The sequence below is a fragment of the Anolis sagrei genome, chromosome 3, assembly GCF_037176765.1.
Source record: "Anolis sagrei isolate rAnoSag1 chromosome 3, rAnoSag1.mat, whole genome shotgun sequence".
Classification (NCBI taxonomy): Eukaryota; Metazoa; Chordata; class Lepidosauria; order Squamata; family Dactyloidae; genus Anolis; species Anolis sagrei.
In genome coordinates, this window is record NC_090023.1 from 204,609,728 (window position 1) to 204,728,967 (window position 119,240).

The 119,240-nt window shown below is 40.0% G+C and overlaps 4 protein-coding genes across 5 annotated transcripts; 1 reads left to right on the forward strand and 3 right to left on the reverse strand.

Moving 5' to 3' along the window:
- The first annotated feature begins 4,349 nt into the window (after nucleotides 1–4,349).
- SPMIP5 (sperm microtubule inner protein 5) lies at nucleotides 4,350–17,222 on the forward strand. Its single transcript, XM_060767025.2, has 5 exons — nucleotides 4,350–4,407; nucleotides 5,770–5,991; nucleotides 9,201–9,387; nucleotides 14,714–14,811; nucleotides 17,035–17,222. The coding sequence occupies exons 1-5, from the start codon at nucleotides 4,350–4,352 to the stop codon at nucleotides 17,220–17,222; spliced, it is 753 nt and encodes a 250-aa protein (XP_060623008.1).
- Nucleotides 17,223–25,429: 8,207 nt separating this feature from the next.
- LOC132770982 (inactive pancreatic lipase-related protein 1-like) lies at nucleotides 25,430–45,622 on the reverse strand. Of its 2 annotated transcripts, none has more exons than XM_060768498.2 (13): nucleotides 45,565–45,622; nucleotides 45,341–45,389; nucleotides 42,256–42,410; nucleotides 41,939–42,064; nucleotides 40,060–40,194; nucleotides 38,216–38,324; nucleotides 33,079–33,198; nucleotides 32,462–32,581; nucleotides 31,046–31,164; nucleotides 29,384–29,516; nucleotides 28,106–28,217; nucleotides 27,376–27,543; nucleotides 25,430–25,551 (listed from the first exon to the last, which is right to left on the reverse strand). In XM_060768498.2, the coding sequence occupies exons 1-13, from the start codon at nucleotides 45,592–45,594 to the stop codon at nucleotides 25,488–25,490; spliced, it is 1,440 nt and encodes a 479-aa protein (XP_060624481.2). In that variant the 5' UTR covers nucleotides 45,595–45,622; the 3' UTR covers nucleotides 25,430–25,487. The 2 variants fall into 2 exon arrangements, with proteins under 2 accessions (XP_060624481.2, XP_060624480.2); XM_060768497.2 differs by lacking the exon at nucleotides 27,376–27,543 and adding an exon at nucleotides 27,141–27,308 and having other exon boundaries at nucleotides 45,565–45,620.
- Nucleotides 45,623–50,024: 4,402 nt separating this feature from the next.
- Nucleotides 50,025–74,984, reverse strand: LOC132770981 (pancreatic lipase-related protein 2-like). Its single transcript, XM_060768495.2, has 11 exons — nucleotides 74,934–74,984; nucleotides 72,608–72,733; nucleotides 71,188–71,322; nucleotides 68,984–69,113; nucleotides 66,975–67,091; nucleotides 66,769–66,891; nucleotides 60,708–60,826; nucleotides 60,155–60,281; nucleotides 57,992–58,097; nucleotides 52,174–52,341; nucleotides 50,025–50,112 (listed from the first exon to the last, which is right to left on the reverse strand). Exons 1-11 carry the CDS (start codon nucleotides 74,982–74,984, stop codon nucleotides 50,049–50,051), a joined length of 1,266 nt encoding a protein of 421 aa, XP_060624478.2. The 3' UTR covers nucleotides 50,025–50,048.
- Nucleotides 74,985–90,220: 15,236 nt separating this feature from the next.
- On the reverse strand, nucleotides 90,221–119,014 carry LOC132770980 (pancreatic lipase-related protein 2-like). The gene is made up of 13 exons (XM_060768493.2): nucleotides 118,900–119,014; nucleotides 113,121–113,169; nucleotides 112,015–112,169; nucleotides 107,931–108,056; nucleotides 105,965–106,099; nucleotides 102,689–102,797; nucleotides 100,932–101,051; nucleotides 100,733–100,855; nucleotides 99,048–99,172; nucleotides 98,715–98,844; nucleotides 95,169–95,280; nucleotides 91,840–92,004; nucleotides 90,221–90,328 (listed from the first exon to the last, which is right to left on the reverse strand). The coding sequence occupies exons 2-13, from the start codon at nucleotides 113,167–113,169 to the stop codon at nucleotides 90,247–90,249; spliced, it is 1,431 nt and encodes a 476-aa protein (XP_060624476.2). The 5' UTR covers nucleotides 118,900–119,014; the 3' UTR covers nucleotides 90,221–90,246.
- Between the last annotated feature and the right edge of the window lie 226 nt (nucleotides 119,015–119,240).

Consider the following 119,240-nt stretch of genomic DNA (forward strand, 5'->3'; position numbering starts at 1 on the left):
TCAGTGTCTATGCCAGAGTTTCTAAGGTTCACTTTGAGCCCATCTTTAAATCTCTTTTCCTGTCCTCCAACATTCCGTTTTCCGTTCTTGAGCTCGGAGTAGAGCAACTGCTTTGGGAGACGGTGGTCGGGTATCCGGACAATGTGGCCGGTCCAGCGGAGTTGATGGCAGAGGACCATCACTTCAATGCTGGTGGTCTTTACTTCTTCCAGCACACTGACATTTGTCTACTTGTCTTCTCAAGAGATTTGCAGGATTTTCCAGAGGAAGCGCTGATGGAATCGTTCCAGGAGTTGCATATGACATCTGTAGACAGTCCATGTCTTGTAGGCGTATAGCAGGGTTGGCCGGACAATAGCTTTATAAACAGGCACCTTGATATCCCTATAGATGTCCCGGTCCTCAAACCTTCATTAGGAAAAATGCTGCACTCGCAGAGCTCAGGCAGTGTTGTATTTCATTGACTTTGGTGGAGAGGTGGCTGCCAAGGGTGAGAGGGGGGGATGTACAAATATCTGAAATAAATAAATAAATAAATTGACAACACCTTAACTGACATAGATGAATGCTATGGAATTATGGAATTTGTAGTTTAGTTAGAGCTCATCACTCTTTGGGAGAGAAGACTAAAAAACTCATAAAACCACAATTGCCATAATTTCATAGCATAGCAGTTTTAGTGTAGTCAAATTGTATTAATTTCACCATATAGATGACCCTATGTCTCTTTATTCTGATACCCACTGTGATGTAAACAATGCTAATACTCCTAGGGATGTTCCTCCATCTTTTTCTCTTCCCATAAGTGCTCTCTGGACCCTCCAAGATGTAGATAGGTCCAGAATCCATAGATAGGATACAGAATCCATAGATATGGAGGGCCAACTATACTCCCTTTGTATTTTTCTCCTTACCAAACTGGCACGATGTCCTTTCCATTATTTAATCTTGAAGCCTTTTGGTTTAGCTCTCCATCTTCCACCATCGGAAAGTTTCATGAGAGACTTGAGAAATGCCCCCAAGATGGTCTATCCGAACATTTTATACCAGACCTCAGAAAGAGGAATGGATAGAGAAAATCCTAGATATTATGAATATGGATAAATGGCCATTTCTGATACAAAGATGAAAAATAAAAGCATGAAGATGATGAACTGGTCTCTGCTGGAAGCCTAGATTAAAGATAATGATGTGAAATTATTTATTTAAAGAGACCAAGAAGGAGAAATAAATTTGAACCACCACCTGGGAAAGGAAATGAATAAAAGAAGAAATAAGGACAATATTGTATAATCAAAACCCACTATGAAGTGGAATGGCAGCGAACACCCCATATCTTACCCCCCTTTCCTATTTCCACCACCCCTCCCTGTGATCCACCCCCTTACCTCCTTTACCCCCCCCCCCCACAACCCTTCCCCCCTTTTTTCTTTCCTTATTCAATACCCCCCCTTCCTTTCTACTGTGGACTTACCTCCTTTTCCTACTCCCACCCTCTCCCCATACTCTTAATTTTTTTTACCCATCCATGTAAAAAAAAACCCTTTAATAATTGTTTATATATATATAAGAACATTTTATACTAGGGTGGGCAACATGTAGCCTTCCTGGTGACAACTCTTATCAAAGCAAGTTACAGGGGAAAGGATGATTGAGCAAATCAGATATTACACTATGTAACACAATATTTGTTCCTGGGTAATAAATGTTATTTCCTTATTGGTTATATGATAAAAACATGAAAAGGTGTATTAAACTGCAAAAACTTTGTTTTCTCGAGACACCCTGCAGCACATTTTGCTATAGTTTTTCAATTAATGCCTCATTAAGTCTTGACCAATTCAATATAGTTGGTAGCAGCCACAAAAATGAACTTTCTGGAGTATAACAACTACTTTCAAGGTAAGGATTGCACAATTAAACAGGAAATAACACTTTCAAACCAGGAACAGGTTTTTTAAAAGTTACATGTTTGGCTGGAGAAGGCCAAATTCCTATAAAACCAGCATGTTTTTATGACTTTCTATTTTGCAGGTGACCTCTTCACCCTTGCAAACATCACACCCAGCCCACAGTTACAAGAGGTAGGTTCCATCTACACTGTAGAATTTGTGTAGTTTGATGCTACTGTAGCTGCGGTGGCTCAATGGCACAGAGTTCTACCATTTGTAGTTTGGTGTGGTACCTGCACTCTTTTGGTGTGGTACCGGCACTCTTTGTAAAACTTCAGCTCCCATGATTTTGTGGCATTGAGCTATGGCAATTCAAGTGGTGTAAAACTGCATTAATTCTACAGCGTGGATGTACTCCCCCCCCCCCCCCCACACACACATATACAAACAAAGAGTAAGAGAGAGAATTGGACTCCTGGAATTCTCTTTCTGTCTCCATGTAGCCAACATCACCAAGGCTGAGGTCACAATGCAATGGGACTGGGTGAGTGCAGGATGACTTCAGGTCCCTTGGAAGGGAAGGAGCTGGCCAGGAGGAGATCCTATTGATCGTAGAGCCATCCCTGGTAAAAGCATCCACCAGGATTACTTGGGCAAAATATTTCCTTGTGATCCTCCCAGCCAAATCTCTGTGGGGTGGCTGCGTTTTCCATATTTCGTTTTCTGAAGTGGGAGGGGAAGCAGAAAGGGCTATCAATTGCAGTCCTTTAAAAAATGTTTCTTTTTCTCTCAGGGAAGTCACATGAGTCTAGTCTACATTGGCATATAATCCAGTTCAAAACAGAGAATCTGGATTTTATATGGCAGTGTAGAAGCGGTCTGAGAGCTGATTTCCGACTTTTTGCTCTCTCCTGTCTCCAACATGTTCTGATATTCTGTCTGCCAAGAGCCTAAACCAGGATGAAACTCATGGAATCAAACTGTAGGCTGGTTTTACACTGCCATATAATCCCATTTCTGAATCCAGATTATCTGCTCTGAACTGGAGTATATGAGTCTACACTGCCATGCTATCCTGTTCAAATCAGATAATATGAATTCAGAAAATGGATTATATTGTAGTGTGTAGAAAAGGCTATAACCTTCATACAACTACATCCTGCTGGGTCTCTGATTACTTGATAGTAGAGAGAAACTTAAGCTCCATCATACTGTCCTATAAAATCCAGATTATCTGCTTTGAACAGGAATATATGGCAGTGTAGATTAATATAACCCAGTTCAAAGCCAATAATCTGGATTTCATATGACAATGAAGCCGGGACCTTAGAAAGCACAGTTATTGTTTTTAATTCCTACGCTTTTCAGCTACTCAGACCTACAACTCCCAAATGACAAAATCAACCCCTTCCCACCCCACCAGTATTAATTGTTTGAGTTCATGGTGCTCTCTGGATGTAGGTGAACTACAACTCCCAAATTCAAGGTCAATGCCCACCAAACCCTTCCAGTTTGGTCATAGGAGCTCTGTGTGCCAAGTTTGGTTTGATTACATCGTTGGTAGAGTTCAGAATGCTCTTTGTAGGTGAACTATAAGTCCCAGAAACTACAACTCCCAAATGACAAAATCAACCCCCCCCCCCCCCAACCCCACCAGTATTCAAATTAGGGCATATTGGGTATTTGTGCCAAATTTGGTCCATTGAATGAAAATATGTCCTGCATATCAGATATTTACATTATGATTCATAACAGTAGCAAAATTACAGTTATGAAGTAGCAACAAAAATAATTTATGATTGAGGGTCACCACAACAGGAGGAACTCTATTAAGGGGTCGTGGCATTAGGAAGGTTAAGAAACCCTGGCTTAGACCAACTGGCTACCAAGGCAATGCACAAATGATGAAATCGTTTTTGAAAAAGAGTAATGCAATTGTAATACATTTTTAAAATCAAACAGTGCAAACAATCCAAAATGTGAAATTTGAGGCTGCTTGGGAGAACCAAAACCCATGAAGAAGAATACAGTGTTAAATCTCTGCCGAAAGGCCAGAAGTGCTGGATTTGCTTGGGAATGAATCTTCCATACTCGGACTCTTTTATTCATCATAGGCTGGATCTACGCTGTCCTTACATCCCAGGATCTGATCCCAGGTTATCTGCTTTGAACTGATTTATATGAGTCTACACTGCCAGATAATCTGGGATAAACAGAAAATCTGGGATCAAATCCTGGGATATTGGGCAGTGTAGATCCAGTCTTAGATGATTCTGTGAAGACAGGAATATTTCTCCTATAATGTACCAACTTATGAAAAACAATGAATAATTAAAAGCACTGACAAGCTGAAACATCACTATTGTTTGCACAGGATATTTTTCGAATAGTCTTATTAATGTTACTGCATAGATTCCATTATGATGTCTACTTTCTTTCAGCATAGTTTGTAATAGCATGAATGCCTTCCGGCGACAAGTAGATGAAAGCCACCCTTTGCTACCTGGATATACAGGTAATTATAGATAGTTTTGGCCATAGTGTTGAACCAATTTCTCAGCATATCATTGTTGTTATGTACCAGTACTTTCAAGTTAGCTTTGACAGATACCCTATCATAAGGTTCTCTTGGAAGAATTTATATAGAGGCTGAAAAAGTGTGATTTGCCAAAGGCCACCAGGAAGGTTTTCATGACTGAGCAGAGATTGAAACCCTGGTCTTCAGGAATTTTAGTGCAATATTCAAACAAAGATCCACATAGTAAAAGCAATGGTATTCCCGGTAGTCACCTATGGATGTGAGAGCTGGACCATAGGGAAGGCCGAGTGAAGGAAGATAGATGCTTTTGAACTGTGGTGCTGGAGGAAAGTTCTGAGAGTGCCTTGGACTGCGAGAAGATCCAACCAGTTCCATACTTCAAGAAATAAAGCCCGATTCCTCACTGGAGGAAAGGATATTAGAGTCAAAGATGAAGTATTTTGGCCACATCATGAGGAGACAGGGAAGCTTGGAGAAGAGAATGATGGTGGGGAAAATGGAAGGTAAAAGGAAGAGGGGCCGACCAAGGGCAAGATGGATGGATGGCATCCTTGAAGTGACTGGCTTGACCTTGAAGGAGCTGCGGGTGGTGACGGCCGATAGGAAGCTCTGGTGTGGGCTGGTTCATGAGGTCACAAAGAATCTGAAGCGACTGAACGAATGAACAACAATTCAAACCATTATATCATGCTTCCAAATGAAGTTTAGCAGCTACTGCATTGGCTGCTTTGCCATCCCTGATACCCACAAAACTAAAAAGGGTTTTGCTGACTCCCAAGATGAATTCTTCTAGCATTGCAAAATCCCATTCTCTGTGACAGCTGTCCAACAGAGATTATGTGTGGGTTAGCTTTCCTATTTGGGTGAAATTTACCTGGGCATGGATTTCGTCACGGATGCTAGGAAGGAGATTGAAGTTATTACCACTCAATAAACTCACATATTCTAGAACTGAGACCTCTCTTTACACTAACATATAATCCAGATTATCAAATCAGACAATCCACATTATCTGCCTTGAACTGGATTATATGAGTCAACACTGCCATATGATCCAGTTCAAAGCAGATAATCTGGATTTTATATGGCAGTGTAGAAGGGACCTGAGTCGTGACACTCATATCTCAATAAAGGGAAGATTCTTTCACATTGTATACTCAAGCCAACCCATTTCTTGCTATTTTATATCAAAACAGAGATAGAGAGTGTAGGTCCTTCCAGCTACTACACTCCAGCCATCTCTCACCATTGGTTGAGATGGTGGATCCTAGACTATCTTGATAGTTGCATCTTTATTTTGCTGAGCAACAATGTCCTTTTATTGTTATTTTTTTCTAGGCTACATTCCTCTTAGATTTTACCGAATTGGAACCAGCTATGGAAATGATTCTGTTTGGTGTGTCAACACATTTCGTGATGCAACTCAGCGGAGAAATGACCAAATGAATGAATTGAGATGTATTGCAGCTACAGACCCACAACTACCACCCATCTGCTCCAATGAAGATACATTAAATGTACTTGATGACTATAATTACAAACATCATCCCAATATGCTGGGTATGGTATGCATCACTTCTAATGAATGTGGGGCTTAGCTAAACAGACTTCACTTTTATGGGGCAGACAGCATTGTTCTAAGTTTTCCTATGGATGCTGCTTTGTTGCAGTATTCATGATGTCAATGCCATGTTCTTGTGAAGGTAAGTAACATCAAAGGTTTCTGGGAGTCTGATAATTGCTTATTCATTTCCAAAAAGCTTATTAGGTCAGACATTCTTAGCCACATTGCCTATTTGGAAATATATATAGTCATAAACAATATTCACAGTTGCATGCAACAATAGTTCCCGGTTTAATACATCTGATGGCCCTTCCACACAGCCCTATATCCCAGAATATCAAGACAGGAAATCCCACATTATCTGAGTGTGGACTCAGATAACCCAATTCAAAGCATATATTGTAGGATTTTCTGCCTTGATATTCTGGGATATAGGGCTTTGTGGGAGGGTCCTCAGTTGGCCATGTTGCAACATAACTATAAGCCCGAGAACTTTGCAATTTCCCACTTACCTGTGGAAGCAGATTATCTCCCTGGTTAATTTATTATGTTTTCCAGATCTGCAAGGAGCTTGTATTCACACTTGCCGCTCTTCCAACAAGGCAATTTCGATGTTTTATTTTGTGGTTTGGGAATAGAGGACAGATCAGAGTGCAACTAATATTTGGTTTGGATGACACAACAAGAGTTGTTGTTTTAATTAGGGAAGTGTTGCTTAATATCCATTTCCTTAACATTAATTTTAGTGTTCCTTATGAGAGCCTTCTGGGTTAGAATGGCATGTGGGAAGATGAAATCAAACTGAAAGGATGAAGGCGTTGCACCAATGTCTGCCATATCCTCCCTTCACAATAGGAAGTGCCACTCTATTGTGAAGAACGCTTTTCATCCAAGCCACTATTGTACTTAGGAAGGTAACAGCAAACCTATCCTGAATAAAAACCCTGTGATAATTAGGTTCAACCTATGGCCACTATTCGTTGGAAATTACGTGAAGGCCAGGCCCGTAGCCAGGATTTCGATTTGGGGTGGGGGGCTGAGTTTGGTTCGGGGGGGGGGGGGCTGAGTCTGAGTGAAAAAGGGTCTACCCTAGCCAACCTTTTGTATCATTTCCCCAATCCTGAATGCTTACAGGTGAGGCAATTCCCTGTGCCTTTTGCTTTGGTCAAGAAAAGGATAGTTGGGGAATCTGGAAAGTGCGGGTCCATAAAAAAGTGCCTTTTGGGTCTGTATCAGGACCACACCAGTGCAATTAAATATTAACTGTCTACCAGTGCAATTAAATATTAAATTTATTATAATTAACTTTATATGTGAGTGATTTTAGTGTGTTGCAAAGGAGAATTAATTCTTATTTGCCTGAGATTTTCTAATACAAAAAACATCCTAGCTGCGCTTTATTTTCAGAAGAAAATGTGGAGACTTCAAGGCTGCTTTGATTTTCTTTTTAAGTAAAATATTGACCTTTGTTCCTGTGCTGTGGTATGCAAATATCACATGCTAGTAACAAAACTCTGTTTTTTTATTTAATATAGGGAAAACTCATGGTAGCAGCCTGTGTGTGGCCTGAATGCCACATGTGAAAGTGGAGGAGATAGCACATCTGTTTTGATTGATTGTAGTTGTTAAGGAGTAATGGCAGTTCCTTCTTTGGAAAACGCCAGGAGCTCCCCTCCCCGCCCGCCAAACAAATCCAATCTTTTGTTTAAAAATATATATGTTGCAGAACACCTCTGAGGCCTCTTCTACACTGCCATATAAAATCCAGATTACCTCATTTGATAAACTGGATTATATGGCAGTGTAGAAGGGGCCTGTGCCAAGCAGCATAGAAAGGGCTCTTACAGCTTTGCTGTTGCAAACAGGGAACAATAGAAATTGATTTCTGTTACCAGACCATCAAATGCTAATCAAGGTGGTCAGTTGAAACATTCACACCTAGCTCCAGCAGACAAGAATCCTTTGTCCCACCCTGGTCATTCCACAGTTATATAAATTATTGTTCCTCATTCCAACAGACCTCACTACCTATGAGGATGCTTGCCATAGATGCAGGCAAAACGTCAGGAGAGAATGCCTCTAGAACATGGCCATATAGCCCGAAAAAACCTACAACAACCCAGTGATTCCGGCCATGAAAGCCTTCAACAATACAATGTATGCATCCTCCAATTCCACATGGCTGAATGTATAATTACATAGTGTGCTGTCGCACGCTGGGCCTGTACATAAGACTGCAGACAGGACATAAATTCTGTGTGCCCAATGGGATGCCGGGGATGCCTCAGATTAAAGGCCTTTGGATTTCCTTAGACAGAGTCTTTAGATTGCTTAAAGGTTCAACAAAGTTCTTTAATATTGAAATCAAACAAGTACTTCAAGGCTTTCTTTATAGTCTATTGGCTCTCTCAATCTTGTCCACAGGGGACAGGCACTATCTTCATAACTGTATTTTGATTAATGGGGAAATCCTTAACCTCTTATCTGGGCAGTCTGTCTTTGCCTCTGTTGGCGTGGAGCCCCTACGCCCAGTACCAACTGCTTCTGGCTGCCGCGAGTGGCCCTTACCAAACAGAGTCCTTTGTAGACTTCCAGGGGAAAAGAAGGTGTTCAGGTTTCAGTGATGGCTAGCTGAAGTGCTGTGGGACTGGATTCCCTCAGCAAAGGAGCTGTAAGGCTGTAAAAGCCTCAGCAAAAGAGCTGTGCTGAGACTGTATCTCTCTGGCCAAGCTATGGGCTGTATCTCCCCAGCCAAGCTGTGGGGCTGTATATCTCCCCGGCCAAGCTGTAAAAGACAAAGCTTTCTACAGGAACTCCTGGTTTTATGTCCTGTATGAAAGACTTCTCTGTGTGGACTGACCCAAAATGGCTCCTATTCCCTCCAAAACCCAAAAAGGGGGCGGGACCAGGGAACCTAATGATAATTGACAGGTCATAGATCCAATAAATGCAAATTAAGGAAAGCCATCTAACTGCAACAGCATAGAACTTTAAAATACATGCAGTAATCAACAAATAGCAAGATAAACTGGAGCTCCTGGTGCAGCTGTACCAGAACACATAGTATCACATATGCATTGTTATTCTCATGCTTCAAGCCTTCATGGCAAATGAAAGAAATAATGTATTTTATTTTCAGACACTTTGTGCCTCTGGGATAAGGTCTGACTTTTTGTAATGAACATGCCTCTCTTTTATCTTTCAGGACCTGTAGAGACAAGAAGGGATCTGCTGGAGCCACCCATACCAGGATGGACTGGCTTTGTGCCCAGGTCAAAGGTCACAGAATTTGGTCATGGAGTACGCTATCATACCATGGCAGAAAATTGTTACCAAGATTTTAAGAATTCTTTGGATAGAGTTCAGCGTGATTATACGATCCAGCAACCCATGTATGTTGAACCTAAGCTCTTATAATTCCTCTTCCTTCTCCTTCTTCTTTATTGATTGGATATATATCCTCCTTTTCTCCCAAATGGGATGCAAAGTGGTCTATAGGAGAGTATGCTGACTTGAAGATAATATGCTTAGATTGAGGGCCCTTCCATACAACCATATAAGCCAGAATATCAAGGCAGATAATCCACAGTATCTGCTTTGAACTGGACTATCAGAGTCCACACTGTTTTATAATCCAGTTCAACGTGGATTGTATACCCCTGTGGGAACGAGCCTAAGATACTGAAACATCCTGATCATTAACAGTCAAGCTGAGAATAATATCAACTGGATAAATAAATGGCATTCATAAATATTTTTGCACACCCAAATTATATGGCCCAAAGTGATTTTTTAAAAAATGCTTAATTTTTAAAAAATACTGAGAATTAAAAACATGAAGATTTATTTGTTTTTTGTAATATAAGAAATTTAATGTTTTAGCTCCCACAATTCCTAACTGCTAGTAAAATGGCTGGGATTACTGGGAGCTGAAGGTACAAAATACCTGGAGGGGCAGAGTTTGAGAAACACTGTTCTAGAACATAAAATCCCTCGTATATAACAAATATTAAGTGCACAAATAATCTATGTCAGTGTTGCTCAACCTGGGAGTCAGGTCCCCTGGTGGGGTCGTGATAGGGTGTCAGATGGGTCATCAAAGACTATCAGAAAACACAGTATTTTCTGAGGTCATGGAGGCTCTATGTGGAAAGTTTGACCCCAATTCTATCATTAGTGTGCTTCAAAATGCTCTTTGATTGTAGGTGAACTATAAACCCCAGCAATTACAACTCCCAAATGTCAAGGTCTATTTTCCCCCAAACTCCACCAGTGTTCACATTTGGGCATATTGAGTATTCATGCCAAGTTTGGTCTAGATCCATTATTGAATTGACAATGCTCTCTGGAGGTAGGTGAACTACAACTCCAAAATTCAAGGTCATTGCCCACCAAAGCCTTCCAATATTTTGTGTTGAACAATGGTTCAATTCCATTCAAGGTCATTGCCCACCAAAGCCTTCCAATATTTTGTGTTGAACAATGGTTCAATTCCATTGTTTGTAGAGTTCAGAATGCTCTTTGATTGTAGATGAACTATAAAATTCAGCAACTACAACTCCCAAATAACAAAATCTACCCCCCCCCCCACCACCACCAGTTTTTAAAATACATCCTGCAGATCAGATATTTACATTACAATTGATAACAGTAGCAAAATTACAGTTATGAAGTAGCAATAAAAATAATTTTATGGTTAGGGATCACCACTACATGAGGAACTGTATTAAGGGGCCGTGGCATTAGGGAGGTTGAGAAACACTGATCTATATGGATGTCTGAGAAAGTGAGTTTTGCTTTCTGATATTTCGATGTACACGAACTTTGTTTCATGCACAAAATTATTTAAAGTATTTGCATAAAATGAACTTGTGGTTATGTCTATAAAGTGTATATGAAACATGTGAATTCCATGTTTAGACTTGTGTCTCTTTTCCAAGATATCTCATTATGTAGTATTCCAAAATCTGGAAAAAAAATTCCAAAATATGGAACACTTGTGGTTCCAAGCATTTCAAATAAGGGATACTCAATCTGTACCATAGTTTTTCACATAGGGGATACCCTTCCTTTTACTGTGTCTTTGATATCTTCATAGTGTCCCATGGATACATGGAACCGGGGTCATAGGAATGTAGTCTTTGGTTGAAATCCTGTTGCAGAGTTGCAGTAGTTTTGGTGCTACACATTCAAACTCATCCTGAGCCTCTTCCCAATCCACACTTGTTGAAGCCATCTCTGATAGTAAGTGTGTGGAGAAGGAGATGTTAGAGGGGGCAGCATCTGAGTTGGAGTCCAGCAGTGCACAGCATCTTCCTTAGCTGAGCTTGGAAGATGAGCCTTAGGAGGAAGCTACCACTTCTCAGCCTGTACAGCAAGAATAAGCAAATACATATGGGCAAGTGTTCTGGCTCTTTAAAAACTTGCGTAGAGAAAAAGCTCAAGTTCACAGGTCCACCCGATTAGCTGAAAAACTAACTATCAATAGGCAGCCACTGGAAACCTAGCAGAAAAGGTTATCGGGAGTTTCAACTTATTGCCTGTAGCAATGTTGGTGTTTGGAGCTGTGGCCTTGGATTGTATGTGATCTTGGAATTAATGAACTTCTGACTATCTCTTGGAACTTGGCATTTGGATTTTGGATTGATCTTGGACTTTGTTATCTGCGGAAACTGGCTTTTGGATCTCAGAACGAACTATGGACTCATCTTCAATTTGTGCCTCTTTAGGTGGAATCTTTGGTTTGAACTTGGATTGCTTGCTGTTTTGATGAACCTTCTGTTTGGAAGCTGGGTCTTAGCTTCATGACAACACTGCTCAAGAAGTGATTGATGGAGTGGGGCTATTTCTCTTTCACTAGGGAAGCACCTGATTGACATTCCCACACTTTCCCATAAATGCTTTCTAGTGCAATGAACAAAAGCAGGAATCCTGTCACAGCCTCACCAAACTACAAACACATTTCCCCAGCACCAGATAAATTCAAAGGCAACCCGTTTGCACAAATTAATGTCAAATAAACCCTGTGAGAGGTTTCCCATAAGTCATAAATGATATGAAGACAAACAACAACAAGGAAGCTCAACTAAAGATGCTCAATATTTATTAAGTACTATTACATTCATGCTTCAAGCTGCTTCTAATTTTGTGCCTGCAAAATGTGTGGTCTATGAATTTGTGACCTTTTTTGTTTTACTTTGTTGTTATTAGATATCCCAATTTGATTGTTAATCCTTTCCATTTCCCCTTTTTCCTTATAGAATGTTATCTTTTCATATATGTTAAAAAAAATGTTAGGTTGTTTGTGTAGCCTGTTCTCCTGTGGTGTTCTTAAGATCCTTTGATCATGTTGTGTGAGAGGCCTTTGACTTGGTAGGAAGGGAGATGAAACATAGAAAGCCCACATTCAAATTCCAAATGTTGATTTAGATCAGAAGTCAGGAATGTGTGGACCCCAGATGTTGCTGGAGTGGAGCACTAGCCAGTGTAACCAGTGGAGTGGGAGAGTACAAATTTTCATCCAACAATATCTTACGGGGTGACATCCATCCATATTTTAAGTGGAAGCTAGAGACAGTTAATGCTCTGTAGTATATTTCCCAAAGTCCCCAAGTGTTTCAAACTCCAGTTTTCTGCCTTGGTTGTAGTTGTCAGATAGATGTTTTAACCATTTCTTGGTCCAGACCATGTTATGTTGATTGCAAAGCGAGGATGTCATAAGGTCTGCCAACCTTTTTTTTACTATTAATAACTAGAGCCCTTCGGGACACCATGGGTAACCATACATTTAATTCTGATTTTGAGGACTTGGAACATAATTCACCATCAGATTAATTTTTTGGTAAAAAAAAATTAAAACACACACAAATACATACACAAGCAATACAAGATGGCAGAATGGTTCCACCTTAAATTTTAAGTCAACAATCTAAGGAGAGGATTCAACATCATCATCATCATCGTCTTCATCATCATCATCATCATCATCATTATTTGAAATACAAGATTAGTACACAACAAACAAGATCACTCTGCTGTCTGTTGTACTGGATCACACGTTGGACACTTCCCAAGTGTCTAGGACTGTGTGATGTATCGCCAAATAATGCGTGCAGATCCCAGTAGGGTGGCCTTTTGCAGCTGACAGATAGTAATTTTGTCAGTACCAACTGTGTTTAAGTGCAGGCCAAGGTCTTTAGGCCCTGCACCCAGTGTGCAGATCACCACTGGAACCACCTTTTCTGGCTTGTGCCAGAGTCTTTGCATTATTATTATTATTGGGTTGTTGTAGGCTTTTCGGGCTGTATGGCCATGTTCTAGAAGCATTCTCTCCTGATGTTTCGTCTGCATCTGTGGCAGGCATCCTCAGAGGTTGCTGTTGTTGTTGTTATGCTTATTTATACCCCACTTTTTTCCACAAGGAGAGACACATAGTGGTTATATGTTCACACTGCATACTGTTTTTCCTCTACTAAAATATTTCTGCCATTCACTGACTGTAAAAGCAAGATGTCTACTTCATCAAAGAGCAGGAACCGACAAGGCAAAACGTCACTTGCTACCTCATCTTACCTGAACATTTATGGACTTTTGTTAGCTGTAGACAAGACAAATATTCAAAGGGTCTAGTCTTTTTATTATGTGGGCAATTCCTTTCTCTCACATAGCTGTCAAAGGCCCAGAGTTTTTGTTAGAAGGGAAACATCCTTGGTAAAATTGGCTGAATTAATTGAAGCCCATCAGCAGAAGCAGAGAACCTAGTTTTAAAAAAAATAGGGCAAGATCTTCCCATGTAATGGAGGGTATATCTTAACCAAATACTGTGTAAAGCAGGAGACTTCATGTGAGAAGCTGTCCTATGTACATAAAAAGCAAGGATCCTAAGAATTGAGAACCACTTCCAGGGATGAGGCCGGGTGTTGAAAGGTGGCAGGTCCGACAGCTTAGAGGTCGAGTGCTTGTTTGGGCAGGAAGCCTGGTGACCTATGTCGGAACTCCCTATTATGCTGCACTTGAGGAGTGAAGTCCTGACAGATCGGGCTGGACGAAGGGATATGGCCTTCACCTAGGCACAACAAACACATAGTGTGGCCATTGGAATCTGGGAGTTTACTTCCGCAGGCTGTATACTTCTTGAAAAAGGATGTGGATGACATCTCAACAATACGAACTAGCCTGAAGGTGTTTCAGAGGTCCGAGTCAGGGCTGGTGGGAGACTGGGGCAGCGTAGTCTTAAAACAGTCCAAGTAAAGTCAAGAGAATAGCAAAAGAAGCAAAACGATAACCAGAAGCAGTCCGAGTCAAGCCGTTAGAGAAAACTATTAGAAATAGCTACAAGAGAGACGAGAGGTTCCAAACTGCTGCTATTAGCAGCGGAAAAGAGGAACTGAGGCTCTGCCTCCTCCCAGGGGCATTTATACAATATGGAGAGATTGAGTAAGGCTGGTTACTGCCAAAATGTTTCAAGTTAGAGATTTGGAAGGTTCCAAACTACACCGCACATGCACAGATAACCCTTATGTATAAATTTCACAGATCACTACTCAAAGAAACACAGTTATAGGTGAGCAACTCATTCTTTTGAAAAATAGGGCAATACTTTCCCATGTTATAGAGGATATATCTTAACCAAATACTGTATAAAGCATCATATAGTAAACTACGTTGGAAAATATGAAATATTAAGACATGAATGATGTCCTTTTCTTTCCATTTTAGTAAAGAAATAATAATAACCAAACCCAAAGAACCTCATCCACACCAGCGATTCTATAGACCAGAAGGAATGTTACCCAAGTATACAGGACACATTCCACGTAAGTGTACAGAATTTTATTCTTTGAATGAGACTGTTTACCAAGATCGCTTGCTACAATATACATGGTTCTCTTTTGAGGGTAAACAATGAATCAAAATAGATAGGCAGCTGCTTCTCAATTTTTCCTGCATTCTTTTCCTTCAAGGCATCCCTGTCATTGCCTTGAACTTTAGCAGCATCAATCAAGTTGCTCTAAGACTGCTCCAACTTTTAGGAGATGTACTCCCCAGCTATCTACATTGCCATACTAGTGGCAGCGGTCAATCTCCTTTGCAGATTAGCAGTTTAGGAAGGAGGCGTTAAAATTCTTCCCCAGAGCAATGACAAACTCCAGATTTCCAAAGGATGGACTTGCATGAGTTAAAGTGGAATAATACACTATAACTGCTGTGTAAGTGAACCTCATGTGTACAAGATTGGTACATGAAGATTATTAGCCTTCTGAGGTAGGCCATTGTGTGAAAACAAATTATGTGGGTGATCACATAGTAAATTATATCTTTCAAGAATCAGCTTGAGTTAAACTCTGGGATACATATTTGATAAAATATCTAAGTGCGTGAGTATTCCTATGAGTATAAGCCTGATAATAGAAATGGCATTAATTGAGCATGCATGTCAAAGATAATCTCTCAGTGTCACACTTCTCTTTTCTTTCTGCTGATTTTAAGTGCTGTGCTACCCTACATTGTTGCATTTTAATGATTTTATCCACCAAGGGCATTGTTAAACTGTAGGGCAGCCTGCAAATAGTTTAAGTGTATAAATATAAATACATGACATTGAGATGAAACAGTTAATGCCAAAATGCTAGGAAGACAGGCAGGATGATTGTGCCTGACCGTGCTTTGAATGTATTCAAGTCCTTGAGTGTTTGCGCAGCCCCAGTATATAAACTAATCTCTTTATTGCAATTATTGAGGACATTTGGCATCATTTCAAAAACTCATTGCAAGTGATTCAAACTTCTGGCACCAGCAATCTTTCTTTTTCACAGTAAATTACTCAGTGGGGAAGAAGAATGGGCAATGGATGAGCCAGAAAGGGGATAGTGCAGTGGTTCTCAGCCTGTGGGTCCCCAGATGTTTTGGCCTTCAACTCCCAGAAATCCTAACAGCTGGTCAGCTAGCTGGGAGTTCTGGGAGTTGTAGGCCAAAACACCCGGGGACCCATAGGTTGAGAACAACTGAGATAGATAGTGTGTCCATATATAGTTCTTCCTTTTAGTGGTTTCAGCCCCATCCACCTCTCTTACATGTGGCTTCAGCATGTGGCCTTCTGCACCAAAAGATTTTCCTAGATCACATACGTGTTCAGTTCTTGTACAGCTTGTGGTCATGAAAGGATCTCAGCATACATATTAATAAGGGTAAACCATGGATAGGAATCGTGAAGCCTTCCAAAAGTTGTTGGTCTGCAATTCATAGCAGCCATATCCAGTAGTGAGAGATTATGGGAGTTGCAAGTCAGCCTTAAAGGGAGTAATGGGAATTTCAAATTTCAAGAAATGAGTGGTGGTGATTTTTCCAACATGGAGGTTTGTGTTTCCTGAACTGTTCAGCAGTTCAGTTTTCAAACAATTATAATATATATGGGGAACTTTGAACCAAATGAAAGTTTCAGGGGAAAGGTAATCCAACACACCTGAACGGCCAAAGGTTTCCCATCCCTGACCTACAGATTTGAGGCATAATACTAATTATACACACCAAGTTGTTACATCAGCACTACACTGTTATTGCTATTTGATCCCACTTCAGATCGCAACCTTTTGGAAAGGGCTTTACATGTAGATGGTTTGGAAACAGGAATCTTGTGAACAAAACATAAACATGTGTGTATCCATAGTTCTCTGTCAAAAAAAATATAGCAGACTCTATTTTCTGTTAATTCAGCACTCTCCCTTAGATTTAGATGTTAATGATGAAATTATAGCCCTCCCTAAAATCAGACATTCTGAACTTTTCCAAGCAGTGGCTATTACAACCTCTAACCATGATGTTTCAGAGCTAGAGACCTTTACTTCTACCAAGGAATGATGGCTCAGAATTGCTACCCTATAGCATATGATTCTTACTCCATACAGTAACTTTTCAGTCTGAGTCTCTTTCCCTCCCCACCTCACTCACTTTGATCCCAGAGGACAAGAGTTTCCGCTTTCTTGGGTGACTGCACTTGACATTTGCCTTCCAACATTAAAACAAATGCTTGTGTCTTGTAGATGAACGTTCTGGCATTGGAAAAACCTTTGGGAATGTGTGCAGAAGCTGTTCTGTTTGTAATCACTCTGATGTGAGTTATGGAGCTTATCTTAAGAAGAAGCACAAGGCTGAAGCAGTTCAAGAGTCTATCAAGGAAGATGAGAAAGCCTTACCTGCTTCATGTTTTGAAAATGAAAGTAGACAATAAAAAACATGTAGTAATATTGAATATGAGCACATTTTTAAGCCTTCTATATTTGCTCATCTTCATATGTTCAGTTGTAAGTATTTCAACTTTCTTGATATTCTTGCTTGCAAAGTTAGGTGCCATAAACTGCAGTATGGGATACTTTATAAGTTGTGAAGTCATCTAGACCAGGGCTTCTGAAATTTTTATGGGACTCCAGATATATAGGTACCATATATACTCAAGTATAAGCCCACCCAAATATAAGCTAAGGCACCTAGTTTTACCACAAAAAACTGGGAAAACATATTGAGTCGAGTATAAGCCGAGGGTGGGAAATGCAGCAGCTACTGGTAAATTTCAAAACAAAAATAGATACCAATAAAATTACATTAATCGAGGCATCAGCAGGTTAAATGTTTTGAATGTTTACATAAAACTGTAATTTAAGATAAGACTGTCCAACTCTGATTAAATCATTATTCTAATCTTCTTCAATGTAAATGTGCTTACATCCTTCCAATAATCACCATAGTTTATTTTGACTATACATTTTGAATATGAATAAGGAAAAGTTGGAAGGGGAAAACTAGAGAAGAAAAGACTGGGGAAGGTACGCGGTCTCTCCTCCTCTCTCTTGGCACAGTAACCCAGCTGTTCTTTTTTTCCTCCATCTTTTTCCCCGTTCTTTCTTTCTCTTCCATATTTTCTTTCCCATCTTTTCTCCTAATTTTCCTCCCCCCTCCTTTCCCCCTCGTCCCTTTTCTCTCTCCTTCCCTCCCCCCTCCCTCCCTTTTTCTTCCTTCCTTGTATAAAATGACATAATCAACCTTTGCTTTTTGGAATTTTTAAAAAATATTTTCAAGTTGTAAATGGTCAAGTCTGCAGATACAGAATCTGTGGATATTGGGGACTAACACTAATGTGTTAATTTAGTCCACACATTACTAATTAATGAGCAGGTTTTTTTTCCTGTCATTAATTTTGTCTACATCTGAAATAAACATTTCCAATCAACTCCATTGTATGTAGGTACAGCACAGGTGTTTTGGGTGGACAAAAGGGGTGGTTTGGGTGAGTTTTTTTTTAAAAAAAGAAAACAAATGCACAATTTAATGAGAATCTTTTGCATCTGTCTGTATGATACCTTGAACATTTGAAATTGAAATTTTCCCTACAAAATCAATTAACCTTTAGACTTTTCCCCCTCAGCCTATAATTTGTGAAGTCTGCCATCAGGAGAGGGAGGAAGATTAGGTGGCATCTGCTATGTTGCAAACTATAATTATTAACATTATTTGCATGATTAATTCACTCTTCCAACTTCTCCTTAGTGAGGGAGTACTATTTCTGTAACGCCTCGATAATAAAAATGTATAAATCATTTGCTTTGAAACTTTTATGCACAGAAAGTGGAGGAGCGGGTAGTGAGATGAATCAAAATGTGCAAAAGTAGCAGCAGGATCATAGAATCAAAGAGTTGGAAGAGACCTCATGGGCCATCCAGTCCAACCCCCTGCCAAGAAGCAGGAATATTGCATTCAAATCACCCCTGACAAATGGCCATCCAGCCTCTGCTTAAAAGCTTCCAAAGAAGGAGCCTCCACCACACTCCGGGGCAGAGAGTTCCACTGCTGAACGGCTCTCACAGTCAGGTTGGGAAGGATAATCCTTCCCAACCTGCAGCTCGTCACGTAAGAAGCTTGGAACTGCAAATCTCACATTAAAAACCTAAAGTGGTTTGAAAATGAGGAAATTGTCAAGATGGAAGGCCAATGTGAACAAAAATGCCTTCCTCCCTTATATGCCGGCTTTCCCTGTAAATCAGAGATAGGAACCTGTCTGAACGTATCTCCTCCCTGTCTGAACACATCTCCCCCTATGAACCAGCTCAGAGACTAAGATCATCTGGGAAGGCCCTGCTCTCGGTCCCACCTTTTTTGCAAGCGGGACGAGAAACAGGGCCTTCTCAATGGTGGCCCCTTGGTTGTGGAACTCCATCCCTAGTGACATCATATCAGCCCCCTCCCTCCTACCTTTCAGAAGAAGGGTAAAATCCTGGCTCTGGGAGCAGGATTTTGAAAAATAGGGCAGTGCAGTAATTTTAATGTGGAATATCTGAAACTGATCACGAAATGACCTTAGAATCTGATCCCTGGATGGTGTGTTTTTATTTTGAATGTATTTTAATCATATTGTGATGTTAGTAATTTTAATCTAAATCATTCGTTTTAAGTGATTTATTGTATGTTTTGAGGCACTGCGTAGGTGCCATTTGTAAGCTGCCTTGGGTCCCCCTCAGGGTACAGAAAAGGAGGGATATAAATAAGGTAAATAAATAATAAATAAATATGAACCACAGATTCTGAGACTATGGACCTCATCACATGGAGTGCTTTCCCCATCATAGGACATTTCATCTCCATTTCAAGCACAAAAAGCCCATGATGTTTGTCTACTTCCGACCGCCATTCATTGCCTTTTCCCCTTGAAATAGAGATGAAGTGTGCCGAAAGGAGGGAGCTCAGAACATGGACAAGTAATGGTGTTTTGAGCTCTTGGCACATGCCAGAACCCTTGCTAACACCAAAAAACACACCAACACATGTGATGGGATCTGATGGATTCACCCATATTGAATCATTTCAGTGATGTGGAGGAGTCCTTTGGTTGTGGAACTCCCTCCCGAGTGATCTGATGTCACTAGGGAGAGAGTTCCACAACCAAGGTTCCTCACCACTTTGCTTCCACTGCATCTTCTCCTTAATAACAATCTAGACTCGAAATTGTGCTCTTGCTAGCTTTTTAAACATAATACTGATCTAATGGAGAGAAGGAAAGCCTAGCAGGAGGGGATCATGCCAAAGTTGTTTATAATTACACTGATCTAATGAAGGGAAGCACAGCCTTACAAGACGGTTTAAAAATATGCTGGTCTAATGAAGGGAAGGAAGGCATGGGAAAGACTTATCAAGACAATGGGCCTTAAAATTACACTGGTCTAATGAAGGGAAGCAGAACCTTCCAAGATGAGATGGTTGCAGATGGTTTAAAATTACTCTGGTCTAATGAAGAGAAGGATGGCATGGGAAAGACTTATCATAGCAAAGGGGTTAAAAAATTCCTCTGTTTTACCCCCAAAATCGGATGAGGTCCATAGTAATCTTGGCTTTCAATATTAATATTTTCCCTAAAGATTCTCTGTGTGATGGTTCGAATGCAGGGAAAAACTGAGGGAAAACTAAAGAGTGATGGGAATACAGAACTTGAAATGGGACAATTGGGGATCGAAAGGTACTATTTCCTTCCCTAGATAGAGGGTTCCCCACACTTCCAAGGTCCATGCAATGAAGTCATAAGTTATTTCTCTCCCTGTACCTCCACCTCCTTTTCATTGATGCCTTCATTTAATTCTGCATCTTCTCTACACCTCTTCCCCACTCTCACTTTGTTTGAAATGTTTTTCCTAATATCTCTTTGTTAATATCACCATACTCAAATGTATAATTTTTACTCCAAAACTTGTCAAACCCATCACCACCATACTTCCAAATGTGATAGTCTATTCAATTGTGATAGTCAATTCAAGCATCATTGGACTCTTTGAGTCTTCATTAGGGATGCAACCCCATGTCAGCTCCACCTCCAAGTGGAGTAGAAATATCCTTAGACACTTCTCCTCAAGCACAGGAGCCTTCCCATGTTGTCCCGGAGCCAAGGTGCTTCTGCCCTGTTTGAGAGACACTCTACTTGTGTGAATCACCCCACATCACTGCCATTTCAACACACTTGCTGGCAAAACAACACTGGGGGTGGGGGCTCATTTTTTCAGTTCCAGTGTGCTCAAAGTACTCCAGTGGTGCCTGTTAAACAAGCTCTGGGTGGTGGCAGCAATAGGATTAGAGCTACCCCTTCCCCAGCTGACCAGCCCTGATCTGTGTGGTATAACTGATCTCTCCAGGAAATGTAGGAAGTATATACATTTCCTGTTTGTTGTCCCACTGTAAATTTCCTGAAATTCTATTCCTTTTTACATCTTAACCCAATCCCTTCTGCACTTTGGTTAAACATTGTTTAGCCGCCCCCACTTTTAACCTGGTTACTTCCGGGTTTTACAGCATGTTTAGAAGGGCCCTTAGTTCTGCCTAAACTGATGTAACAGGTGTCATATTAGCAGCATTTTAGGGCTTTCCAGCTCAAACATGAGACGTAAGGAAATGTCACAGGAGACAGGTTCTGGGGTTGTAATCAAGCATGAGTCATTAAGCATCAATTGCAGTTGCTCAGAACATGTCATTTCCAAATCTGACAAATGGTTGGAAAGTGTTTTCCAATTATATATTGAACCAAACAAACAAAGCATATATTTTCCCCAGCTCTGTGTTTACACTCTTTTGGAAAGCAACATTTTATAGAATACATACAAGTTGCAGTTTTGTGAACTTTGCTTTGAACAGAAAACAATTTATTGTACTATGGTGATTTTATGTATACTCACAGACACATAACCATATGTGCGTGTGTGTATGTGTGTATATATACACAAACACATAGGCCTTAATCCTATTGGTTATCTAAAGTAGACTCATTTAACTTATTGTTGAATGATAAAAAAAACTAAATAGGGCCGAGCCTTGGATAGTACTTGGACAGGAGGCCACCAATGAATACCAGGTGCTATATGCTATATTCCAGAGGAAGGAACTGGCAAAACCTCTGAATATTCCTTCCCAAAGAAAATCTTATGAAATTCATGATGTCCCCATTAATCAACAGGTGACCTCAAGGTGTAAACACACCAGCTTTCCATGAAGCAGAGTCATGAAGCAGGCTCGATAAGGACTTCCAGAGTCACCTCAGAGGTGGCACGGAGTCCTCACTGCCCATCTGCACCAAATGTGTTAAGTGCAGCTGGGCAAACACCCAAAATGCCCTCCAGTCCGTGCTGTGACTAAGGACACCCACAACACCCCCATCTACTAGTCTTGGGACACACTGGCAAACATCAGCAAGTGGGCTGCTTGCCAAGGCAACTGGAAGGGGGAAGTGTCCCCTTCTCCTTCCCCCTGTATCTCCTTAGCAAAGTTGTAGTTTAACTGAGAGTTTATCATCGCTGGGGATAGCAACAGCTCAAGGGAAGGATACTGCCACCTCACATCCCCAGGCCATCTGAGGCCAGGGAACATGGGAAACCTGTAAAGACAACTGCAGTCGGTTCCAATTAGGAACAAGACTATCTGTCTTGACAGGTCCTAACTCAGGGGACAACCCAATCTTAGCTTAAGCCACATGTAGTGTTTAGCGAGGCTGAACCTAGGTCACACCAACATAACGGTTAGCGTAGATGTGTCCCATGTAGTACTGCCTACTTCCTGTGTTCCATTTACACATAGAAACTGAACAAAAAGCAGCATTCGCAAGATTGGTATTGGTATGGTAATAGCTTTATTGGGCACCTGAAATATCGTTAAACAAGCAGGCATTGAGTCTTCCTGAAGGCATCAGCGACAGCTAGTGTATCACTTGCTAAGAGAAACAGGGAAGCTTCCAAACCCTCCTGTCTAGATGCTGTAGCCATAGGATTTGCCTTCTAAAGTGCATTCTAAAGTGAAACCTGATACCAGTACACCTCTAGCTTTGCAGACTCGAATTTATCCAAACTTGAACATTTCCTCATCTAACGTTCAAATAAAAAAAATTGCAGTGAATAACATAATTTTCCCCCCAAAAGAGACCAATCAATTCTGCACATGTTTTATTGCAAATAGCATTCTAATAGATATGGTTGATTACACAGTAAGGAGCATAATTTATATATCACCACCAGTGGGGGCTTTTGTCATAGGCATAACTGAAGAATTTGACACCTTTACAAGAGAACAATATATGTCAACTGAAATATATGCCAATTAGGGCTCAGTGAGACACTTAGATGAATGATGCTTGCACATGCTGTATTTACAAATAATATGTGGTTTATAGCCACTTGCATTTCCAAACAACATGTCTTTTTATGTTGCTATATTTTTTTAAAAAATGAAAGCATTTTGAAAGGTAACAAAAATATCTCCATTAGCACTGAAAGCCCTGAAAATGGACAGTAATTTGGTTCATTTTACTTTACATTTGATGTGATGGCTTTGCAAAGTGTTATTTGTTTAAAAACTCCTCGACAAAGTAATTGCTGCTCTACTTCATTATTAAAAGAGGATGTGTGGTAACCCGTATTTAACAACAAATGCATTGATGTTGAGAGCAATAGCACCACAAGGACTTAGAATGTGAAGTGGGGAGAGGTTGTTTGCTAGGGCGGACCTAAGAGGGGAGGGCAGGAAAGAACATGACTTTTTCCACCACACTCTGCTTCTAAGACCTATGGGCCAAACCTATTTGCAACATCATAGAGGGTGGGAGGGTTCTATCAGGTCCACATTTCTCCACAACAATCTCTTGTGCTCTGGTGGTAGATTGAGATGGATCCATTATTGAACTCAATGAGCATAAAAGTGGACATGGACCAAGATCCTGTGTGATGCAGAATGTTGACAGACAGCAAAAGAGATTGAAAGCTAACCATTAAACATGTGTAAATAAACACAGAGAACTGACACACTTGTGGATTTCAAAGAGGCACAAATAGAGGGTGAAAGGGAGAGCATTTCCAAGAAGAAGGCATGTCAAGCAAACTCTTGTCAGAACCATCTTCCATCTCATAGAATCACAGAGTTGGAAGAGACCTTGTGGGCCATCCAGTCCAACCTCCTGCCAAGAAGCAGGAAAATTGCATTCAAAGTACCACTGACAGATGTCCATCCAGCCTCTGCTTAAAAGTCTCCAAAGAAGGAGCCTCCACCACACTCCGGGGTAGAGAGTTCAATTGCTGAACAGTTCTTCCTAATGTTGAGGTGGAATCTCCTTTCCTATAGTTTGAAGCCATTGTTCTGTGTCGTAGACTCCAGGGCAGCAGAAAACAAGCTTGCTCCCTCCTCTCTACGACGTCCCCTCACATATTTTTATACATGGCCATCATGTCTCCTCTCAGGGTTCTCTTCTTCAGGATAAACATCCCCAGCTCTTTAAGCCGCTTCTCATAGGACTTGTTCTCCACACCATTTATCATTTTAGTCACCCTCCTCTGGACACATTACAGCTTGTCAACATCTCCCTATCTATGTCCTCAATGCAAAAGACCACGAGGATCCAGAATAGGTCTCCACAGCATTTACGGGCCCACCTCCAAGACACTTGGAAGGCAACCATATTCAGCCATGAGTGATTGCCTATGATGAAAGTTTTGCCAACTTACTTTCCCCCCAGAGGTGCTATAGCATCTGAACAAAAATAAGATGCACCCCTGTGGTCTTGGGGTCATAGGAAAGAAATATGCTGCATACAGTCCAGTTGCTGTTGCACAGCCACAAAACCGTGTTTTACAAGAAAGGACTGAATGCCTCCTTTCACAATGCCTAAAAAACTATTTCTGCTGTAGTTGTCTCTGGCAACACCAGCCCAAGGTTGTGTCAGTATGGCCAAAATAATGTAGACTCACTGCTCAGCCATAAATGCAAGTTAAGTTGACATGGGATCCCACAGTTTTTGAGGTGAGGTCAGCTGGACCAGGCTGGATATGAGCCAATTCACTCTCCACACTTCCATCACATCTTGTCCACATTTCTAACAGATCCATTGCATCATTAACAACAAGAAGTGGCTTGCTGGTTGCATCACTTCTGGTGATGTCACATCAGGGCATCCAGCCATGTGATCCGAAACACGATACCACCATGTACTTAAGAGGTAACATGAGCAACATACCAGCCATTGCATTTTGTGCACATGAATTTGTGTTGTTCCAATGAATTTGTTACAAACAGGTTTCCATGAGAATGGAATTGATCTTGACTTACTGGTATCCTCCTATATTTTTCCCTTATTGAGCAATGTTGCAAACAGGTAAACATCTCAGTCCTTCGTACTCTATTGCTGCTTCTTTCTTTCTTTCTTTTTCTTAACCCTACCTGCCTGCCCACCTCCTTTTCTTTTCTTTTCTTTTCTTTCTTTCTTTCTTTCTTTCTTTCTTTCTTTCTTTCTTTCTTTCTTTCCTCCCTCCCTCCCTCCCTCCCTCCCTCCCTCCCTCCCTCCCTCTGCTCTTTTACAAATTGTTTATTTCTTTACTCCTTAGAAGAATGACCACAAAAAGTAATAACAAATCAGACACTGATCACAGGTGCCAGGAACTGTCTTTTTAATTAAGATCAGGACAAAGATTTGTGTATCTTATACACATCAGCATGGCGTCAATGTTTGCAGAACATCTTCTCTCACAGTGTCACTGCCACAAAAATTGTACCTGAGGAATTAAAAATATCATATATATTAGTCTATATGTAAGTATTAAGATTCTTTTTTGCTGCAGTTTCTTTTGAAGTGACAATTAATTTGCGTGTTATATATGCCCCAAAAATTACACCTTGTACGTTTACTAACTGCCTTACACTAACAGTTACATTTTCTTCCAGACTTGAGCAAAGGAAGTCAGACAGAATCTTGTGACTCCAGACAACCTATTTCTCCAGTGCCTTAGTATCTTCCTGACCACACTGCTGATACACACTGCTGATAGTCTTTTTGCCCTCCTGCTGCTATTGCCTATGGTGGTACAGTTAGTGAACCAACAGGGTTCTGGCATTTCTTCATATTTCACCTATTTTAACCACTATATTATTTCTATACTTTCTTGATTAATTGTATTAATTGGCTGCCTCCTACACTATGAAAAAAACATTGAAATGACCCCCCAAAAGAAATCTTTTGGGCTGCCAACTTCCGTAACACTCACTTATTTGTGATGTGCCCTACTGAGCTCAGCAGGACTTACTGATGAGCAAACATGCCTAGGATTGCACTCGACTGGATCCAGAATTGCAATCAAAGGTTTCATTGCTAAATGTACTTAAGGGGGAACAAACATCATAGAATCTAATGGAGCCACTTCTGAATAGACACCCTTATGATCACATCATTGAGTCAGAAATTCTAGATATGCTTAGTGAATAAGTCAAGAGTGGGCCAACTTCCATCAGTCCTAGCCAACATTGCCAATAGTGAGGAATTCTGGGAGATGCAGTCTACTGTGTTCTATACAAAGCCTGTTGGGTATAGAGCGTCTTCCAACTTCAAAGATAACATGAGTGATAATATAGAGCAAACCTATCAGTTTCAAATATTGTTAACAATGTAAGCAAAGAATAGGAAAAAACAAGCAAATAGGTATCTCATACTGGTCACAATCCTATATCACTGTAATCTCCTGTGCCCCTAGGATGAGCTCCAATGGATGCATCCATGGACCATGTCGCCACAACTGGACAGGGTTGGAGGAAGGAATAGCTCCATGCTGCAGTTCTACTGTTAGTAGTATATGTTACGTTACAGGACACCCTCTACCATGCCCCTTCTCAGCCACTCATAGAGTCATAGAATCGTAGAGTTGGAAGAGACCTCTTGAGACATCCAGTCCAACCCCCTGTCTAGAAGCAGGAAAATCACATTCAAAGCATCCCCAACAGATGGCCATCCAGCCTCTGTATAAAAGCCCCAAAGAAGAAGCCTCCACTACACTTTGGGGCAGAGAGTTCCACTGATGAACAGTTCTCACAGTCAGAAAGTTCTTTTTCATGTTCAGGTGGAATCTCCTTTCTTGTAGTTTGAAGCCATTGTTCCACATCCTAGTCTCCAGGGCAGCAAAAAACAAGCTAAAACACCAAAAGGCCATTGCAATGCTGTCTCATTGTTTGCTGAGGAAGTTCTCAACAGGAAGAGCATGCAATAGATCTCCCCTTAATTCATCACTACATATGAGACAAAAAAGTCTTGGATATGTTTTAAACATAATAGATGGGTATTCCTTCTTTTAAAAAAAAACAAAAGCATACATACACAGTCCCATCTTCTCCATCTTGTATTGTAACCTTTGCCGCTCCCAGTCTAGGCAAAGTTGGATTTATTATATTGTTGTTCCAAAGGAACTTAACTTTAGTAACTGTTCCAACATCAAGTTCTGCATCAATTAGTTTGGTATAATTCTCATCAGGTTGGAGCTTCCCCCTTGGGAAGAAAGAATATGATATACATGAGGTGTTGTCTTGTTTTAAAAAAAAGAAGCTATACATACACTTGTCCATTTTCTCCATCTTCCACCAGAATTTTTTCAGCTCCCATTTTGGGGAAGTTTGGGTTTATGACATTATTGTTCCACAGAAATTTAACTGTAGTTACTGTTCCAACTTTGATTTCTGAATCAATGAAAACGGTATGTGTAGAACCTGGCTGAAGATGGCCCCTTGGGTAAAAATAGAGAAGCGATAGTCATCAGAACTGCATATCCTCCAACGTTTTGCAGAGGAAATTTGGGACATATGCCCCCAAAGCAACATCAGAGTGTGGTGAAAAGGATAAGGCCAGAATGAAGATACAAGGTAGATTTTAGTAGATTGTGGTTTTGCCGCAATCTACAAAAAAGGCAAGATTCTCCCCTGCTGAGTTAATTGAGTGCAGGTTCGTTTACACTTTGAATTCAATTTGCAGCAATTGAAGTAAGTTGCAAACTGGAAGAGGAGAGAAACAAGGACAGAAGTCAGAAGATTAATTGGAACCAGCACATGAGCCACCATTGAATAAAAACTCCCTGAAACAGTGCAGTGGCATTTCAAAAAAGGCAAAGTAAATAGATGCAGTATGATACCGTATACTATTCAACCATTCTTAAAATATGTGAGAGTATTTCTGTTCATTCAATATTGAAAAAAAGACCCAGGAATAGAAAATTAGAGAAGTAGAAATCTCAAGCAGAAATACAGCATATATTTTAACATTTATAATTTTGCAAAGGACACTGAACGTACTGGAAAATTTGGTGTTGCTTTGTATTCCCACCCGTTCCATACAGAGCAATATTTACGTATCCACGGACACTGCTCTTTCCAGACAGCGTGACTGACACTTTATATCTCCATCCTGTACAGCACAAATAGGAAGAGATTGCTTTTAATGAAAAACATATACATGCTTGATCCCCTGAGGCTCCAAAAATGGCATGCATCCAGTATCATTCAACCTTCTCATGTCTGATATTAAGAAAAGAAGTCTTATAATCTTATTGAATATAACATTATTTACATTGGCAATAGAAAAACCCTACAATAATATCAATTTTAAGGGTTTTGTTCTTGGATAATAAGGTCCAGAATCCCAGTCTTCCAAAATCATCCACATTGCACGAATCCTACACTACATCTGTTCAAAATTATGCTCTTACTAATAGTGCCATCCCAATTATGTTTTCACAAAAATCCATTAAATTGCATTCAGTGATGCACAGAATCATAGAATCATAGAATCAAAGAGTTGGAAGAGACCTCATGGGCCATCCAGTCCAACCCCCTGCCAAGAAGCAGGAATATTGCATTTAAATCACCCCTGACAGATGGCCATCCAGCCTCTGTTTAAAAGCTTCCAAGGAAGGAGCCTCCACCACACTCTGGGGCAGAGAGTTCCACTGCTGAACGGCTCTCACAGTCAGGAAGTTCTTCCTCATGTTCAGATGGAATCTCCTCTCTTGTAGTTTGAAGCCATTTTCCACATCCTAGTCTCCAGGGAAGCAAAAAACAAGTTTGCTCCCTCCTCCCTGTGGCTTCCTCTCACATATTTATACTTCCAACCAAGTGAGTGGAAGATTACAGCCCATTTTTAGTAGTTACATGGAGTGACTGAGGTCCGGGCTGAATGTTTTCTACCTAGTCTGGATGGTTGAATTAATTTCAATTAATGCCTTGAGGCAGCATAATAAAATAGCCAGCATCTGATATTGATAGATTATCCTATCATGATTCAATCATATCTAATGATTCATTAATCTCATCACAGTTGCATCGTAGATATATAAATTCTAATTTTTCAGCAAATGGCATTTCAGTAAACACAATATATTCTCCCCGGTTGGTTATATTAGCAATAATATTTTAGAATGCTTTTCTTTTATATGGATAAAAGGTAATAATGTTACCTTACGGAAAACTAGTTCCGTAATTTCATCACTAATATTTATCTTAAGCAACGTATTTCATAGAGTCAGGTTAAATGCAAGACATTACTACAGAAGTTAAAACATACAGGGGACTTACGGGCAAAAATCTTTGCATCCCCAGTATTCAAATAAAGCTTTGTAAATCCAGAAGTGGAGCTGATTTGGTCTTTATATTGGTCAGCATAGTGACCCATTTTAGGGCATCCATGTGCAGGACACGGAAAGCAGCTCTGATAAAAACAAACAGAAAAAAAGCTATTCTGGTTATTGCAGGAAAATCTATCACACGACCTCATCACACAAAAGTGAAATTGGCAACATGCGCCAGTTCGCCTTCTCCTTTACAACGAAGCCTGCTGGCTCCCACCCCTGCAACTTCTGGGGGGTTCCATCATGAAGGAGAAGGCGAACTGGTGCATGCCACTATGGTGGCCACACAGAAGACTTCCCATGTTGCCTGGAATCAACCAAGGAAAGCCAGGCAGCAGACTCCTCTCTGTAGGATGGTAATGTGGGTGAGTTGGGTGATGCAGGACATGGGGTGACGAGCTCCTCGTGTCCCTGGATGGGCACTGCCAGAATTGTCACGATCCATGGCGATTCCTGAGGCATGTGTAAAGATGTCCTTATTGCAGTAAGAAAAAGCTAGAGCACATAATGACATGAAATAGCTCCTTTTTTTCCCTGCCCTAACCTAGACCTTTGTTCAGGACCAATCTGGATCACATGTTCAAGACCACATGTCAACACGCTTTGAAAACGACCATCAGTTGAGATTCCCTCCCCTTTGAAGACATAGAGTCATCAACAATTGTTAAGGTAAAGTAAAGGTTTCTGCTTGACATTAAGTCTAGTTGGGTCAGACTCTGGGGGTGGTGCTCATCTCCATTTCTAAGCAGAAGAGCCGGCATTGTCCATAGACACCTTCTAGGTCATGTGGCCAGCATGACTGCATGGAGAGCCGTTACCTTCCCACCAGAGCGGTATCTATTGATCTACTCACAATTGCATGTTTTCGAACTGCTAGGTTGGCAGAAGCTGGGGGTAACAGCAGGAGCTCATCCCGGTCTCTGGATTCAAACCACAAACCTTTTGGTCAGCAAGTTCAGCAGCCCAGCAGTTTAACCCGCTGGACCAGTAAAAATACACCATCCTTATAGAGCCTTTTTTAAAATCTAAACCAGGATCATATACAATGCTCCTCATTTTCATGGAGTGATTTTATATCCCTTGGATTCAATGTAACTTCATCTAATAATCTATATAATATTAATATTTTGCATGTTCAAACAGTGGCCCAGAGCTATGAAAAGTGACATTTTTGGAATGGAATTGTCTTACTTCCTCAGCGGCATTTGGAAAATAATGTTCCTAATTACTTCAGAAGATATTACGGAGTTTATCTCATGAAGCAGGGGAATCACAATTACAGCAGGACAACAGCATCTTTGGCCAGGACTTATCACACAATGTTCTTGCTCCCTTGCTAGAAACAGCTTGAAAAGCGTTTCATTTACAAATACAAATAATCTATTAATGGCCTCTTCTTGTAAAAGAAACACCTTCCAATAGTCTCCCCACTGGGAGGACAGAAAACAAAGAACCCGTGTCATAAATTATGCTGCTATCCTGCTGTAATTGTGATTTGTCCATCTGTGTGATGAGCTTATAGGATGATCCTGGAAGATTACATTCAACTATTTGTTTATTAAGAAGGAATCGTATGAGAATTTATTTCCAGCACAAACAAATAACGTACTGTTTCAAACAGGTTGTATGCAGCGCAGGGGTAACCTAAGAACCCATCTGGATAGAGAATGCTGTCTGAATAGTACTTGTAACCCCTCAGATGGTTGCAGGCCACAAAGTCACGGGTTCCTGTGGAGAAGAAATAGCTGTTCAATAAATTCAAATCGTTAGCGATACCATTAAAAAATCTCTTCTGCAAAGCAAGGGCACACATTTATGCTTACTCTTTGTTTCTGAATTAATCACATACATGAGAACATGAGAACCTGCCCTATATAGATTATTAATATGGTCCATTGGGCTTAATATTGTTGGCTCTGATACGGTATTTCTTCAGAGTTTCAGCCAATTGTCTTTCTCATATTAAAATATCCCAGAATGCCTCCTAGAAAGCCAGGGAAGCCCACAAACATGATGTTTGGGGGCAAAATAAATGTGTGTGAGAGAGAACTGGTGCACAGGGTCTCTAGAATGGCTAATGTGTCTCCTAGACTTCCAGAGCTGTTCACTCCTGCTTTACAAAATGCTATATGAATCACATTAGATGTTGTGTTTATGGTTGAAATACTCCACACAATTATTTTGGCTGTTTCTAAGATTAAGCACATATCAGCACTTGAAGAGAGAGCATGGAAGTAAGTTCAAGCAGTCTCCAAGTTACAAACAAGATCGGTTCTGTAGGTTTGTTCTTAAGTTGAATTTCTATGTAACCTTAAGAAATAGGGACATGTAAGTGTGGAGAAGAGCAAACCATAGACCACCTACTGCAATGCAACCTGAGCCCTGGCACATGCACATGGAGGACCTTCTTATACCAACACCAGAGGCACTCCAGGTGGCCAGTTATTGGTCAAAGGACATTTAATAGAATGCCAAGTTTGCAAACTTTGTGGGGGTTTTTAATGCAATACAACTGTTTGGTTCACTCCTGACATGATAAATAAATATGTATGTCAGAACAGAGATATTTCTTAAGTGTAACCCCAGTCATATCTGTATCTGTATCTGTATTTGTATCTGTATCAATAGCAATAGCAATATCAATCTCTATCTCTATTTAAGCTTTGGATCACATATGCAAGATTAACACCTCTGTGGCATTTGCTTTTCTCTCTGTGCAAGGATTGATGAGAAAGCTTCTGTGGAAACACCCCTTTCCCCCATGATAACTCTTTCAGGAGTGAATTTCTCTCCCTAGAGGTAGATTTCTCTCACTTCCTATTGTCTCACCCACATTATTAACTATGAGTACTTTGTAAGTTGAATGTTTATAAGTTACGGACTGCCTGTACTGTTCTTTTCAGGATAACTTTTCCAAATAAAGGGGTTTTGTAGTGACTGGCCTGAATCACGTTCAGCTTTAGTACAACTCTGTGTACTTATCAATACTCTTTTAATTCTTAGCAGAAATCTTTGTGATACATACCTTCCCAAATCCCATCAAGGTCCACTATTTGTGACAGTGCATTCTTCTTGCATCCTGGCATATGTTCTCCTCCATTTGGATAAAAATCAAGGTGTCCCACAGCTGCTCTCATTCCAAAGCCTGGAATATTTGTACTGGATAAGCATGGATTGAATTTGAAAGATCTCATGTTTATTTAAGGCCTTGCATGGTCTGGGGCCGATGCATCTGAGGGACCACTTCACACCCTACCAACCCCAGAGATCCCTCCATTCTGAAGACCAAGATCTATTGGAAGTCCCCAGTGTCAAGACCTTGCGTCTAACAGCAACCAGACGCAGAGCCTTCACAGCAGTGGCACCATCACTCTGGAATACTCTGTCACCTGAAGTCCATGCCTTGCGGGACTAACCAGCTTTCCACAGGGCATGTAAGACATACATGTTTCGACAGGCTTTTAATGTTTGATATTGCTGTTTTTAAATTGTTTTAAATTGCTTTTAAATTTTGTTAGATTTTAGCCATTCTTGTAAGCTGCTCCGAGCCCCAGGGGAGTGGCGGCATACAAGTTTAAATAATAAATAAATAAATAAATAAATAAATAAATAATTCCATGTTATGTACTATAATCAACTTACCCAAATATGGGATGGTAGGAGCAGAATCTGTATGAATGACATCAACAAATTCAGCATCGCTTTTATCCAGTCTGATCTCAACTGGTGTGCCTTCGAAATAAGGTTGAGCTGGGTCTATTCCTGTAAAGGCACACTTTTTAAAAATGTGAAAGGAGAAGCTGATAGAAAAATACAGACTAACAATATTGAACCACAGGTAATAGAAATACTAATATAGTCTTGACAAAACATGCAATTTCTGGTCAAGCTATTACTGATGTGCTGACGGAGTGTATTGAACTCACACAGAAGTGCAAAGTTTATGCCAGTATTTCTATTTATACTGGCATAAATTTTGGACATTGGATACTCCTTGCACAATGCTCTTTTACTGGTTGAACAATGCAATGGTGTAGCACAACAACCAATCTGGACTGAAGGCCATAGCGCAGGAACCATATCTGGGCAGACAGTAAGAAAGGATCACTTTATGTTGCACAGCTGAGGCAAAGAGCAGCTTTCAGCCTTCTGGGCACTCAACATACCATATATACTTGAGTATAAGCCAATCCGAATATAAGGCTTATACTAAAAAAAAAAAAAACCCCTTGGAAAATGTGTTGACTATGTAGAAGCCTAGGGTGGGAAATGCAGCATCTACTGGTAAATTTCAAAATAAAAATGGATACCGATAAAATTACATTAATTGAGGCATCAGTAGGTTAAAGGTTTTTGAATATTTACCGTATTTCAAAGAAAAATAGTAAACTAGCTCTGTAAGTGGAAAAGTAGGATCAACAAAAACAATATGGTATCAACAATAACTAATAATAATAATAATAATAATAATAATTCGTTTGTATCTCACCCTATCTCCCCATGGGGACTCAGGCCAGCTTCCAACATAGTAACAGATAAACATTCAATGCCTATATAAACAATGCAGAGCTTTGTTTATAATTATATAATCTATAATTATATATTATATGCATTTCCCCGGAAATGTTTGTAAATCCTCTCCCTATATATGTGCATTTCCTTCCTGCAATATTTGCAAGCCCTATGTATCTATGTTTATATCTATCTAAAAATCTCTCTATATATGTGTGTGTATGTCTGTGTGTGTATTTCCCCTGCAATATTTGCAAGCCCTATATATCTATATTAACATTCAGCTAGACATGTCTAGATATATTTGTGTGCGCATTTCCCCCCTGTAATATTTGCAAACCCTGTATATCCTTTCCCTTTTCAAAACATTCCCTCCTCCTCCTCCTTCCCTCTCTCTCTCTCTTAAAATAAGAGTTTCCAAAATGGGCAACTCCAGCCTGGGAGAAACCGAGTAAGGGAGATTTGGAAAAGAAAACATACTGTTAAGGGAGGGGAAGAGGAGATATAAATATATCATATATTGCAAGCAACGGCTGGAAACAACTGTTGGAGCCTTGACCCCATTATAAGACAAGGGAGGCTTTTTCAGCCCCCCAAAAGGGCTGAAAATGCAGTTTATAATTAAGCATATATGGTATTTGGAGGTCTGAGAGCATGAAAGCTGAGCCATGGCCACTGGATGCGTAGCAATTGTCAAAGGGTACACAGCCCCCCCCCCCCCCCAACCCACTCTAAATTTCACTGTATGACCATAGCAAAAGGATTTTGTACAGTACATAATAAATGCCTTATTGTACACCCCGCACCTCCCGCACCCCCCGCACAATAACTTGGTACTATGCGAAAGTGACTACCCAAGAACATTTTTATCAAGGTATATGGGAAGTAATCTTACGAGAAATATTGAGACCACCAGTGCAGGATTACATGATCATCTGTAACTCAAGTTATTCCGAGAGACCTGTTGTCTGCTACTTATGCAAGTCTTTTCCTTCTCTCAAACACCTGTCTATATTATTTACTGAACTTTGTTACTTCCCTCAATCTTTCCCTGGCTCCATGAGCAAAAGCTGAAAATTAAGGAACATTTTTCAAGCAGACTAGTATTTATTGCTATGCTATTTATTTCTGTCTCACTAAATCTCCTTCCATACAGTTGTATAAAATCCACAATGAACTGGATTATATGGCAGTGTGGACTCGGATAATTCAGTTCAACCAGATATTGTGGATTATTTGCCTTAATATTCTGGATTATATGACTGTGTGGAAGGGCCCTGGGAAGCAATTCCAGGATGAAATGCCTGTAACCTCTGGTACTGCAACCACACTTCTACCCTCACTCATTTATTTTTGTTTTTAAGGCCATGACAGATCAGGTCTTGCGGGAAAATATCAAGAAAAAAATGGAATGTATTGATTTTTCAGTGACCTTTGGTTTTTCTGACAATAACAAATAAAAGATAGCAAATCCAGAGGAAAAAAGAAGCAATCAAGATATCTTGCTCTCAGCCTCTAGCAGATAGTATATGGAATCCCATAACAGGCCATCCATATGAGAGTTTCCAGTACAAGGACATTAAAAGAGTACACAGAGATAAGCAATTTTCCACCACTCCAATGGCGTGTTTTCCTTTATGTGAACTGTGCCATCTGTGCAAGGGGAAAAGATTTGCTATTAATGTCATGTGGAGAAGAAAAGATATGGAGGAGGCTACACATGGGTGCAAGGCAGCTAATGGAAATCAGATACATGGGTGCCAATGAAATGCTGTTAATAGAGCTACGGCCTAAAATCACAAGAAACCCAGTTCAAACATTCTTTAAAGTAAATTTCACAACCAAAATATAGTGTAGGCTCACTATAGATTCAATGGATCTACTGTAATCAAGACTAACTAGTAGGATTCGTGCTATAGTGCAGGCACGGGCAAACTCTGGCCCTCCAGGTGTTTTGGACTCCAACTCCCACAACTCCTAGCAGCCTACCGGCTGCTAGGAATTGTGGGAGTTGGAGTCCAAAACACCCGGAGGGCCAGAGTTTACCCATGCCTGCTATATTGTTTCCATTTGAGCTTTTCAAGCAATTTGACTTGCCTAAAGAATTCCTTTTCCTTTTTGATGATTATGTGTTAAATAAATAATTAAGCCGAAATAATTAAGCTGATGGCCGAAAGCGAGGAGGAGCTGAGGAGCCTTCTAATCAAGGTGAAAGAAGAAAGCGCAAAAGCCGGGTTGCAGCTAAACGTCAAAAAAACCAAGATTATGGCAACAAGAATGATTGACAACTGGAAAATAGAGGGAGAAACCGTGGAGGCCGTGACAGACTTTATATTTCTAGGTGCAAAGATGACTGCAGATGCCGACTGTGGCCAGGAAATCAGAAGACGCTTACTTCTTGGGAGGAGAGCAATGTCCAGTCTCGATAAAATAGTGAAGAGTAGAGACATCAGACTGGCAACAAAGATCCGCCTAGTCAAAGCCATGGTATTCCCTGTAGTAACCTACGGATGTGAGAGCTGGACCTTAGGGAAGGCTGAGCGAAGGAAGATCGATGCTTTTGAGCTGTGGTGCTGGAGGAAAGTGCTGAGAGTGCCTTGGACTGCGAGAAGATCCAACCAGGCCATCCTCCAGGAAATAAAGCCCGACTACTCACTGGAGGGAAAGATACTAGAGACAAAGTTGAAGTACTTTGGCCACATCATGAGGAGACAGGAAAGCCTAGAGAAGACAATCATGCTGGGGAAAGTGGAAGGCAAAAGGAAGAGGGGACGACCAAGGGCAAGATGGATGGATGGCATCCTTGAAGTGACTGGACTGACCTTGAAGGAGCTGGGGGTGGTAACGGCCGACAGGGAGCTCTGGCGTGGGCTGGTCCATGAGGTCACGAAGAGTCGGAGACGACTGAACGAATGAACAACAACAACAAATAATTCCATCTATTCAACAGGGCCATAAACTACCATTATCACCTATGGTGCCAGAGTATAAGGTGGACTGTTCATAACTGATACATTTATCCCTGGCAAAAATGGCCAAATCTGCCTCATTCTTAAAAATACAAGAATAGGGTCGATCTCTATCAATTAATGTGGTTTGAAGCCACTTTAAGTGTCATGGCGCAATGATATGGGACCCCAGAGTTAGTAGCTTGGTGCTCTTTTGCAGAGAAGGCTATAGACCTTGTAAAACTGCACCTCCCATGATTCTATAGAATTGAGCCATGGTCCTTACACTGATCTCAAACTGCATTAATTCTGCAGTGTAGCTGCACTCTTGAGTTACACTGCTGGGTTCTCAGAGGCCATACTGCAAATGACTAGGGGTGTATATCCACTGTAGACGTAATGTAGTTTGATGCCACTTCAACTGCTTTGGATCAATGCTATGAAATCCTGGGAGTTGAAAGTTTACAAAGCCTTCTCTGCCAAAAAGGTGCTGGTGCCTCACCAAACTACAACTATTATTCTACAGTATGGAGCCATTGCCATTAAAAATGGTGTCAAACTTTTTTTTTTGTCGTGTCAGGAGCAAGTCGCTTCTGGTGTGAGAGAATTGGCCGTCTGCAAGGACGTTGCACAGGGGATGCCTGGATGATTTGATGTTTTTATCATCCTCATGGGAGGCTTCTCTCATGTCCCCACATGAAGAGCTGGAGTTGATAGAGGGAGCTCATCCTCCTCTCCCCGGATTCAAACCTGCAACCTGTCAGTCTTCAGTCCTGCCGGCACAGGGGTTTAACCCACTGCGCCACCGGGGGCTCCTGGTGTCAAACTGCATTAATTCTACAGTGTAGAGCCTAGAATATACAGAGTGCGTTACATCTAACTATTAGCCCCAGTTGTAGCAGATCCATTGAATTAAATGGAAAATTTAATTCATGATTCATTGATTTAGTGGGCTTATTCTATTTGATATTAACAAATGGATTTCAATGTATTGTCAAAGGCTTTCACAGGTGGAATCACTAGAGTGTTGTGTGGTGTCTGGGCAGTAAGGCCATATTCAAGCAGCATTTTCTCCTGACATTTTGCCTGGATCTGTGACTGGCATCTTCAGAAACATCAGGAGAAAAGGCTGCTAGAACACAGCCATACATCCCGGAAACCACACAACATCCCACACCAAAATGTAGTCCCAATTTTAATCCTCATTCCACTCTTATTTTGATCAAAGCAAACATTGATCAATAGAGCATACTAGATAACATTCAATTGCAGCAGTGCTTGATATAATGTCAAGTTTGTGTTCCATTATATTCACCTACCAGTTATTCTTTTAATTCCTGGTATTCTTTGTCCCATTTCGGCAGCTGCATGTGCCCCAAGGCTGTGACCAATGAAATGAACCTTGGACGGAGAGTATCCATAATCTGCCTGATAGTAAGAACAATTGTAAAGAAGGCAACATATACATTCACAGCTACGTGTCTAATTTACTGTTTATTTAAGTTACAACTCATTCCATCATGGCCAAATTGTATATGACAGGGCAGGGGTAGAATGTATTTATTGTTTCATAAGACCAGCAGAATGATTACTTATGTCCAGATTAATTCCTTTGGACAGTTTTATTTTCCTTCAATACTATTTGTAAACCCTCTTTCGGTGTTAACTATATTATGTTGTGTTCTGGAAGAGTACACAACCAGAACCTATTGTGATGCTTCCTGCACCCTACAAGTGAGTGTGAATGTAAACTTTGTGAGTGTGAGTGTGAGTGTAAACTTTAAAAAAGAACACAAGCCTAGACAAGCACTAACTGTCTATCCAGTTTTTTGTTTTTGTTTTGTTTTGTTTTTGTTTTTGTTTTTTGGTGTCAGGAGCAACTTGAGAAACTGCAAGTCGCTTCTGTTGTGAGAGAATTGGCTATCTGCAAGGACATTGCCCAGGGGACACCTGGATGTTTTGATGTTTTACCACCCTTTTGGGAGGCTTCTCTCATGTCCCCCCATGGGGAGCTGGAGCTGATAGAGGGAGCTTATCTGCGCTCTCCCTGGATTCAAACCTCTGACCTGTCGGTCTTCAGTCCTGCTGACACAAAGGCTTAATCCATTGCACCACCAGGGGGCTCCACTATCCAGTATAACCCCTTATTCAATATTCATGGTTTCACTTATCCATGCTCCAAAGGAAATCACACCATGGAAGTACTTTTGGACCTCTCTAAGTCTTTCATTGTGGTTCTATGATACGTTTCTGGACTGAGTATATTAAAAAATAGGGCTCTGTATTATCTAAGGTTTCAGGTATCCACTGGGATTCTTGGAACATATCCACATGAAATAGAGGTTCTACTGTATGAAATTTTCATCTGGTTACTTCTCAAATTATTAACTGGCACTAAACTATGATTGCGATTTAAGTTGTAGCTGGCCTTCTGTATCAACTGATTATGCACTCATAAATTAAACCATGCCCGACTTGAAAACAATTATTTTTAAAAAGCAAATCTTGATCTTGCCATTTTATATCAAGGAACGAACATCCATAGGTTTTGGTATCCACAAGTGGTTATGGAATCAAACCCCAACAGACATCAAGGTCCTAATTTACATTATCAGTCAAAAAGTGTTATTTTTCTTTTCCCCGATCACAACGTGGTATAAAATTAAGTATGTAAAGTAATATTATTTTGAAATGATATTTCTATGAAGAATTTTTTTCTAATTTACCCCAACACCAAAGCAATCTTGTCTTTTCTAAACAACGTTAAAGATCTGTACATTTATATAACTTCCTTAACCCTCAGCTTATTTGCCTTATTCTTGCTGTATTGCAAATTTATATTTGAAATCTAGAATCTAAAATATAGATTTCAATATTGTATTTGTTAAAGCTGAACACTAACTTTTGGCTAAACTTAATGTTCAGTAATGATTTTGCTACAGATATATGGCTTTCCTTTCGTTCCTACAAATGTCATCCCTACTAACTTTCTGACACCAAAGATGCTCTATCAGCATTTCCCATATCAAATGGTAGTTAGGTAAATATTTTTAGGGGTTTTTCCACATACATTATCAGATTAGTAACCTTTTATTATCCTGGAAGCTTTCCTGTAACTGACAGACTTATAGTAACTGTGGTGTAATGACTGGAACCTCCTTACCACAAGGACATTTATAAAATAAGCCACTTCAGCTCCGACCACACGGATATTGTTTGAAGCTTGGGTGTACGCGCACCGGGAACCTTTGCTCCAGTCAATGCAGATGCAGTTCACATCTTCCACCTGAAACATTCTCTGATGCAAACAGAATGAAAACAGATGTGAGTTAAAAGTTCCTGTCACCACAATTCCTGGACTTTCTCTATGTGTTGAAGTTTCCATCTCTCTTTGAGGATGGATCATAAAATCATAGAATCATGGAGTTGGAAGACGCCCCATGGGCCATCCAGTCCAACCCCTGCCAAGAAGCAGGAAAATCTCATTCAAAGCACCACAGCCTCTGTTTAAAAGCCTCCAAAGAAGGAGCCTCTACCACACTCTGGGGCAGAGAGTTCCACTGCTGAACAGCTCTCACAGTGGTCAGATGGAATTTCCTTTCTTATAGTTTGAAGCCATTGTTCCACATCGTTGTCTCCAGGGCTGCAGAAAACAAGTTCGCCCTCTCCTCCTTATGACTTCCTCTTACATATTTATACATGGCTATCATGTATCCTCTCAGCCTTCTCTTCTTCAACCTAAACATGCCAGCTCTTTAAGCTGCTCCTCATAGGGCTTGTTCTCCAGACCTTTGGATCATTTTAGTCGCCCTCCTCTGGACACATTTCAGCTTGTCAACATCTCCCTTTAATTGTGGTGCCCATAATTCAACATAGTAACCTGGTGTGGTCTGACCAAGACACAATAGAGTGGTGGCATGACTTCCCTGGATCTAGACACTATACTCCTATTGATGCAGGCCAAAATCCCATTGGCTTTTTTGCTACCACATCACATTGTTGGCTCATGTGTAACTTGTCCATGAGGACTCTAAGATCTTTTTCACATGTACTGCTCTTGAGCCATGTGTCCCCCATTCTATATCTTTGCATTTCATTTTTTCTGCCTAAGTGGAGTATCTTGCATTTGTCACTGTTGAACTTCATTTTATTAGTTTTGGCCCATCTCTCTAATCTGTTAAGATTGTTTTGAATTCTGCTCCTGTCTTCTGGAGTATTGGCTATCCCTCCCAATTTGATGTTTTCTGCAAACTTGATGATCATGCCTTCTAACCCTTTGTCTAGGATGTTGTACAGAACCGGTCCCAGGACAGAACCCTATGGCACTCCACTTGTCACTTCTTTCCAGGATGAGGAGGAAGCATTGGTGAGCACCCTCTGGGTTCATGAACTTAACCAATAACAGATCCACCTAACCGCACCTTTGCCTAGCCCACATTTGACTAATTTGTTTGCCAGAAGGTCATGGGGAACCAAACCTTCTATAGGAATAATGTCACCACCCACTTTCACTTGAGAGGCACGAACATTTCCAGAGGGATTACAAAAATTTCAGGAAAACATGTGGGTGAGGTGGAGAAAGTGTGACCCAAAGGCCATATGTGATCTTCAACTGTTTTCCTATGATCACTTGTGACCTCAAAGCCCCAAGGCCCCACATTTAATTTTTTCATCTGGTGGAAAACAATTTCTACATTGAACACTTAAGGGACTCCCCTCCTAAAACATCCCAGTGAGAACAGCATACCCATTGGCCATAGAATGATAGATGTCTTTGTGGGGAAGGAATTAGCAAACCAGTAAGAGATAGTGAAATATTTTGCAAACACTTGTTTTGCAAATGGTCCAAGTAAAGATTAGCAAATCCTTTCACAATTGCCTGCTGCCTCCCTCAAGACAACAATCACTTAACATTTTAAGAATGTTATGACCAGATGTTATATACGTATGACAACTTGATTACAGATTTTTTTTAAAAAAACCATGATAATGGATATGAACTGATTTCAAAACTGTATCTTGAATATGACATTATATCCTACCCTGCACATGTCCGAAAGCCAGTTTTCTTCACCTTGATCTACAAATCCATGGGTAATAAAGCGGGTTGTCTTATTAGCATCAAAATTTGAGTAACCAATAGTTTCTGGATTAATTGCAGTGATTTCCTGTGAAAAGTTTTAAAAAGCAGCAATGTTATTTCTCTCTACCCGCCTAAGAATTCAAAAATACTCTATTTTATTAATCAGTGCCTCATGAATGTGAATGTTCGCATAAACATAAACAGATATGAGCACATTTCCCCCTGTTGCACCGAATGTGGGGAAATTTGCAATATTCAGCTGGAAGGAAATCTTACCTGGAAGTTATCAGGGTTCTTTTTAGTATAGAGAAGGAAGCGAGTGTTTATTTTCTCTGGTGACCAGGGCAATTTTGCAATGGGCCTTTCTGTAGTACCAGCCCATGGTATGTCATCTGTAAAGCAGCCCAGTCGATCATAACAGACTTCTTTTCCTGAAATATGTAAATCAAATAATCAAGGTGCAAATGATCAAACTCATGAAAGAGTTGACAGTCCGGCCCAGCCTTTTATAGAATCTCCTCTCAACTTTGGTCAGCAGAGCTTCAACATAATAAAACAACTTCACATTCTGCATATCTGCCACAGTTAAACAATTTCAACTTTTTCCTTTCTTCAGTGGTATTTTTTCCAACACATGTACTTCATGAGATACATATCTAAGCTTGTTTTTACTTTCAAGTGAATAAGCACAAAGGCTGCATACTTAAGGAGAAAAATCACATTTTGTGACAAACTTTCAACCCTTTGGAAAACACCTCTGCAAAAAATGTGATGTCACTGAAAAGAAGGTACATGTGATGAGGTCCCTAAATTAAAATAAAATTGGATTAACTTATACAGTGTGTGACTGTGATGGTATTCAGGGCTGGCAGAAGTCATTTTGATGCCTGAGTCGAAGAACAAAGTGGTACCCTATGCTATTCTGTGTGCAAAAAGCTAACTGAACTGGCAAGGGGAGAGCGTCCATCATCTCATTGAGAAAAAGATAGCTCCTGAGACAACTATTTCATTCTAACTGATAGTAGGATCAGTATTAAAATCAGTTTACATTCAACACATAGCTGTGCTGCAGTTTTGGAGTATATTTCATTGGCATTTACTCACATGACTGATGAGAAAAAAATAAACTTGGAGTTTCAAGATCAATTTCAATTTTGCATTGCCAAAATTGAGTTGAGGTCAGCCTTATTTATGCAAGGTCTTTTAATTGTTTGGGGGTACGACATTAAAGACACCTTTGTACTTTCCCACACATTGCTTCATTATTGCTTTCCATGGACAAATAAAACAGATCCAACTTACAACTGTTGCGGGGAGTCCACACAATGTATGGCTGGTTTTTGCAGCACAAGCACTGCTTCCGGCTATTAATTCAGCACAAAGGGAATGAAAGTTTACTTCAGAGCTTCCAGGAATCTCTGAAGTCTCCCTGGCATTGTTGAAGTGTGCACAATGTTCTCATGCCAAAATGACCCACTGCTGTGTTACTGGGTAAAAGCAGCTCCCTGGCAGAACCTTGCTGGTAACATATCTTCTGCTGATCGCATGGTAGGCATAAACAATGTTGCCAGCAAGGCCTTGGCAAGGAGTTGTTTTTGTATTGTCGAAGACTTTCATGACTGGAATCACTGGGGTGTTGTGTGGTCTCTGGGCTGTATGGCTGTGTTCTAGCACCATTTTCTCCTGACATTTTGCCTGCATCTGTGACTGGCATCTTCAGAGGATCTGGAAGAACTGTTTTTGACTAGCAAAACAGCAGCAGTGTACTCCCCCATGAGCTATCAACCCAACCAGCCATCTAGACATGGAAAAGGGTTCCAGGGTGCTCCTGTGCCGTATTTGAAGCAGCTCAAGAGCACAGTACTCTAGATTTGGTAGGTGTAGATGCAGCCTATGTTTCCTCAGTTTCAACTTTCACCATTTTACAAATGGCCAGTATTCCTCACATTCATGTAACTAGGACGTAAATCACAGGCTAGGGCCCCATATTCACTGTGGAATAGACTCATATAATGCAGTTCAATGCAGTTAGTTGAGACATAGGTTGGTACCTGACAGAGACTTCTAAATTCTTTCTCCTTACAAAGGGATTATCCAACTATAAACAGGAGAGTGCCATCTAATGTTTATTTAATTAATGTATATCCTGCCTTTCTCCAAATCCATGGAGACTTATCAACTTGACCAATTTTTAAAATACTATTCATAAAAATGTTTTCATTAATAATAAAATTAACAATGATCAGATTAAAAAGTCAAGTTAAAACCATTCACATGCTCTCGGCCCCAGCAAGATTTAGAGCGCCCGGTGCGCAGTGGGTTAAACTCTTGTGCCGGCAGGACTGAAGACCAGCAGGTCACAGGTTCTAATCTGGGGAGAGCGTGGATAAGCTCCCTCAGTCAGCTCCGGCTCCCCATGAGAGAAGCCTCCCACAAGGATGGTAAAACATTAGAAGATCCTGGCATCCCCAGGGCAACATCCTTCCAGACAGCTAATTCTCTCACACCAGAAGTGACTTGGAGTTTCCCAAGTCACTCCTGAAACACAAAAATGTAAGTGGGAAATGACTTGAAGGTACACAGTAACAAATGAAAGCATTTTAGAAATGCAACAGCGAGAATAAAAGTATAGCATACAAATATCCACTAAAAGGCCCATCTGTGCTCAGGAAGAGGTATCAACAGGGTTGCAAAAAATTCAAGGAGTAGTAGCTATGGACCTCATCAGACAGCTGGGGACAGCGCCCCACATTGCCCCCTTACAATCACACGTTGTTTCCCGTCTGCCCCCGACTTTGTCCTGTGCTGTCCCCAGCTTCTTGAATGAGAACACAGGTAGGCAACCATGTTTTAAGGGCAGCCTCTGAACACGCTGCTAGGACTTGACTGAAGTCAGGACAGAGACCTTCGTCATGTGATGTGCTCCGGCGGGATCTGTCCTGGCTGTGTCTTGGCAGTGTCCTGGAATGGGGAAAAAGCCCCATGTGTTGAAGTCTTATGTCTAGAACTCTGTGTGGGTGGTTGGATGCATGAATGAGAGAAAAATAGAGCCCACTTATAATTGTCCACAGCATGCTGAGTTTAAGTTGACTGACAAACATGCAAAAGCAAGAGTAATAAAATATATCTTGGAATGGCTGGGCTGGTTAGAATACTAAACAGATTTTTTTTTACACTGCAATTTCTTTTGTTGCAGACCCCACTAGTTTCACTTTCTTCAGTACCATAATGCAATCATCCCTCAGTTCATTTGCTATTTCCACTTCTCATCTCTTAATGCTCTTTTCTCCAACATTTTATGTGTTCAGTCTTAATTTTGAGTCCAGACGACACTGTGGTAAAAGGAACAGTCATATCTCACCTCTTGCCACACTGATCAGTAAAAGTGCAAGGCTCCAAAAGGCAAGCATCTGAAATTAATTTTGTAAGAAAAAAGGGAGGAAGGGAGAGAAAATAATTAAAATTGTCTGAATTGTGTCAAATTGTATCAATGTAATGCTCATTTCAATCTATTAGAACAGCCAGAGGATAAAATACAAATATTTTGGTTGCAGAATTTCCTTAATGTAATAAGACGTAACTTACTGTGAAGCTGTTGCATGTAGCTCCAGACATGCTATCCAAGCATGCCCTTTTTATAAACTGGCATAGCCTTGAATGTTACCCTTAGAAGGGAAATGCCACATAAAGTTGGAAATTTATCTGCATATGTCCAATCAAGGTTATCATAAATACACAAGCCATGACTTGCATATCATTTATAAAATGGAAACTGAACTAGATGGTCACATTATTAAATCATATGTTACTAAATGAGCAAGGAAACTTTTTTCTCTATGGGAAATAATACTTTCCTTTAAATCTCAGCCACCATGTGTAATAGTTCTGTCTGTCAGTTAAATGTCTGACATTGCATATTTTGGTGAACATGTCAAGCAGGTTGCTAGCAATCAGGAAAAACATAAAAACAGCATTACAACATTTACAGCCTATGTTTACTGACCATAATACTCATGACTGACCACAGTATAATGAGAAATGCACTTACTTGGTCTCTATAAGAGATCCTGCAACAATCATTTCACTTAATAGATAGTAAAGGTAAAGGTTAATATTCCCCCTGAATTTGGGTCTCATCTCCATTTCTAAGCCGAAGAGCTGGTGTTGTCCATAGACACCTCCAAAGTCATGTAGCCAGTATGACTGCATGAAGTGCCATTGCCTTCCCGCAGAAGCGGTACCTATTGATCTACTCACACATACATGTTTTCAAACTGCTCGGTTGGATGAAGCTTGGCCTAACAGCGAGAGTTCACCCCACTCCCCGGATTCGAACTGCCAACCTTTTGGTCAGCAACTTCAGCAGCTCAGCGGTTTAACCCACTGCACCGCCATAGGGCCTCCCTTATTAGATACACAGCTCTTATTCATATGCAAAATTTTAGAAATAGAGGGACAAATACTTCAAAAACCATTGCAGGATGCAATCTGATGTTCTTTGCTAAGGAAGAAGCCCCACCAAACTGACTGAACCTTTAAAAATAAGATTGGGTAAAAGCTAGGCTGTATGGAAGAAAAATCTGGAAACAATTTTTTGGTTTAGCATTTACTCTGTATTCAATGGATATTAAGCTTCTAAAGTGATGGACTATGACTGGAGTCCAGAACTTAGAACTGTTGCTTTATTGAAATACAATTCCCAGAATATTCCAGTGAACAATACTAGTGTCTATGTTATCTAGAGATTTTATTCCAAAGAGTAACTTCTCCATTCTCCGTTAGAATCAGAAGGTGTATATTATGTATGCCATGTTGCTTTTCTTCAGGGAATCTATTTCATCTGTGAAACTGAGCCAATCCTTCTACATCCATAAGCATGGCCTACATTTCATATCAGGCTTTCATATCTCCCACTGACAACACGTGGGAAGAAATAAAAGGACATCACTTATGCATACAAGTATGAGAATGCCAACTGATATGAGAAGTTGCATTGAAGCCAAATAGGCGCTTTAAGTCAGAATCTCACCCCATCTGTTGTTAGCAAGTACAGAAGAAACACAGTGGTTTGAGGTACATTGATGCATCCTAGACATTATTAATGAAGTTCCCCAACTAAAGATGTGTCTCATTCCCTGACTAAAGGACATTTCATGTTTTACATTGTGAGCTACAAATTCTAGCATGTCATCATTATTCAACAGTGAGTTATAACTAACCAGTCCTATTTTTCCTCAGGATACAAGCATCTATTCATATTTAATTGCAGAGCATGGTAAAGGTCATTCAATGTTGTCCAAAAGTACTCTTCCAAAATCTGTGTTGGCCATATAAATCCAATGGGATTTTCCAGAGGTCTCTGTGGTACTGTAATCATTGTGTGCCTAGCTATGGGGACATTTTTCTGACCTCTCCCCAAGATGCAGATAATGGCTGTGTATAAGAGGGCTTTTGAAGTGGGGGAGTGGGCTTTGAGCATGGTGGAAGACAGAGTGGAATACCAACCTTCACCCAAAAGAGGACATATAGACATATAAGGAAGAAATATGGGTGTAATGAGTTCTAACCCATGTGTGAAGCTTTGTCATATTTACAAAGGTCTTTGCTCCTCACTTACCACTAAAACCATGACAAATCCATGAAGGCTGTAATGACTATATATGGTTTTCATAACATGAACATGTGTTAATGTAGTCAGAAAAAGTACACAGTTGAGATCAGGCATTGGTTGATATTGTAGAATTCCACCAATGCTTTTCCTCCCATAGGACTCACCTTCCTTTGTGTAGGCCTCATGGTTTTAGTGGTAAGTGAGGAGCAAGGACCATTGGCAATATAGCCAGACATATAATAATGTCATGATTCTTCACAACCCTCAGAGGATTCCCTGAAGGCCCAACAGAATGTCGTTGTTCTGTGTGTGGGTATATGCACATAGCAGAAACATCTTTCATGCCCGCTGTTCTCCACTGGCTACTAAATGGCCCCAGAGAGCCCCCACACAGAGGAAAGAGGATTCTTGTAGGGGTTTTGTGTATGGAAGGTAACAACCCTTTCCCTCCAAAATGACAAAAAGATAGATATCATATCCAGTTACAGTTGACTATGTCACTAATAAGAAGACAGCCATTGAGTCTGCTCAGGTATGGGTTATTTTTTATTTGCATTCTGGATTTAAAAGGATTATTGAATGTGGATACAAATTAGCAATGAACTAAGGTGCAGTTCTAGACATGTGTTCAAACAGTTTAGACACATATGCAGTGTAATATGTGAACATTTCTGAGAAAAGCGTGGAACAGGTAAGAAATCAGGGAGAACTAAGCCCCCCCCCCCCCCAGATTTGTATTCCTGAGGCAGCATTTGTATTTGTTGCTGGAAATAAGTCCTTTCTGGGGGAAATCCTATTGCTGTTTTACTTTTGCCTCTTTGTTCACTGGAAGGACTGTGAAAATCAGTCTTTAAATACGTACTTGTCCAATTTTGGAGCAGGGTCCCTAAAGTGAAATGAAAGAAAGGACTTAGGAGGAAGGAGAGGGGGGATAACCACAGCCCAGGGCTAAATTCTGGATGGGGAATATGAAAGGTGTATGTTGTGGAAAACCCTATAGCAGTGGTTCTCAACCTGTGGGTCCCCAAGTGTTTTGGCCTACAACTCCAAGAAATTCCAGCCAGTTCACCAGTTTTTAGGATTTCTGGGAATTGAAAGCCAAAACATCTGAGAACCCACAGATTGAGAACCACTGCTCAATCAGGGTTGAAGACAATAAAGTCAATGTTAAAAAATTTAAAACAGTAAGAATTAAGTTAAAGATACTGAAATTATATTAAACAACATGACACATGAAAGCAAGACAGTGTGAGATTTGTAATTTGAAGTTCTGGTACTGCAGGTACTAAAATAATGAAATGTGCATTTTTTGCTCAGATAATTCAATTCTTTTATTATGGGTTTTGCAGACATTGCAATATGGATCACACAGTGGTCACTATTACATATCATTTGAGGTAGACCTTGATAGAAGAGTGCACTAACAGCATATATATTTTCACTTAAACATATATAAATATATGTGAGAATGGGGAAAAAACCCTTTTTGTTCCCAAATGGCAAGACTATAAGCATTTTTGTGCATTTTTCAAACATTCTTCACATTTTAGGATATTGTGCACAACTTGCAATTTGTGCAAAACTGTAGGTTTTGCATAAGACAGCAACATTTTGAGGGAATTATTTTTGTACAAAATCCCATCTGCATACAAAAGAATGGGGAGAGAAGGAACTGATCTTATCACTTATGCTCTGGGACCATTTTTAGATTATTATTATTATTATTATTATTATTATTATTATTTTGCAAATCTTGGTAATCTAGTGACACTTTGTCATCAAGAATTGTTGGTATTATTTATACCTCGCTTGCACACACATTTCTTTCTGTTTGAACATCATTCCAGTAATCAATCTTGGTCCTCCATCAGGATTGGTAAATGAAATCTCCAGAATGGACAACAGGTCAACTGTTGGAAATGGGATAAACTCAGAGTACTGAAACCATCCCTGAAATCAAACATGGCTCAGACAGCCATCCAACCTCCTTATAAATTAGCATTATTTCCCTCCTCCACCATGTGCGGATTCAACTGTATCAATCCCTGAAAATTGTATTTACCCCTCAAGTTGGAGGGCACCTCTCTCTTTTAGACACATCTTTCTTCTTGATCTGTGGAGGATTCCAGTGGCCCCCAAACTTCATATCTATTTCCATTAGTTAACATGTCTATTTCCATTAGAAAACATACTGAAAACTTAATACTGATTTCTCACTTTCAAAAATCATTACTGATTTTCTACAGAGCTGAAATGACAAAGAAAACTTCACAGAAGCCTTGCTTTGAAGAGCCACATTCCCAAATGTCCAGTGCTTTCATTGGTCAGGTGAAGAAAGCCAGTCTTTTTTATCCATATATATATATATATATATATATATATATATATATATATACATACATACATACATACATACATATGCATATGAACTTGCACACACATCACTTGATTCAAGGGTTCAACAGACTGCTAGTGTTTGAAGGACTTCATATTTCACTGTCCCATTGCCACAAAGGAAAGACCTGGGAGAAAAAGGAGAAAAAAAATCTTTTTTAAGCAAGTCTTCTTTTTCCTGGTTTAGTTCCTTTTTTCTTCTCCCTTAGACACTTTCTGAATGTTCAAAAGGAACAGGAGTGTAACAGTGAGATTGTTCATTTCTTTATTAGTTACATTAATATTCTGCCTTCCTTTGAGATGAAAATGGCAGATGTGACTTTCTTCTAACACACTTTACCCTCAAGGTGTGCATGTGGGGAGTGGGGGGTGGTATCTACATTGCCATATAATGAAGTTTGAACTGCATAATATGTTCAAGTGTAGACTCATATAATGAAGACAACTGCATTGAACTGGATTATATCAATCCACACTGCCATATAATCCAGTTCAATGCAATTAACTGAACTATATGACACTGTAGATGTGACCTAGATCAATCCCAGAGAAAATTATTGGTCCAAACTAACATAATGCATCTCATGGCTCAGTGGCAACTTGGAGGGAAGATAATGTCCAAAACAGTCCTCTACATCGCACCAGCTCTTCTCTAGTGGAAGCCAGACAAAGTTATTTGAATGCAAAATGGGTGGAAGCTTGGTCTTCCGATGTGATTTGAGCTCTCATAATTGCTGGGTGAAACTGATGACAGTTGGAATCTTTAAGCTTTGAAAGGGTCATCCGTTCCCCATCTCTACTTCTACATATGGCAAGGAGACACTGGAGATCCCTGAAATAGTACAAGGAGGCCTTTAGACATGTACAAGTTCTTCTGCAGCTGGGAGCTTCCAAGTGTCCTCCCAAGACAGCAGCTGTTTCTAATACTTCAGAAGAATCTTCTGATGTTCCCCTAAGAGTCAGAATTGTTTTGGAAGATACCAGAATGACAACCTTCTTAAATTATGAGAGCCAGAGTCATATGATTTCCTACCTTTAAAAACAAAGTTTATGACTAAAAAGGACTTTTCAGTTGAGGCACCCCTCATGTGTTACTCTGCCTGGAGAATCTCACCTGGCATCAAGACTGATAACTGTTCAGCACTCTGCAAGGTATTTATTTTTTAGTTTATGTAAGCATCATTTAGTTACTTATTATATAGTGATATGGATGCCCTATAATATAAGATGTCTGACCAATATACAAAAGACATAATAGACTCCTACAGCTGGAAGGGACCACAAAGACTATCTACGAGGAGTCCTATCCCATGCCAGCAGGAATGCACAATTATAGCACCCCTGAAAGATGTCCATCCAGCTGCAGCTTAAAAACCTCCAGAAAATGAGAGTCCACTACACTGCAAGGCCATCTATCCACTCTTTGACAGCTCTTACAGTAATGAGATTCTTCCTAATGTTTGAATCTATTGTTTCATGTTACAGTTCTTGGAGTGGAAGGAAATAAACTTGCAATCTTGAATGCACAGCAACATTAATAACTAAAATACAAATAAAACACAAATTACAATCTGACAGGCCTATACCATGGGTTATTTAAAAGTATTACATGAATATAAAGTTGTTAACATAAAGAATAAAAGGCCAAGTAATATGCTCTAAAATGCTTTTTCTTATCTGGGATACTACATCCCGAAGAGTCACTTTATTTGAAGCAGGTCTCTAAAGTAGATCTTAAGTTTTAAGTAGATCCATATAAAAAACGGGATCTAATAGCTAAGTGGGTCCCAAGACCAGGTTCCAAGACACATTCCACATTTGACAGATGGAAACATAACAGTATGAAAAAGGTAGCAAAATTTGCTTTCCCTTCATTTATAAGGAAAGACAAGATTTTTTTTCTTCTCTTCCTCTCCTTTCCTCTCACTGAACTGATTGCAATCTGCTTTTGAACTTTAAACTCTGTTTTCAGCAACTGAAATAAACTGAGGACAAAGAGGGAAGTAGGAGGAGAGAAAAACTGGGACTTTTCAAAGCAATTGGGAAAGTGGGATGATAGAGGGTTAATTGGGAAATTTCCTGTGAAATTGGGAGTGTGTAAAGTATGTGATGTAGCCTCTACTTTCTACAGCAGTAGATAGGACATTGCATAAACAATGAAATTGTAATATGAAAATGGGAACACTTACTTGCGTCCATCCTGCCCTCGGATTAGAGTCACCCTTTTGGCTCCCAGTCTGTCCCAAACCGAAGTTAAAAACTGCTTATGCCAAATAAATTCAATTTTTGTGGCGTTGTCAGGGTGAATGTCTAAATCGGTGACTTTTGAGTAGCTTTGTCCTTGCTTAAGGCTTCCACTGTAAATGCATCAAAAGAGAAGTTGTTAGAAGGCATCCATACAACAACTGCTGTACTTTAGAAATTCCACCTTTGCAGATGACTAACCTGAGATGTTAATGTTACTCTTTAGCATTTCAGGACATACACATGTCAAATTGGATGAGCAACTGAATCTGAGATCATGGCTTCTTAACAATTATAAGGTAACTTTATAATGGTATTGTACAACAACAGCAACAACAGGAGCAATAAAAACAACAATAATAACCAGCTTCTAAAAGTTGGCATACAGTTATTATATTGCATCTACAGGGAACTTTATCGCAGCTACTTGTAATTTGCTGCCATCATTCAATTATTTTAATTGTATGTTATTGGTGAATGCCTACAGATAAATAACTTAGATTCTACCTCACATGAACAGTTATGAATATTCAACTATGTATTATATCCTGACCTAACCCCATGAAGCTCTTCCAGACAGGTCCAAATTATGAAAGGAACTGGGATTTAAAATCACGATTATTTTTGTGATGCAATCTCCCCCTCCTCTCTCCTAAGCTCCCGATGCATCATTTTGACACATCAGGAGCTTTTTCTGAGGGGCCTGAGGATGCAGTAAGTTTCCAGGGAAAACGGGGGGCTAGGAGAGTAGGGTTGGGCTGCCATCCTGTTCCTTCGGGCCCTTAGAGTCCAAAGAACTAGGATGGCAATGAGGATTCACACTCAGGATTGTGGAAGGTGGTCCTGAGAGTCAATCTCCACAGGCTCAACACCTCAAAGTAAGGTCCTGATCTCTTTCAGTGTTTTTTTTTTAATCCACAGTAAAGAGGGAAATCCCAGTGTATTCCAGACTAATCTGGATTAACCTGGGGGTCATTTGGATGCCTTAGTTTACTCCACAACCCATCATGGGTTTGAGGTCTATGTGGAAGGGCTCTAAGCCCTCAGCTTCATTGAACAATCGAGGTCTATTCTATTGGTGATTGAGATGCAGCAGGATATTTCCACCTTTTTTGGCTAAATTAGCTTCCAAAAATTAGGGTGCACATTAGAGTCGCATAATATGGTAATCTTAGGACTTCTTCACAAGCACCGCTAGAATGATTGTGTATCTCCACAGTTCACTACGATCCTGGTGGCATCCACATTGGTGTCCTGGGGACATGTTGCCCCATGTCCCACACCATCACAGATTCCTCTCTGCCTCATCACTCAGAGGAAACCTCCTTGAGCCGGCTCAACCCATCTTTCCCAATGGAAAGACAGGGAGCCACCTGTTGTCCACTGCTGGCAATTTTGCAATAGCAACAGCGTGTTTGTGGCAGTTCAGCCATAGAACCACCCAGGAAGTAATTTTCCAGGATGTGATGGGAGCCATCATAGTCTGTGGCTGAAGTAAAAAAAAAAAAAAACCCGTCGTCACCACCAAATTTTGGACCATGCTTCAGGAGCACCTGGAGCTCAAATTGAACTGTGCTTAAATCTAACATGATTTTCTATGGACAGAGTTTCTTTCAGTTCACAATATAAACCTGTTTGTTTTTCACTTTATTAAAAAAAACTCCACCAAACATTCCAGATCACACCATGAATCTCATGAAGTAGCTTGGAGAAGCCTATGAAAGTCCATGACACAATAAATGAGTTTGTTGTTGAAGCAGTACTGAACATTTTGTCATTTTTGTCCTATAATAGGTCCTCCTTAATGCTTCCATTTATCTAGGACAAGGAAGCCCAGAAGCAGGTTCCGGCACAGCAATACAAATGGCCCATATATTCTATATTTCTTTTCTATACACACCCACACACATTCTTTCTCTCACTCCTTCTTTATATGGCATCCAACCTAATAAAAAGGATTTGGAGAACTCGAAAGCTTCCTTATTATTTTGTGTCATTTCACCTGGCCCTAAACAATAAAGGCATTGGCCTGTAAACAGAGGACAGAGTGGCCATATGAGCTACTTTGAATCCTAGTCTGGAAAAAAGATGAGATAGGAACAAATGTAATACCAAGAACAATAATATGCATAGCAGCATCAAAAAAAGAGGACAAAGAGGTCATGTACTGCCACTTTGAACATATCCAGACTGACTGAAAATTCCTAAATTTAATTCCTGTTCTTTCTGATTTTATAATAGATTAAAGTAAACCAATCTGGGTAGTTGGTATAAAAAGCTTTTGATCATATCAGGACCTGACAGAAAATATTGTGGGATAAACTACATATGTACAGATCTCCAATATAAATTAAGAAAGCACAAGAACAAAATTTGGGACTTTGTAGGGGTTTTGGTGAGAGTTGTTTGGTTGATGTGAGAAGGAGGACCTCTATCCACTGTTATTCTCATAGTGCAGCATAAATTGAGGTTCGGGGACCCATTTGTTTATACAGGCATTTTAAAATTAGTTGTTTTAAATGGGTTTTCTGTTTTTATTATTTTATTTGTTTCAACTGTGGGCTTTGTTGGATTTGTTTTTATCGTAAAGTGCTCTGGAATTTTTAAAAACACAATGAACAGCATAGAAAAGCTTGATAATAAACACATTGCAAATGTTGTGCAAATCTATGGGCGGTTCCAGACAGCACTTTAATGCGAGTGCAATTGGGTTTTAGAAACATGATTAGACTTCCATTGAAGTTCTCACAGAAAGCTCATGCTTTTCTTGGGCAGGTGTCCAGATGCCCTGCCAGACTTTCTAGCATGGCACTGGGACATAAAACAACACCCCCCCCCTCAAAAAAAAGACTTTAAAAGAGACAATTACTTATCCAGCCACCATTCCTCCTTCTCCGGCACTCTCCTGGCATGTAGAAATACTGCACCAGGAGAAAGGAGGGGCAAGAGAAAGGGGGAGCCAGGAGCGATTTCCATCCTCCACTCTTCTTTTGGTGCACCATTTCTACGTGCCAGGAGAGTGCAGGAGAAGGGGGAATGGTGGCCGGGTAAGTTATTTTCCTTTTTAAAGGCTTTTCTGGGGGTTTGAGGAGGGTGTTAGAGCCCCCTTGGATATTCCAGGTTCATGGAGCCCAGAAAACGTGAGAGGGCTGTGTGAACGATCCCCTTATAAGTCCCAGGACTTCTGAGGGGGCAGTCCAGACATCACCCATAGCTGGAAAGACCGGGTCCTGTGAAAACGCATTTTGGGTGCTGCCTGGATGTGCCCTATGTGCTTATTATGAGGTATGTATATGCTATTCATTGTGTTTTATTTATTTATTATTTTATTTTATTTAGTACACTTGTATACCGCTAATATCTCAGCCTGTGCGGCGACTCATTGCGGTTTACAACATATTTAAAAATACAATATTCACTTTAAAAATATAAAATAAAATATAAAAATACATACATATACATACATAGTATTGGGCCACCAATACAGACCGGAACATCTCATAGTTAAAGTCGTAATCCAATTTGTTATCCTTGATTGCTAGTCCATGATCAAAACATCATCACATCGGAATTAGTTGAAAACTTGCTCGAACATCCAAGTTTTCAGTTTTTTCCGAAATGCCATTAGCGAGGTTGCTGATCTTATTTCAGTAGGGAGGGCATTCCAAAGCCGGGGGGCCACCACAGAAAAGGCCCTATCTCTCGTTCCCGCAAGCCGCACTTGTGAAGCAGGCGGGATGGAGAGAAGGGCTTCTTCTGAAGATCTTAGGGTCCTGGTGGGCTGATAGGCCGAGATACGTTCGGATAGGTATGTAGGGCCAGAACCGTTTAGGGCTTTAAAGGTCAAAGCCAGCACTTTGAATTGGGCTCGGTAGCTAATCGGTAGCCAGTGGAGCTGGTACAGCAGAGGAGTTGTATGCTCCCTGCGCCCTGCTCCTGTTAATACCATGGCTGCCGCCCGTTGGACTAATTGGAGCTTCCGGGCCGTCTTCAAAGGCAACCCCACGTAGAGAGCGTTGCAGTAGTCAAGGCGGGATGTAACCAGAGCGTGGACTACCGTGGCCAAGTCAGACTTCCCAAGGTACGGTCGCAGTTGGCGCACGAGTCTTAACTGTGCGAATGCTCCCCTGGTCACCGCCGAAACCTGGGGATCCAGGCTCAGCGATGAGTCCAGGATCACACCCAAACTGCGAACCTGTGTCTTCAGGGGGAGTGCGACCCCGTCTAACACAGGCTGTAACCCTATACCCTGGTCTTTTTTAAAAGACCATGATTGGTTTTCTTCCCCACATTTTCTCTCTCTGTAACCAAAACCTGTTTTTTTTTTTTTATGGAAAGCTTATTTTTTATTTCAAAAAATTGTGGTCCACCATTGCTCCTTTGTCCCAGAAGTCTAGGTACAGTATAGCATGTACAGCATTTAGTTCTAAGTAATTCATCTTATTATCTCCAGCTTGAAACTGCAGGTGCAGGACAAATGATGTCTAGTATTACTGACTCACCTTGGTTACTTATAAATGAAATAAACAAATAAATGTATATACTGCCTTTTCCTCAGTGAACTTAAAGTGCCAGGCATGACTCTTATTAACCGGAACTCAAGCAATTGAAACTCTCATGCAAATAAAAATTAAAATGAAGGCAGTTTTAGAAAAAAAAAAGATACATTAAGTTACGTATGACTTAATTTTCTTTTTATTGCTGTATTCAACATTAATATCAGGTCAATATAACATTTATGGTATAGTATAGTATACCATAAATTCTGCAACCAAAGAATACATTTATCCAGCATCTACCTATCTCTGTGAGTGCTGGTTAACTGAGAGTCTACAGTATTTTATTTTCACATCAACTCTATGAGGTAAGATATATGATCATATATTGTATGTAGCCAAAAGGCATTACCCTATATGGAATTAAACATGAAAAATATTTAAAATATTAGACATAACTTTAAAACATATTTTAAAACCCCTATAAAATCATCAAATAAAAAGTGTTAAATTAATATGTACAATAAAATATATTCCTTAATGAAACAAGCATGTAGTTTCTTAATGCCCAATGCAAATTGGGCTACTGCATATATGATAAAGACCCATGTATCAGTTATCTACAGCCACTTTCTAAAGTGTGTGTACTGTATACAACTGAATAACGAGTGACACAAATCTTTGTTTGGGGGCAGAATATAGGGAGCAGAGCAACTAAATTCATATTTTCTTTCTGCGAACTTCAAAAACCTCCCTTCAAGATATGCAGAAGGCATTTGATGGTAACTGAGTGCTACCCATCTAGGAAACAGCCATAATTAAAATGATTTGACTGTAATTATTTCATTTTAATTAAACACTCCTTGCAGCACCAGAATGAAATGCTTGATTTGGGAAACATTTGTGGAGGGTTTCCAAAAGGGACAAAATCCATCTGAGGAAATTTTACAAGGATATGGAGAAAAAAAACATGCTGAGGATATGCATTCTTTTGTTATGCAAGGCAATTTTTCAATGTTTATACCAAAGTGATCCGATATGTTTTGACATTGTCTATCTATATATAATATTCTACTCCTAGCCAACAATGTGTTGCCATCTATAAATCTTTTTTAAAAAAATGGATTTGGTACCTTTTGGAAACAAACATCACATTTGAACACTATATATAAAGGGGGGAAAAACAGAAGCCAACAATATATTAGACTGTGTATATCTAAAATTATCAGATCTCAAAAAACTGGTTTCAGTGCCATATAAAATGTACCTCTGAATTTGATATTCCTTTGTGTATTCATCTTTGCCGTGAAAAATTATATTTATTAATCCCCTTGCATTTCCATATAATTTCACAGATATTTTATATCTCCAGCCTATGTAACAAAGATAGATTGAAGCCATATGTCAGCCAGTGTATAAAAAGAATGAATTACAAACTAAGATAGATAAACACACATACACACTTTTTTCTGTTCCTACCTCATTTTTTTTTAAAAAAACATACACTCTTCAATTATAGGTCCGAAAGTTTAAATTATTATTACAAATATTACAAAAAATCAGATTTGCGCTATCCCAATATGTAAGCAATTACCATATATTTTATAGATGTATAGAATCATAGTGTTGGAAAGGACATCTAACCCAAACTATCTCTTTATTTTTTATTTTCAAAATTGGCAGGCTATAATTTGATTCAAAATATGGTTTTCAGAACAACAATACAAGCAGTCCCCAATTTACGAAAAAAATAGGGTCTGTAGGTTTGTTCTTAAGTTGAATTGTATGTAAGTTGGAACAGGTGCATTTTAAAAGTGTAACCAGATTTTTTGTGGTGTAGGTTTTGCTGTCCAGAAGATTTCATCCCACCTTCTGTCCCTGAGATAACTGGATTTTGAAAAAAAAATGCTTGTTGTAGAAACAAGGATTAGTGATAAAGCTTCAGTGAACTGAGACAACTTTTCCCCATGATAACTCTTTCAGGAGTGAATTTCCCTTTCAAGAGATAGTTTTCTCTCCCTTTCTGTTGTCTCACCCCCATTTTTAACTATGAGTCATATGTAAGTGGGATGTTTGTAGCTCGGGGACTGCCTGTAAACTATTTTCAGAACCTCAATAAACTAATTTTCTAGCAAAGCAGTGTCAGTTAAGATTATACATTTTATTGAATAATCAAGTCAATGTGGTATATTTTCTAGTATGTGGGATCGTGACTGCATCATAAAGGAAGGCATCTATATGAATGGTATGAGATACAATTCTGTGTGATTCCTGTTCTGCAATTTTAAGCATTTTACAGACTTGTAATTTCACAAACTGAACATGAACTTTGAAATGTGTTTCTTGAAATGTCAAACACATCACTTGGGCTCTTAGGGATAAAAAAAGGTCTACTGTTTTGCCCCTTTACTGTGAACACTGTGAAGGCCATATAGTTAAACTGTAGGAGAAATCCAAAATTTATTAGTGGTTGCCTTAAATGTGTATTGCAGAAATTAAAGGAGAATGGGTTTGTCAATGGATCTTAAGCATCCCAACCAGTGGAGGTATGCAGTATAAATCATCATCATCATCTTTATTTATATCCTGCCACCATCTCCCTGAAGGGACTCGGGGTGGCTTCCAAGGCACTCTAGGGTGCACGTATAACATACAACAGGTAAAAATGGTACAAAAGTATAAAACAAGTCACATAAAATTATAACAACAACCCCCCTCAACACACATAGCACAAAATCAAAATAACACAATTTTAAAACAACAGTAGATAAAACTAACTGCTATCAACTCACAAGATGCCAGGTGTCAGCTTCCTAGGCCCATTCAGCCTACTCAAGGTCAAAGGCCTGTCTGAACATCCATGTTTGCAGGTTGGAATGGAAGGACTGAAGGGTGGGGGCTAATCTAAGATTGTATTTCATTTGCTATAGAACATGAATAACTACAGTCATATTCATGCCCTGCTTTTGACCCTTCCATAAGATAACCCCTGTAATGACAGTTATGCTGTAATGACAGTGGTGAACTGGATAGATTTTCTTGTCCAATAGAACATTGCCCTTCCTCTTCCTTCACTTCCAACTCCTCTTCCTTTACTGTGAGCCTGTAACAATATGTATGAGCATCCCCATTTTCTGGTTTCACATAAAAAAGTGAGAAAACCAAAGCTCCATATACACTGTATAATGTCTACATGGAATTCTGAAAATTGTCTGCTGTCATCTGATTTCTCTACAAAATTGGGCAGCCAGTGGTTCCTATATGAAAGTACAATGGCAGCTCTGCGTTTTAGTCAAACTGCCAAACCTATTTAGGGAATATGGTTCAGCATCATGGATGGTTCCTTCAAAGTAATCAAGGGACGCCATCTGCGATCAGTGATTCCACCCCTGTGCAACTCTATCAGCTTTATTCTAATTTTTGCACTCACTGGTAAATGGCTCAGTAGCTCCTGTATTTAGATAATATTTTGTATTTTTCTTTACTTTATGACGGAATCGATCTGCATAGTGGCCCATCATTGGACAACCACCTTTGGGGCATGGAAAACAATTTCCCTAGGGGAAAAATGAAAGCATTAATGAAAAAGGCATTTGTTAGGGCATACATTCCAAAATCCTATATCCACGGCACATAATTATTCTGTTCTGTTTGTTACTTTTCTGAAAGTTTTAACTGAATAATTAAATATTTTGAAGCCCATGGGCTTTAATTGCAAATAATTACTTTTAAAAAAGTAACTTTCCAAGGTAAGCATGATCAGATGCCTGACAGTATCCATGCCTTGGCAGAAGGCAGAAGCTATATATCTGAATCCCTTGGCCCTGCTCATTTTACCCACTCCACCCATGTCTCCCAGCAAACAATGAGAACAACAAAAGAGAACACTGTTCATTCATTGCGTCTTCATCTCTTGTCAATAAATATAATTGGATCCTGAGGCACAAGTAGAATAAGAAAATAATCAAGTGACATGTGCTTACTTCTTGAAAGGATTCATATGATTTGCAAGGATAGCCCAGAAAACCATTTGGATAGAGAATGCTGTACAGGTAATACTCATGACTTCTGGAATGATGGCAGTTTCCAGCCCTAGGAGTCTCTGTCAAAAGAAAACTGTGAACCTCAGTGACAAGTCTTACAATTTTTTTAGGTGTCATCCATAACTATTTAGAGACTTCCTCTTTCACTTCAGAGTGAAGATGGCTGTAACAACGAAGTATGATGGAAACTCTTTCTGATTTTTTTATTGTAAATTCATGTTATCCAGGAACTAATTGTTGAGAGGAAACTTCAAGGTGCTTGCCCTACCATCTTATTTGTCTTTAATTTTTTCAACTAGTCTTGAACTTGTCCGTCCTTCAAATAGATCTCTTTTAATTAGTCACTCTACCTCTGAACAAACATGCACAGGATTATGTGCAAGCAGAGTGAAGACTGAATATATTTTCATACTTGTTGACTGTAACTCAGAAAGACAGATCTACAGTAAATCAGCCATGCATCTAGCTAGAGATCCCAATCAGACTTCTGAATGGTGTCTGTAATGGTCTTATTTGGGGGACATCTCCTTTCCAGTTAGAAATGAAAAATTCCTTTCATGTTTGGACTAAAACTCACAGTGGAACTTTGGAGCTCCCTGTTTCATTTTTGTTTTACTGGGTGTAGGGAAAAGGGGAGGTTAAAGGAAGAGGAGGATCATGACTTCCGGTAAAGATGGCGGACAGCCAGCAGCTGACTTGCAGAGCGGGGCTGGTGAGATTATCTATCTGAACCCAATCCCCTCCATCCAGACCCTCCCCAGTTACTAACCGCCACCATTGGCACCCAGAGGTTTGAAGGAACCCTCTGGGAGGCTTTTGGGCGAGTTTCCAGCGAAAGGAGGGGGTTAAGAGGAAGAGGGAAGAGTGAAGGAGAGGTAGAACGCCGAGGCCTTTCCATTCAGGGCCTAGGAAGAGTGTTCCCCCTGAGCCTGACTGCGGATATCAGAGCGCCTGCCCGTCCCCTCACGCCATCGGGGGAAGCAGGACCTTACCCGGCCTCCGTTGCTGCCGGAGGGCCGGAGAGCCCATCGGGCGCTGCTCCGGCTGCCTCACCCGGCGTTCTGCAGAGCACGCCGCTGCTGCTGCCGCTCTGTGGCTGCACCGTCCGGCGTGCTGCTGGGCGCCCGCTGCCGGCACCCGCTGCCTCGACCATCTGGTGACTCAGCGTTCCAGCTCTGAAGGGCTGTGAGGCCTCCTCTCTCGCCGCCCGGGGTTGGGGAGCGGGAAGGAAGACTATCAGGCTCCCCTTTGCTGCGCCCTCTCCTTCTCCTCCCGCTGTTCCAGGGGAGGAGAGGAGGATCCATCCAGCGGCCCGGCGGTTCAGCGGCCTAGCCTTGGGAGAGCTCGATCCTTTGGTGCCGGCGTCTTCCTCCCGCCCGGCCGGGCAGTTTCCCCGCCGTTCTGGCGGCGACCACGGACACTGTTTGGCTGCCCTAGCTGCACCGGCTGGATCTTGGCGGCTGAGAGGGGCAGAGGGAGCTCAGTGCGCCGGCTTCTCAACGCGCCGGCTTTCCACCGCGCCGGCTCTTCAGCACGCCAGCGTTCCACCGCGCCGGCTCCCCGCCACCCGACCGGCCGGCTCGTCGCCACCTCGGGGTCTGGAGTTGGGAGACCGGGGTCCGGGCCATCGGACGACGGCGTCGGACATTCCATTCTGGCAGGAGTTTCGGGGCTGAGTAGGCTGTGCAGTGACCCCTCCGCACCACTAGGAGGTGCTCCCTTGTGTTCCATCCGCCGAGGACCATCCTCCGCAGTTCTTCTTCGGCGGAGGTCCTAGAGTCAGCTGGGCTGGCGCGCTCGGATGAGGTCATTCTGGCGCCCAAAGTGACGCTACCCGCGCCTTAACCCAGCGGAGCGCAGAGACCCTCCCGGATCTCCTGCTTCAGCATCGAGCCACCAATTGGTTGGCTGAATCCTCTTGCTGTGTCATTGCTGCTATTACAGAATTACCATTACCATTAGACCTTTGTGTAGACCTTTGTGCCGGCCCTCTCTGCGTTAGTACAGAGTGTGTAATTACTGTAACCGACCAACTGTGCTGTCCCATTGCCGAGTTGCCATCTCCGGAAGCCCCCATCCGCTTCATTCCAACCGTCTAGTGATCCCATATGGGTCATAACAGCAGTGAGCTAATTTGCCATCATCTCAGCCCCATAGGAGGGTGATTATATACCATCAGTTTGCACATTCCTGGGCTTTATCGGCTGATAATGTGACAAATACGAAATATAGCACTTTACATAAGAGAGCACCTTAAGGTGCCGGCCTCTGCCGCCAACTGCACTAGCACTTTCGCCACTTTCCTGTCCCTCTGTGCCGCACTTTAGCTACTTTACCTACCGTCCAATCAATGTAGGGCACTCTTTGCACTTTAGATCTAGCACTTTACAAATGCGCCCAACGGCACGTAGTTGCTGACTGAATTATTATTACTGACGGTGTTGCACCTAAGACTTGTGCACTTTATGAACTATTCTATTGGTGTGGCCGGAACATCTAACACCACCTTGTATTGCTGTTATCCATGTGGTCCCCCATCCCCCTTTGTGTACTATCCTTGTTACTATTGTATAGTGTAAGGGATAGGGGAGGAGGTGGGCTGGACCCTGTAAATAAAAATGAGGTGGGGAGGGGGGTAGAGGGGAAGAAAGGATATTGGCAAGGACCGAAAAACCAAACAACGAACAAAGCAGAAAGTAAGATCTTGTCTTTAGACTGCGGCATGGAGGGGGGGAGGTGTTCCATTAGCCGAGGGGCCCCCATAGAGGTCGTGGTGGGAAGGAGGAGATGCGGGAAAAGGAGACCTCGAATTCGGCCTAATTCGGACCGCCTATCCATATTAACAATCCCCAACCGGTCTCCTAAGGTAAATTGGTGTAACCAGGTGAGCGGGCCCTCTGGTTTGAAGGTGGTGTTGTTGAACGCCAGATCTGTCAACGGAAAAACGACCTGGATCTAGGATTTAATCCTGGAGGAGCGGGCAGATCTGGCGTGCATCACGGAGACCTGGCTGGATGAAGCGGGGGGCGTAAACCTCTCCCAGCTTTGTCCTCCAGGCTTCTCCGTGCAACACCAACCAAGAGCCGGAGGACGGGGAGGCGGGGTCGCAGTGGTCTATAGAGATTCCATCCATCTGACCAGGAGTCCCATCCCGCAGACCACAAATTTCGAATGCGTCCACCTGAGGGTGGGTGACCGGGACAGAATAGGGATTCTTGTAGTGTACCGTCCACCTCGCTGCACTACAGTCTCCCTGCCTGAGCTAGCGGGGGTGGTCTCGAGCCTGGTGGTGGAGTCCCAACGGCTTCTTGTGCTGGGGGACTTCAACATCCATGCCGAGGCGACCCTCACAGGAGCGGCTCAGGACTTCATGTCTGCCATGGCAACCATGGGGCTGTCCCAACAAATAACTGGCCCCACCCACTGTGCTGGACACACATTGGACTTGGTTTTCTGCCAGGGATGGGAGCAGGGTGGCGGTGTGGAGGAGTTGTCTATCTCTCCGTTGCCATGGACCGACCACTTCCTGATCAGATTTAGGCTCACTGCGCCCCCTAACCTCCGCAAAGGTGGAGGACCCATTAAGATGGTCCGCCCCAGGAGGCTTATGGATCCGAATGGATTCCTGACGGCTCTTGGGGAGTTTCCCGCTACCTCGGTAGGTGACCATGTCGAGGCCTTGGTCGCTCTCTGGAATGGGGAGATGACCAGGGCAATTGACAGGATCGCTCCGGAACGTCCCCTCTCAAGTAACCGAGCTAAACCAGCTCCTTGGTTCACTGAGGAGCTGGCAGCGATGAAGCGAAGGAAGAGGGAACTAGAGAGCGTGTGGCGCTCGGACCCAAGCGAGCCAAATCGAGCACGGTTTGTGTCCTTTCTAAGGGCATATGCCGCGGCAATAAAAGCCGCAAAGAAAACTTTCTTTGCGGCCACTATTGCGTCTGCAAAAAACCGTCCGGCGGAGTTGTTTCGGATTTTCAGAGGTCTTTTAACTCCCCCTACTTCAGGCGGGAGCCCTGACAACTCGGCCACGCGCTGTGAAGCATTTGCTCGGTTCTTTGCAGACAAAGTCGCTTTGATCCGTTCTGGGCTGGACGCCACATTAAATGCAGTCTCTGTGGATGTGACACAAGCACCTGCTTGTCCTATTTTGATGGATTCTTTTCAGTTTGTGAAACCCGAGGATGTGGACAAGATACTTGGAGGAATGAGGCCCACCACGTCCATCCTAGACCCCTGCCCATCCTGGCTTCTGAAAGAGGCCAGAGGGGGATTGGCTGAGTGGGTAACGGTGGTGGTTAATGCCTCCCTTCGGGAAGGCACGATTCCAGCGAGCCTAAAACAGGCTATTATAAAGCCGCTGTTGAAGAAACCATCACTGGACCCCACCAAATTCGACAACTTTCGGCCTGTTTCCAATCTTCCCTTCTTGGGCAAAGTCATGGAAAGCGTGGTGGCCTCACAACTCCAGGTATTCTTGAGAGACACGGATTATCTGGACCCGGCACAGTCTGGTTTCAGACCGGGACATGGTACCGAGACGGTCTTGGTCGCCTGTACGCAGATGACGTCCAACTCTGTCACTCCTTCCCACCTGCTACTAAGGAGGCTGTCGAAGTCCTGAACCGGTGCCTGGCCGCTGTGATGGTCTGGATGTGGGCGAACAAACTGAAATTAAATCCAGACAAGACAGAGGTACTCCTGGTCAGTCGCAAGGCCGAGCAGGGTATAGGGTTACAGCCTGTGCTGGACGGGGTCGCACTCCCCTTGAAGGCGCAGGTTCGCAGCTTGGGTGTGACCCTGGACTCATCGCTGAGCCTGGATCCCCAGGTTTCAGCGGTGACCAGGGGAGCATTTGCACAGCTTCGGCTCGTGCGCCAGCTGCGCCCGTATCTTGGGAAGTCTGACTTGGCCACGGTGGTACACGCTTTGGTCACATCCCGCCTCGACTACTGCAACGCTCTCTACGTGGGGCTGCCCTTGAAGACGGCCCGGAAGCTCCAGCTAGTCCAGCGCGCGGCAGCCATGTTGTTAACCGGAGCGGGACGCAGGGAGCATACAACGCCCTTGCTGTCCCAGCTCCACTGGCTGCCGATTTGCTACCGGGCCCAATTTAAGGTGCTGGTGTTATCCTACAAAGCCCTAAACGGTTCCGGCCCAAAATACCTTGAGAACCGCATCTCGGCCTACGAGCCTACGAGGACCTTGAGATCATCTGGGGAGGCCCTTCTCTCGGTCCCGCCTGCCTCACAGGCACGCCTGGCGGGGACGAGAGAGCGGGCCTTCTCGGTGGTGGCCCCCCGGCTATGGAACTCCCTCCCTGCTGAAATCAGACAGGCGCCTTCCCTCATGGCCTTCCGTAAGGGCCTGAAAACCTGGCTCTTCGAAAAGGCCTTCAATTAAGTGCTATGTTTTTGGAATGACCACCGGAATGGACTATGACTATGAGATTGTTATGACCCCAAACAAGACGAAGCGGATTTTTAGCTTAATTAGTTGTGTATTCGTAAGATGTTGTGTTGGTCTTGATCTATTGTAAACTGTTGTCTTTTCTATGTTCTATGTTTTGTACACCGCCACGAGTCGCCCTCGGGCTGAGAGTGGCGGTTAACAAGTGCAAATAATAAATAAATAAATAAAATAATAAATGAGTCAAGAAATTATGAGGAATGTTGCAGGATTACTAGCTCTAATTGCATTCAGTTCAAGTTGAGTTTGTTCTAAATTTGTTTTTGCTGTCCTTCAAACTTCTCTTGACACTTTTGTGGCCCTAGCCCATTAACACATAATCAACCCAGAGCCATTGACACTGAAACTCGCAAAGATGGACTTCAGGCATCTACATCTGATGCCTGAATGTATGCAATCATATTTCTTAGAACTTGGAAAAAGTACATTTGCAACCTAAAACTCTACATTTAGCCTAGTAAAAAATAAGTAATATTTTGAAATAGACATGACAATTGGACATAAATATTAAAGATGATATTGTTTGGTTTACCTCTAATGAAGTCTTCATGATCATATTCTGACAGCTCAGTGATTTCATTATTGCATCCAGGCATAATCATCCCTCCATTGGGATAAAAGTCAAGATCACCAACAGCATTAAGCACCCCAAATCCTGAAAAAGGTTCAGTGTGCATGGCATGAGTTGGTCAGTTCTTTACATTTGCCTTAAAGAGTTAAAATATACTTGACTATTACCTATATTGGGAAATTGCCCAGCATTGCTATGGATGACATCCACAAACTGAGCATCAGAAGAATCCAATCTGACCATGTCTGGGAAGCCTTCAAAACCAATCCCAGCTGGGTCCAAGCCTAATTAAATATAAAATAATCCAGTTAAAATGAGAAATTTCTCCCACCTACCCATTCACTTCCCAAGTCTGAAAATCTAAGGGCTCCACCATTTTGATGATTAATAGTATTTTAATCTCCCAGAATATTATATATACCTAAAAGACAATACCCATCTTTCCTATAGCTAAACAGATTATATATATATATATATATATATATATATATATATATATCTCCAATGTTTAGATATAATACACTCCAATGGTCACCCAACTATACTGATACAGGCATACCTCAGATAACAAATCCTCTGACAAAGAAACTATTCATAGGAATCCAGTCCTTCCCCCACCCCCTTGTCCTCTGTCTAGCTGGAAGGTGGGTAGCATATTTTAGTTTCTTGTTTTGTTTTGAGGAGCATTGGCATTGGGAGGCTTGTGAAGGAGAGCTGAAGAAATTCTGTCTTTCAGCATTGGGTTGCATCAATGTGTCAGAGAAAGAATGGGATTTTACTCTAGCTGATTCTACTGAAGCCATATGAGCTTACATACAATAGGTAAGATAAACAACTGCTTCCAGAATCACTCACTAAGCATGCTTGAAGAGCAAATCAAGAAGAAAACTAGAAAGCAGGTTGGCTTGATCATCAGCTACCCTAGTGTGTTAAAAACGCATTGCCACTAAAATGGAAGTCGTAATAAAGACTTTAAAAGAAAAATATCATCATGGGATGCATTTTGAAAGAAACTTTCAAGTGGTCATTATAAGATAGTAAATGTTTTTGATTTGTTACACAAGGCTTATTTGTCCCAGTGGTTTCATTTCACATGCCCATAATGTTGCTTTGGAATCAAAAGTTTGCAGAAACATGTTGAATTGCTCTTCTTTTTTGTGTGACGTTCAAATTCTTTCCAAGTTATTTCTAACTCTGGTGTCAAAGTTTCCATTAAAGAACTAAAGTCCAGGAGCACACTGACTTTGTTAACTAAGGTATACCTTACTAACAAATAAATACATGGTAATGACTCTCCCTGGTTGCAAATTGAATGGACAGTTGTGAAGAGGCTGTGGGCTTAGTGCTTAATGGTGATACAGATGAAACCCTGTACAAATCCTGCACAACTTGTGGCCCTTCAGATTTTTGGGATGCTGATTTCCAGAAACCCTTGACATTTTAAGCAACAGTCAGGAATTCTGGGTGCTGAAGTCCAAAATCCAGAGGGCCACAAGTTGTGTGGACCTGCATTACACTATAATTAGGCAAATGAAGAAGAAGGATTTGTGTTTAAAAGGGGAGGATGTAGGCATGTGTGTGCTTCAGGCTCATATCCTACATGTCTTTCATCCTTTTTTGCAAACAAAGCCTCCCTTCCTTTCTATGACTTACTTAATTATAGCATAGTGGCCCATCAAAACCAGCATTAAGCATGATTCGTATGAACAAAGACTGGCTTGTAATCACAGTTGGTTTGAATACCATGATTATGAGACATTCATGGTTCATTACAATACCAATGTAATACTGCAATAAGGTACATCACTGTAAAAACAATATATGGAAGTGGGTAAAGTTGCTTTAAAAATGGAGGAGAATGGAATATGCAAGCTGCATCATTCACTTGGGCTAAAGCATGGTTAAGAATGTGAAATCTGCACCAGGATTTTGCATAAGCACAGAAAACCTGAGGTTAGAAAGAAATGTGCTGCTTTTGCATCTGAAGCAGCCCCATGTCCTTTCAGTAGTTCCTGGAAGACTAATTGAACCAATGTTGGTTCATCCAAAAGAGTGTGGTTTACCTCTAATCCAGGCTGGTACGTCCACACTTTTCCCCAGACAGATAGACTCACCCCAATCAAGATTTCCTATCTCTCTATCAAATACTGCAATCTGGTTTCCTTGGACAGCATACCAGTTATTCTGCCAATGCTTGGGAATGTTTTGATAATGCCTCGAAGTCGTCTTCCTGCTTCTCCAGCAGTATGGGCACCAAGGCTATGACCAATGAGGTGGACGTTGGAAGGGCAGTAAAGATACATTTTCTAGTCATTCAAGAACAAGGGAAGAAACTATATAGGCTTAAATGATTTCCACAAAGGACGCTATCCTTAAAGCTTGCAACATAAGCTGCCAATTTTATACAGAAAAGGTAGTGCAATTGATAAGAACTTAGGAGTGGACTTGTGTTGACAGTGATGGCATTGGCAGTTATCTGCAATTTCTCAGAATGGATACGTACAACAAAATCTGTTTGCCTGATCAATCTTAGGTGAAAGGTTTATGTAAACTGACTCAGTTTCAGTAGTATGCCAGTAGTATATATAGGATATTATATACTTCCCACCCCCTCTCTCTCCTCTCTCTCTCTCTCTACATATATATATAACTTTTCCCAGGCTATATCCCCCAAATCTGCAAATTTGCAAATAGTAGAATAATATGGAACATAACAATCCATGTTAAATGAATACCACCTTAGAAGTTTGAGAATAGTCAGACCAAATGTAGGCAGGTAGAGGAAAACATACTAATATGTCAAAAAGACACTGGCATTCATTGATAAGGCTTTATATTCTATCAATATTGGTGAAAAATAAAATGTCTGTACGATGTTTGAAATAGTAAGTGTAATTCGTTGGAAAGCGCAATAAAATGGGATATAAATGAATAACAATGCATATTTGCACACTACCACTGAAACGAAAACTGGTATCTTTCTTGCAAATGTTGTTGCCATGTGCCTTCAAGTGAGCCCCAAAATATGGTGAGTCTAAAATATAATATTCTTGGTAAGATTTATTCCAAGGTTGTTGTAGATTTTTCGGGCTAGATGGCCATGTTCTAGAAGCACTCTCTCCTGACATTTTGCCTGCATCTATGGCAAATATCTATGGAATGAAAACTGGTATCTTTCTTGCAAATGTTGTTGCCATGTGCCTTCAAGTGAGTTCCAAAATATGGTGAGTCTAAAATATAATATTCTTGGTAAAATTTATTCCAAGGTTGTTGTGGATTTTTCGGGCTATATGGCCATGTTCTAGAAGCACTCTCTCCTGACATTTTGCCTGCATCTATGGAAAACAACCTCTAAGGATGCCTGCCATAGATGCAGGTGAAATGTCAGGAGAGAATGCTTCTAGAACAGTGATGGGCAACCTTTTGAGCTTGGTGAGTCAAAATTTGCCAAAAACCTGAGATTAACTTGGGTGGGGTGTCAACTTCGAGAATTTATTTATTTATTTATCGTGTCAGGGGCAACTAGACCATTGTATTACATTTCTAACAGAATGAAACAAGCAAACAGATAAAAAACACAAAGTTTGCAAACTCTGAGAAAAAAACAACAACATAATTTTGCAATGTTTATAGTTTAAATAAGAAAAATGTATATCCCGTGCTGAGTTATGGAGTGAACAATGCTCAAACGTGCAGATGTTAAATTTGTAGAGCCTTTTACAAATTTAAGGATGGAATTAGATTGGCTCTTATAAGGTGTACTTCTCTGTATGCGGCGTCATGTGGCCGCGTGTCATCAAAAATAGTCATGCGTATCACTGCTGGCATGCATGTCATAGGTTCACCATCACGGTTCTAGAACGTGGCCATATAGCCTGAAAAACCTACAACAACCCAGTCATTGCAGCCATGAAAGCATTCGACAATTTATTCCAAGGTTTTCCATTGTCTTCCTCTAAGGCTTGGAAAATGCTCTTGCTCATTTTCACTCAGTGTGTTTCCATGTCAGAGCAGGAGCCCTGGTTTCCTGAATTTCTAGTCCATTACTCATATCATTCTACCACATTGGCTTCTTCTAGAGAATTACTATACATTAATTACATATCTGAACAGACTGGTTCCATGTGAGAATGTTGAATATGATACAGAGGAATGAGATAAAGAAATCTACCTGAGAGGTTATCTGAGGAATTTTGACTTTCTGGCTTCATTTTGATTGCTTTTTTCTTAATGTGCAGTATTTATGTGTATTTATTTCATTTATTCTTACATCAATTAAGCATACTGCTAAATTATATTTTAAAATATATTAAGCTATTTTAGTAGAATGTCTAGCATCCAGATATGACATTTAAATAGCAGCTTAATAATCATTCTTACCCTTAAAGTGTTGACGAAATAAGCAATAACAGCCCCAAGAACACGGATGTTGCTTGCAGCTGTGAAATAGGTGCATTTGGCTCCATCTTCCCAATCTACAGCAATGCAGTTTATGTTTTCAACCTCTACCATCAGCTATAGTATGCATGAAAAACATTAAAATATTTTAGAGGTTATTCATACAAGATATACTTAATATTTTTTCAGATCTTTCTAATTCTGAAGGTCCTATATTATTGACTAGGCCTGAGAATCGGTGCTTCTTTTAGATTCTCCCAGGACATAGTAAGCTCTCATCTTTAGCTACTGCCCAAAGTATTTATTTATTTATTTATTTATTTATGGCATTTATATCACGTTCTTCTCAACCTCCAAAAATGGCTTACAACAGGCAACTATTAGATACTGACACAATACAATTAAAAATAATAAATACAATTAAACAATTAACACAATTATAAACAATCAATTAAAACAGTTCACTGGTTCAAAATCATAATCTAGATCCATACAATTGCAGTCCACTAAAAACATGCTCCTAGTAGCCAACCTAGTAGTCTAGGTTGGCTCCCTCCTTTGTTGTATCTCTGCTAGGAGGCAGAGCTTCAAAAGTGGCAGATAAATCAGGATGCCAAAAGAAAGGCACATGATTAGTTCTTATTTGATATGTTTTTAATTTGCTTTTTATTCTTTTGATTTCAAATGAATCTACCTTAACATACATTTTTATCTGCTTTAGTCACATCCACAATTTTTGAGTGGAAATCTAAGGTATATATGTATCATACGTATTTATACATAAGTTGATTTCATGTAAAAGTCAAGGGCAGGGTTTGGGGCCAAAATTATGGGTTTTGATATGACCCATGGATAAGTTGAGGGTCATTCCACAGAGAGGAGAAAGTACCCACTTCACCTCACTGCCACCATGCCATTTCCCCACCCAGGCATTAAAAAAAAACCCAGAAGCAGTGCAATGATGGAAAGAGTAGAAGGGATCAGTGCTTCATTTTGGTTCTCATGGGATAGATAAGCTGTTGTCTTTGACTACTCTACTCAGAGAAAGGAATACTTCCTTTATAAGTAAATGTTAAAATACAGTACTTGTATTGACCCAAGGATATGTTTACCCTGGTTTTATGGGTCAATTTAAAAACTATTTTTTTACACTGATACACAAACACATACAGTAATAAATAAACTCAAACAACCAGTAGCAGTGTCCTGCAAAGAAAGAAAAACTATACTGCAATGAGTGCTTACAAAGTAATGCAACTATACATGTTTTCATTTGTTTCCCACTTTCTAAAACCTGCACCAGGTGACAATGGCCATGGAAGAGAAAGTACCTACTGTGCAGCAAATTTCCAAAGTTCTCCCCGCACTTGAAAAAGGATATTTGATAATATAGATTTCATACCAAACACATGTCCACAACCCAGCCATATTTTCCAGTGCTGGTGTATCCATGGATAACAAAGCGGGTTTTCCTCCACGGAGAAAAATGAGAATTTTTGATAGTGAATGTATCATTGAAGAATACTCTCTGTTGGGAATTTAAAAACAGTTATTTGGGGTTTTGAGAATCTTCCACATGAGGACCATTTTTCCCCAAATATTTCTTGTTTATCTACTAGCATTTGTTAAAAAAAACAATAGTGAAGTTTTCACATGCTTTTTAAATCATCTAGGTGCATTAATATTCTGATTGACATATTTTCTAAAAATAGCAGTGGACAAAAGATCTTAGAAAATGAGCCCCTTAGATGCTTGTTTGTTCTACCTTCTTTTCTTCCTTCCTTTGTTCCCTTCCTTCCTTTTATTCTTTCAGATTTATTGTCCACTTCATACCTAAGAATTTCAGGATGGCATACAACCAAATCAATGTAAGACCATAAAGAACAAGAATAATAATTCTAAAATTTGAAAATTCTCTACACTAAATCTTGCATCTCTTAAAAACAAATAGTTTAAAGTAATGCTAATTGTAGTACATACACAAAGATAAAAATCAACCAACTTTAATACAAGTATCCAGGTATGACATTGGTATATCACCAATATGGGCATCAACTGGAGGGTGTTCCATAACTGAGGACCACAGGAAACAAAGTCCTCTTTTGTGATCTCTCAAATGTATTGCTTCTTCTGGTGGGCACAGAAAGGGGTTCCCCAACAGACTTCAGGTCTTTGGGTGCCATATATAAGGAGAGGTCCTCCTGCATTTTTCATTAGCTGAGTTTTCTGTTAATTTTAAGTGCAGTACACTGTAGAGCCCATTGAACCCTAGTAGGAAAGTTACTAGTGCATGGACTGCTGTGATGAAATTATCATAGTCCAGGAAAGATCATAGCTGAGTGACCATTCAGAGCTGGACCCAAATTACAAAGGTGACCCCAAGAGCACTTCCAAGTTACCTACCAATTTCTTCAGGGGGAATACAATCCTATTCAAGATAGGCAACTTGCCGAGTTCCCAGACCCAAGGAACACAAATCCCCAAGCCTCAATCTATTCAAGATTCATCTTCATTTCATTGGTCCTCATCTACCCCACTAGAACATCTAAGCACTAGTCCGGTACTTACACAGCCACAGCTAACTCCAATGACAAGGATCAGATCTGAGTGTTATCAGCATAGACATGGAACTCAACCCCAGAACTCCTAATGACCCCAAGGGTTCAAATAGCATGGGATACAACATGGATCCCTGTTGTACTGAACAGCATAAAGGCCATGGACCTGAAGAGTTATCTCCCAATGCCACTGTCTTGAACCAGCTCCTAAAAAGAAGGAAAACCACCATAACATAGTGTTTCCTTCCTACTCACTTCCAAAGGAGCTGTTCCAATGAGATATTGTGATCACTAAAATCAAAAGCCACTGAGCGATCAAGAAGATTACTTTTACCTTGTAAAAGAAGATTTCTTTTACCTTGTTGTTGTGCCGGCATCAAATTGTGCCTTTTTGTAAGCCGCCCTGAGTCCCCCCTCGGGGGTTGAGAAGGGCAGGGTAGAAGTGCGAGAAATAAATAAAGATTAAGAGAGTAGCATTTCCCTGTCTTTCCTCCACAGCAGAACAGAGGAAAAACAAGGCTATCTCAAAGCTAAGTTATATTTGGTCTTTCAAGATATGAAAAAGTTGCTTTTTGTCAGGGAGATTCTGGGTGTTTTAGTCCAGAAAGTAACTTTTCCAAGCTGTCCCTCCTTTACAAATATATGGCTCTGAATATCTAAAATGCCATTTCAATATGCCAAAAATATCTAGAACTATATAAGTTCTCTCATTCATTCATTAGAACACTGCAGTTATGCAAATGGCAAGCAGAGGCTGCGAGATTCTCTATTGGCCATTGTCTGATTGTATGGCATCCAAACTAACATTTAGTTCCCTGAATAATTGCATTTCTGAAATGAAAATACTCTTTGAACCTTTTAGATAACTGAATAGAAAGTTGCGCATTTACTAATTCACTCATATACTAGTTAAGAGCAAAAGCTGGTGAAGACAGACGTTTCTGATCATTCTTAATCATTCTTCATAGTTCCAACTTCCCATTATAATTTGAGATTATTCACAATCAGCATTATTGAGTGCTTACGGATACATTACTTTACCAAAGAGAATAGTACATGAAAATACACTCCTGCTCTTTCTTCTGGTGAGATAGGAAGAATCATACATGAAAACATGAATATATAGCTACTATCAACAGTTCTTAAAATGATAATAAAAAGAGGTCTCACTTCTGATGCATTTCCTGTCTCTCTGGTGAAAAGAGAAAAAGAAACATTCATCGATTCAGGTGAATCAGGTAAGCCAAACAGCTGTCTTCCAGGTATACCTGACCAAGGGGGTTTATCTGAGAAGCAGCCTAAATGCTCATAGCAGACTTCATTGGCTAGAAAGCACACAAAACAAATAATTAAATGCATTGCAACTAGTCAGAATTATTTCAGGTTACACTATACACACACACACACACACAAGCTGTACTTGCCATGCATTTATGTGGCCAACCTTCCCTCCCTCTTTCGTTCATTCTTTCCTTCTCTCTTTCCTTCCTTCTTTCCCTCCCTCTTTCTTTCGTTCCTTCTCTTCTTTCTTCCCTTTCTTTCCTTTCTTCTTTTTTCTTTCCTTCTTTCCTTCCTTCCTTCTCTACCCCTTTCTTCCTTCCCTTCCTTCCTTTTCTGCTTCCTTCCTTTCCATCTCTCCTTCCCTCTTTCCCTCTTTCCCTCCCTCCTTCTCGCCTTCCTTCCTACCCCCTTTCCTCCTTCATTCCTTCCCTCTAGACATAGGCCAGATAAGAGTTGGGCCGAAGGCATCACTTGAGAGAGCTGCATCCTTGCTCTCTGTAGAACAAAGGCTCCACGGTTAGTAAGCTGGGTGTCTGCAGGAGGCATCCTGCTGTGAGGGAGGGGGGCTGTCTCTTGGGCCTGGTCAGGTCTCCTCATTGCTTCTCCCAACTGCCGCCATCTTCAGGATCACAAGACTGGGGGCCAAACTGCTGTGGGTCATGGCCAAGGCCGCCCACTGAGAACCACAGCTTTCTGATGTGACTGTGGCAAATGTGCAAATGAGAGCTGAGGCAGCTGTTTGTTTTCTTTTCCCTCACACAGGAAGGGGGAAAGGGAGTCGTTTTCGTGCATGCGCTATATCATAATATAGCTTTTGGGGAGGGGGGGTTAAGTCCTTTTTGCTTGGGGGAGGAGTTATGACTGATGGTCACTCATTGGTCTATTAGGAGTGTAGTGTCCAACTTTGGAGTCAATTCATCCAGTGAATTTTGAGTTATGTTAATCCCACAAATGAGCATTATATTTTTATTTATATAAATACTAGCCATCCTCTGCCATGCATTCCTTTGGCCCAGTATCTGTATATGTGTTTTGTGTGTATTTATATGGATATATGTGTGTGTGTGTATATATGAGTGTTTGTGTGTGTATATGTGGTTTTGTGCATGCATTGTAATTTATTTTTGTTCTTTGGCTTTTTAAGTCTCTTCTGCTATGATTTTCAGTGTTTTTATGAGTGATGGTCACTCGTTGGCCTGATAGGTGTATTGTTTCCACATTTGGTGTCAATTCGCCCAGTGGTTTTTGAGTTATGTTAATCCCACAAATGAACATTACATTTTTAGTTATATAGATGTATCTGTATATGTACTCTGTGTGTGTGTGTGTGAAATGTAGGGTTTCATTTACAATTTGTCTGTTCAAATTAGTGACCATAGATCAGTCTATGAGCAGCTCAAATTTGAGTATTTCACAGTATTAATCTAGTTATCTACAAAGACACAAATTCCATTGAGTTTTGTAAAGCTTATTCCCAGACACGCAGGCTTAAGTGTGTTGTGCGCACATGCTCTGATAAATGTGTGGGATTGGGAAAGTAGGGCCAGCAGACGGTGACTCTACTATTTCAGAAGCCAATGATGCATCATGTGGAGGAACTATTGCTGTTCACCTGGCTTAATTGACCTTGACAATTAGGCAGATCAATGCTAAAAATAGCATTTAGTTATCTTATGGAAGGAAGAGAAAGGAGGAGTCTGTCTGAACTGTCATGCAGTTCTCTGTGTTATTTAATCTATTACAACTTATTGAAACTAAGAAAAACATTAGCATTAACAAGAAATATGCTTGAATACAAATACATTAATTACTTCACAAATTGTGAAGTTATACCAGCTGTAGTAATTTGCTCATATATGGTGAAGCATATATATCTTCCCTGGAATAAAAGAGTATAAAATATTTCCTCACCCTCTGCTGTGCCAAGGAGGAGAAAGGGAGCAATCCAAATTATGTTAATCTATAATAAATTCAAATATACACATTAAACATACTTTCTAAACATCAGTGTTCTGTTTTGCTTATGTAATTTCCCCTAAGGATTCAGCTTCAAATTAATTATCCTTTACTCCTTTTGAAATGAATAGAAGCCCAGTTAGGTGTCTCCCTCATTTTGTTGGAGCTGAAGCAAAGGTGAGCTCTACTGTAAGGTCAATTGTCTTCTCCAGAAACTAAAAACATCCACCATAATGCCACAACCTTCTAGCCAAACCTGCACATCAATTTGGAGCTAAGTCTCATTAAGCCCTGGCTTAATTCCAGGGAAGTAGACACAGAGTTTCAGATCTAGGTGGAGACCTACCACTAAATGTGGTTTACAGTATACTCCACCCACCTTTTGTGTTAATGGTGGAAGGATCTTCTGAGAGAAGCGCTGCGAGCAAGGAATGGAAACAGGGAGACTGGGCAGATGGAAAGATCATTAGTCATTTTGTGGGTGTATTCATTGGTGGCACACTGGTGGCCTGGGATCCCCCAAACTACTCTGGGTCACAAAATGTAAAAAACTGTGGAAATGACCTTTATCTTTTGCTGTGCCCAGAACTTTGGATTGTCCCCAGAAATGCATTGGTAGCCATTGGAATTGTTGTAACAGCTTCAGGCAATAGTCTAACAACATTGCGTATTTTGGGTCTTTGCAGTTTTTGGATATTCTTCAATGGAAGCACTATGTTGGCTGCATCATAGCAATCAAAATGTGATATAATAGAGCAAATATCACAGCCCCCACATCCCCACCCCCAAATCTCCAAGAAAGATCAAAGTTAGCATTACTGGAATACTAGTTTTAATTATGTAAATGCATTGCCTGCTATTCTGAAGATTGGGAATTTAAGTACAGAGCTGAAGCCAGGAGCATATCTAAACTGAAAAGTTGTCTCTTTATGTCGAACCTCATTTAGTGTAGACTGAATCCCTCTTCCCTGCTCTGTCATTTGATGGATCACGAGTAATCATTTCTTGCCCCAATTTCAATTTGTTCTTCCCCACTTTAGGATGGAAAGGCAAAATAGAGTTGGGTGTGATTAACATGTATGTTATAAAATATACAACATATATATTTATTATTTACTTATTTGTTTGTTTTATTTGTATGCTGCCTTCATTCCAGCATGGGATCCAAGGCAGCATACAGCTAGGCTGAAACAAGAAAATGTTTAAATGTGAGACTAAAAAATAAAATGCAATTAAATAAGTGAAGAAAAAGATCTTGATCTGTCATGGAAATGAGAACAGAGAAGAGGTCAGTCTATCCTTACATGAAAAGGAATTTCAAGGCCTGAGATCAGCCACTTGGAAAGCTGTCTTTTGCTTCTTTGCAGAAATCTGACTCAGTAGAATGCATGACAGAAATCTGAACAGGGTGCAATCAAGGTCACTGTAACTTTGGTGGCACCAAAACTTAAATAGTCAGACACCTTCTATCAGCGGTTCCATGCAAATATTAATTAGAAAGAAGGACTTCTGAGAAAAACTCTGAGGCCCCTTCTACACTGGTATATAATCCAGTTCAAAGCAGATAATCTGGATTTTATATGGCAGTATAGAAGGGGCCTGAGAGAAGTTCTTCTGAGAAAATCCCAGCAGTTCCTGCCTCACATTCTGCAGTCTCCTTCCAAGAACAATCAAGCAAACTATGGATCAGTCCCTCCACATCTCATGCCAGATAGGTGTTCCAGAATGATACCATGGTAAATGGTAGTGAAAGCCATTGAGAGATCTAGCTGGAAAAAACAACAACATGCTGTTCCTACCAAGTTCCTGACATAGGACATCCATCAAGAAGACTAAAGCTGGAAGCCTGATTGAAACATAAAACCCTTCTCTTCTAGAAATCCCTTAAACCAAGAGCCATGTGCTTTAAGACTTTGCCCAAAAAATTAAAATTGTGAGATTGGCAAGTAAGGATCTAGTCTACCACAATAGGTCAATGGAGAGCTTTTTAAAAATCAATCTCATTGCTACCTCTTTGAGGAACTATAGAACCTCTTCTTACTGCAAGAGGAATTAACTATTCCTTTTGTTAACTCACCCCTACCCACACCCAAAATAGCTGTGCACAATTTGTCTGAACAGATACAATGCTTTTACAGAGAAAACAATTTCCTGCTGGCACTGTCTGTTCTGTAAGTTTTAGAATGTATTCAATTGTATTCCCTTCAAGTTCTCTGCCATTATAGTCACAATCCCATTTACTTCTAGTAAACAAATGACTGGTTTGGGTCCAATCTATGTGAAAAGACACTCAGAAATGTTCATGTCCACCATTGTGATCATGTTTAGATGTCATCAAAGCTGACTGCTATAGTAAAAGAAAATCCCCTAAGAGCCATTAGTGAACCTTCTGAATTCACCAGATTTCTCTGGGAGACCACCTTAATAGTCCTCAAACTCTACAAAGGGTCCTATGACACATAAAAGACTAACAAAGTTTATGACAACATGAGCATTTATGTATTACAGTACGTTTTGAAAACTTTTCTGCTATAACAAAACTAGTTAGTTTTTAAGGTGTTGCAGGATTGTTGCTATAGACTCTTCATGAGTTTTGTTGTGAATGCTACCACAGCTATGCCTCCTGAGAATATATGATCAAACTATGTATTAAATTACATTTAAGTCAACAAAATGTGATACATCTTCAACAAACAACAGGAAATCTAATAAACATGGACATATTAGGATATCCTAGATCATTATCTTTGTTACACAACATGAACAATACAATCATCTCTATTCATATAAGATATGAATTTAAGCATTAAATAACCAGTAACATTTATGACTTGCCAACAGCTTTCTAATTTCATAATGTTCAAAAGTATTCATTCACCGATTGAAACACAACCATTCTAACTGTGAAGCTAGAAATGAATTATTATGAACATTCTTTGAACTCAAAAAATAATATTTCTTTTTTGGCCCCCATGTTCATCCAGTGGTTGTGAAAGTTTCACACTGAAATTTAATCCTGGAGGATTGCTCTATGGATACCATGGACAGCTAAAATACAAATGAGTCCCAGAGAAAAAAGATAAGAAGAAAGTCTAAGACCCAATCAAGCCTGAACTCTCAAAAGAAGCCAAGTTGACTATGCTGAAGCTGTCATACTTTGGACTTATCATGAAATAGCACAACCCACTGAAAAAGATGACTATCTTTGATAAAATGGAAGGCAGCAGGAAAAGGTGAAGACTTTACTCCATGTGGGTTGATTTGACTTACAAGAACTGAGCAGGGATGTTGACCATTAGGTGACTTGGATATCTCTAGGGTTGCCATGTCAAAGTCAACTTGACACCAAATAACAACAATCAATAGAGAAGAATGTATTGGAATTGTATTAAAAAAAGGTTTCAGAAGAGGAGAAAAAAGATTGTGGGGATATCCATTCACATGCCACTAGAGGGTGACCTTCAGTGCCCTTTCCTGCAAATAAAGAAAAAACAGAGCAAAAACAGCAACATGTGGAGAATATATTGTATGTGTCTCATCTTTTAGAAAAAGCCTTAAAAGTATTAATATGACAGTTGTATAATAAGACCTATTGCAAGCTGAATATTGTCAATAACACATTCAACTTTGTTATATAAAATAAATTGTCCTAGAATCCATATAAAATATTTACATTATCAGTTACTTACCATTGTCAATCCAATTTCCATGAATACACTGAAATCCTTGGGCAGAGTACTCTCCTTTAGATCCTGTATGTTATTCTTGCCTTTCCCTGCTGAGTAACTAACTGAGAATTAAGATGACAGAGTCCTCAGGAAAATGATCTGTCTAATGATCCAGGTTGGTAGGTGTGTATTCTGATTATGGATTCTAATTATGCAGTTTTGTGTGGGATGGCCTATGGCAACTAGTAATGTTTGGTCTCAGACAGTAACTCCTAGTTATATCCTGATGTCTTTGTTTGCTTTGGCTCACTGTTTGACTTACTCTCATGCAGATTACCTCAATTGTTCCATTAAGCAATAAAATCAAGATCGAATATTTTGCATCCTCCCTCCTGAAACCAAAGCCTATGCAAAAGAAAATCTAGGAAAGACTTGGCAGCACAAAAAGTAGATACAACACTGCAGAGAAGACCAGCATTGCTCTGCAACCCTATCTGTCCATCCGTCCGTCAGTCAGTCATTCTTTGGATATATTCTGGATGCAAGCAGAAGGGCTACTGTAGAAGAAGGCTTCCTGTAAGTGGAAGGTATTGCCAACAAAAAAAAATCACATTATTCACATAATTACAGAAATGCCTCGTATTATTTCTGAAGTTTGCTTGAGTAACACAGCAGGGAGGACCATTTTCTATTTATAATTGTTAATGAATACTCAACTATATATTGACAAATATTGACAACCAAGTCATCTCGCCTTACAAAAATGCCACCATGCCTTTGTGGAATGTGGGGTGTGCTGCTTGTGCAACTTTTCCAATGCTCTAGAGTGAATCAGTTAACTGATTTGCATGTATCTGTTACAGAGGAAGTGGCAGCAGCATCAAGTCCAAGTTCACTTGTAGGCTTTTCAACAGTAAACAAAACAGCATGCCAGATTATTTATGGGAGCTGGTTACAGGGAGAGGTCAACCCCCCTGTTCAAACAGCTCCACTGGCTGCCAATACGTTTCTGGTCCCAATTCAAGGTGCAGGTGATTATCTACAAAGCCCTAAACAGTTCAGGACCTGCCTATTTTCAGGATTGTATCTTCCCCTATGAACCAGCACAAACTCTAAGATATTCTGGGGAGGCTCTTCTCTGGCTTCCGCCACCGTCTCAAGTGCGGTTGGTGGGGAAAAGGGAGAGGGCCTTCTCGGTGGTGGCCTCTTGGCTCTGGAACTCTCTATCAAATGAAATTAGATTGCCATCCACTCTATCCACTTTCCACAAGGACTTAAAAACTTGGATGTTCTGTTGTGCATTTGATTAGGCAGTTTCACCAGAGAATTGGTTTGATCTCACCACAGCTCCATAGTTGGGCCTGTAATCTTGACACTTTAAACGGCTAGGGACATTACCCTCCCAGCTGGACCTTATTGAATTTGAATTGAATTTTGCACTTTTCCCTGGCTCTATTTAGGAACCATCGCACATACCCTGAGCCCTCTGCATTCAGCACTTAATCATTCAGCCATGATTTTAAAATGATGTTGTATCTGTGAAAGGTTTTTTTTTTTCTGTTGTGCTGTTGTTGATTTTACTTTATTGTGCTTATTTTAATCTGTATTTTTGGGCTTCTCCTTTTGAAAGCTGCCCTGAGGAGATAGTGCCAGGGTATAAAAATAAAGTTATTATTATATTATTATAGAGGAAGAAGCATCCTGTACTTCACTATTTGAACTTCAAGGGGTTCATAAACATGCTTGTAATATAAGGAGTTACAAGCTCCAGTCTCTATGTCTATAATAGAGAAAATATTTTAAAGAAACAGAAATATCAACTACAGGAAGAACTTAAATGAAGGCGAGCACCCTTTGTGGCTCCAAAGGGTCAGTGAGGAAATGTTTATATTCATGGGAGGTCCTGGAACTAAATGCTAGTAATACCAAGGACCTTTGCACTTATAGTGAAGTTTAGATGAACTATAAAGGTGTCGAAAATATTTGGAGGATAAGGTTGGATGAGTCCCAATGAGAAATTATTGCCCTAGTGACATGAAAGCCACCAACTTTATAGAAATATAGAAATGATTACTGTAAAAAATAAAATATACTTCACTGTTGTTAATAACCAATATGCCTGTTCAGTCCCTTATCCTCATGCTATTGAGAAGTAACTTCAAAGATCTTTCTTTTCTCTGTTTAGGATTAATCATGCTTAAAATGGACTATGGGTGAAGAAAGAGAGTACTGTAAGCTGATCTGTTTTAGTGAGCCAGGTAAACTCTATTTTGACAATAGCTGACATCTCATTGTGGCCTATGTTGTTTGCTGAGTTCTGCTATTTATCTTTTGCTAGATAAATGCAATATTGTGTACCCAGAGACAACAACCAGAAATTACGGCTACATGCAGTGCCAGACATTGAAAACAATCTCTGCCTACATTCTGTACTGATCACATAGACCTCTCATATGTGTTAGATATTGCTCATGCATACTATGTAACTTTAATGTTCTGCAAAATACTGAGGGTTTAAATAAGCTTTATTTATCTCATCCACTGTTGTGAATAAGTTGGACTGAAACTGGTATGAGGACTTGATATGTCCTTCAGGCAAAATTATTCTCTGAACCTTCCTGCTCAGATTCAGGGCTCATCTTAGCTTTGGGTCCCACCTAAGGGTGCTTCCACACATCACTAAAACCCGTGTCAAAGCAGCTTAAAGTAACCCACTTCGGTGTGGTTCTAGTCCCCACCTCCTCCCACAACCCCAGGATTTCCCTCCCGGGGTGACTACATGCTATCCCAATTTCACTCGGGATAGCATGAAGCCACCCTTGAAGCCCCCAATTTACCACTAAAACTTACTGAAAAGGTCCCTGGGCCCCATAGAGCCTCTCCTCATTTTCTTGTGGCACGAAAAAATGATGCCTGAGGGGATGGGAAGGGTGAGGAGGAAAATCTCTGCATCCATAGCCGCCCCCCCCCTCCCCCCACGTCTCTTCATGTGTAATTTCCTTGCACCACGAGGAGAGGCTCCATGGGGGTCAGGGACCATTTCAGTAAGTTTTAGGGGGTAAATTGGGGTAGAGGTAAGGGGTGGGTGCCCTCCTGGTAGTCAATTCCCACAGACCCATCACTTCATTAGACCCAGATCTTTCATAAAGATCCGGATCTAATGAGGTGTTTAATTAATGTGGAGCACAACAGGGAAACCGTGGTTTACTCCACATTAATTTGCTTTTACCGGAGGCATTGTTTGGACGCCTCCGGTAAAACCAAGACAGGTACTGTGTTTTCAGCCAGTCTGGGTGGGCCCTGAGAGGATAATTCATTCATTAGGCTGATAATTCATTCTTACCCAACACTCACAGTTTCCTGACAACTGATATTCAGCAAAATATTGCCTTTGGCACAACAAATAATATATTGTTACAACAGATAGCCTTATCTCTGATGAGGGAAATCATATAGGAATGTTATATTTCCTGTTACACTATTAAGACTTAGTAAACACCTGTGTGACTTTCCTGAGAACAACTATGCTATCCCATTTCCTGAAAATATTCTGACTATTCTCTCATATCACCATTTTCATCGCTCTACTTCATAATCACTGGAAAACTTTATTTTTGTACCAGAAAGTTAATAGAGAAATTCCAAAGATATGCAGATACACAGCTTCAAAACTGATTGATGGAATTGTAGTAATATCTTTTCATGTGTATACTTGTTCTACATTCCACGTATAACTGGCTGCATGGGTGTTACAGCAAAAGATAGCAGGAGAAATTTTCATCAGAAGTAAGACTTTGTTTGGAGTCATAAAGAATGAATGAATACATCAGTTTTATGGGAGGTGGTCCTATTTCCATCTGTGAAGTATGCAAGGTATGACAATATGTCCAAACAGAAGAAAGAGGTTAATTCTCCAGATATGGTTCTAATTGGGTGGCTAGATGTTTTGTGTTCTTATGTATATTTCATATGTCAATCTGAACTCTTCTTATCTATATTAGAACACTGTGTGGTTTTGTAAGAGCTTATGTGATTTCCGAGGGCTTTTCTATTTATGCAATGCTGTGTAAGTCACCGAACTTCATTCACACCCTTCTAATTGCCACACTGTTATAAACCTAACCTTTAATTAAGGATTTGTTGGCAAGGGCATTGCAATCACAATTAATTTAGCAGGACCAGCCATGGAAAATGTGCTTTCTATATTAAACGTGCATAAGTCTTTCTCACTAGGGGAGACCTGTTCTAGTAGGTAGATAAATAACTAATCAGTATAGTCTCTGATCTTTTCCATATCTTCAGTAAGAGATGTGAAATGCCAAAGAACCCTTAAAGTATCTTTCCTTGTCCTAATGTGAATGCCTTTTCCTTATACTTCATGAAACTTTCAAGTTGAGGTGGGTACTGGGATTGGGTACTAGTTGTACCAATGTTAATGGCTTATTATTCCAATTAGAGCCTAACCATATGTTCAGTAAGAAAGAATGATGGAACGTTTAGTCCAGCGTCAGGCTACACATTCCTCAGTATTGAATCCCATGCACATCTGGCTTAGTAAGCAGGTACATTGTGACATAGCCTCAGACAAACACTACTCACCAGTCCAATCAATTTTGGATTCTGTTCATCTGTTGATCTGTTAACGCTCTGTCTATCTGTAGATATCTTAGACGTTTTAATGAGGATAAGCCTCATTAAAACATAACTTTCATCATGACTAAGGTCCAATCTAAACATCTAGATACAAATTAGTCTTTTAATTCCAGTGAAATCAATGTGCCTTTGATGGGCTTCTCAGGCGATTGTTTCATTCCAAATACAAATACACTTCGATACATTACCAGAAATCTTCGAAGGGACTGAATCATAGTTTGGCCAATAGTACAAAAATAAGTTGGTCAGTAGTTTTGAAATGTACTGGCCAAGTTCCAAGGAAAGCATAGTAGTTCGAACATTGTACTACAATGCTAGAGAACATGGTTTGACTCCATGTATAACCATTAAAACCTTCTGGGTGATCTTGGGCAAGTCACACACTCTTAGTGTCAGAAAACTGCATGATTGGTCTGCCTCAGGGTTGTCCTATGTCTGAGATGAAGGCACACAACGACAATAGTCATCTAATCAATTGACATATTGTAAGTTAAATTATTTTGATCTGCTTTAAATTGTTTAAGTTGGTCAATTTGATTTTATTGTATGGTGCACTGAGATCTTTAGATATAGTGGGACACCACAATAATATGACAAATAAATAAAATAAGTAAATTTCCCTGATTTGTTGGGCTTACTCTGCTTGGGACTAGCAAACAGACAGGTATATTGAGTAACTAGCCTTAAAATTATCTCTTTTTTCAGACTCATACTACCATCATAACACCTAAATTGCATTCTTGTTTTTCAGCCTCTTGATCACTTTTTTGTTGTTTTTTGTTATTCTTGAGTTTAGTTCACAACTTACTACAGATTTTCCCAGTGGAAACATGTGCAGATTTAAGTAAATCTCATGTAGATTGTGACTTTGTTCTTCTGTAATACCTAAAACACTACCTCCTTCCTTCTATATAAATATGTCTGTGATTTACATCCCTTTTCAGTGGCTCTGTTCCAATTTGAAAGAAGCTAAGCTAAAGGATACATGACTGCTCTTTACAATAGCAGCAAACCAATTTTGGAACTTTTCCCCAAACAAGATTGGGTTGGCGTCTTTTGTTTTTACTTCAGACAGTAAGATTACAAAGTTTCATCAGACCTTGATGTTTTGTTTTGGCACTCAAGGATAAAAATCTCCCCAAGCATGTCCTTTTCCATGCCAGTTGAATGAGGGAAGAACAGTAATGCAACTAACAATTAGAGACTGCTGAAACCAGCTGTTCAAGGTGTGTCATTGTCTTTGTTGGATTGCATGACTGGAGCTACCTTCTTCAAAGCATAGATAACTTCTTCAGCTAGTTTGACTTAGTAGACATGCACAAGAGAGAAACAGAAAAACAGAACTCTCTTGTGCAACATCTGAGTTTGTCTTCAGATACTATGGGGCCTTGGTAGTTAAAATGAGACAGGAGCTTCGCATATACACATTTCTTGTAATGAGAAGACCAGCATTTTAACGCCATTGTGCAAAGATTTGGAGAAGGGGCCCTCTAGTGGCAAAGCAATGCACTGCATTGTTGAAGGTGGGAACTTATTTTACTTTCAAACTTGTTTGTGACATTTTCAAAAAGTCAAATAAACTCTTATGAAATGAAGCTTCTTATAAAATGGTCACCTCCTCTGCTACCTCCTGACACATCATTTTCAAGCACCAGGATTACTCTACAGAGGGGTCTGCACTGCCAGCAGGCCCATCCTGTAAGTTTTGGAGCAGAGGGTGTGGGTACCCTCAGGCTCCTTTAGGCTCTAGGAGCCTGAAAAACTGGAATGGCTATGGGGATTGACCCTCAGGACTGCTTCTGCAGTGCCAGAAGTCAATCCCCACAGGACCCACACCTGGAAAGATCTGGACCTTAACTTAAGGTCCGGATCTTTCCAGGTGTTTAAATAATATGGAGTAAACTGGGACACTTTTGAACTGTGGTGTTGGAGGAAAATTCTGAGAGTGCCTTGGACCATAAGAAGATTAAACCAGTCCACACTTCAGGAGATAATGCCTGGCTGCTCACTGGAAGAATGAATATTAGAGGCAAAGATGAAGTACTTTGGCCACTTAATGAGTAGACAGGAAAGCTCGGAGAAGATAATGATGCTAAGAGCAGTGTAATGAAAAAGGAAGAGGGGCGATCAAGGGCAAGATAATAATAATAATAATAATAATAATAATAATCCTTTATTTGTACCCCGCAACCATCTCCCAAAGGACTCAGTGCGGCTTACAAGAGGCCGAGCCCAAATACAATAGTAAAAACAACAGCAACAACAAACAGCAAAATAACTCAAAAAACAAAGCAGTAACATTAACAACACACAATTACGCAATTAAAATCAATGGCAGGGCCAAGATGGATGGATGTTATCCTTAAAGTGACTGGCTTGACCATGAAGGAGCTGGGGGTGGCGACGGCTGACAAGGAGCTCTGGCATGGGCTGGTCCATGCGGTCACGAAGAGTCAGAAGCGACTGAATGAATAAACAACAACAAACTGGGAAAACCCAGATTTCTCTGCATTAATTAGCTTTTACCTGAAGCATCATTTGGACCCCTTAGGTAAAAGTGAGACAGGTCCCACATTTTGGGCCTGTCTGGAAGTGCCCTTACTCTCCATTGCAAGATATTTCATCATGCCCAAAAGATGCTACTTAGAGTTGTGTGGATGGACAGGTATGCGGTTCTGTGCAGCACAAGAACAGCAACTGTGCCAATGTATTACATGGAAAGTACTTCCTTTGTGCTGTCACTTAAGGTGAAGAGAGGTGGACCTTGACCTACATGTGTGTGTATTCTTACCCAACTGCATTCTCTACATTCATAAGCACAGCTACTGCCAACATGGGAATGATTATATAGCACCTGCTTGCAATGTCGCTGTTCAAGATGGGTGTCTGTCAGAAGATAAAAGATATAGTCATAATTGAGCATCACAGTGTTGGGGCTCGGCAACAGGATGCTAGGAAATGCTTGGAGGATGATGAGGGGGATGATGGTTTTTTCACTGAGTCTGTATGTGATCAGGTTGAGACACAGGCTGAATTGCAGGCCTTAGATCAGAGAGAAGCGCCAACAGTTACAACAGTTCTCATGGGAATCAGCCTTCAACAGATGAGGAGTTTACCCGCAATATCAGATTAGGCCTCCACACGGAGGGAGTGAAGGATATATTAATTAGACAGCGAGAAAGACTTTGTGAGAAGTCCTCGAATCTTTGTGAGAAGTCTTTCAAATCCAGATGTCAAAGAGATGACCTCATGGTTTCTTGGTACGGCCTGAGTTTAAATTAAATGATGTTTTCTTAGTCTCTCCAGAGCAGACAATGTTGCCATAGAATCAAGTTCCTGGATCAGCTCTCATGTTTGTGTATCTTGTCTCCTGTGTTCGCCTGTGTTCCTGAAAAGTTCCTATTTTCATGCTTATGGATTTATGCCTATGTTCTTGACTTCCTGGATATAATGTACCTTGCTATTTTGGACTATTGATCTTTGCATCTATGGACTACTGCTATTTCATAGCACCTTTTCTACTGCTTTTTTGGGAATTGCCCTTTCCCCCTTTTGTGTATGCTATTGTAAATAACATGCTGTACTTAGTTACTACTGGACTCTCTGTGATGCTGGGTGAAGAGGTGTTCCAGGGCTAGAATGCAACACACAAATATCTCTAAATACATAGGGAAACAGAGCCAGACTTTTCAAAGCCAAGCTGGGTGGGTGAATCTGTCAGTTTTGTTACTTCCCCATTCATAACAAGCATTATTCTTTTTTATGAGGGCATTGAATAAATGAACCAAACTTATCCACTCCTAGACTGCTAGAAAATTCTTTATTTAATGTACGGAAGACGAAGGATTCCCAGAGAATGGAGGTTGTCACTCTTTGCCCTAGGGGCATATTGCATCATTATTTTAAATATTTTTAAATTTACAAAACAATTGTGTAAACAGTGACTACAAATTAATTTCTAGAATGACTTTAATTAAAAGTCAATCTACTATAACACTATGTAACAAAATTTGAAAAAAATTCTGATCCTGGTTTGAAACTGTTATTTCCTGTTTAATTGTGTGGCACTTACTTTGAATGTAGTTGTTATACTCCAGAAACTTCATATAATCCGATCAAGTATACAGCCCAACCAAAAAAAATATATCTTGGTGTCTTGGTTTATACACCGAATGTGTTTATAATGTAATGAATCATTCAATTAATTATTTCTAAGCTCTGGCTGTAGGGCCAGTGCTGTGGCTTCAAATGTAAAAAATATAATCATCCACATAATGTTCCAGCCTCTCCAACACACATGTGTTGTAAATTATTGCAGCCATCTGCCTGTTTATAGTGTTAGTTTAGGCAATGTTAAATAGCTCCTACGTATGCCATAGGGGTTAAACTGGATGGCCCATGAAGTCTCTTCCAACTCAATGATTCTGTGATTCTATGATTCATAAATATAACAGAAGAGGAGGAAATGTTAAAGGATGTCATTACATCAATACCATGAGTAAAACCCCACCTTGGTTGATTAGAATGCTTGTCATGGAAGTCTTTAAATAAGATCAAGTCAAGCTTGTAGATCTACTGTGCTGAAGAACCAAACAAGAATCTACTTCCTGTAAACTAGTCTTGTGCAAACTGAGACTAAACAACCAAAAAGAGAATTCATATAAACTAGGAAGGTTACTTTCTATACAATTTTAATATATAAGTCAGGATGCAGCTGGGCCCTGAGACAAATGACAGTGGCCCATTCAACCCATGAGCTAAACATATTGAGCCTAGACCTGTGTGATACAAGCTAAGCAGCTTTTCTCCTTGAAGGTCTAACTCTGCTAGAAGCAGTAATAGCACAATTAAAAACAGCTCTCCAATGATATTGATAAAGAAAAATATATTTATTCTCCATTCCCACAGTACAGTTGGCAAAAATGTCAACGTTTCATGTGTGCTTCACAAGGTGAAAGTTTCTGCCAAACCTCGGGGTAGACAGTTGTACTGCCACAAAATACTGATCTGAAAACAAAAGGTAATTATTATTTTTAGGACACATTTTTAAAAATGCAAATGTAAAATAGGCTTTATGAAAATGAAAGGCCTATTTATTACCCCAGATATAACACAGTGCAACAAACAAAAATATTGGTGTCCTGGTTTCTAGGTCTGTGCCTGGGGTTATTTGGGGCACTGAGTCAGAAAATTGCAGTTAATAGACTTCATCAGCTCTAGTTTCTTAGATATGAGTATCATGGTTTTCTATGGGCAAGCAGATGGTGACTGGTAGATGCCATATGTTATGTATTTCAACAATTAGAGCTGATGGGGAAACTGGTACCTTTTTTGGAATTAGTAGATCAAATATACCCAGAAACAGGGTTGACATTTGAAGCACCAATATGTGTGTTGGCCAGTGCCAACTATTTAACCCGATTTCTAATCACCTTTTGTTTTAACATTTGTATTTCATACATAATTGAATGATAGCAAACATTACTCCTCAACAAAGTGAAACTAGTTGGAGCAACAAAACAATGAATAGGAAGCAGTACAACTCTTTAGATTGGCCCAAAATGTAGGGAAGCTCTGAACTTCCCCACAACTTTGTTTAATGAGGGAGAAGTCTGTGTTAAGCTCCAGAGTATCAGATGTGAGAGAAGGCTATGTTTTTTTTTTCATGTGAGAGAAGGCTATATTAAAAGGCCTTCTCCCACATTACTCTGAACGGATCCTGTGTGTCATGACCACCATGGAGTCCACGGCATTCACCCTCTAACTGACTTAGTTTGTCCTGTGTAGATGTGTCCTTTGAAGGCTTTTATGCAAAACTGATGGTGAGAGTGGAAACTCCCCTGAAATACCTAAGTACCATAGCACTCATAAAACATGACATGAATGTAACATTAGCCCCACTTAGAGTAAACCTGCCGAAATAAACAGAACTTACACTCACTCCAATACACACACTCACTCTAGGTAGCAGCAATATTGCATTTGCCCTAATATGGTTTTGTTTCATCTGGATAGTGTTAGTTCTGATTACCCTAGATTGTGTTAGTCCTGGCCCATCTTGAGGCAAAACCAAGCCTAGTATCAATACCTACCATCTCTATCAGCTTCCTACAGACAAACTACAGCTGAGCCCTAATCTCTACCACCATACTGAAAGTTATTAAGTTTCCTGTTGACATATGGCAACCTCATGATCTTCATAGAGTTTTCTTCAGGAAGAAATTCTCAGAGGTGGTTTTACTAATTTCTTCTTTTGTTGACAATCTTCCATCTGAGCATTAACATAGTCTGATCTTGCTTAACTTCCAAGATTAATCAGGATCAGGGTATTTGGGCATCTTGCAATGCATTGCTCCCAGGTATCTCGGGGATTTTTAAAACAGAGGCTTGTACATAGTCTTTCCTGCCATTATGCAAGCATGTGGTCTGGGAAGATTCACTAATGTATTATGGCCAGATCATACATGAGGCTAGTCCTGAAAATTGCTTTTAATTACTCATTTTACAGCCATACTTACGAATTTCCATTTTTTCCATATACAATGCTGATATCTCGTGCTCCTATGTGGCTAATTCTTTGCCAAGCTGCGTGTGTTTTCCACTGAAACTCAACTGCTACAATCTCTCCAGAAATAGGTACATCAACAACTCTTGTGTAAGCATACCTTGGATAAAGAAACCCACTGTAAAGAAATAAATATATAAAAACACACATTTTCATGAGGTGTGACAAATTTGCACTTTAAAATAAAAATAAAAATACTATATCTAAATTCTTTTAGTCAAATAATTAGGTTCAAGTCAATATCCTGTAAGGTGGTGAACAATGGAAGAAATATAACTTCAGTGGTGATAAGTGACATACCCACATATGCATGTATGCTCATCTATTTCAGCTATAGGATCTTGTTGGCTCTTTCTCCCTCTGACCATTCCATCTATGAGCTGCCCGTTTTCACAGATTTCACCTCTACATATTAAGTGCCCATTTAGAGCAGTGGTTCCCAACCTTTTTTTGACCAGGGCCCACTTGTCCAGGGACCACTTTGACCAGGGACCACTCTCCAACATCAGTACCAAGAGAGTTAAGAATCAGTTTTGGTCAACTTTATAGATTTGGTTTGGTTATTTGGTGTGCTTATTCAGAAAGCTGCATTGGATAGACCACATCAGCTCTAGTTTCTGATACAGAACATATGCCATCCAGTAGTCACCATCTGCTCGCCCACAGAAAACTATATTTAATAATCTAGAGCTGATGTGGTCTATCCAAGGGATCGGGGCTGGTCAGCGACAGGGAAGGAGTGGCAGGTGGAGTGGAAATACAATACAACACAATACAATACAATAAAGAGGAAGGAGGCTTGCAGACCAGATTTTCGTCCTTGCAGCCCACTGGTGGCCCACAGGTTAATAACCACAGCTTTAGAGGCTCATCTACCACTGTGGAGGAATAATGAACATCTAATTCTTCTGTTAACATACTGGACTCTAATTCCGTATTCAATTTTTAATACATTACTCTAGCTTCAAATAATCATATTTGGGAAGAGTATCCTAGGAAAGAGCTGTTTTACTTCTGAGAACAGATTGGGACATCCCAAGAACCCCCATCTCCATAGACACCCAACTTTGTACTCCAAAAAACAACCTTCCCAAGCTCTGTTTCTGGGTGGCACCAGTTTCTCTGCGAAGCATAGGATCACCCATGTTCCATTTCAGAGAGAATAATAAAGATTATTCCAAAATGAGAAAGTATTGTTTTTAATCCTAAAGCTACAATTACAAAGCCCATTAAACTTTACTTTTCAAGGAGATTACTGAATTGATTCTATTCAAGTAAGAAGAGATACAGCACATGGAAACAGTTTTAGACATCGATGTCTAATTGCTTTTAGGCTTATGATGCTAATCTCACAAACTGAGCAAAGACTATAATAAAACTCTTAGCATTGTGCAAAGACATTTCATCTGCTGCAATTTTTGCTCAATATAAAATTTTGCTTTAGAGCCCAATGCTTCAGCTGTTACACATACCATGAATGTTTGTGACAATAATAGGAATTATGCTACAATCCTTCACTCTTTTGTGGTTTTTCCATTGGAATCAATATCACATGTATGAGTGGCTATACACACAATTGCAATGTAACATTTCTATAATACTAGCCTAGATCTCTGCAATCCCCATATCTTACCCCAAATCTCTTTATCATGTAGGGAAGACAAGAACATGAAATGATATCAGTTTGAAAGGGCTGTGCTATCACTGCTGTGTGATATTTAAATTTAGTTTATTAATTCATTGCAGCATTGAACAGTGACTAATAATTAGAGTAATGTACTTAATTAGCTGATGTTTGTGTGCCGAGACCTATTTAACTAGAATCATAGAATTGGAATAGACCACAGGGGCCATCCAATCGAACTTCTCCAGGATAAATACTCCCTATAACACTCCTCTAAAGGCATATTTTCTTTGACCATTTTTGTCACCTTTCTTTGGACACATTCCAGCTTGTCAATATCTTTCTTGAATTGTGATATTCAAAGCTGGAGATGGAAGTCTTACTAAAGCAAACACAAGGCACATGAGCCAAATTCAACACAACATATCATTTTATTTGGCCCTTCAGATGCTGAGCTACAACTCCTGTATTCTTCATTATTAGACATTTTTGGTCGTGTCAGGAGTGACCTCAGAAACTGCAAGTCGCTTCTGGTGTGAGAGAATTGGCCGTCTGCAAGGACGTTGCCCAGGGGACGCCCGGATGATTTTATGTTTTATCATCCTTGTGGGAGGCTTCTCTCATGTCCCCACATGAGGAGCTGGAGCTGATAGAGGGAGCTCATCCACCTTTCCCTGGATTCGAACCTGTAACCTGTTGGTCTTCAGTCCTGCCGGCACAGGGGTTTAACCCACTGCGCCACCAGGGACTCCGACATTATTAGACATGACTAGAGTTGATGGGAGTTGTGATACGATAACATCTGGAAGGCTGCAGTTCATTGTATTTAGTCAGGATTGTGGGGTTGGATGTCTGACTTTAAAATGCCCTTTAACCTTTCCTCAATCTCAGAGCCACAAGTGCTGCTGGGTTTCAGTTCCCATTATTCCCAGTCCACATGGTGGGTCATCAAAAGTGATGGGAGTTATCATTCAACAACATCTGAGGACCCGAATTGGGTAAAAACTAAAGAGCACTGACCACTAGGTAAAAAAATTATAATTGGCCATCTATATCCATTGATCCTCTGTACATAGATTTGATAGTTCTTTGAAGGCAACCATAAGGCTGATGTGGCCCTAGATGGAAATGTGATTGGTTTCCAGATTATTGACCATTTTGAGCATCTTCCTCTGGACATGTTCCAGCGTGTCAATATCCTCCTGAATTGTGATGCTCAACGCTGAACATAGTAGTCCAAGTAAGCTTTACCAAAGAAGAACAGAATTGTTTCTTCTAGATACTAGGCTCCTATTGTTGCAGTTGGCGTTGACTTTTTTAGCTGCCACATGATGTTTCTATTAATCAAGGCAATCCTGAACTTAAACCTCCTTTGAATCAAGAGAGAGTTTGGAAAATTAGTACTGAAGATTATGATTGATATATGAACAAGATGTAATTATTTAGATTTTTTTAATGCCAAAGGACAAACCTTGATTTTGCTACACCGCTGTATATAATGAGACTTGAGAATTCTTTTAAAAGTTGGATTAGAAGTAGGGACATACTGATGTGCCTGGAGTCTAAATATAAAATATAAATTAGTTGGAAAGCTCTGAGAATTACTCTTTATAAGCCCTAAAGGAAGAGTTTATATTTCATGGTGAAGTTAAACGTACGTGAAAATTAGGTATTCCTTTCTGATCTCATTAGCTCCAATCAAGGCTACGGTAATATTCCCTCTCTCTATTTGGGTGCCAAACAATTTTACAGATACACGTTTTCTCCAACCTATGAAGAAAAAAGGAGACAGATTAGCTACATGCTTATATAGATAAAACATAGTCAGAATGACATAAAAGCATAATTTGTATTTTGAAATATATAAACTTGACATGCAGCTTTCCAAGTCAACAGCTGGATTCAAACTTCAACTCAAGGTAAGGGAATAATGTCAATCACAAAGTTTCATTTACCTCCAATTGAACCTATTCATAATTTTGGGCTACAATGGGAATGGGGTTCCCAAGAGACATCATAGGACTTGGGTGTAAGGGCGTGGGAGATTTTTATAATAAATTACCCAAGTGTTTTTTCCACTATTGAAATATATTAATTAAGCCATTAATTAATCTGGTTATATTTAAATCTGCTTGCATTAAGTCAAGCAATGCTCAAAGCAGCTCTCAACATCAGAAGAGGATAAAATATAACTTTTTAACACAATAAATTAAGAACGACTAGAAAACAAAAGGGAAACCACAAGAAAATAACATAATTAGTGGTAATATAATTATCAATTGTGTCGCACCCCAGGCCTGAAGCCACCTATGACGATAACATCACACAAGAGTCCAGAGTAGAAGCAAACAACTTGTTGCAAAAACACTCAAAAAATATATTGGGGGAAAGCATGAGCAATGAAATAAGGCGTAAACCCAAAAAGTCAGCAGTCATTTGTCTCTTAGAAATCCAAAAGCAATACAGTTCAAAGATAGTCCCAAAACTCAAATACAGCCTAAATCCAGAAGCAAAACTTGAACAGGGATACCAAACAAGGACACGGAAAAGTCCCAGGAAACTTAAATCCAAAACCAAGACTTGAAACAAGAACCAAGGACCAAAAGAACTCAGGCCTAGATGTTACTTGAAAGCCACACTGCCTGAACTAGAAACTGGGGGTTATGTGACCTAATAAACAGACATGAAAGCATTACATCTACCCTGAAATTTCTGCTTCCCACGAAGCCTTGATGAATAGCAAAGCTGACAATCTGCCCTAATCTGTAAGCAAGCCTTCTTGCTTAGGTCAGCATCACCTGGTTGTTTCCCACAAGAGTTTCTCATCAATTTGTCTTCACTTGCCTTGTTATCTAAAGAGGAAGATTCTAACTCCTGTGCTTGATCTTGAGGATCAAAAGCAATTATGTTCTCTGCATAGCTGAGACTTTGAATGATTACTGAAGAAAGTCCAGAAAGTAAGTGCAAAGGGAGGATTACAGTCAGGCATGTAGCCGGGGGGGGGGGGGGGGGGGGGGCGCTCGGGGGGCTTCAGCCCCCCCCCCCCAAAATTCTCATGGTGGTTCGCGAAAAGGCCTTACTGGTGCATTATTTAAACTGTTATGTTTATTCATATCATGATCTGATCACCATACTCAATATATCCCATATGCATGGGGGTATTGGGGTAAGGATACAAAAGGTTTGCTAGGCTAGACCCTCTTTCACTCAGACTCAGCCCCCCCCTGAAACTCAGCCCCCCGAAACCCCCCTGAAATTTTTTTTTAGCCCCCCCCCGAAAACTTTTTAGCCCCCCCCCCCGAAACGAAATCCTGGCTACGGGCCTGATTACAGTAGAATATTACAAAAACAAAAATAATGACCACAGGAGATATTCATAACTTTAAAGTAGATAGTGAAGACATTGATGTAATTCAAGACTTTATGTACCCAATCATTAATCAGGATAGAGACTGTCTTCAAGAAATCATAGTCTTGGAAGGGCAACTATCAAGGAACTAGACAAGATCCTGAAGAATAAAGATATGTAACTGAATATTAAAGTTTTAATTGTCCTCGCCATCATATTTCCAATTTCTGTTTATGATAGTGAAAGAGAGACAGTGAATAATGCTGACAGGAAAAAAAAAATCAATGCATTTGAGATGTTGTGCTGGAGAAGAGTTCCATAGATACTGTGAGTTCCTAAAAAACTAAAACAACAACAAATTGGGCTTAGGACCTCATTACATTGATGAAGGGCACCACGTATCACCCACAGTGATGCTTCCCCATCACATGCTGACCTCATTGGTGCCTACAGAACATGGGAAGCTTGATGATGATTATGATAATGATAATAATAATAATAATAATAATAGATTTCTACCCTGCCACCATCTTCCCGATGGGACTTGGAGCAGCTCACAAGAGCACATTCGAAGTGCCAGCCATAGAACAAACAATACACAACCCTCTGAAACAGCAACAGAAATTCATAAATAATAAACACACATAAACCTCATCTAGTAAATTTTTAAAATTCATAAAACACACTACAGTCTGTGGGTAAGACTAGCAGTCTTCAATTAACAGTCCAAAGTGCTGGAGTGAGCAGTCACTAAATCCTCAAATCTGGCCATAAACGACACAAGGTCAAAATCCTGTCTAAAAAGCCATTATTTTAATCTTCCTGTATTCTGCCCGGAGCATCCTAGGATGCTTGCAGCAAGGTTCTTCTACGGGACTTTGCCGGAAGTGAGTGTGTGTCTTCTGATGGGCAGCATGGGGCCCTATGTGATTAAGTCCTTAGAGCAGTGGTTCTCAACCTGTGGGTCTCCAGGTGTTTTGGCCTACAATTCCTAGAAATCTCAGCCAGTTAACCAGCTGTTAGGATTTCTGGGAGTTGAAGGCCAAAACATCTGGGGACCCATAGCTTGAGAACCACTGCCTTAGACAAAATCAAGACTGAACTCATCCTAGAGTTCAAGATAACTAAATTGGGAATGTTGTACTTTGAACACACCATGAGAAGATATGACTCAGTAGAAAAGGCAAGGATGCTTAATAGGTTAGAAGGCAGTACAAAATGAGGAATACCACATTGCAGATGGATGAGAACAATCAAGAAAGTGACATCATTGAATGTGATAGATCTGAACAAAAGGGTGACTTGAAGGACTGTCATTCATAAGGTCACTATAGCTCAAAATTTAGTTGATGGCAGTTAATAACATGAAGACCTTTTCCAAGTCCTGTCCTCAATTCAATGGAAATGACAAATGGCAAGAATTTGGTCTTCAGTGACTCAGAGCTAGATGCATTGCCTGCTAAGTGGCTAAGAAATAGCCTGAGTCTTACTTAAATCTCAAAAAAGTATTATTCCAAGTGATCAGCTTTTACACAAATAGCTAGCAAAGGAAAGCACTTTTATTATGTCTGCATCATTAATGATATGGCATGTTCTGAGATGACAACATAGTAGCTTTTAATGCAGAGCTGAATCGCAGAACCACAGTTGAGTACTAAACTAGTATGGTGTTGTTGTCTGAGTACTGGACTATGGGAGACCTTGGTTAAGATTTATATAGAAAAGTTTTGGGCAAAAGCAAAGCTTCTCTACATAAATTTTGCTTAAAAAATTCTATTACCCAGTCACCACAAGACAGGGCCAACTTGGAAAATATCCATACGAAGAAATACAATTTAAGAATATTAACACTTACAAGCAAATGGTGGAACAGCTTTTGTGGTTAGATAAAACACTTGATGTATCGCCTTAGTTTTATCTGCAAATTGATCAGCATAGTGACCCATCATAGGACAGCCTTCTCTGGGACAAGGAAAGCATTTTCCCTACACAAAACCAATGTTATTGATCAGTTTCCAATTTATGTGATGTCTCAGGAGATGAAATAGTCTCATCTTAGATTCATTCTCTGCATAGTAAGATTATATTGTATTTTGTTTTATGCTTTACACTTCATCCTTTAGAGTACATATGATCGCCCTCACCTGATTTTATCTACTTTGTGAGTTTGCCTGGATTTTATACTTACCGATGCAAAGGAGTCAAATGTTTTGCACTGGTATCCAAGAAATCCATCAGGAATAAAAATACTGTCCGAATAATACCGTAAGCTTCGTTTATGTGAGCATCCAGCTGATCTAGAAGATGCAATTTCTGGAACAAATGTCCAATAAGTATTTCAGTTTGGGTAGAAAGCCAATTCAATGTGTTGTTGGATTCATGTTGTTAGAACAGCAGAATCCAGCAGAACCAAAATAAGCATCACCTCTTTTTTCCCACTGCAGCTCTCTATGGATGCCAAAAACCTGCTCGAGGCAAAGAGGAAAACTTCCAGATTACCTTCCTGGTATTATCCAGGGTCTGGGGGAAGGAAGTTCTCTGTGCTGGCATTACAATGCCACCATGGGAATTGATTTGGATTTTAATGTTTTAGTTAATTCAACCAATGGCTTGAATGTGGTTTCGGCAGTATGCTAATAAAGATGAAAATTTTGTTACTCTGACTTAGTTGAAAAAGAGTAACTTATTAAGATCAGTATGACAGCTCATACATTCCGGTACAAAGTTCAAAAAAGTAACTCAAATAAGAAGGTAAGAGACTTTAAAGGAACGTATTAGCAATGGGAGCACATGACTTCTGTGTGTCAGAAGTAGTATGTTGGCTTTCTGAGGCCCATTCCACACAGTTGACTAAAATCCACACTATCTGTTTTGAATTGGATTATATGGCAGTATAGATTCAGATAATCCAGTTCAAAGCAGACAATGTGAACTATCTGACTTGATATTCTGGATTATATGGCAGTGTAGAAGGAGCCCCAGTTAAAAAACAACTAAGTCATTTTGGTTCAGTCCTTAGTTAGCTGTTCCTTCTTTGGCCAGTAGATGGTGCCATGGCGACAACTGCTAATATCCCAGTAGTCCTTGATACTACAATTGAATTAAATATATTACCTAAATGTTAAAATAGCAGGTGATGTTCTAATAAGTAGTAATTAAATTAAAGTAGTAGTAGAATGTTTTCAGTTTGGGAAACATAATTAAAAATACCTCCAATTATCTCATGGCTCTATTTTCTTATATTATTTATTTACTTTTTGACATGTCTTCTTGAATTTATCTTGAAAGGCAAACTTTTTTAAAGTTTTGATTTGTATGTTATCTTATACATATATACATTCATACATACATACATACATGAGATACATATACTCATATACATGTATGAAAATAGCAAATCCAGGATTTTAAAGATGGACACGAGTTATTTGTCATAAGTTTATGTAGAAAGTAACCCCTTTTATCAAATGCATCTGATAATCCTTAAGAGGATATTTAATCATTTTCAAGACTATGTCAGATGCAGGGAAAATGAGGTCTGCATGCTATATGCTGCTCCCAGTCCTGCTTTTCATACAACCGAAATCTCTCCAAGTTTAATCCTCCTCCAGAATATTTTTTCTGGCTAAAATGAATAATCTCCAAAGTGTCCCAAAATATCAACCCACACTTCTAAATCCCAAAATACTTTTTTAAAATGAAGGAAATTGGTGGCAATTTTCAATGAGTTGCAAACGTTCAACTTGCAGAGACAAAAATATAATAGGGTGGATTCAGTATATCAATAAGAATTCTAGTCCAAATCTATACATTCTTGTTTTGCTATAGTTGGTATGTTGAAGATGTTAAAGAAATACGTCTTATTATTTTTACCTCTCATAGCTCCATCAATATCTCCCTGTTTGGATACGAAGAGGTCTTTTTTGCATCCAGGCATTATTCCACCCCCATTTGGATAAAAATCGAGATGGCCACAGGGCTGAATTATTCCACTGGCTGAAATAAAGATCAATTGATGGTAACTATACAGATGTCTTCGATCAGGTCAAGACTGCTTTTGTAGAACACTCACCAAATTCGAAGAAGAGGTGGCCTATATTGGTGTGAATAACGTCAACAAATTTGGCATCTGATGGATCTAATCTGACTTCAGGAGGTGTTTGATGGAATAAAGGCCCAGCTGGATCCAGACCTAAATAAAACCAAGACAGTTATTTTGAACATTTATAATGACATATTCACCATGCCAGTGTTACGTCAAATGCAAAGAGCCTTATTCATGGACGCATTAGAATAATATGGGAACAAGGACAGAATGGACATTCCTTGGAAGTCTTTAATCAGACAAGTGATGGATTTGTTTGTTTGTCTAGTTGTAGGTTAATTATTCCAGCATTCGTACAGTTCACACCCAACATAGACAACTGCGCAACTGACAACATATTTCAAAAACACACCAACATCTATTCCTACTCCTGTCCAAATTAGCTAAATAAATAAAGCCAGCAACAAGGAAATTGTATCTGTAGAAGGAACGTAACTACTGTAAACGACGGGCACACAGCCATATAACCCAGAATAGCAAGGCAAATAATACACAATATCTGCTTTGAACTGGATTATCTGAGTCCATGTTGGCATATAATCCAGCTCAATGTGGATTTTATACAGCTGTGTAGAAAGGACCTCAGAAGCTCTTCAAATGTGTAAGAAAATAAGAAGACATTCACCTGGTACAAGAATGACCACAGCATAGCCACCAGGTGAGTTCACATGTAATACTATTGGGACAGGCTTTCTTTTGAGTAGAAAATCTCAATCTATCTGTCCAAACATATCACCCTTTATGAGCCAACTAGAGCTTTAAGATCTGCCAGGGAGGCCCTGCTCTCAATCCCACCCCCTTTGCAAGTACAACTGGTGGGGATGAGAGACAGTGCCTTCTTAGTGGTGGCACTTCAGTTGTGTAGCCCCTCCTCAGTGACATCAGACTGGCCCTCCCGCCTGGTGTTCAGGAAAATGTTAAAGACCTGGCTTTGTACATGGGTGTTTGGGGAGTAGGGTAATACAGAATTCGACCTCAATCTAGCAGTTTGAATAATGACTATGGGAAAACCAAGAAGTATGGAAATCATGACTCGGCACTTTGTATGTTTTTAATCGCTTTTATTGTATTTATATGTTTTAACTGTTCATATATTTTAAATGTTTTATAATTTGATGTGATATGTTTATTGTTCTGTGTATGATGTGGCATTGAATTTTTGCCATACTTTGTAAGCTGCTCTGAGCCCCCTTCAAGGTGAGAAGTAAATAAAAAAAAATCTTTATCCTGAAGTGTGGACAAATCAGCTCCAGGCAGCTGCATGAAGCACAGAGCTGATTTGAATTAATTAGCAAAAGGGGGTTGGGGGATCAATTCCTCCTTTTCCCATCTTCCCCATCTCACTTCGTCACTCTGGATGGCACCATTGTAGGTGCCAAGTGGTGACCAATGCAAGGAAGGTAAGGGTGGTGATCCAGTAGTGCTGAATAGATTCTGGTGCTGCTGGGTCATATGGACACCATTCAGCCACCAAGTCATCTTGGGGGCATGCATTGTGGACACCTACCAGCTCCCAAGCCAGCTGGTAATGTTGATTCGGAGTATCCCACTCCAGATAAATATTGTGTTTCTGGTCTATGCAGATGCGTTCTATCTCCAAGGTGTTCTATCTCTTGTTAGCCTTTATCCACCCAAAATGTTTCTTATTAGCCTACAGGATAAGATTGGATAACACACGTTTAAGCTTTTAAGCTATTGTCTTTTCAAGTCTATTGCAATATCACCTGTTATTCTGCTTAGGCCTGGTTTTCTTCTCCCAGCTTCCCCTCCAGCATGGGCTCCAAGACTATGTCCAATAATATGGACATCAGAAAGAGAATATCCACAGTTTTCCTACAAAATGTAAATGAAAGGATATGGATAACATATGTTAGATATTTAGGAAGGAAAATTTCACTATAAAGACAAGAGGAGAGCAGGTCCCGTCTAAAATATTTAGCTGCCTGAGGCAAGGTACAAGATGACACCTGTTTCTGAATTGGTTGCATGCTTTGTACAAAAACTGACTGGATTACTAGTTAAATATAACTTCAGCACTGTTAACAGGATTGTGTCCTTGCCAACACCTAAACTGGCAAGCTTATTTAGGGAACTTTGTACAAAGTGTGTGAGATACATTCATTCAATAGAAAAGAAAAACTAGAATACAATGAACAGCTTGCACTCCCTAAATACCTGCTACTACAAGTTGCCTTCTCAGGCCCCTTCTTCTATCTCAGGATCTGATCCCAGATTATCTGCTTAATTATCCCAGATTGGGATATATGGCACTAGAAACTCATATAACCCAGTTCAAAACAGATAACCTGGGATCAGAACCTGGGATATAAGGACAGTGTAGAAGGGGCCTCAGTCTGCCTAAAGATAAGGTCAGCCTTAGTTAAGCGTAATAGCAGGAGTCACTTTAGTTGTTTCCACCTATGTATTCTCCATATTCTTTGTTGTTACTCAAGTTGTTTCCAACTTATGGCAACCGTAATATAACCCTATCATAGGATTTTCTGTGGTTGAGTATGTGACTTACCCAAGGTAGCACAGTGGCTTCTATGACTGAGCAGATAACTAATTCCTGGTCTCAACCACTACACCATGCTGAGTCCCAATATATACCATCTTACTTGAACCTATAAATTCTATATACTCTGTGGAATTGTAATGAATTTATCTTAAGAAAAATAGAATTATATAATATGGAAAATACTCAATGACTTGGTTCATTCTGACTGAATTTCTGAATCATAAAATGATGAGACGAAGGCCCCTTCCACACTTCCCTTATATCCCAGGATCTGATCCCAGATTGGGCTGATGTGGGTTTTTTTGTCTGTGTGGCCATGTTCTAGAAGCATTCTCTCCTGATGTTTCACCTGCATCTGTGGAAAGCATCCACAACCCCTGAGGAGAGAATGTTTCTAGAACATGGCCATACAGACCAAAAAACCTACAACAGCACAATGATTCCGGTCATGAAAGCCTTTGACAATACATGTATCCCAGATTATCTGTTTATCCCAGATTATCTGGCAGAAAGTTAAACCCGATATTGCAGTTCTCAAAGGCTCAATTTTCTTTGGCCTCTTCCACACTAATCTATATCCCAGGATCTCATCCCAGATTACTTGCTTTAAACTGGATTATTTATTTATTTATTTATTTATTTATTTATTTATTTATTTGGTACACTTGTATACCGCTAATATCTCAGCCTAAATCGGCGACTCATTGCAGTTTACAACACTTAAAAACAACAATATTCAGATTAAAAGCATAAAAACACATATACAGTACACAGTATTGGGCCACCAATACAAACCAATGCATCTCTTAATTAAAATCATAATCCAATTTCGTTGTCTGTGATTGCCAGTCCTTGATCATCAGTTTAAAGCAAGTAATCTGGGATGAGATCCTGGGATATAGATTAGTGTGGAAGAGGTCAAAGAAAATTGAGCCTTTGAGAACTGCAATATCGGGTTTAACTTTCTGTGACCCCAAAATAACCATAAAAATCTTAAACTTCATACATTTGATAGAAACCTTTTGAATGATCTGCTCTTTGTAAGGATCTAAGTCCTCCTAGGCACAAATTCTTAACATGCCATCTTTTACCAATGATTCCATATCTATTTTGAAAAACCACAGGATTGATTGGTGTCTTGAAATTATTTACATTTCATTTAAGCTCCTTGTTTTTCTGGCCTTCAGATTCTTATTTGTAATCTTGAGGTATGGCATAATTAGGCATATTAATTTCAGAGTCCTTGAGTATTAGAATGCTTGTCCACACTTCCTGGTGCCGGTCAGTTGTCACACCCTGTGCCACTTCGCATCTTTCACAGGAAATGACAATAAGGAATTAGGAATATGGGAGTTGTGCTTGGGAGACATAGAAAGTGGCAGAGAAAGAAGTATTCTGACTACGACTTGAGTTTATTGATTGACTATGCACTCTTTGTGCCCTAGAGGTGCCTCTGGTTCAGCAGCACACAATTTAGAAATCACCTTTCTACCATTACTTCCACTAGCTCTACAAATCTCATGAGGATGTATACTATCTGAGCAGTATATATAGGGAAATAGGTCTGTAGGGATAGGTTTCACCATAATTTCCTCATTAGTTTCCTTTTTTTTTTTTTTGCTTGCAGTAACAGATTGCAGACTAGGCCATGTGCCATCCCAACCTTTAGACCCTCAGTTTCCAATAAAGAGCATGCATTTCACTGTTACCACAATTGTACCTTGCATTTTGTATTCCATATCATTTAACATGTTTGGTGATGATGTCAAATAAAGTATAGCTCCCATATCTGTGGGGGATATGATCCTGGACTTTGCTTATTTATTTATTTATTTATGCAAAATTGCAGGTAATAATGAATCCTTTTGAAATGCAGGAAGTGGCCCAGGAATAGCCTGGAGTTGCACAGGAGGACCTAGAAAGTGTCCAGAAAGGACATATTTTGTTGGATGAAAGAAACTGCAGAGATCAGTCCCGTGGATACAGGAGTCATACTGTATGTTCTAATCACACTCTTAAAACATCATCAGACCGGGAGGGGGGGTGTTCCCTATCCTAGAGCGCTGCTGGCATGCTGCTGGGACAGGGTCTGCTGGAGCCCATCACATGACATAGGGCTACTTCTGCCAGGGCTCCGTTGGGCTCTGTCCCAACAGTATTTCGGTAGCTGTTGACAGCGTGCTAAGAGGGAGCCCTGAGAATACAGGTTACTACCTGTATCCTCATTAAAAGAAGCCAGAGACAGCACGGGAGGAAGCCGGGGACAGCCCATGACCAATTATGGTAAGGGAATGAAGCTGGACTGCCCCATGGTTTCCCATTATGTCCCCCGCTGTCCCCTGGCTTCTGGACTTCCATGTGATGAGGTCCTTAATATTCTTGAAACATCTTTAAGTCTGAAGTCTTGAAAGGAAAGACATTTAAAATATTCCACCCTCTCTATTTAAGTGATTTGGTATGATGAGCAGGAGAACATGCTTACCTCAAGATAATCCAATAAATAAGCCATCTCAGCTCCAACAATTCGGACATTTTGTACTGATTGTGTATACAAATCAGCAGCAGCCGCTTTCCAGTTTACAACAATACAGTTTATATCTTCCTTTTGAAGAAAAAACTAGAGGGGCAACAAAATAATTATATCAACAAGAACAAAAATATGGAGAACATTACCGTTTTCCATAATAATCACACACTGTAATGGACCTCCTACTTGCAGAACTGTCATAATCGATTACTTTTTGTTTGCATAATGACATAAGGCCGGGCCTTCAGTCTTACAATTCATGAGTAGAGAGATAGAGGTCAAACGGAGTAACAGTGACATTTGGAGAACAAATAGACAAACAAGCACATTTAAAGAAATAAGTGGTAAAATAAAAGATGCAGAAGGGTGTTAAGTAAAGGGGAAAAATAGGAGTAGCCTTGCTGACTCATAAGAGCATATAAACTCTCAATCATTCTGGTAAACGAAACATTGATTCTCTTACAGCATGCTCAGTTGTTTCAAATAGAGAGCTTCAATTCTGCTGTGTAACTCAACATGTTCTTGACTTGGAGTCTATAAATGCAGCTTCAAAGGGGAAATAAACTTTCCTTTCCATTTTCTTCCTGTTACTCTAAATATTTTGTTTCAGTACGTTTCTCTGGTGAAAGGGCCCATAGTATCAATTAGATTCACAGTACCCCATGAGCCAATAGTGTGACTGAACTCTATGAGTTTACAAACTGTGTTAACTCCCCCCCCCCCCCATTTAAGCTGAAGTTATAGTTATTGATTGGAAAATGCACAACAATTTCAGTGCCACAACCACCACCAAAAATACATAAGACACATCTGTTGTTCTAAGACACCCCATTTTTAGAATAACTTACATAAAAACTGCATCTTATAATGGAAGAAATACAGTATTACTATAGAATCAAAAATAAATAAGACCTTGTGGGCCATCCAATCCAAACCCCTGCCAAGAAGCAAGAAAATCACACCCAAAGCACTCCGACATATGGCCATCCAGCCTCTGTTTAAAAGCCTCTAAAGAAGGAACCTCCACCACACTCTGATGCAGACAATTCCACTGCTGAACAGCTCTCACAGTTAGGAAATACTTCCTAACGTTCAGGTGGAATCTCCTGGCCTGTAGTTTGAAGCCATTGCTCCGCATCCTATTCTCCAGGGCAGCAGAAAACAAGCTTGCTCCCTCCCCCAATGAATTCCCCTCACATATTTATACATGGCCATCATATCTCCTCTCAGCCTTCTCTTCTGAAGGCTAAACATGCCCAGCTCTTTATGCCCCTCCATATAGGGCTTGTTCTCCAGACCCTTGATCATTTTAGTTGCCCTCTTCTGGACACATTCCAGCTTGTCAACATCTCGCTTCAACTGCAGGACCCAGATGTGGTCTGATCAAGGCAGAATAGATGGGTTGCATTACTTCCCTGGATCTAGACACTAGACTCCTATTTATGCAGGCCAAAATGCATTGTGTTTTTTTGTTTTTGTTTTGTTTTGCCACTGCATGACATTGTTGGCTCATGTTTAACTTGTTGTCCATGAGGACTCCAAGATATTTTTCACATGTACTGCTGTTAGGCCAGGTGTTAACAGCTGGTATCCTATTACTGACCTGTGCAGGTGTAAACCCAGATTATGTTTTTTTGGGGGGTTATTTGGATGAAAGAATTTTCTACCTCCTTCACTACCTTGAAACTCTTCTCCCTGCTATGGAAGTTTCTACCTAGCTATGAATTTGGCAGCTGGACACACAACGACAACCTTTGAAGGACGCCTTTGTTGTTATGAATCCAACTAGGTGAAACTTAATACTACTATGCAATATTACAAGTGACATTTCATTCTGTGCAATTGGAAGCTGGGATACAAACACTGATAATCATAAATATAACAACAATAAAAATAACAAAATAATTGGCTATATATTTACCCTGCATATGTTTACTATCCGATCATATTCATCTCCAACAAAATAGCCATGTATAATGAAACGTGTTTTCCGGTTTGTTCTGAAATTTGAGACTTTAATCGTTGATGGATTTACTGCAGATATCACCTAGATTAAGGGAGAAAGACATATGCTAATAATTATTATTAGTGTTTCGACTTCTTCGGAAATAAGATAATAATGCAAGGGACCTGGATTGACCCCCACCTGACTGGGTGCATGGTCGTCTCTTTCCCAAAGGAGAAAAATATTAATTTGTGGAAAAGCCATTGGGCATAAAGTGGCCACAGAGTGTTTGAAATTTCTATTCTTGGACTTATGCATGTGAATATTCCCACCATGTTTGTTTGTTTCAGGAGTGGTATGGCTTCATGGTTGTAGGCTTAATTTTTGATGTTGAAAATCCAGGTCCTTTGATGGCCGAAAGCGAGGAGGAGGAGCTGAGGAGTCTTATAACCAAGGTGAAAGAAGAAAGTGCACAAGTTGGGTTGCAGTTAAACATCAAAAAACCAAGATTATGGCAACAAGAATGATTGATAACTGGCAAATAGAGGGAGAAAACATGGAGGCTGTGACAGTCTTTGTATTTCTAGACACGAAGATTACTGCAGACACATACTGCAGCTAGGAAAACAGAAGATGTTTACTTCTTTTGAGGAGAGCAATGACCAATCTCGATAAAATAGTGAAGAGTAGAGACATCACACTGACAACAAAGATCCACACAGTTAAAGCAGTGGTATTTCCTGTGGTAACTTATGGATGTGAGAGCTGGACCATAAGGAAGGCTGAGCGAAGGAAGATAGACGCTTTTGAACTGTGGTGCTGGAGGAAAATTCTGAGTGCCTTGGACCATGAGAAAATCCAACCAGTCCATACTCCAGGAAATAAAGCCCAACTGTTCATTGGAGGGAAGAATATTAGAAGCAAAGATGAAGTACTTTGGCCACATCATGAGAAGACAGGAAAGCTTGGAGAAGACAACAAAGCTGGGGGAAATGGAAGGAAAAAGAAGGAGGGGCAAACCAAGGGCAAGATGGATGGATGGGATCCTTGAAGTGATGGCTTGACTCTGAAGGATCTGGGGGTGGTGATGGCCAACAGGGAGCTCTGGCATGGGCTGGTCCATGAGGTTACAAAGAATTGGAAGCAAGTGAACAAATAAACAATGAATTGTTTTAGTCAGAATGGTTATGCAATTCATTATCTTGTAATCTAATTTAGGTCATGGATTATGAGGTGGTGATGGGAATAAAACCAGTTCTGTTGGCTTGAAAAATGAATGTGACTCCAACATGACAAATCAAAATCCTGAAGGAAAATAATAGATTTCTAATTGTCCTTTCTGCTTGTGCTTATTTTTTATTATCTATCTCATAAATTAGTTGTAAAGTTTAGTTCCTTACAGTTCTTTTGGCTCAGGATTGTGTACTTGTGTTTGAGATTATTTTATCCACTTGCTTCACTTTCCCTAACTTCCATGTATTCTGCAGAAAAGCTACATTTGTTAGATAATCAATATCATTGCTGCCAGTGGCAGCTTGGATATTTTATATTGAGTTATAATGAATGCACTTGTGATTTTTACTGAAGATTTGAAAGGCACTGCCCAAGGTGTAGCAAAGGTTGGGGTCCTTGTAGAGCTCCTTTATCATCTGGAATAAAACCTAGAATGAACTCAGCAGCAGCTACTGTTGTGCTGATACTTTCTTTAATAAGACTGTGACCTAAAACTTAGTATTCCTCAACAAATGTGTGATTTGGATAAAAATATATATTTGAGAATGCATGTTAGTATGTGAATGTGAAATAAAAAATAGAACAAAATCAATCCCTTTCTAAGATGATAATATTGAGAAAAAAAAAAGATTAAAATGACAAAAATTATCCAAAGTATCATCCAAATCCTTCAATTTACTTCCCAATGTAATGGGGTTGAGAGGATTAAAATAACTTTGTAAATCCTTTTTGGACTCAATCTAATTCTTAGTGCTAGCTAGAGTAGACCAGTCAATCAATGGAACTTGGGCAAGTGTTGACTAAACAAATTCCTACTGTTTAGACTGGACCTTTTCTAGATGTGACTAGCAATTGGGCCAATGACACTGGCTCTGGGATAGGGTATGGAGAAATGGCGATGTGGGACTCTGAGAACTGTGGCCCAAAAGAGATTCTTTGTATAGAAATGACTAGCTTATTTTCTAACAATTATTTTCCAACGTTGTCACTAATCAAGAATTTGATTCGCTCAATCTTGAGGCAGATTATACTGACAGAATAATAACTGGACTGGAAATTAGTCAGATTGTAATCCTAATGGTTTAGGAAGTAATTTAATTATGCTTATTCCACACTAAGTGTGTACAAGCCTCAGTGTAATTTTATCACAATCATTTAACATTTTAATATGTAGTGTTTAAGCAGCACACCTAGAAACAAAATAGTATTTTAATTGACGCAACAGTTTAATTAGACCACACATGTTAAACACAAAGCCTTTGGGCCGAATCTGGTCCACCACATAATTTTATGTGTCCCCTAGAGGCTTTCAATTCCAGGGTAACATGGTTACATTTATACAGTCTTACCCTTTGAAGGTAACCATAAAGGCTGATGTGGCCCTCAATGAAAATGGGCTAAACACCCCTGAATTACACTACATGGCACTGCAGATGTTGTTGAATTTTAAAGCCCAATTTTTCTAGCCTGTTGAATGAATGATAAGGAATGGTGTATATGACAGTCCAACAATATCTGGAGGAATGTGTGATTTTCATTCCTGCTTTAGACTGGGAATTGAACAAGAAGCAGAAGAGGACAGCAACAATGAAGTCCTTTCTGATGTCTTCCCCACACTTTCAAAACTTGATCTAAAAGTTGGGGAAATTATGCAGGACAGATTTTCATACAGTTTGGAAGACTGTAATGGGAGGGAAGATAAAATCATTGCTTTAGTACATGACCACTAGCAAACTTCAGGATTTACAAATAACCTACTACTTCATCACATTGGGGCAAATTGTTGAGCACCATCACATGACCCTCCAAGTCTTGAGGAAGCGTTGCAAGACACTTCTTCGGCAACTATATAGAGGTAAGGGTTTTGTGGATAGCTCCAATTGAGCTACCTGCATTTTTGGGCCTTTTCCCTCATCTGATGGGGGAAAGGGCAAGATGGCAATGCACGTTGGGTGACTTTTCCCCATCTGATAGGGACAGGGCGCCAACACAGATTGTCCCATTCCTCCATTGCGATGGAAAATGGAGGGAGGGAGGGCGTGCCTGCCAGTGAAACAAAGCAACTTTGAGGTAAGTGTGAAGAGGTCCCTAGATACTCATATAAAAGTCTAGAAATTGTACTAAAAATTATTCCAAAAAAACCTGTGTCAACTTATTGATGGGTCAAAAAAAGGGAAACCACCCCCTTCTGTGAGTAGAATGGTGAAACGGAAGTTCCTAGTCCATCCTGGGATAACTTAAAAGAAACACCAACTTCTCTACTTTCTCTACTATGGTGTAGGTTCTGGCCTTTTTTGAATGTCTGGGCGGGGAAATGGCAGTAACAGTCAGGGACGCCAACTGAGTTAGCATTGGTGCTTTCTCCTTTCTATAGAATGCCCCTTGACCCATCCATGGATCATTTAAAAATCATAATTTTGGCCCCAAATCCTGCCCTCTGCCTATAAATGAGTTCAACTTGTTCATGAGTATATACAGATGAGGCTTGCTCACTCGAAAATTTTGTGTGTGAGGGGGAGGGGTTTCAAAGTAAGCTACCTCCTCCATGCATGCCTCCTTCATGCATGGAATATTTCTACAATATTCAGAATAGTACTCTTCTGGCATTTTGGAACATGTTGAAATCCTCAGTAGTAGCTTCCCTTCCCTTTCTTGAGGATAATGGAAATACCTATGGAAAGGGGCAAGGCTCTTTGTGTAGTTATTCCACAGGATATCTAATTAGGATATTATTAAACCTGTATTAATTATTTTAGATTTTGTATTTATTGATTGGATTTATACCTTGCCTTTTGTGTGGTGTAGGATTATTAGAACACACTCTTACCTGGAAATAGATAGGATTTTCTCTAGTATACAAGTGAAAAGCAGTGTTCACAATTTCTGGAGGCTCTGGGAAGTTCAACATTGGCCTTTGTAAAGTTCCGCCCCAAGGAGGTCCATTTTCAAAGCACCCAAGTCTGTTAAAACAAATCTCTGAACCTGTGGAAAGAGGGAGAAATAGTTAATACATTAAATTGGGAGGTTTGGCACAGCTGGTAAATCACCAGCAATTATATGATCTATCAACCGAAAGGTTGAAGTTTGAAGCCCCAGGTCAGCATGAGCTGCCGACTGTCAGCCTAGCTCATTGTTTACCTAAGCAATTCAAAAACAGCTTTAGCTGTAATTAGAGAAATTAGGTACCGCTGAAAGCGGGGGAGGAATTTTACAACGCCATAAAGAAAGAAGATCAGAAAATACTGGGTGACCAAAAGGAAGGAGGAAGTCCTGACAGCTCTTCGTCATAGAGGATACAGCAACAGCACCCCCTAGGCTCGAGCCCAACCTTCCATGGCACCAAAAACAGCTGAACACTGAGTCAAAACACACCACCTCCTTCTGTTCTGTCTGTCTGTGTATTGTCTATACAAAGCGGCATTGAATGTTTGCCGTTTATGTGTACTGTGATCCACCCTGAGTCTACTTCCGGTGAGAAGGGCGGAATATAAATAAAGTGTTGTTGTTGTTATTGTTATTTAGTAGCACCAAGATGATAACTGAAGTGCCTACCACTTCTAAGAAAAATGTTGGGAGCCCACCCTCTTTTAAACAAATACCTTCACTGGAGTTGCCCTTCTTTACTTTAGTTGATTCTAAATTGTTTATAAAACTCTGCCTTCATGAGGATTCTGGAAAACAACAATGTTCCAGAATGGAGTTGTCTGATTCACAATATGCTAATAGGTCATTTGTCTGTGATGATAGATTATGGAAATATGAATGAATAACACAATAAATTAATGAGCAACACAGTTACAAGAAAGCAAATATAACATGTTTTGAAAGAGAATAAAGTTCTGCAATACTAAATCAGTGGGAACAGAAGAATATAACTCACAAAACAACTGTGTTAATGCTTTCAAGATGTGTATTATTGCCCATATTCCTCACCTCTTACTATTACATGTAGAAGGAATGCAGTGAACCAAACACCAAACATCTAGAGGGAAAAGAAACACATGTTATCAGCAAGCCTGGGATCCAGCTGAGAATATGTGGGCAGGTTGCATCTTTAATCCCTCTATTCTGTTGCAATTGTCTGTATCTGTGACAAAATCTTCTGCAAATAGGGATGAATAAATCACTATTTTGATTCCTGGAGAGCATTAGGAAAACACCAAGAAATCAAATTAACACATTGATGATTAATATATTACTTAAAAACCAATGCACAACAGACATTGCAAAAGGCACAGGGTGTTCCTAAATATATTACAGAAAACACATGCAGATTTGCTTGAAATCTGCATGCCTAGAACTGCCCCATTCATTAAAAATGCATACAGCTGTTCTCTATATGCAGTGCTCTAAAACAAGACCAAGGTGGAGCTTAATTCCAATCACATTTAACTATGTTATGCATATGAGATTCACCTAGGGAAGCCAATCTGCTTACCATCCATAAAGTGTTCCTTCACATTCTTAAAATAGCAGCAAAATTGACCAATTCAATATCACACCTCCATGCACTTATGCACACACTGTTGGATTTAGGACAAGGCTCTTTGACCCATTTCTCTCATTACCAAGAAAGGGATATGAACAGGTTTGAATAGGTTGAGGAGGAGGGTAAGGCTGAAGCAATGTGAGTCTTTGTTTATTTATCTTTAGCTGGAAGGCTAATTGATGACCAAGCATGGAATAATGTGACCACACACAGAGAAATGGGTTAAATATGGGCCACTTTACTTGACCTGGAACCTATTTATACTGTGTTGAACTTGAATGGGGCAAAAGGCAGGAGCAATCTGATACAGGATCGGTTGAGGTTATATGTTGCCCCTTGACTACCTCCTCAGCCTTCTTTGGGGCAAAACATCCCTTAAGGCAGTCCAATAATCTAGTTGCTTCCTGGCTAGCCATCTACAGGAAAACAAAGCCAGGACACCAAAATAGTGCCAAAGCACATAGCAAAAAAACTTATATTCACCCCTCTTACTGTCTACAGATAAGGATCTATGTATTCACCATCATCTCTTCTACTGACAACCTTATTACAAACATTTTTGATAATAACTATCAACGTAGAATCTCCCCTTCCCTTATTTTAGACTGTAATTAAATATACACACTGAGAAAGCACTAAATGGTACATTTTTGCTGCGCAAAAGATTTGGGTATACATTTATTTCAGAGATGGAAGTTGCATGGAGAAAGCCACTACCAGACTGCAAAGAAGTCTATGACTTTGGGCCCATCCAGACAGGCCCATATCCAGAGACTTGTTTGGGTTTTTACCAGAGGCATCAAAATGAGGCCTCTAGTAAAAACGTTTTCCTGGTTTGTCCCTAACTAATTAAATACCTGGCAAGATCCGAATCTTAAGGTAAAATCTGAGTGTCACTAAGTATGGACCCTGTGGGGACTGGGACTGGCCCCGGGGACCATGTCACATGATTCTTGGGCCCAATCCACACAGCTACAAAGACCGAGAGGGTAGCCACCCCTACCCCAAGCCCCCAATTTATCCCTAAAAATAAATAAAACATACCTAGCCACCATAAGTTGCCTCCTCATGCCAGGAGGGCATGAGGAAATGACATGCCAGGAAGGGGGGGGGGGGTCAAGAAGGAAACTTATGGCGGCCAGGTACATTTTACTTTCTTTATAGAGGTAAATTGGAGGACTTCAGATGGCTGCATGACATCCCAACTTTAATCCAGATGGCATGTAGCTACCTCCTGGGAAAGTCCCAGTTTTGGGAGGGAAATGAGTACGGGAATCCGCGCCAAAATAGGTTTTTAAAACCCGCTTTGGTGCAGATTTTGGCGTTGTCTTGAAGTGCTCTTTGTCTCACTTGCCTTACAAAAGACACTGCTGTAACTGAAGCAATATAAATCTGTGCTTATTTACCTTCAGCTGAAAAAGTAATACAGGTTGTGTATCTCTTATGCAAAAAACTTTGGAACAGAAGTCTACTAGAATTTTTTTTCAGATTTTGGAATATTTGTACTTCTAAAATCATACATAATGTGATGTCTTGGAGATGGGATCCAAGTTTAAATCATTTTATTTATTCACTTCCTAAGGTAACCCTCTTCTCTTCAATTCAATCCAATCCAATCAATGGCAGAGAAAGATTTGCACCTGCCTATGAAAGACAAACAGGGATAGGGCCATCCTGATTTCTCTGAAGTAGAAAATTCCAGAATCTGGAACCAGCCACTGAAAAGACCCTCTCCTTTCTTCGTAACAATTAAGCTTGAGAAGGTGTGGAACAAAGAGAAAGCATTTTCTAAACTATTGTAGTTTCTTGATAGGTTCATAAAGGTAGATAAGATCCTTCAAATAACCTGGACCCATGTGATATAAACTTTATGTTTCATATTTATGTTTCATATATATCTTACACAAATTCTGAAAGTAATTGTGCACAATATTTTTGTATGTGAAAAAAGTTTCTGAATCATCAGAAAGCAAAAGTGTCACAATCTCAACTACTTATGTGGACAATTTTGGAGTTTAGAGCATTTGATATTTTGGAATTTTGAAGGTGCTGAAATTTTGGGTAAGGGACTGTTGGATGAAGAATTGCTGGGATGTGAGTTAGCAACACACTCTGCAAGACTCAACTTCAATAAATCCACTACTTTCTTGGTGCCTTACAATATAAAGAGATGGAGGTAAGCTGCTCATAGTATTTCCATATTATAAAACATGAGCTCAGGATGATTTAAGATATGGTGTCCTGAAGGTCATGCATGTCTTAGTGTTTTTGTTTGTCATACTCATCGGGGCTTAGAAAAAATAACTGTAAGTTGAGTACACAGAGCAGATGTGTGTATGTGTGTGAGAAACAGGTAAAGACAAATGGGTGAGTGGGGGAAACTACAGAACTAGCGAGAAGAAAACTGGTTTATGTATAAAGATACATTAAAAAAAAGGTAGTCCCTGACATTAAGTCTAGTCATGTCTGACTCTGGGGTGTGGTGCTCATCTCCATTTCTATAAGGAAAATATTTTTTTAAAAAAAATCTTTTATTGTATAAAAGTAATATACAGAATGTAAAAGAAAATAATACATCAAATACACATAATACAAATACATCTGCCTACCACACACCTCCTCTCCCCCCCCCCCAACCCATGACTTCTGACACCACTCAATGTGAAACTAATATCTCATTAAAATCTACCCTTATTTTTATATTAATAACTTCTCCTTGCTACTATTTTAAAGTCTGCCTTTAAAATTATTAGAATATATCCAAGTGGCCAAGCTGTCCAATGGCATTAAAGGAGGATACAATGAAGACTTTGTTCGACAATGGAGGCTTGCATTTGAATACAGTAGAGTCTTGCTTATCCAAATTAAATGGGCTAGCAACATGTTGGATAAGCAAAAATGTTGGATAATGAGGGATAAAATGTGTATTACATTATGATTTTACAAAAATTAAACGCCTATTAAACATCAAATTACATTATGCTTTTACAAATTAAGCACCAAAACAACACATTTTACAACAAATTGACAAAAAAAGCAGTTCAATACATGGTGACGTTATGTAGTAATTACTGTATTTATGAATTTAGCACCAAAACATCGCAATGCATTGAAACAGCTGGCGACAGACTGTGTTGGAAAATACAGACTGTTGGATGAGTGAAGGTTGGATAAGCGAGACTCTACTGTATTTAGAAAAGAAGACAAAAAATAAGGAAAATATTTACAAATTAAAGAGAGTGGTTCTCCACTTTGCTCTCTTGTAACCTGAACAACATTTTCAAGGCACTGGCTGAAACTCTATTCTGCCTTCTATAGAGGTAAGATCACAAGTCTTTTTAACATGATCTGTCTATGAATTTGATGACAACTGTCTTGTTGTAATGAAGTACTTATCTATATCTTACTTCTTGAAGTAAGCCAAGGATAAATATAGAAAATGGGAGAGGAGAGAGAAAACCAGACAGTTTTAAAAGAAGCTGAAAAAACAGGATGACCACAGATTAATGGGGACTATCCCTAGTAAACTAAAACAGCTGGATGAAATGAAAATGTAAGCTACACATGAGTGTAGTGATGTTTGTACACATACAGGTGTACAAAAGAATTTTCACAAATCCAAGAACCAATAAGCTAACTTTGAAAAAAAATCTGAAAGGTGATAGAACTCACCAGCCCCAACTTAAACTATATTTTTGTATCATTAGTATTATTATCGGCAGTGAGGGTCCATTCCTCCACCCAGTTAGGGAAGTGGAGCTGGGGAAAGCTCTAACCTTATTTGCTTCCCCCTCCCCTCATTTCCAAACACCATACAACAAATATTTATGACTGTGGAGTACGGACAAACAAAGGAGCTACTACATTCTTCCAGATTATAATGTCTTTGTTCTTCAATTTCTTCAGCTGGAACAAGGCCAATGAGAACAAAAGCAGCACCAATACAGGATAAACATAGGAAGGAAAACTAGAGAGGAAAGCACAGCTGGCCTAGATGACTACTATGCATCTTCAAAAAAGGGAGGGGGGACAAAACGAACTGGAGTTTCAACAGTCTATTTAGGTGGTTAGAAATACTCCTAGTAATAGTTGTTATCATTTACGTAAAAAGCAATATATCTCACTGTAGTAGGAAGACTGTGCCCCAATAACCTGTCTTGTTGCACAGTTTGACTATCCAAGGCTCAAGAATTGTAGGATACCCTCATCAACTGTCCTGAGTGTGGAATGACCTGCCGGAAGAGATCCGACAGCTAAATCAGCTGTCAGAATTTAAGATGCAACTGAAGACCCACCTCTTCTAGCAGACTTATCCAGTCAATTTTAACTTCTGAATTTTAAACTGCATTTTATTAGTAAATATTAATCTTCATTTTACCTGTGTATATTTGTTCTATGTATTTTAATAGTGTTCTGTTTTATGTCACTATATTAACCATATTGTACCCTGTCACAAGTTGTTATTGCTGTTGTTGTTATGGGTTCAGATCAACTTTCTTACTTTCTGAAACCAGAATAGTGCATCAACTGAGCCCATTCCTGAAAAAGTCAAATTTGGCTATGGAGGTACATGCTTCAGTTACTGGATTGCTGTAATATGATCTTTGTGTGTCTGCCTTTGAAAAGTGTTCAGAAGTTTCAGTTGATCCAAACAGTGGCAACCAGGTTATTAACTGGGGCTGACTACAGGGAACACACAACTCCCCTGTTGCAGCATCTTCACTGGTTGACAGATTGTTTCCAATTCAAAGTGAATGTTTTGACCTACAATGACTTTCACAGCATTTGTTCAGGGGATTTGAAGGATTGTATTTCTCTTTATATGCCTATTAGAACACTGCAATCATCTGGGCCAAGTTATCAAAAGAATACAGACACAGCAAACTTAGGTACTCCATGGATGAACAATTTTCAGCGCCTCAGCCTATGGAATCTTAGAAATTTTGGGATCATGGTATGGCAGTTGTTTTGTGCCTTCAAAATGTTTCCAACCTATGTAACCCTACAGTTTGTCGCAGCAAATTGTTGCCGTTTGTTGTTCCGCAACAAGCCAGCCCCCTTCTTCAGCAGAATCACTCCCACTCCGGTTAAGGAGCATACAAAACACAATTTGTATCTTTTGTAGAAAACTTTATACAGTAGTATTTACAAAAGTCTAACAGATATTCCTGACTCTCTTCAGCCCTTCTTTCCAACACTTTACACTCCCCAGTCAGTTCATACCTTCACAGTATTAGCTCTTCTCTCTGGTCTTCTTCATTAATCCTTCAGCTTCTCTGTATTTCCATCTCCAGCAGCTCAATGCTCTGGCAACAATGCCTCTTCCACCACACCTCTAACACCTCTCTAACTATAGAGAAGCTTGTGCTTCTTTATTACTCTTTCAGTTACTCCACCCTGGCTGTATATTTCTCAATGCTAGCCAGGTGATTACGACCTTAAAGCTTGTGCTGGAATGACCCTGGTCCTTCCAATTGCTTATTGTCACTTTAGAAATGATATAATGTTACAAAACTCTGACAACATCATTATTTGCTTCTAAACAATGAATGCTGAGTACTAGA

Coding starts and splice junctions, on each gene's coding strand:
- LOC132770981 (XM_060768495.2), bottom strand. CDS start 74,984: ATGAATGTTTCTTTTTCTCTTTTCACCAGAGAGACAGGAAATGCATCA. Junction 72,734..74,933: donor AGACAGGAAATGCATCAGAA/GTGAGACCTCTT, acceptor AATTCCCAACAG/AGAGTATTCTTCAATGATAC. Junction 60,282..60,707: donor CATATGAATCCTTTCAAGAA/GTAAGCACATGT, acceptor TTTTTCCCCTAG/GGAAATTGTTTTCCATGCCC.
- SPMIP5 (XM_060767025.2), top strand. CDS start 4,350: ATGAATGCCTTCCGGCGACAAGTAGATGAAAGCCACCCTTTGCTACCT. Junction 5,992..9,200: donor ACATCATCCCAATATGCTGG/GTATGGTATGCA, acceptor TTTATCTTTCAG/GACCTGTAGAGACAAGAAGG. Junction 9,388..14,713: donor TATACGATCCAGCAACCCAT/GTATGTTGAACC, acceptor TTTCCATTTTAG/TAAAGAAATAATAATAACCA.
- LOC132770982 (XM_060768498.2), bottom strand. CDS start 45,594: ATGTCTGGAGCTACATGCAACAGCTTCACA. Junction 42,065..42,255: donor AGAACCCTGATAACTTCCAG/GTAAGATTTCCT, acceptor AACTTTTCACAG/GAAATCACTGCAATTAATCC. Junction 40,195..41,938: donor GGCTTTCGGACATGTGCAGG/GTAGGATATAAT, acceptor TGTTTGCATCAG/AGAATGTTTCAGGTGGAAGA.
- LOC132770980 (XM_060768493.2), bottom strand. CDS start 113,169: ATGTTTGGTGTTTGGTTCACTGCATTCCTTCTACATGTAATAGTAAGA. Junction 112,170..113,120: donor TCTACATGTAATAGTAAGAG/GTGAGGAATATG, acceptor CTCTTTCCACAG/GTTCAGAGATTTGTTTTAAC. Junction 108,057..112,014: donor AAAATCCTATCTATTTCCAG/GTAAGAGTGTGT, acceptor CCCTTAATCTAG/GTGATATCTGCAGTAAATCC.